The sequence below is a fragment of the Lynx rufus genome, unplaced genomic scaffold (genome assembly GCF_022079265.1).
Source record: "Lynx rufus isolate CCGP_SWC_20201006 ecotype Redwood Valley unplaced genomic scaffold, mLynRuf1.p SCAF_1, whole genome shotgun sequence".
Classification (NCBI taxonomy): domain Eukaryota; kingdom Metazoa; phylum Chordata; class Mammalia; order Carnivora; family Felidae; genus Lynx; species Lynx rufus.
In genome coordinates this window covers 33,947,113-34,091,291 of record NW_025814823.1, presented here as the reverse complement: position 1 = coordinate 34,091,291, position 144,179 = coordinate 33,947,113, and the positions used below count along the sequence as shown (strand labels likewise).

General features: G+C 35.4%; 1 protein-coding gene across 1 annotated transcript; it reads right to left on the bottom strand.

Annotated features, from left to right (window-relative positions):
• Positions 1-24,762: 24,762 nt before the first annotated feature.
• PCDH17 (protocadherin 17) lies at positions 24,763-119,033 on the bottom strand. The gene is made up of 4 exons (XM_047079884.1): positions 116,439-119,033; positions 84,460-84,518; positions 84,154-84,326; positions 24,763-25,774 (listed from the first exon to the last, which is right to left on the bottom strand). Exons 1-4 carry the CDS (start codon positions 119,031-119,033, stop codon positions 25,092-25,094), a joined length of 3,510 nt encoding a protein of 1,169 aa, XP_046935840.1. The 3' UTR covers positions 24,763-25,091.
• Positions 119,034-144,179: the final 25,146 nt, after the last annotated feature.

The following is a 144,179-nucleotide window of genomic DNA, read 5'->3' as shown; positions in this document are numbered from 1 at the left end:
GAAATCCAAAACATAATCACATTGAATTTGATTATTATGTCTTTTTGGCCTCTCTTTGACAGAAATCCTCACTAAAATTTTTTTTGCAGGGTATTGAATTTTAAAAAGACCAAGCCAGTTACCTTTAAATATCCCACATGCTGAATTTATCTATTTTTTTTTATGGCTTCATTGAATCTGTTTTTATATCCCTGGCATTTTCTGTAAAGTGAGTGTTAGTCTTGAGATCTTATTTTAAATCCAAATAAAGAATTCGGGTAAGAATATATCATACATAATTCTGGACTCTTTATATTATATTTATCAGGAGGCACATGACATCAGATTGTTTCACTAAGTGATGTTAAGTTTGATCACTTCTTTAAGGTTGTGACCAGAGGATCACTACTGAGAAGATATTTTTCTCCTTTGCAAGTAGCAACTAATCTGAAAGATGGCGTTTTTCATTGTAGAAATATATTTTATTTTTATTGTTTAAATTAAAGTTTGTATTTATTTTGAGAGACAAGAGAGTGCAAGCACAGGGAGGGGCAGAGAGAGAGGGAGAATCCCAAGCAGTCTCTGTGTGGTCAGCACAGAGCTCAATGCAAGGCTCAAACCCACAAAACAGTGAGATCGTGACCTGAGCCAAAATCAAGAGTCAGATGCTTAACCAACTGAGCTACCCAGGTGCCCCGTAGAAGTATCTTTTAATGATTCTTGCTTGAATAAATCATTTCATTGCAAATTGTAGAATTCCTTTAACTTTATCATTTCTTCTCTATCTGTTGGTGTTCTTCTGTAGATACATGTTTCCCTGATACCTTGGGGATAAACTAGTTACTCATTAAAATTAGAAAAAAAATTAAAAATATGGGAATGGGTAAATGCTTAATTCTTTTAACATAATTACTGATTTTCAAAGCTAGTGTGATAGTTACACCTCTAATAGTAGCTATTTTTTTCTTTCTCTTTCTTTTTTTTTTTTTTTCGTATCACTATGGTCTCATGGACTTCATTTACGCAATATGTTACACTAATTACTGGAATCCATGATTCTTTTCAAAAGTTAAATTGTCCTGAAGTTGGTCAAGAGGAACGACTTCACATGGATCTAAATCCTTCATCAAGAAGCCCTGATTCCTTCAGGTAGGAATGGTTTTTTGAAACTAAGATCTAGGATCTAGCGATCTCAGTGCATCAAGTATAGCATCCAAACTCTTTCAGTTCTTAGAGTTAAGAAAAAATTTTTTTTTCCATTTGGACTATAGAATTAATGGCTTACATGTTAAAAAAAATTGTAAAAGCATTGGTATTGCATTAAATTTAGTATTAACTTGGTAGAATGGAAATTTTTGTGAAACTGAGTTGCCCCATCAAAGAACATGGTATATTCTTTCCAGTTAGTTCAAGTCTTCTTTTATGTCTTTCAAAAGTATTTCTAGTACTCCAAGTATTTTTATATCTTTTAGAAATATTATAAGTATTCCAAGTATTTTTTCCTCCTAGAGTTTTCCTACATTTCTTAGTTTATTTTGAAGTATTCTATCCTTTTTTTTACATTTACAAATGAGTTCTCCTGTTATGTCTCCCAATTTTCATTTATTTTATGCATATTTACTAAATGATTTTATTTTGTATATTAATTTTGTTTTTGTTTTTGTTTTAATTTTTTAAAAATTTATTCATTTTTGAAAGACAGAGAGAGACAGAGCACAAATGGGGGGGGTTGGGGGGGGGACACAGAATCTGAAGCAGGCTCCAGGCTCTGAGCTGTCCAGGCTCTGAGCCCCAATGTGGGGCTCAAACTCACAAACCAGGAGATCATGACCTGAACCGAAGTTGGACGCTCAACCGATAGAGCCACCCAGGCTCCCCCTGTTTTTGTTTTTTTAATGTTTTCTTTTATCTTTTAGTATCTCTAGGTTAGGTATTATGCCCTCTGCAAACACAAACAATTTACCTTTTCCCTTGTAATTCTTATATGTCTAGACGATTATTTTTATGATTGCATTTGATCATACATCAAATATAATTTTAAGTAGGAATGGACATACCGGGATTCTGTTTTGTTGACTTTAGTAGGAAAACTCCCATGGCTCAATTTTAGATTATTAAGTATTCTCCATCCATCATATGAACGTTTTAAAAGTAGGAATGGATACTAAATTTTGTTGAATATATTTGCAGTTCTTAAGGAGTTGATACTGCTTCTTCTCCTGTATCCATTATGAAAGTAGATTATATTGTGAGGTGCCTGGATGGCTCAGTCGGTTAAGTGTCGGACTCTCGATTTTGGCTCAGGTCGTGATCTCATGGTCTTGAGATCGAGCCCCGCGTCTGGCTCCATGCTGAGTGTAGAGCCTGCTTGGGGTTCTCTCTCCTCTGAAACTCTCTTGCTTGCATGTGTGTGCGCGTGGTCTCTCTCCCAAAATAAATAAGGAAACATTTTAAACAAAAAAAGATTATATTACAGGATCTCCTAATGTTGAATCATCCTCACAATCCTTGAATAAAAACCACTTTAGTGTTTTTTAGTCATTACATCTTATCTTATTGCTTCTCAAGATTTTCTTTGGAATTTCTTTATATGGATATTTATGAGTAAAACTGTAGCCATTTGGGGGTGGGGATTTAGTGATAGGTTTTAATTAGATACTTTTTCAATGTTTCAGAAAATGTTAAATAACATTCAGAAGTGTAAAGTTTTGTATAATTTAAATAGCAATGGGAAATTCGATGTTATTTTTCCATCTAAATCTGCTGCTATTTTGGGGATGGTGGCACTCTGATAACATTCTCTACTTCATTATTGAAAATTGGTCTGTTTAAACTGTCTCTACTGGGCTAAATTTAATAATTCAACATGGAATTCAAAAGTAACATGTTGAAAACTCTTCCTACCCATGACCTAATCCTGTCTCTCTTTATTTTCCCCACTGTAGAAAATACAGCAGTCTACTGTTATTCACTAAAAACCTGAAAATTATCTTTGAATCTTTTTGTCTTCTTTGTTTCATGATTTTCTCTTCCTTTCACCCACCTGCCAATCAGTTATATGTTCATAATAGATTTCAAATCTGTCTATGTCTCTCAGTCTATCCAACATTCCTCTAATCTGGGTTATGATCACTTCTCTCATGGATCTCCAGTAGCCTATAGAGCAATGTCTCTATTTATATTCTCAATGCCAAATAAATCATTCACCTCATAAAAGAATGATCTTTTTATAATTTTAATTAAATTAAATTAAAATCATTTTTTAGAATTTGGTCTGGTTACTGTTTCGAAGACTATGTCTTTTATTAGTTGCCTCCTTGCTCACTAACTTCCATTCATTAATTTATTTTTTTGAACTTAGCCAATCTTGTTCTCACCTCAAAAGAAACATTCTTGTCCTGGATTATGTGTTAGCTTTTCTTTCTCTTTCCTTTGATTATAGCTCAAATACTGCCTTCTCTGAGAGGCCTGACTTCATCAGTTGTCTAATATAGTAACCCCATCCCCCAAATTACTCTTCATTACATCACCCATTTTATTATCTTCATGGCCTGTATCACCATCTGAAAGTATCTTCACTGTTTACTTGATTATTTAACCTGGGGCATGTTACAATCTAAACTGCATAAAGAAGGGTTTTGTCTGTGTTGTTCACAGTTTTATCCCAGAGACTTAAAACAGTGTCTGACAATTAGTAGGTTTAATGTAAACAGTGATGGAATAAATGCATGACCTTCTGAATGAAGAAATCTCCACAATTGTACAAAGAGTTGAAAAACTGAAATGAGGAAGGGCCAAAACAGGGGCCTACAAGAAACAAAAGTAGAGCACAATTGTTCCTCAGAATTTTCTGCCTAATTAGTATTTTAATTATAGGCAAGTGAACCCTGAGACTCTTTATGAATTATGTCATATTCTCTCTGTGAGTTTGTTTAGTTTTTAAAAATTAAGAAAAATAATATTATTACATAGTGAACCTCAAATATATTGGTTCTGCTTGTTTGTTTTTAGTCCAAATGCTGGGCCTGGTGAAATAAATACAGAGAGTTATTCATGTTGTTCAACATATACATAAATAATTCAAACTCAATATTTTTAAACTAACTCTGTAAAAGAGAAACAAAATTTTAAACGTGTAAGACAAAGAGAGAGCAAGGCAACATCTAAAATTCTGTCTCATAATTGAGATCTAAAGGCACCAAGCCAAAAATGGCAAAGGTTATCATTTTGATAGCACACAAATATTTGGTAGAAACCCTCACGCAATGTAACACAATGCACTAGTTTGGTATAAATATTTTTTTTTCCCTAAAATATTCCCTTAGGGACGACCAGATCTGTTGTTCAAACACTGCCACCCACATCCATATGTATCATCTTTCCTGCCAATGTTTTTCAGTTAGTTTGCTTTGTTTTGTTGTTTTGCTTTTGGCCACCGTGTAGACCCTAAACAACCAATGTATGTACATACATATATATCATGAGATATATATATGGCACATGTGATAGAACTTCAGAAAACGTATTTGCAATCAAAGTATATTATCAAATGCTTGCCATACTCAGAACATTTGAATTCATTGCTGGTTACAAAGTTTCTTAGCGATGTGAAATAAGACCTTCTAGAATCTAGATAATTAATACAAATAACACATTTGGAAACATACCAAATTCTCACTTCCTTTTGAAGGCAATCGCTGATTTTCCTTGGGAAAAATATCTGTCTTCTTGGAATAACTCTTTTACTCTGGTTTTAGCACATTGTTTTGGCAGTTTATTAAAACTCCAAGTGGGAGTCGTACAGATTAGTCTAAATATCTTTTTTGCTTTAACACCAGATTTCTGTTAAAAAAGAACCGATTATTACATTTATTCTTCATCATTTGATTGTGAGGCTGCTGTAAGCCAAAAATAGTCATCACTTGTATAATATATAGTAATTGAGAGCAACAGTAAATTACATTTTAAGGGCTCATCAAGGTGAGAATGAGACACTTCAATGCCACTTCTTGCTTCCTTGTTAGGAACTTTGCCAAAATGGAGAAATTTAAACATTTGTTAAGCAATGCCTTATCTCATTGACCTTTTTCATTTGGGAGACTATCGTGTCACCTAAACTCATTGCCATGTGGTGGAAATTCCCTGGATGGCAATGGTTAGCTTTTTACAAATGAGTTGTGTATAAGGGCATAAACTCTACTTCTATTTATAAAATCAATTACTAATGTTGGACCATGTGTTTCATTATGTTTCTATGGCACATCCTTTTGCCATTTCAAAATCGAATGCATATATTCTGGAGGAAAAAAAAAATATGAGGCCCAAGATAAGGAGAACAAAAAGAATTTGGACTAAAAAGTCTTAGGATAATAAATAAGCACAGTAAAAAAATCTTTCTATAGTAGAAGTTTCTCTTAATCAGGGCCCATATGTTCTCTGCGATATGCAGATATATCCTTGAGTGTCAGAATATTCTCTACCAGAGCTTTCAAAGTGTACGTTTTCATTTCTTAAATCATAAAAATTTTAGTCATTTAGTTAAGACCTATACCACACTATATTGCAGTAAGCTAAAGAGAAACGAATAGAGACAATTAATAGGTAAATAAAGCATTCATTGCAAAAGACATCAGGGTATGTGTACTAATGAATGTTTTACAATAGTTCTAGAAGAGGAAAGTGGTAGGAGATTTGTGTCGTTATAAGATGCACAGTAGTTTAGCAATGCCTAACTTGAAACCACCTGCAGTCAGTCCCTAAACAGAGCATTGTGTCATATTCTTATTCACGTTTCAAATGGCAGTTTAGTTTCAACGAAACACAATCATTCACCGTCTTAAATTAATTGTGGTTAACTTGAGTTTTATTTGATTTGCACTCCTGTTTGGATATAATTTCTATATTTGCTCTTTTTTATTCAGTCAAGAACTTTCAACGTATGAAATTCATACCTAGTTTTGCGTTGATTCTTGGACACAATTAACTAACGCAATGATGCAAACAATTTGTTGACAACTGACGACTTTTAGGTATGTTCTACTTTAAGGAAGTAGAGATATTGCAAGGAAATATTGAGAAAACTTCCTCTACAATGTACTTGCCAAAAACTCATTCAATAGGCTGGTACGTTTTGACAGCATTCAATCATTATAAAGTTTCCTACTAATATAATTTTGTAACCAAGTCACAATCTTTCAGTCATCCTGGTTTCGTATGTACTCCTTCCCTTTTCGAGAATTCCCTTCTTAACACCAATTTCTCTATCCCTCCATTTATTTACTGACTTCTACTTACATTTTAAAACAGCTAGGTAGTTACTTTCCGTGGCAACTCTTTCGATGAAGACGTTTGGGAGAATCAACTTGTACATGCCTTGGACACAAAATTAACTCAGATTACATTTCCTAGTCTGGTCCTCAACTGTCCCAAACCTAACTACTAGTAAACAAATTGGTCCTGAGCATTGATAATATTGTGGTACAACACTTGCATTAGTTGGCATTCACTAGCGAACAAATGGGACAGAGACAGATGATGGAGAGATGATAGATACATAGCTATCACATGGAATTTACACATAAAATTGAATATCGCACCCCTTCGTACATCATTCAAAATAAAGATATTATGAACACAAAACGTATTTGTGAGGAGATCCAATAATTATTTTATTCTCCTCATAATCAATTTGACCCTTTAAAAAATATCAAACATAAAAATCACTTTAAAACTTTACTTTTAAACCCCTTTTTACTGTGTTCTTAACATAATCTAGTTACTGGGAGATCTAGCATCGAATGGACCATTCACACCTTCAACTGATCTCCCAAATGTGGATTCAGTATATTCTCAGGAATTTAATATTAAATTATGAACTGCATGTCAAATTTAGTTATTATTTCCTGAGATCTCTGAAAGATGAAAGAGTGATGAAAACTGAACAGGGATAGTTTCCCGAGAAAAAGCTTAAGCCAAGAAACTGAAATGGGATAAAGAAGACAACAAAAGTCTAACTTTTAATGAGATTATAGTATATGAGCTTTCTAGTAAATGACCCTGACGTTACCAAAGTATTCAGTAGAGTTTATTGGTGATATTTAAATGTGCAATAACACACAGTCTGTTTTTGTCAGGTAAGGTGTGGGAGCTCTGATAATTACTTGTGACACAACCCCTTCTTCCCCTCTCCCAGGGTTCAGCAAGGTTTTTCTGTTGGCAGAGATAAGAGCGTTGTAAGAATTAAAGGGGAATCTTTCCAGGGGATTAGTTTTCTCAGGTGGTCATTTTTAAATTTTTTAAACTTGAGATTCGCCTTACAGGCATATATACATTGAGGCATTTATTTTTTTAAGAATAATTTGATCTTAAATTAAAAGAACTATTTTTATTGAGTAGAAGTATTATTAAAATATGTGTATCTCTTAAACCTAAATATTTTACATTTTCAGAAGATTTTTTTACACTTGATATCCTTTACAAAGTACTATTGAAAGTGCATGGTGATAGTCAGGTTCCGTTTGGATTAAGGAATCTTCCACCAACTTTTCATTTTTATTTCAAGTGAGTCAGATATAAATTGTTTCAATGTGGTCTATTACCAAGATTTCTTCTTGTGGAATCCTAAGAGTTCAGGTATATCAAAAATAAGAAATTTCTCATGGCAGTTTTGCTGTTTCTGGATAAGACTGTAAGAATATTTGACTTTTCTTTGAAAAACAATGGGATAAGGCATTAGGTTTCAGGATTTGGGGAAAATCAGAAATTAAATTGCTTTTTCCAGATGAGATACTGATATATATTTTTTTAAATAATGTTGACTTTGCCAGTGGAAATTTAACTTGATCCTATGTCGTTGCTTTATTAGGCATTTATTTTTTTTAAAAATTAATGTTTATTTATTTTTGAGAGAGAGAGACAGAGTGCAGAGGGAGAGGCAGAGAGAGAGGGAGATGCAGAATCCGAAGCAGGCTCCAGGCTCTGATCTGTCAGCACAGAGCTCAATGCAGAGCTTGAACCCAGGAACTTTCAGATTATGACACAAGCCCAAGTAGGAGGCTCCACCGGCTGAGCCACCCAGGCGCCCCTTATTAGGCATTTAAAACTCTTTTAATGAGCTTTGAGAGAAGAGGAAGCTAAACACTTGCAATTTGTTTCTTTGAGTTTTCTCTCCCTTAGCATTATTTCCACCTATTTAAAAATTACCGTATTGGCCTCTGAGAAAAGTTATGAAGCTCTTTCTTTAGAGTTATTAAAAAAAAAAAACTAAAGAATGATTCCTTTTTCTTCTGTTAAATCGCCTCTTCCTTAAGTGTTTCTACCCTCCCCCTTTTCAATTCAAAGCAAGCCTTTTCAAGTTCCTCTCACATTTGCCACCTCATTCAGTTGTGATCCCCTTGGAATTCTCAGGTGCTAGGTTTCCTGGGTCGCACGCAGTATGCTACGCAAAGCTGAAATCCCGTAGAATCAAATATTCACATCGTACTTTCACTGGAACACACCCATAAAATGATTTGGGGCATAATCTGAGAAAAGGTCAATTCATTATTTTGAATCAGAAATAGCTGCAGTGGTGATACATATTTTTTCTGAAATTTCAATCAAATATTTTCTGCCTGTCGATTTAACAACACGACAACAACCACCACCACTGCAGAGTTTTTAACAACCATCTGAGTTACATAACAAGCCTCAATCACACCAGGTGGTATTGACTGATGTATTTAATAATGTAATGAAGATGCCAACCATGACAGAATTGGTTAGTTTGATATTAGGGCAAAATGCCATTTCTTCCACAAAGTTGTCTAATAAAAAATATTGCTTACAATGTGATGAGACCTGTCAAGGAAATTTATGGTATGCAAAATTCATAAGCTCTCAAGTATTTCTTTGGAGTTTGGCAGTGCGGGCAGTCTGTAGTGTGCTCTCTGTTTGTGTAAGAAACAAACAAATTGAACGCAGGGTGAGCTGGCTAGCAAGCTGTCCACATTACAGTTGATTAATTGGAAATATTTCATGTTCTGTATCCATCTTTTATCTAGAATGTTCTTCGTTGGAGAGTTCTATATTTCACATTCAATTTTTATGTTCACTTGCAAGTTTCTCCCATCCCACAATTCAAAGAGAGTCTGTTGAAGGGGAAATTAGAGGCTGTGATTCAGAATTCAGTGAGTCTAGTCTCTGCAGAAACTTGGCAGAGGATAGAATCAGTTCTTGGGATGCCAAATTTAGTGGCCCTGGGCCAGGTGCTAATTTTGAATGCATGGCACACATCACTTTGTGTCTCGATTAAGCCATGTCTGTGAATCCCATGCAAGCCCAGCAACAGATTTTACGCAACGCATGTATTAACGTTCAGCACATCTTCGATTTAATTCTGGCTTTAAACCATGTGGCAGAAATGACTTCTTTTACATTATAAATTCCACCTCTTTGAAAACAATTAATAAAGAATGTTAATTGACTTTTTTGTCCACGATTATTTTAAATTTAATAATATCAGTTTTGGTCATTTCTTATAAGGGCGTGTTCAGGAAGAAAAAGCGAATCATACATAAATACAAAAATATGGTAGCAATAGCATAGGATTATCTTCTCTCTCCACTTACTTGCTTCTTCAGTATATATTAGATGATGAATTTGGATTTGTTCGTTAAGCTCATTCAGAAGTCTTAGAGAAGACTAATAAAAATTATGGTGCAAAGAAAACTAAATGTCAATGTATAAAACTAGATTCAAAGCTTTTATTTTATTATCAATATTTTTACTTTATTTGAATCACACCGCTATTTTATCACCTGGCTATCTGACCAGAATGTTTCCCTTTGTTTTCTACACAGGGAAGCTAAAACTTTCAGTGTAGGTGAACCTGCAGAAACACCATCCTTTGCATAAAAGTTTGTCTGGTATTGTTCTCCTCTGAAATCATTGTAAGTGTATGTAAATATATATGAATGCTGTCTATATAACATGTATACATATGTATATATGAACATATATGTTATATGTACAACATTCATATGTTTTTAAAATCAAACATTTTCTTTTTTTTTAATTTTTTAATCTTTATTTATTTAAAAATTTTTTTAACGTTTATTTATTTTTGAGACAGAGAGAGACAGAGCATGAACAGGGTAGGGGCAAAGAGAGAGGGAGACACAGAATCTGAAACAGGCTCCAGGCTCTGAGCTGTCAGCACAGAGCCCGACGCGGGGCTCGAACTCACGGACCGTGATATCATGACCTGGGCTGAAGTCGGACGCACAACAGACCAAGCCACCCAGGCGCCCCTAATCTTTATTTATTTTAAAGAGACAGGTGGGAAGGGGCTGAGAGAGAGAAGGATAGAGACACCGAAGTGGGCTCCCGTCCACATCCATGCTGTTAGCATAGAGCCTGGTGAGGCGCTGGAACTCACAAACCCGGAGATCATGACCTGAGCCAAGTCAGATGCTTAACTGACTGAGCCACCCAGGCATCCCAAACATTTTTTTTTTTTTACAGTTACTAACGTAGGTGTTTTTTTCATGGGTGTTGGAGCACTGATAGAGGATAGATGGGCTGTCTTAATGTGCTGACCTTGAACTGTGCCAACTTGCTCTGTTTTCAGCCCAGATTAAAAAGACCAGGATGAATCAGATACAGCTGGCTCTGTGACGTAGAATAAAACGTAAAGTTCTTGTAAATCTATTGTGTGAGAGATGTACACAAGATGTACACATCTATACTAATATATATATATATATATATATTTTATGTCACTCAATATATGAGAAATCCCTACCTTTTGTTCTGGAGTTGGTGGGGGGGGGAGGAATCCATTAGTTAAATGATGGGTTGTGTTCTTTTTTTTTTTTCTCTACTGCGTTTGATTTTGTTTCTGTGCTCCTTTTTAGTGTGTTTTATGCAACTCTGCGTCTTTAGTCACCATTGGATACTTAGAAGAGAAAGGAGAGGAAAAGGCAAGGACTAAATTAGAAACTCCTTTTGAATTGTTGGCTTTTATTCTAGCCATCTTCTTCTGAGTCAGAAAGAATGTTACTTTTTTTTGGAATTAAGAGGGAAAAAAAAGATCTCAATGTAAATTATATTGTTATTTTACAACACGCTTGCATTAGCCTAAGGGAAACACAAATTGAAACAGAAGAAACTTTTGAAGCACAGTATGAAAAAAACAAATCTTATTTCCATCCCACACTGGTTTGACTGGGAGTGGATCTGGTCTAAATTGTGGGTACCATGGTCATATATAATGGTGAGATGAGATTGGGGCGTCCTGACATGTCTTAATTTATTTATTCTACCAGTGTAATGCTAGCCACCTCCTGTTTTTATTATACCAATTTAATGCCAGCCATTTCCTGTTTTCATTAGACCATTGTAATGCTAGCCTCCCACTGTTCTCATTAGTGCAGGACTGTGTAATGGCAGCCACCTCATGTTTTCATTATAAGAGAGCTGTATGGTGCCAGCTGCCACTTGTTTAACTTTACTGAGAAGCATTTGACCATGGACTACATACTTCTGAAAGCTCATAGCAAACAAGGTAAAGGAGTCCAGGGTTCTGGTGGCGTAGTGGTGAGTGGTTAAGTGGCTTGTTTGCTATTCATGTGCGAGAAATATGGTCGCCTGTAATGGCGGGGAAACTACAATAAACAGGAAACCCTCGAACTGCTTTGTTATTGCTGTTGTTGTGTTTTGTTTTAGAATGATTCGTCTGACAAAGACCTTCAGGAAGATTTTCAGACTCTATTGTGGTTATGCATGGGTGGACTTATAGTACCAGGAAGAGTCCATTGCAACAATGGGCGGCATTCATTGAGAGTTTATTTACTATGTATCCAAAGTGCTTCTAAGCTTTCTATGTAACATCTCATTTATTTCTTTACAATCGTCTCATTGATTCCCATTTTACAGATGGAGAAACTGAAATATATAGTGGTTACATAATTCAGGCACTGGCAAATACCCTCTGGAAAGGGCCAGAGAGTAAAGATTTTCTGTTTTGTGGGACATACAGTGTATTCCTAACCACACAACTCTGCTGTTGTACTGCAAAACAGCCATAGACGATACGGAAATGAGTTAGTGTGCCTGGCTTCCAATAAATCTTTATTTACAAAACTAAGCTGGAGGGATGGATTTGGCTCAAAGGCTATTGTTTGCCCACTCCTGATATAAGGTCACGTAGCTAGAGTCATGGAAGAGAGTTATGGCTCTAATTGAGGCAGTTCACCTGCTCAGCCTTTGACTTTAACTACCATCCTCTATTCCTTTCTGTACATTTGTAACTGGAAATAGTTCCATTTTCACTCATCTGGGAACCTTTATTATGCAATGATTAAAGTTTTCAAAGAGAAAAACGACTTTGCTTAATTACGTGCTTTAAAATCTTTTTTTTTCTGTTTTATTCTTCATATGTTCATTGTTTTCTCCCTAACGCTTTTATTTATGAAGCTCTTAAGGATTCTTCTGAATAATAACATCAATATGAAATTTATTATGGAAAATAAAAGGAGTCTTTTCCTACAGATTAAAAAAAATAAGCTATTGAATATATTTTGGCCTACATTTGTCTCTTTATGTAAAAATGTTATGGAAAAATTTCTTTTTTAAACCCGGCACTTTGTCACCCTCAGATTGCTGTATTATTAACGTTACCAAATAGGGTAATTGACAGATGTGTATAGTTTGCTGAAATGATTAAAAGCTGTTGAGAATTGTAACCTGTCAGTGTTCCCTGGGAAACAAAGTCCTATCCATCTGTTAGGGGACTCTCTAAATGACTGTAATGAGTCACCTTTAAAATGGCAGCTGTCACCCTAGGATATGAACCTTGAAGCATGAAAAAAAGAATATATTTATATACATAAAGATGCGTGTGCTTCAATGAGGAAAGGAAAATATATTCCCAAATTTCAGGCTCTGGATCACAGAAGGGGGTCAGAAGGCAGTGCTTTGTTATATTAGGCTGTGGTGTAAGTTTGCATCCCCTGTGTGTCTGAGGCCAATATAAGTCAAACAACCAGGAGCATTGTCGAAGTGTGGAAAGACATTCCACGTCTGCATGTAACTCCTCACTTGTCTTTAACATTTCTCAAAATGAATATAGCCTCACAATGAACTCTGTATGGTTCAGTGTCACCTGTGGAAATTACCTTTATTGAACTGCAGCAGCAAAGACCCAGAGAGAGAAGACTGAAACAGAAAGCCAGTACACTAGCTGTGAGGTTAGAAAATATCAGGATTTCTCATGTCCTCTTCTGGCTGCTGGGTTCAGTGTTGCCAAGCAAGGGTGGATGAGTGAGACGGTTCTTATATTCATTCTCTCCTTTAACTGTTTCTATTTTATCTCTTGGTTTTGGTGTTTTATCTAAAATAGGGCAGGTGGAGTTATAACATTTGCTGTGAAATAAAATGCAAATTCCACTATGCAAATAGACCATTAGGAAGTAAATTAGCTTGAACAGTAGTGGTATTTCAGCAATTATATTGCTTTTTAATATGGAGAGATTCCAGCATAAATAAAACACAGCAAGTTTGTATATGAGCTGAGTCGGTGACTGAGTCTCCACTGGAAGGAAGTCTCCTGGGTGGTGGGGGGCGGGGGGTGTGGTTGTGGTTTTCTGTTCTGTCTTTCGAGTGGTTACCAGCACGTTCCTGGTCCGTTGGTAGCGCCAGCATTCACTACAGTGTATAATAACTGTATTTTTTTTAATTTTTAATGTTTATTTATATTGAGGGAGAGAGAGAGTGAGGGAGAGGCAGAGAGAGAGAGAGAGAGAGAGAGAATCCTAAGTAGGCTTTGGGCTGTCAGAGCAGAGCTGGATGCAGGGCTCGATCTCACAAACCTTGAGGTCATGACCTGAGCTGAAATCAAGAGTTGGACGCTTAACCGACTGAGACACCCAGACGCCCCAATAACCTTATTTTTCAACACACGTAAGGCACATCTAGGCAAGTTATACCAAATAATATCTCAAATGTGGATTGGCTATGGTAATTACTATTTACATTAATTGGCCTGTCAATGTGCAGACTTTCAACTTTGCCACTGGAGTTCCTGTCACCCTTTCAACACATTATCATTATTATTTTTAAACCAGAGTCATTTCAAGTTCAAATTCATAAAATGTGCATTGGAACCGCCCACCTTGCATTACAGATGGGTAAAACAGAATGTGTCAAGAGAAATAAAACTTTTAAGGAACCATTTGCTCTAACCTTCCCCTCACCTCATTTAGAAAGTCAGTCTGACATTTTTTGGCATTCCGCATATTACTTTGAAAGAATTAAAATCAGTATTTATGGTAGGAAGATGCCTAAGAGATCAATAGAGACATTCATTCTACAGCATCCAAGCATATTTATGGTCACCCAGCTTCTAGAACCCTGCCATCCCTTGATCTGCCACCCCCTCCCATCATCACCTTTTCTAGTACCAGGCTCCCCCAAACTCCCAGTGCCGTGATAGAAGATTCTACATACACATTAAGGACAGGTGACTTGAGGCTAGAGGATACGTTGATCATGCCAATAAACCTGTAAGGCAACAGTAGACTAGACCCTCAAGATGGTCCCAGAGGCAGACTCTTTCTCTCCCTTCCCAGCTAGGGGATTTTGTTTTGCCTGTCCTTCTTAGGAAATCAGCTTCAGGCTGCTTCAGGAGGAGTAAACAGCTATCCCAAGAAACACCTTTCCTTTCACTCCATGGAAATTCTCCCAATATATGTGTTATTGGTATTGATTAGAATCTGAGATCATTCTTTCATCTGCAAAAAGACACCACCGCTGCCACCCTCCAGAGCAGACTAGACCCACAAAAAGTTGAACGTAAGTCCTTATGCTAAGTAATTCAGAAGACTTTCCAGGATTTTCCTTAAAACTATGGGAGAAGACTTGTCAATCCATTTAGTTTTCAGTACCCATTATCCAAAGCCTAATGTTGTTCACTCCTCTTTTCTTAACTGCATCCTTTCTCTCTAAGGCAGGAGTTCTCAACCTGGGCATTACTGTCATTTTTTATGGGGTAAATCTTTGCTGTGGAAGTCTGTAATGTGCAAAACAGGATATTGGTGGCTGGTAAGCAACCATAGCAACCCTACTCCCTTACCTCCTGACAACCCAAACCGTATCTAGATATTGTCAAATGTCCATGGGAGACAAAACTGCCCCCAGTTGGGAAGCACTAATCTAAGTCATGATTTCCTATTTCAGTGTCTAAATAATCAATAATTATAAACTCCTCTACTGATATGCATAGAACATTATGGAAGCAATAAGATAGGATACTTAGATCAGCCCTGGGGGTTCCTGGGACAACAGACGTAGACAAAAATTCTTAGGAATAGAATTATTCTGCCTCACAGCATTCATACTGCAGATAACCAGGAGATGCCTGGAGAATTTGGACATGTGAAAAAAACACTTTTCCGGGGGATGATATCACCCATGCTCTTAATCTTTGTCTTTCTCTTCTGACTCTTTTTGCCTCCCAAACCTTCAAACATGATTACAGATTTCAAAGGAAGAATTATTTCTGGGAAGTTGGAAATATACACATAAATACTCTGCTGAGGGCTTGAAGCTGAGAAAAGCAAGATTCAGCAAAGTTGGCATTGCCGCTAAATAGTTGGATGTGCCCCAAGAACAAGGTGCTATTAGGCAGCATCTTATAAAGAATGGATCACCAGGCAGCAGCAAGCTGTCCCAGTGTTATTTTCCTAAATTCGCTTTCTACTTGGCAGGCCTTTCACAGAACTCTCCCAGCTGGTGAACCTAATTCAGGTGGCTTCGAGCCTCTTCTTCCTTGGACTAGGCATTCACGTGGCATCTCCTAAACTCAGCATTCACTACAATTCTCAGTGCGACCTAACCCACCTTCCCAACACTTCTAACTTTCTAATCAGAAAATCCAGACTTTATTTATGTGTGTTTTTGCACACACTGCAACGAATGGATTTTCCTGTACACCTCCACTGCCAAAAGCCGTTCCCACCTTAAATGCTCAATTCACAGTTTGCATTTTTTTAAATTTTTTTTAATGTTTATTTATTTTTGAGAGAGAGAGAGAGAGAGAGAGAGAGAGAGGAGCAGCAGAGAGAGACAGAGTTACAGAATCTGAAGCAAGCCCCAGGCTTTGAGCTGTCAGCAGAGAGCCCATCACGGGGCTTGAACTCACGAGATCATGACCTGAGCTGAAGTCGGATGTGCAACCAACTGAGCCACCCAGGTGCCCCTTAAATGCTCAATTCAAATGCTGTTCTCTCCAAGAAGCTTCTCCGATTCCTTCCCCTGACCTCACTCGTTTACCAACTAAAATCTGTATTTGTGTAAATATCTTCATTTCCTAGTATATCTTAAATTCCATAGAGACAGAGACTATCCTTTGTTAATATCTGTATGCTTGATTGTATTCGAAAACACAATACGTGCTCCGCAAATCAGTGTTGAATTGAATTGGGATGTCACATTCTAAGGCAGAAAATCACCAGAGAAGCCACATTTGACCAATTCATTTATTTCCTTTCCTCTTCTTGGACATTGAACAGAAAGTAAATTCTAGTACTTATCCAAAATGAAAGAAATGATGAAATATGTATAATAGTTAAATATCAGAGGTAAGTGGGGAATAAATGTAGATTGAGAAATCATAGGCATATAATCTCAGAGGTAACGGTCTTTTCTTATCTTCAGTCAAAGCCAAACATTTCACATGAGATGTTAAAATGAGGATTTCATAACATATAGGAATTAATAATAATAGCATAAGATTATTCACTTTCTATCTCTTTTTCAACCTTTCAATGAAATAGCTTGGCAGTCTTGCATAAAGATTTTAAGTACGATTCTGCATCCTGTTCATACTTCTGTTATATTTTAGTATGCATTTTGCATTTTGTCAATTTTAACATTCCATGTAGGTTACATCTAAAAAATATTATCAGTTTTCTTATAGGTTAATAAAAGCAGCTTGGACACATTCTACTTGAAGTAGTTATTGGGGGAGACATCACTACCTCCATAATTGGTCCATAGCCATGGAGATGTATATATATACATTTAATGGAAAACAGATGAAAAAGACTAAATAATAGATTGAGAGAAAATTACGAAATTATGATGAAAATAAGCGAACAATCACATGTAAGACAGCAGATTAATATTGAATGTTTGATACTACAAATATAGACAAAAATCTAATTTTAAAAAGGAGAGGATGAAAGCTTAACAATGTTATCTCAAAGCAAACTATTACCTTAAAGATGTAGTCTCTCCACTGCAATGCAAGAAAGAATAGTATGAAATGTGTTTTAATAATGCTAAAGAGGTAATACCGAGATATTCAGCAGATCAATAAAACCAATGAATATTACATCCCATGTATTTGAATTTAGATTTTCAAAACGTAAAATAGCTGATTAGAGGTAAAGGGAAGTTAAAATTTATTTCTCTAGGCATGTGGGTGGCTCAGTCGGTTGAGCATCTGACTTCAGCTCAGGTCATGATCTCATGGCTCCTGAGTTTGAGCCCCACATTGGGCTCTCTGCTCTCAACAGTCTGTTTTGGATCTTCTGTCCCTCTCTTTCTCTCCCCTTCCCCTGCTTTCTCTCTCTCTTTCTCTCTCTCAAATAATAAACATTAAAAAATAAAATCAATAAAATAAGAATTTATTTCTGGACCTCTTGAGAATAAAGTTGGTTTTCTGTAAATTGTAAAGAGAGATATGAAACATTTTGATAAGATAATCCAGGCAGAATCAGAACAACTTCACTTTCGATTAACCAGCCTGAAAATGACTCCTTTAGGAATTGCAATCTCACTTTTTCATCTGGTCATTGAAGAAACCAATGATACAATATTCTATCGAATGTGGATGCAGCAAGTCATAAATAAAAAAAATATGTGTCCATCGCTTTGCCATATTGTTACCGCTTAAATTCCTTCTCACCTTTGTTTTGTGATACTGGCTTTTGAAGTTAGTTGACTCTGATACCTTCATATATGCATATTAATCCATATTTGTGGGTGTTGTATTAAAAATGTCACATCAAGATTACTAGTTTATGGAATTATTTATAAGAAACCAATAAGTAATCTTATTGGCTTAACATATACAAAACTTCATGATACAAAGGAATGCAGTAAAGCCTCTATGATTGTTTCTAGGTGAGACTACCAAGTTCGAGAAAAATTAATATTGCATATTTCTCCAGAATATTTTGGAGAACATACCACCAATGTTATGAAACCTTTTTACAGACAGTAACAAAAACTTGAGAGCAATATTAAGAGAGGCATGATTTCTATGATATCTTTTTGTTTTTTTTTTGGAGACTATAATCCCTATTCCCTACTTTTCAAATTATTTAATACTATTATGAACTATTAACATAGACACTATCTAAATTATATGACTGCCAATTTAAAGGAGAAGGCATATTGCCGGCATAATTTAATTTTTTCAGACAATAACCTTAAGATACTAAAGAGGAAAGATGTTAGATGGGGCAGGATTGCAGCATGCACAAAATCTGGAACAGCAGAACTGTACTTTTGGTTTCAGTGTGGGTTTAAGCCTCTGAGCGAATTGCCATTGGATAAGTCCTTTTACCACTCTGAGTTACAGAATCCTTAATTCCTTAATGTCCTATAGATTTGTGAAAGTGCTCTGTGAATTGGAAACAGAATTTATCAGTATTAATTTAGGCTTGTGTAATTATTCTTTTATTTGCCTTGCCCGATCCTGTAAACCCTTAGGAAAGCAAGTGTGATTTTCACATAAGTAGTGCTGAATACCAATATTTTAAACAAAATATAATGATAATCTGTATAAGGTAAACAATGAGAGTTCCAAACTTGGTTTTGTTTGTTTTTAGCAATCTTTGAAAATATTATGGAATAATTTTACTGAGTAACATAACTTCAGGAAGTGGATTTTAAAATATAAGCCATAATCACAATTTAGTTGATAAAAATGCTATAGGTAATGTAATATGTATAAGAAAAAAAAGGGAGCGAATGTTTGAGGAAGGAAAGTTTGAGGGAAACATTCCTCTCAAAGTGAAATCTTTTACTTGTAAGACAAAAAGGGGAATACATATCTTGACCGAATGAGTGAGAAGTCAACTTCTATGATACAAAATTTGTAAAACGTCACTGAAATCTTCCCTTTTTTAATTAGTCCTTGTAAGATACTCATTACCACTTAAAGTAGTTTTAATAAATGAAGTTTTTTTTCAAATGTTATTTATTTATTTTGAGAGAGAGAGAGGGAGCAGAAGGGGCAAAGAGAGAGTGAGAGAGAATCCCAAGCAGCCTCTGCACTCAGCACAGAGCCCAATGTGGGGCTTGAACCCACAAACTGCGAGATCATGACCAGAGCCAAAACCAAGAGTAGGATGCTTAACTGTCTGAGCCACCCAGGCGCCCCTAAAGTTACTTTTTGATAACTCTCTGAAGTATTTGATTATTCTCTCTGAAACAGTAAAAGAAGCTGCACCCTCTTTTGAGAATACTGAGAATATAATCCCTAATGTCCAATGGGATATTCAGTACTATTCGTGTCTAAAATTAACAGAAAAGAATTGGTGAACCATGTGCAAGCATCTCCCAAAGCATGTAATAAAGAGTTTGAGGATGGTCCATTAACTCGCTGATCAATTTCTGTGTGCTATATTGATGCTATAGTGACCTTTAAGAATTCATTCTCTTTATATCCTACAAAGCATTGTTCTCAACAATTGTCAAATAATTGTATTTTGTGGGCACATTTACTTTAAAAAGCATAACAGTTTGAGGACTTGACACTTTAGCGGCATGGAAGAAGCCTATAATATGTGCCCCATTCCTGACTCTCTTCTAATTGCGGCATATAGCCAGACGGGATTCTTCATCTGAATGACTCTGGTCCCTCAACCCTGGTTAGATTGGTGAGTCAATTGACAGGTTGCTCTCCGCTCACACTTGAAAGCAATGAACGGCATGGTAGGCGTAGGGATTCTGTTATTCGTTAAAAGAGAAATGATTGCCATTATGAAAAGGTAATGTCAAGGCAACATAAGGTCAATTCCTATGGTAGTCTATGCCACTTAGGCACAAAGTACGAGTACCCTGAAGGCAACATATTGTAATTGGCTTCGTTCTTTGTAACTTAGGGTCCTTGTATAACACTTCAGTGGTGCTCAATGAAAGAAACAGAGAATTCAACAAATAAATGAGCAAAGGAAAGAATAGGTAAGCCATTTAGTCTATCCCAATAAGCCTAAAACCATACAGATCTGAGATGTGGACAAGCTGTGCACCCTTCTTGATATGTATTATGCTGTCAGAAGAAAATTAAAAGAAAAATCCAATTGGGCAGATTATTGTGTTTTTCTTTTTAATTTAGGAGATGTCATTCACGGAGAATGAGACGGTAGAAATAAGGGATGTGTGGAGAAACTAGGGAGAAATGCAAACAACTACATCCAAGTTATAAAGAGCAAGGTGCATTAGAACTTACCCATCTGTTTTAACTCACAAGACTGTGACCCAGGGGCCGCTCCTTCGTTTACTGTCTGCTTCTGGGGCATAGTAGCCCAGCGCAGACATACTGTAGGAACTCAGTCGATGTTTGTTGAATGAGTAGAAAGAGAGGCTTCTTATTTTACAATGCCATGGTAAGTATATATTGGCTTTAAAATGCTATTTATAAATATGTGTTTTCACCCATCATGTGAGATTATGAGATGGTTTTTAAAAGGGACTTTTTCCGAAATCCTTTCGGTTCTTGCCCCAAATTAATTTCAAACCAACTGTAAAAATTAGAAGCCACAAGCATCTAGGCTATGACTCTGTGGTAACCATCTGACTAGCCAAAGTAGCAAAGTTATCTGAAAGACGGTTAACCCATTCCTGTTGAGAACCCAGTGAGATTACTGTCAAAGAGATTTTTCAAAAATCTTATTTTACCGGCAAATAACTGGCAAAAACAGTTGTGATACCACAGTTGCTTTCCAAAATAATCACGATCAGTGTCCCTGTGGTACACAGTGTATAACACATCACCTCTGTGTTAATGAATTCAAGGGAAGGCAACATCGCTATTAGTAATAGCTTTTTATTCGGAGTCCTCATTTTCCAGATAGGTCACATTAAACACAGCCATTAAACAATAGCGTTGAGATAAATCCATACAATGTATGCTGCTTTTGTTGTTGTTGTCCTTGTTCACCAATCGCTTGGTGCAGCTAAGAACCTTATGGAGTGATGGGGCTGATGAATGGGAATAGCCAACCTGCAAAACACTGGGGCCAGGAAAGTCAGACTTTAATCAGGTCTCATTCAATTATGTTTCAAATCAACACATCTTGATAGCCAAAACTCTCATTTGAATTAATGCTGTGATAAATGCTGTCTGTTGTCAAAAGAATATAATTAGACAATAATGAGTGGGCATATATTATGCCAGACCTCAGTCTACTTGTTGACCTCAGCAACTTCTACTCCATTAGGCAACAAACAGCTTTTAACCTAGTTCTAATAAAGCATACTGCTCTATTACTACATGACTTTTTTTCTGGTGTCATTTTTTAAATTGAGCACTGCCTAAATCCTTTAAAGGGAAGTCATGTTTTACAAAATCTCAGGAAAATGAAACAGAGTCAATTTCCCAACTAGGAATTCAATTAATTCATGGAGTAGTGAGCCAATCTTTGTATATTGACTGCAATAAGGATAAGTATGTAAGGTTAAGAAGTAATATGAAAGCATTCTTTAAAATTGCATGATATGTCTCTTTAATGTTTACTTTGGTATAGGTATAACTAACACTGATTCTCACTACTTTGAACTTTGATGAAAAGATCTTTTATCATTAACATTTAATGAAAAGGTTGTTTCGTTACTGATTTTTTTTAGTTCATCGGTAAACAATTTTTAGAACTTTTTGACTTTCTTACAAAAATTTCTATAAATTCTTAGTCTGTGCTTCACTTCAGTTATTTAAGGACCTAAAAGACAAAGTATTATCAAATTATTCTTTTTGTATGTGTGGGATTTTTTTGAGGGGTTGGTATTTGGAGGATGTGAATTAAGACAATTTTTCCACATTCTGAATTATGCTGAAACCCCTTGAAACATCACTGTTGGATCATGCATCACCCCTTAAAGCAAGTGGCTCTATAGCGGGGTGATTTTGGCATCTCATTGACTTCCTTGGAAGCCGAGCACCAGAGGTCTGTGATAAAGGCAGCTGCCAGCCAAATGAATAAAGGTGAGATTCCCTCAACTCAACTATAAGAGCTTAGAGTCCTGACTGCTGAAATTACCACCAACTTGTAAATAAATAATCACTACTAAATACAGATAATGTGTTAAACAGCTAACACTAGTAAATCACTGGTGACAGAGAGCCTAAAGGTAAATCCCTCACACATTGGCACAACCAATTCTTAAAATCTTATAGTGTTTTAATGTCTTCAGACATATAATAAATTGAACAACTGGTTACTCAGCGTTAAGAATGTTTTAAAAATAAACCCTACTCTCTTGGTTGATCTCATTTACATACTGCCTTAGATGGAACTATGCGGCTATCTGTCTAGTAAGAGAGAAGCGACACTTGGTAAGACTAAATGGAAATTAGTTTTCCATCAAATTTCAGCTATCAAGCTAAATCAACCTGTAGTCTCCTGGCAAAAAATAACATCATATAACAGAGACAACACATTTCAGATACATAAATTGTCCAAAATATAGAGAGTCGATTAGGTTTCACATGTACAAGATCCCTTCTTTGCTAATTTAAACATTTATGAATAATAAAAACCAAGAGTAGAGCTTTGGAAAGGCTGTTACTAGGAACCAAATCCAGTTCTCGAGAGAATAAGGCTGATGGGAGTTGTCCGCTCTTCCCTTTCACAGCGGCTTTGCAAACGAGGTACAGTCTAAAATCTTGACGGCATTTGACGGAAATATTTTCAGTTGAATTTTTTGAGGTTTAAAATTACAAAACTTAATTCAGTTCATTGTTTGTTTTTGCTTTTGTTTTTGTTTTTAATATAATGGTTTTATGACATTTATGCTGTTTCTACACTGGCTTGGTGGCCAGAAAAGAAGGCACAGAATTCTCCACCAGTTTGCAAATAATGCATTTTTCTGCTCCAGTGCACAAACAGCCTTTATTTAACTCAGCACCACATTTTGTAAGGTATGGGCTGGAAACTGTTTGTCATGAAGCTGTAAAATGCCAAAAATTTTCGACGCTGAAGGAAAATGTCAATCAAGGCATTTTCCCATCTGCTGCTACTTCTGCAAGTGCTAATTTTGTTTTTCCCAATTCCTGAAATTTGAGGTTTCCTAGCCTCATATGGAAGTAAGTTTGAAACTTGCTAAATGTCACAAGAAAAGGTGTAACCAAAGGAAGGAATAGAAGGTGTATTGTTCTCGAAGGACGCCAATAAAAGGAGGCAGAAAAGTACTAAGAAAAAGGAAAAAAACATTTTGCTAAGACCCAGACCTCTTGAAAAACACTACACAATGCAAGTAACCTTTGCTGGTACCACACATGCATTAAAGCATTTTTCATGGTTTTGAAGTATAGTGGGAACACACATCTTGAACCACGTAAGATACTTTTGAGAACCAATCAACGTTATGATATCTACATAGGCAGAAGCTGTATGTTATTGGAAAAACGTGAACAAGTTTCAGGTATTGGTACACATGTAATTCTTGTGACTTAGCGGGACTTTAATAAAAGCTTCTACAAGGACTTGCACGTAACCATGACTGACGGATGTAGTTTTTGACCTTTCAGTTAGCTCCATCAGCTCACTCAAACACATTTTGAACAGATTATGTACTGTAGTACTTGGTAGACTATACATTAAACAAGAGACTTTGCTCTGAGGCACTGCTTCCCACATTCCATGGGGAAAAGGAAGCAGGAAAAAACAAAACTCATAGAGTTCGACAGCTACCGAGGCAACACTTGCCATTTACAATATAAGCCCAAATATTTTTGCAACACAACTATATATTAATTTAATAAAATACACAATATAGCTCTTATACACTCAACAATTTGGCTCATATGCACTGAATCTGCAATAAATCAATAAAAATATGTCATTTGATGTAAACACATTGAATCTTCTTACATTTGCACATTTAAATGGTCATGTGATTTGTGATGTCTAAGACATTTTCACTTTCCTGAGCTATTTTAGTGTCCAGAAACGAATGAAATATATTGATCGTGTTCATTTCCTCCGAATATTATCATTCAATAGTAACTATTCTTCAGGTCAAATTTAAAACATATCCATCATTATTTATATGTTTGTTGGACACTAAAATGCTGAAGAGGCATTTTAAGCTTTTAAAAAATTTCTTCTCCTTTAATGACGTGAATTAGTCTATGTGTGTGCAGGACAAAATGGACTATATCTTTTTACATTTAACTTTTATACGACATGAAGTGTCTTACAAATGACCAAGTTTTTTTTTTTTTTTTTTTTTTTTGACTGAAGATATGGAATGTCCTTTGTGTTTATATGTGTGGCAGGTAACTTTGTACAGAAATGTTTACCACAAATATGTGTTAATGTTTGGGGTAGCTTGGACTACTGCAAGGTCTTTTCGGGACTTTAAGTAGAAGCCTGTGATGACGGCTAGAAATCCACCACAGATCACAAATTATGACCCTGCTTTGTATGGGGTTTATAGGTAAACAGTTAAGTCAGCATAAATCACGGAGGACAGTCTCAGAGTGATCAGAAATACTTCAACTCTCACGCTGCATACCTTCCTAACAGATTGTCAAAAGGTAACTCGCCTCCTCATCCTCCTTTGTCTTCTTTCCTTTTTCTTCTCTCATTTTCTTTTCTCTTTCGGCATCATTAATTCTGTCCTAATATAAGTTTGGTCAAAACAAAACCATTGTTATCTCTGAAAAAGAAACAGCAGTGAAAAGAACATACTTGTGGGCACTTCAGATGTTCACTAAAAGCCTTAAAGCAGCATTGGTCTTTCTTCGTCCCTGTGAAATGGGTTGTCACTAGGAGGGATCATTTTTAAATTAACAGAAGACACAAGAAAATGCCAATGCTTTTTTTTTTTTTTCCCCCTCACTTTCTCACAGCCACAGGGTCATTTCCCCGGCAGTCCTGCAAAAGCTTATCAATCTCTCTCACGACTTCCTCTGCATCCACCGATTCTCTGCCCAGATCCCTGTTGGGGTGGTCAAGCTGTTCAAGAACAGCACCCATCTCGCTGGAATCCCGGCTGGCTCTAGAATGCACATCTGCAAAGACCCTTGCCATCTGATCGGGAGCCATGAATGGAGGGTCTCTCGGTTGCTTACTGGGTGACAGATACTGACTGTCAGTGGGCAAGTACTGGCTGCTTGCTTCGGCCAGGCCTCCTGGTTTCGCTTCGCAACCATCCAGAGAGCCTTTTGTTGAGGTGCAAGGCTCGATGCATGCCTTCGTTGGGCTGCTTGATGCTGAGGGGACCTCTTGGAGGAGAGGGCTCAGGGCACGTTTGGCTTTTAAATAAGGTTTAACATTGGCAATGAGAATAGTGTGCTCTCGCTTGTCTTTTCCAAATGTACAAAAAGTCTTTTTCCCGGTGGGATTCACAGTTTCGTAAGTCTCAGTCTCAACATTAGCTTCAACTGTGGGTACAAAGAGATTTGTGCGGTAATCTGCATTTTCAGCCTGATTGGCTGCAGGGAACTGTGGCATCCAACACCTGTCAGAATGACCAAGCACTCGGCATTCATCTGTGCAATTAACGCACTCTTCTGGTTCTGCAAAACAAAAGAGAAAACAGCAAATCCAATCATTAGGGTTGCTTTTAAATTTCTACTGAGGCTGCGATCAGCTCTCAGTGGGCTTGTTTGACCTCTGGTCTCTTAATTAAAAAGGAAAAGAAAACAATAATTAAAACATTTCAGGATGGTTGCATAAACCTGCTGGTTGAGACAATGGTTTTATTTAAGTCTATTCTCTAGATATTAATGAATTCCCATAGCCTGGGAAGAAGTAAAAAGTGGCCATTGGAGAATCATTCTCAGTGGAATAGAACATCACTGTAAACTAACCTCCTGGAGATATCAGTTAGTCTTTGTTCTGTATAACCCATCCTGGAAACAGTGAACTTCAAAAAGGATTACCAGGATTAATTTTTCAAATCAAATAATGGGGCAAAAACTAGATCACATACTTCCGTAACAAGCCCTAAGCTGCTTTTTTTTCATGTTTTATCCCTATTTTGCTTGTAATTGTTATTTTGGTGACAGTCATGAAATAAAAGGTTTCCTTTAAAAGCCTACCTTTCCTACTGAGAGGAGCAAATGGAATTTTCTATCAGAATATGTTATGAATAAACTTGTCAAAAAGTGCACATTCCTATTTTATTAGATATGGGTATGGATCATGCAATCAGTTTTCTTCACTTCAGCTTTTTTTTTTTTTTTTTTTTTTGGTGTAAGTTAGGTGAAAATGGGTTTAGTCAACAGAGTTCAGATGAATGACAACTCATGATTTCCTGTTTTCCACGATAATGTCTTCTGTGAAAATGTTTGCTTCTCTCTTTTGCCAATAGGCATACAGAGAATCTAAATAAAGCAGTCTTTAATGATCTCTCTTTCAAAGATGCTGAACAGAAAATATGAAAGAAAATTCCTTCATAATGACGATAGCTGCATAATTCCACTGCCCCAATATTTTGAACTATAACTGAACTACCTCTTCCCAGTTGTCACTTTCATCTACAAATGACTGTTTCCCCTTATATTTAATGGTTCTTTTTAAATCAAGGACCTTTTTTTTTTTTCCAGGAGAGGATATTTACACTTCACCTCTGTGTGATGGGACTAGAATTCCCCACACATTTAGCAACCCTTGGGGCAGCCATTTAATTGATGTGAGAGGATCTCTACAAATTCATAGTGTCCTGTGCAAGGGAAAAAAGGCCACATGGAAGATACTTAAAATAGAAAGCACCATATTTAATAGCCCTGATACATTTATACAGTTACTGTTCAAAGTCATATGTAAAATCTGGGTTCATATTTAAAACATATAAATAATTCCTTATCTAAAAAAGAAAACATAAACTACAACTTGATTTATCTCAAAAGGTTTTAGGATAAAAGAATTTCTTATGAGATTAATTTTTTTCTCGAAAGAAGTTAGAATAGTGTCTTGACAGAATGAAAATATTGTGGTTTTTCATAACATGTGTCATTCATATTGGTGAAATGTTAAAAATGTATTCAGGTAGCTTGCCTGTATTTTAATTTTGTCATGTTTTCAAAAATATATTTCCATATGAATGAATGAAATATATTAATTTTATTATGTAATGCAGGCAAGAATAGTGAACTCAAGTACTCATACCTATAGACTCAAATACTATCTGTTTCTTGGAAGATTGTTAGACGGACACAAACAGCAGCAGAAAAATCTAGCATTATACATTTTCTAGGAAGCCTTCCTGTATGGATTTAAAGTCAAACAGAAATTTGAAAACAAATGGATATTAGAAAATTTTCATATCAGGTATCTGTTTTCTCTACCTATTCTGCATGGGAATCATAAAAATCACCTCTACATCTGTGTCTGTCTGTGTTAGAAAGAAAATACGTATGATTTCATTCAACCAATTTTGTCCTCCACAAATATAGTAGAATACTGTCTATTTCATTAGATAATATTTTTGTAGCTTTTAGAGCCATGACTTCTAAAAAATTCATTTACAACCAATGCACTCTTTTCAAAATATGCTAACATAGTTTTATATTCCAATATTGACTGGCCTTCAATATCAGCAATTTGGATGGCCTAGCACTGAATAAATTCAATATGAACTTAAAAAGGGAGTAAAAGAGAATAATGCAGATGTATGAAAGTATAAATCGACCTTGGATTTGAAACCATCAACATGAAATGATTGTTTGCACTTCACAGCTGAAAAATCTGCAGCTTTTTACTTCACTCCTTCATGTCCCAACCTAAGGAGCAAATTCTAAGTATTGATCATGATACATTATAAGCTGTTCACCTTCTGATTAGACTGTAATTTTGATCACAGCGGTTCCCAGACAGTGAAGAAAATCTAATGGACACTTTTGTACAAGCAGCAGAAACCATGAGCAAAAAGTGAACTATAATTGCCAAGGGTCAAATAAGAAAGAATTTATGAGAAAGTGAAATTATTTCTGAAGGAACATAAATAAATAGATGAATAGGTAGGTACAAAGAAAGAGACACAGGTAGTATATAACGAATGACCACATAGACATAGAAAGTAGACAAAATGAAAAACAAAGAAGAAAAAAGGAGAGAAGAAGGAAAGAAAGCTAAGTGGAGGGAGAGAGATGGGAGGGAAGAGGAGCTGTACGGGAGGATTCCTGTCATGTATACCTTCTCCTATGTATTTTTAAGATCCCCTCAGTACACTAAGTATTCTTATTATAAAATAATAGTGTGGGGCATTTTCTCAAGACCTAGAGCTACAAAGGTAAATAATGAAACTTCTGCCTGTACCATAGGGAAAATGGAACCCAGAATAGATATGTCAAATTATATACAACAGAACTGAAAAAGAAGCAAATTATATAGACAGCCACTATTTGCATAGATTAGATATTTGTATCAGAAACCAAACTCAGAGACCCTGGGTAGAAGTAAAAGTAATTGATCCTAGTCCAAGATTCACTTTTTTTCTTTTGGACTCATGTGAGATTACAAAGAAATTATTTACCCTCATTTAATGATTTCCTCAATATAACATGATTACCCTTTCACAAATGCACCCTTGGCCAAGAAAGATATCATAATCCAAATGGTGTGCAGATGAGAAACTGACAGATAAGCATGCTTATATTACAAACAGAAAACTATTCTGAAGTCCAACAGCTGGAACTCTGGGCAATTCTGCCTGCAGGGAAGGTTTACAGTGTCACATTTTTAAAATGTATGATTCCTTGAAGGATCATGTGACAACCTGATAAATTTAAGCACTTGTTTAGTATTAAGAATTATTTTCTACGCTCTTATAGACACATCTGAGTATTACACAAGCTCTCAAAAAGAGGAATCTAAACATAGTCATCTTAATTATTTTAATTTTCCATCTTAATTTATATATTTTTGCAAAAGATATAAAGTCACACAAATGATTATAGTACTTGCAATGCAGCTGCACAACAAGCCACACACACACACACACACACACACACACGTAGAGATCTTTGTGTGTGTGTGTGTGTGTGTGTTAAATTTGACCTTTCTCCAGGATATAGTCCAAACAAAATTTTAAAACGGAAATGTATAGCCAATGTATTCCTGAAAATTTACTAGCAGTTATTGCCATAAGAGAAATACAGATGAAAAAATGAAATGCACAGAAATGTTCCATATTCATCATTTAGGAGATAACATACATACATATAAAACGCACATATATATGTACACATTTTTATATAAAGCATTACATGTATAATGTACATAGGTAGGTATAAATCAATCTCCAATAACATTTTAATCTTTCCCTTGGCCCTACAACTATTGGTGCAAAATCCGTGATTGGATCAACAACTTGACTACCTCTGATTTTAGAACTTTATATAATTCAAATTGATTTAGACATAAAGATGTCTGAAATCTGCATATTCATATTGGCTGACATGTCTGAAAGCTTTCTTTTTAACCTAGACTAAGCAGTTTAATAACTTAATCTTAGCGATAGTAGGCAAGCAACCGTTTGGTGCGAAAATACACCTTCAAAGGAGCTGTCATTGTGGAAGTTACATCCTGCAAGGAAAAAAAAAATATTTAGGTAAAACATCAAACTACCTGCCCTTAAATTATTGGGTTTTAGCTGCCTTCCATAAAGCTTTCCATAACTTCATGTTTACAACGTGATTTAAACATTGTGATGTCACTTTATCAATAGGGGTGCAGAGCCATCTCAAGGATAGGTAAAAGGTACCAAACATTACTATGTATAAGATTATAATTTGAAGCCAAAGCACTATTTAAACCAGTAGGAACTAATAAAGATTAAGGGCGCATTCGCTAAACATGATTATTTTGGGAAGAGTCAGGGGAAACAATCCTTGCGTATCATGACTCGGTGGTGTTCATTACTAAGGGAACGTGTCAAGAAGCCAGCCCCCATAAAATTTCCTACTCCGGAGTACATCTACCCCTTTATTCTAGTCTCTCTCACTCTCAGGCCAGAATTTATCAGAAACCAGAATCAAGCTTACCTTCCCTGTCTTCAAAGCACTATATCACACTACCCAAAGAGAGGTGCTTGGCAACTGATTTGTAACTACTTAGGGAAATATTAGAAAACATAAAAGGATTTCCTCCCCTCAGTTTCCATGTGACTGCTGCCTCCAGAGCCCAGATACTTGTATGAAAACATGCATATAATTTCTAGCATAAGAATTTCAGATATGCTTCAGATTTAATTTTTTTTTTTAGATTTAATTTTTTATAATGAAGAAATAAAGGTGTCACAGAAATCCGAAAACCAAACTCCACAAGTCAGGGAGTCGATGAGGAAGTTCTAAAATGCTGTGGCCATGGGGGAAGGGCATGTGAGAGAGTTTTCTCTGCTTTTTGACTGTCAATAAAAGGGCTTTATTTCTGCTTTGTAAACAGCTTTAAATAGGAATAGCTTTCTTCCCTTAGAGTGGTGGTTTCTAGCAGCATCTTAAAATTAGAGTTGTTTCCAAGTAGACAACTCTATAAATGGAAGTCCATTTTTTATTTGTTCTCGTTTTTCTTTTTTATTTCTAATTTACCTTCTTTCACCAACGTAAGCTTTCATAACACCTAATTAGCTGTCTGGAAAAGCAGAGAGCAGGGACCCATCTCTATTTATGGCTGGCACTGGTGTTTGGGAGATTAACTCTACGGAATCTAGGAAGCCATCACAGATTATCTACCAGGAAACAATGACAAACCAAGACCTTTGACTGGCAGTTTCTGTGTATCAGTTTCCTACTGAAAGGTTTTGCTGTTATGAGAACAGCTTGTTTTCGCTGTCTTTTTCTGTTCTTCAGCACACACACTCAATTTCGCACATGCACACACACTTCCTTATGAGTGCAACAAATTCCAATTTAATCCAAATATATTCTAACGTATCAGATAAAAAGTATCAATGCTAAAATAGAAACCTCATCAGAATACAGTCCAACAAATCTGTGATTAAATTTTCCTTTCAGTGAGTTGACATAATTCACAAGATCCTGTGAACTGACACTTTGCTAACATAAACAATTCTTTCTTTTTTTGGCGGTTGATGATTATTCACTTACTTTCCTTTACCATCCTATAAACCCCTTACACTTGTTATCATGATGGGGTGAATCATTCTGTATAAATGGCACCTTATCTATATCCATTCAAATTATTTCCATTTATGATTTCTATGTCCCATTAACTAGCCGATTAATTAAAAATAAACCTTCTGGGGGCGCCTGGGTGGCGCAGTCGGTTAAGCGTCCGACTTCAGCCAGGTCACGATCTCGCGGTCCGTGAGTTCGAGCCCCGCGTCGGGCTCTGGGCTGATGGCTCAGAGCCTGGAGCCTGTTTCCGATTCTGTGTCTCCCTCTCTCTCTGCCCCTTCCCCGTTCATGCTCTGTCTCTCTCTGTCCCAAAAATAAAAATAAACGTTGAAAAAAAAAAAAATTAAAAAAAAAAATAAACCTTCTGATTTCAGTCTATCTGACTACGAGAGGGGTAAAATTTCACTCTCGATATTATTGCTAGAGACAGTGTTGGAAACTTGTCTCAAAACTTTTTTTTTCTGTGTCAGGTAAGAAAGAAAAAGAATATATTACAATTTTATCACACACTTTTTTTTTCTGCCAGTGTTCACATGACTGCCAGGCTTAATTTTAGCACAATTTTTTAATAAGGTTGGTACATTCTTGTGCAGGGAAGACAAGGAAGGAGTTAGGGAAAATGTGGCATCAGAGAACCAACCACTAAGATCACTGAGTGAGCTTTCATCTACCGCATTGTATTTGCTGTGTTTCTTGTGCACGGGGATCTAATGTTTTACTGATCAAGGAACTAACACACAAATACACCTGTGGGATGTGCTGTTGCTTCTTTTTTTTTGTTTTGTCTTGTTTTTATTTTTTTTAACATCTATGTATGATTTTGAGACAGAGAGAGGCAGCTTCTTTTGTTTTGTTAATGTCAACAGGACCATGAATCGTGTTATGTACGCTGATATGCTCATTTCGTGAGGATGTCTGTTTACACATTGGCAGTGACACCATGAATAAACTGCAGGTTACAAGTCCAGAAACTTGCATTTTGTCCTAACAACTGGCCATCAGGAAGCAGAATTTGGACACACAGTTCACGTAATAAAAACACTGAGAGAGAAACGCATGTATTTTTAGGTTGATCCACTGCCAATCAGGCTTCCAGGTTTTCCTTCAGTTGTGAAATGCCATTCTAGCTGCTTTTGATAGGTGGAAAGCACATTTTGAAGTGGAAGTTATTATAATACTATCAAGTAGTCAAACCATGGCAGCTTTGAAGCAGCAATCCTCCAGCGTGCACCTGCATTGCACAATGCTTCCGAATGTATTGCCACGGCTGCATTCAGACACCAGAAACCACTGGCCTATATCATAGTCAACCGAATCCAATTGCAGCTGGGTATGTGGGGCACTGGGAGCATTTGCACATACTATTCAGTGCACCTGCATGCCTTCAGGGATGGTTTTAAGTGTTTGTGACCCTTTGGACAGAACAACATGTCTACCAGAGTGAATTTTCTGGCATATATATTGACCACATATAGTAATGCTCTAAGATGAAGAAAACTTAAATTAAACGGAAACTTAAAGAATGAGAGCCAAAGGATATAAGGAAATCTGATATGGAAGTGGCAAGAATATCTTATAAGTGAGAATCTAAACCATGCATTGGGAACCTATAGCACAAATATAATTGTGTCCCATAGTGCACTGCCCTGAGATTAACGTTCATATTTTAGCTGTCCCCCGCCCCTCCCCAATCTGTAGTGCAGCCATCATCACCTGGGGCAGCAGCAGATGCTTAAAGTGAAGGCACAGATAAATGGGGCCATCTCTTTCTTTCTTTGCTCCTTTTCTTTTTTATTTTTTTTTCAACGTTTATTTATTTTTGGGACAGAGAGAGACAGAGCATGAACGGGGGAGGGGCAGAGAGAGAGAGGGAGACACAGAATTGGAAACAGGCTCCAGGCTCTGAGCCATCAGCCCAGAGCCTGACGCGGGGCTCGAACTCCCGGACCGCGAGATCGTGACCTGGCTGAAGTCGGACGCTTAACCGACTGCACCACCCAGGCGCCCTGTCTTTGCTCCTTTTCTTAATGTTTATTTATTTTTAAGAGAGAGAGAGAGAGCACAAATGGGGGAGGGACAGAGAGAGAGGGAGACAGAGGATCCCAAGCAGCCTCTGCACTGACAGCAAAGAGCCCAACATGGGGCATGAACTCACGAACTCTGAGGTCATGACCTGAGCCGAAGCCCCAAAAGTTTGCACGCTTAACCCACTGAGCCACTCAGACGCCCCAGGCCATCTCTTTCTTAACTGGTATGTTGATAAGAACTGGCTCTGAAACTTGATACTATACTAATGAAACAAAGTTTGCATTTTGTGTGTGTGTGTGTGTGTGTGTGTGAGTGAGGGACTCTGACAGAGCTACTCAAAGAAAAACAATACAACTCAAATGCACCACGAGAGTAATAACAGCTCAAATTCAGTGACAGCATTAGATATGTACAGTTCGGTGGTTAGTTTGAAGAAGCTATACTCAAGAATTCACAAGGTAAGAACGAATCAAACACAAACTTTGTGCTTAGGCATTGGAGGTTTTCAAGCAAAGTCATCTTGAATAGAATGTTGTAGAACAGTAATGTATCAAGTAAAAGTTTGTCATAAACAAACCTATGTGTATCCACTTCTAAAATTCTCCAGTCTGTAAGAATTTATCTCTTCACTAAGGCATTTCCACTCTGACTGGAAACTAGAAACTAGGTTTAAAATCAGCTAGGGCAAATAACTCCTGATCAATGACATTTTGAACTATGTTACATGAGTGTCAAGCAACAGAAATACAGAGAAAAGTGTTGACTACAATATTGTGAAAGGCTTTGTACTAGTCATAGTGCATGATCTAAAATTCAAAGGATGACGAGTTTCAACAAAAAGTAGAGAGCAGGAAGAGGATGATCCAGGTGAAAGGGTTAGAAAGTGAAACAGTAACCACACAGGACTGTGCATTTCACAAGATAGTAAAAGACCACTTTAGGAGTCAAAGTACATATGTGGCAATACCAAAAAATAAATTATTAATGTACAGAACATTGACTAGGATTTAAAAGAGAATAGAAAGGCTCTGAATAATAATAATAATAAATAATGAAGCAGACAATGAGCCCTCAAATTATAGGTATTTGAATGTCCTATGTCTCAGAAGATTTTTAAAATATGTGCTTGATCAAAAAGGTATTAGACAGCACTTATTAACATACAAAACTGAGATGAGCCACAGGGCAAGCAGCATTCAAATCAGCATTATTTCTGGAAACAGATATATAGAGTTTTGGTCCCCACCAGGATATCTCCAGCAGAGCACAATAGGACATGACATGATTCACTGGCATAGTCATTCAGACCCCATTGTGACCCCATTCTGCTAACATCTCATCCTACTCCTTATAAACTAGAGAAAGTCTTAATGCATGTTGACTCAACTGGTATTTTATATTAATAGGATAAATCCTGTATTTTATAATTCTGCATTAGAAAAATATTTCTTCGTCTTACATCTAGATTATCCGTCTTCACTCTTTCTCTAATTTGCTATTATTATTACCCAACCATAAGATTGCACATGAGCACATCTGAAAGATTAAAGGATTCTTTGAGAACGCCAGAAGAGGAAAGGTTTGGAAGAAAGAAGATCTGTTTGGTGTCTAGGAGAGAGGTAATAAATAATTTTACAAGGTAAGGAGAATGGCCACAAATAAGGTAGATGAGGAATCTCACAAACTTTTCAAAGTTGGTTCCGGATATGAAGAATAAATTTCTACAGGAAATTCCTGAAAATGTCCAAGATAAGCATTCCTGTTTAGGATGAAGATAATGCCACATTTTTCCACTGAATTATATATACCAGCATTGCTTCATAACTCATTATTTTTTAATCCATTTGCCTCAATGAGATCCTTACACACCTTGAGGATCAAGGTACCGATACTGTGTTCCATTCTTTCATTCTTTCATGCTCTATTCCTTGAGCACGCAGAACACATTCAATATTTACACCTGAAAGCTGCCATTGATGTAAAAGAAGAGTAAATTAAAAAGGCATCTAATACTATTGGTAATCTACAATAGAAGAGACTATTCCTTATAATTTACTTATTTCAAAATCATTCAAACTAGAATTTAAATAAAAAATTGAAACAAACAAACAAACAAAAAACCTCCTCATTCATTTATGAGGTTGTGAGGTTAGCTTTCAGAATGATCCCAGGACCTAAACAATGTTATGCAAAATGGCTCTCTTTCACTGTGAATTATACAGGCTTTAAAGTTCCATGAGATCTGGGGCACCTGGCTGGCTCAGTCAGTGGAGAACGTGACTCTTGATCTCAGGGTCATGACTTCAAGCCTCACTTTGTCCCTAGAGCTTACTTAAAAAAAAAATGAAGTAACATCATATCTGTCTGTTAGATACCATGCTTATATAAAAATCTAAAGTTCTCTATTTATTATTGATAACCTATAGAGTTCCATATTATTATTTATTTATTATAATTTAAAATAAGATAAATAAATCTGCCTGGGATATATATGTAAACACAGAGGTCAGAATATTTCCCCTTAGGGTTTTTTTTAGATCAGTGACACCTTTATTGAAATTAAAGTCTAGATTTAAATAATCACCTCTTTATACTTTTAAATTAAAGAAAACAGCAAGTATCCTGAAAACCCACACCTCAGCATCTATAGTTTTTTTTTTCCTTCACTCCTGGGTTTCTCCTTTTGTCCTTTTTTGATTCTACTTCATTGTTGTGTAAAACGTGCCAGTTTCTCTGTTTTAGTTTAAGTTAGCTGCGTCTATATCTTGTACTTTATCTGATAGCTATCATCACATGTGAATTCATTAATAAGTCCCTGTAATTTTAGAGTCTTGAAAGGGTTAATGCAACTTCCAAAAAGAACCTGATTTATATACGGCGATAAACCTAGCTCTGGCATGAAATAGTGAAAGACGTTTGGTTTACAAGGACAAATTTAAAATTATAACAACTTAAACACTACTCCGAATTTCAGGCCCAAGACTATTTAAATATGCTACTATTCTTCATCTTTAAAGAGGATGTTTTCTTATGCTTTTATTGCCTCTGTTAGCTAACCCCATCTCACATAATGACACCATTTTTGATGACATGGATGAATACATCCAAAATTCAAGGCATCCTCCCAGCAAAGTGCTAATCCTGTAAGGAAGGTCAATGAAAACATGCCTGTTAAGCTGAACTCCTTGCAAGAAGCAAGGAAGATAGTCTCATGAGCATTTTTCTCTCAGGCTTGCTATCTGATTTCTATTGGGATATATATCTGTGTACCAGTTCAAATCCCGTTGTTCATCTCATTTCTAGCACTTTGTTTTCAATTGCTAGAGACAAGTACACAGAGCTGGGTGTCATTTTTAACATTCTCAGAAAACAGAGTTAATTCAGATGCAACTAATCCTCTCTAGCTTATTATTTAGTGATCAACACCTGCCAACAGGATTTGGGAGTCCCAAAAGATAAATTTTTTAAGAAAGATTTTTGTGTTTTCATATTTTCAATAACATTCTAGTCTCTGAAAGCTTTTCATAAAATTCATAGGGCTCTACTCCAGAGATAGATCCAAAGTTTCGATTCACTTACCTTAAATTAGTTGGACACGGTTCCAAAAGAGCAGATCAGTTCAGGACTTTTTAAAAACATAATGTTTTTAAAGAAAGACGCAATACAAAATGTATTTATGGACATATATGAATGGGAAATATATGTGAAACTATACTTCTCTATAAATGATTCCTACAAATATTGCTTATATTACAACTTAAAAGTGAACCAAAGGTAAATGTTCTTGATGTGCATGCATACACACACACATATGATAATAAATATGTATTTTTCACCAAAAATGCCTTCTGTGAAATGAAGTTTGTCGGAAAGTACTATTCAGATTGATAGTGTCCCAAAGGTAACTTTAGATTAATACACCGAGGGGCGCCTGGGTGGCTCAGTTGGATTAGCATCTGACTCTTGGTTTCAGCTCAGGTCATGATCTTGCGGTTAGTGAACTCAAGTCCCTCATGCTCCGTGCTGACAGTGCAGAGCCTGCTTGGGATTCTCTCTCTCTCTCTCTCTCTCTCTCTCTCTGTCTGCCCCGCCCCTGCTCATGCACTTTCTCAAAAATAAATAAAATTAAAAAATTAAAAAAAAAAAGAGTAATATAACAATAGTTTGAACCGAAACAATTTGGCCTTGATTTTATTAAAACAACTCCTACTACCAAGCTGCTCATGTTACCACAATTATTGCTACTATATTATAGATAGTTTTAAAATACATAAAGAGTAGGAAAGGAAAGAGAACTAACAATTTAAATAAAGCCTGTTCTTGGAATTACTTCTCTGAAACCATTCTGTTCTTATTACCTTTAGTGTGCTGTAAGTTTATTGGAAGCTGATGTTTTTTTATCCTGTATGATTGGGTCATCCCAAGAATGAAAATTTAAGCAAAATCAATACACTCAATACTATGTTCTAGAGTAAATATACAAAAGTGTTTCTTGTAATGGATTTTACCGGCAATGACAAGCCATTTTTCTGTAACAGCTTTAATATTTTGTAATCATTAAAGCACACTGAAGCAATGGAGAAATTGGGAAAAGAGGTCTGGAAATTCATATATTGTAAGATAGGAGATGTGTCCCTCTATATCACCCTGCTATGTAATCAAACCGAGAGTCAAAAGCTATTGGAGAAGGCTATCCTTGAATCACAGCAAAGATAAAAATGTATTTTTAAAGGATATGAAGGCTTATCCATCCATAATGCAGTATTAACATCAAAAGGTGTCTACAGTGATGTTTTAAATACTTTCTTATCTTGGAGAGTACTTTCTATGATTTAATTGATAATCAGTCATACCTGGAGCAAAGAACAGATGATAAAAGTGAAGTGTAGTCCCCATGAGTAATATTAACGGGGAAATAAATATAAATATATGAAAACTTATTTTATTTTCAGACTTGCAATCTAAATCTAATCTAATTGGAAATTCATATTGATATCACAAGGAGAATTCATTGAATTCATTGAGACAGTCTTTTTTAAATTCAGGCATGCTATATTTGATTTCCCCCCCTAAGAATATGTATGCTCAATTTCAGAAGAAGTGATCCTTTGTGTAGCCAAAGCTATTTTTGAGAAGCTGCCCAACAACTTCCATGGTCATTCCTGAAAAAGGTTATACAGTCGTCCTCCCTTTCCCATACAGATACGGTCCGAGACCCCCAGTGGATGCCACGAATAGCACCAAGTCCTATATACACTATGTTATTTCCTATACATTCATACCTACAATAAAGTTTATTTTTAAAAAGGTTTATTTTATAAATTAGGTACACTAAGAGATTAACAATATCTAATAGTAATATAATGCAATTATAACAATATACTGTAATAAAAATTGTATTGAATGTACCCTTCTTGCAATAATGTGAAGTGATAGAATACCTATATGATTAGATGAAGTGAGGTGAATGATGTAGGCACTATGACATGACATAGGCTACTATTGACCATCTGATGAGATGTCAGAGGAGGGTCATCTGTTTCTGGACCATGACGTTCACTTCAGGTAACTGAAACCATGGAAAATAAAACTGTGGATAAGGGGGACTGCTATAACCTGAACTACTCAGCCTCGTGTTCAAAACCCTCTGTAATCTGCCCCAAATAAATTATTTAGGCAGTTCTGTCATTAAAAAAACAAAAAACAAAAACAATAAACTTAGATTCTAACAAGTAGAATTTGTATACTTTCTGTTCCAGCAAATATTTCCGTAATCTTTAGGAAAATGGTAGCAATCATCTAACTGAACCCTAAAATTCCTTTAGAAGGCTGTAATTATTACCTAGGTCAATTGGAGGATGTGGAACATGCTAGTGGACATATACTTGGGATCACAATGTGTCTGCTCAAAAGAGAGAACAACTTGAATTTGAGAAAGTGTCACTTTAACCTTAAATTTTTAGGTGACTTGATGGTTATGTTCCTTGATCTAAAATTATCTAATATTAAAACCCAAGGTGTAATGCAAAATGGAATGAAATATAACTATTTGATCTGGCAAATTTCTAATAAAATATGTATTTGTGTTTCTTCATTGAATTGATAAAAAACATGCATGATCACAACAGAAAATTACCTAGTTAATTATTATTGTAAATAAGGTCACTGTGGTAAGTATTGCAAAATAGAAAACTTACTAAGTTAGAAGTACTTGGCAAATGAAACTTCTTATCTATTGGGAATGATGCTTTTACGATTAAAAACATATATATCTGCACATAATTCTGCATAAAATTCCAATATAAATGATTCATTGTAAGATTAACCATTTATTTTAAAAGGTCATAGCCTAACATATATAACTCATTGATCTACTTATTATCCATAAACATAAAGGTTGTATCTATACGAACCATATAGTTGAGAGATAACAGTGATTTCAACAAAAAGCTAAAGTTATTATGATTATTTTACAACACACGCATGCATGAAATTATTATATTACATATACTCATTCTAGTACTTTAAAAATCAAAGAAATATATATGTACAAAAATAAGAAAATATTATATTCAATGAGCTCCAGTAACAGAGTTTTAAATTGAAGACTTTTATTGTAGCATATATGTTGATGGAAAATATTCATAAGCTTCACTATCTTAATATTTTAAGTGAAGGCAATATACGTTTCAAAATGACAGCTTCCAATACATCAGGTAACTATCAACAAAGGAATACAACTAAAAAGGCATGCATTCATTTCCTTATATAAGCACCCTTTGTACACATGATGAAAAAATACATTCCCATACCAAATGGAAATGAATGGAAGGAGCCTTGCCTAAGGACAAAAATCCTCTGGAACTATTTAATGGAAATAAAATAAAGACCCAACCCGCCTTACAACAGCTTTTGGGTTTCCTGATGCTCAGTGATAGCTCCCAGAGGGCCCAGTGTTTCAAGTTAATAGACAGTCATGGTGAAGCACAGATGTGCACATGCACACACATGTACATTCACCAGAAGCATGCATGTGCACATGAGCAGAGTGTCAGTGTCAGATTAAGAGAGAGATTTTTAGGGACACATAAAATAATGTGCAGACATTTACATTCTAAAGGCCAAAATGCTTTTTTTTTTGCTATAAATTTTACCCTTAAATTTAATTCTTCCATTGAAGTTGAAAATAAGAATTGATAAATAAAACTCTTTTTCCCAATTGATTATAATTTAGTAAGTGTGAAATCACAACTATTTAAGGATGACAAGGATGATTTTATATAGATGTGTCAGTATATGTGTATGTACATGCACTCATGCTGTCAAACTTTCCACCTTACTCCCCCAAATTGGAAATAAGTAAAAATTTCCTCACTGCAACACTGTTTGAGGCCTTTTCTTGTATTTTCTCTCCAATTTCCATTCATTTCCATCTAGAAATAATGCAACCTCTTCTCTTTTCTTGGCTTGAGTAAAGCAACACAAATAAATATAACAGTAATAGATTACTGTAACATACATGTGTATTTTTCAACCACAGCCACAACTTGATATATTAATTTTCTCCACTGTCTTGTTTCCCTCGTGTAGAGATTAAACTACTGAGAAACCAATGAAATCTCTCAAAAGCATTCAAATGACTCAGACTTGGACTATATACAACCCAGAGTTAGAAGAATATCATGAAATGAGCTAAAATTTCACCTGAGATATATACTTCTTTCTGTCTTTCACTTAATCCATCCAGTTATTTCCAATTTCAATGTGTTTTCCTAGATTGTGTGAGTCACATGTAGAGCATACTTCCAAATTAAAACATATTGACAAAATTTATCGAGTTCAGGGGATTTTAATTTTGAGCTTCACTAGCTGTTGCAATTGACATGAACTTGGTTCCGCCCTGCCTTTAGGAATCTGTATTAGGGTGATGTGTACCGATTTTACAAAGTAATGTGTAAAGAAGCCTTTAATATATTTCCATAAAATAACACATCTAATTTGGAATGTAATTGCCTGTCCAAAGTGAAAGAAGAATTTGTGGACCCAATTTCTCAGGTGAAACAGTTTCTTCTTCAGAACTCAACAGTGATGTACCTTGCTCTATACCAACAACTAACATGCAAGGAAAATAACCAATCCCCTTCTCCTATATCAGCCCTCTATTCCACCAATTTCTTCCTTAGCATTTCCATTTCCCTAGCACTAACTCTGAAGTGAAATTTGTACAAGTGGTGATTTTTTACATTAAGCAATTAAGAATTGGACCACTTACACTCATTTAAGAACTATAAATGTGAAAAAAAACAAACCCTGATATAAATGAATATGTAGATTCTCTTTTCAACCCTTAACCTTACACAGCTTTTCCTGAAATATTGGAAGTAGCGATGCAAATAAAATAGAATAAATTACTTATTTACTATTCTATTTTCCTTTAAAGGAATAAAGTCTACACATTCTGAATTTATGTGTGGATAGTCTTATGAGTGTCATCATGTAACAAGTAAAATTCGGATCACAGAGAAGAAAGCCAGCAGATGAAGAAATTGCTCACCTGGAGGAAGTAGGTCAACAGACTGAAGTCTAGTTGTGATGGTGTGTAGGGTGAGGATAGCAAAGGAAAGCAAAGTCGGGAATGCTTGAAAAATAAAATATTTTTAGTTAACAAATAGAAAAACCAAATGGGAAAAAAGGGCCAATTGAATCATGAATCCTTCTCTATTGATTGAAATTTCTATATTAAAATCCTTTAGATTGATCATTCCCTAACAGATACGGTCATTTGTATTTCCCCAGGTGCATAAAACTTAGTGTGACTGGAAGAAAATTACTTTGGGGGCGTATTTCCGTTTAGAGGAGATAGAAACAATGCAAAGTAACTATAAGAATGCCTAGGTCAATGGGAAAAATATTCCTGCGATGATGGATTCATTTATCCTAAATAAAATAAAAAACCTTTCTGTAGTAGTGGGTAGAATATGTAAAAAATCAGGCCACCAAAATCAAAGTTGCAGACTGTCTATTCTTTAATATCCCTAGAGAACAAGGCTCTAATAAAAGTTTTCACTGCTAGTGAAATTTTGATGTGTATTGTCTGGAGCTTGAAACAACAAACTGTTTGAAACTTAGCTGTTTACTCAATCCCCTAGAAACCGTCAATTGTTAAAAGCGTATTGATTTTAGTAATAAGAAATATATATATTTCTGAAACAATTTCAACTCTTTTTTTTATCCAACACATAACCATAAATGTTATTGTTATAAACAAATGCTGCATTTTGTTTTTATTTTTGTTTTGCTTTTTAAGCACCTCTAACTTGGGCATATATGGATGTGTATAATTGATCAGTTTCTTAGACAAAAAAAGAATGCTTTGTGTGCATCTAAATGCATAGTGAATATATGAAATCAATTGCTATCTAAAAGTCATGCCAAAAAAAAAAAAAAGGCCTGTTGGTGAGCAAAGTAGCTTTATTTTTCAAATAGTCTCATTTTCTTATTTTCAACCTTTATTCAACATCTGTTGTTTGCCCCTCCCTGGAATGTAATTATGCAGGATTCCAATGTAAAACAGGTTGAGTAGTTAATAACAGGCAGCTCAAACATTTTTCCACACTGTTTCCCTGCAGATGTTTTCTCTCATTTTTTTTTTCCTTTTCTCCCCTGGCTTTGTGTTTAATTTGTGTATGTTTCTCTTCTATTCTTCAAGTATATTCCCACAACAGATGGAAACACCTGAAAATAAGTCTGCCTCATGCACATGTTTAAATGATGCCTATTGTGATATTAGCACAGAAAAGAGAATAGAGAATATTGATTTACAGAAAAAAATAATCTGTAAGTCACCTTGTTACTATGTTTCAATTTAAAATTCTGAAGAGATGATCTAGTTTTTGCCAAAGACATTTGCCAAAGTTTATAGTCTACAACCTTCATTTGTTCTTATTTTGTTACCAAGTTCATTTGTCTTTTTTGCATTTGGCACAATTCTCTTAAATTTTCAGTCCTACCAGAAATTGCACTTTTTTCTATCCACTGACCATTTTACTATGTAAAAGGCACTCTACATTCCCTTGATAATAATTCAAACTCAGCAATCACTATCTAACATATTTTAGATATATTCAAAGTATATCATATATTTTTAAATAATATTACCAGAGTCATACAAGGTATAGAATCCTTTTGTTCAGAAAAATATATTTATTTGAAATTGGAGGAAAAAAAAAAGACAGGTATAGGCTGTGCATTGGGTTGGGTATTGACCCCCACATGTCCACCGGGAACATCAGAATATGACCTTATTTGGAAACAGGGTCCTTGCAAATCTAATTACTTTAGATGAAGTCATACTGGATTAGAGTGGGCCCTGATCCAATGTATGATGTTCTTGTAAGAAAACTGACACAGAGACAGTCGTGTAGGGAAAATGCCATGCGAAGGTGGAAGTAGAGATTGGAGTGTTTTGTCTAGGATTGCTGGCAATGGCCAGAAGTAAAGTAGCTAGAGGCAAGGAAAGATCCTCCTCGAGAGCCATTAGAGAGCACGTTCCTGCTTATACCTTGATTTTGGACTTCTGGCCTTCAGAACTGGGAGAGAATAAATCCCTGTCATTTTAGGCCATCTAGTATGGCTCCTATTATGGCAGCCCTCTGATACTACTGATTTTGGTATCCAGAAGTGATACGCTGTTGGAACAAATATGTAAATATGTGGAAGTGACTGTGGAACTGGGTAATGGGAATAAGCTGGAAGAGTTTTAATATGCATGGTTTTTAAAAGCCTGGATTGCCTTGAAGAGACTATTGGAAGAAATACAGACATTAAAAAACTTAATGATTCTCCTCCGAGCTCAGTAAGAAGTAAGGCTAACTATAGAGGAAGTTTCTATCATGTTTGAGGATATACGTGCGGCTTTATCCTCAATAGCAGAATGTAGACAAAATATGAATGTTAAAGGTGCTTCTCATAAGGTTTCAGGTGGAAATGTTATTGGACACTGGAAGGCAATGCTTGTTATGAAGTGGCAGGAAACTTGGCCAAATTGTTGGGTGAAAAGTAGAACTTGTCCTTGATGAATTTGGATATTTAGCTGAAATGCTTTCCAGCAAAGTGTAGTAGGTGTGAGCTGGTTTCTCCTTTCTGGCTAGAGTAAAATGTGAGAGCAAAGAGATCAACTAAGGAATGAACTTTTAAGCAAAAAGAAACCAACAATTGATTTGGAAAATTCACTATCAAATCGCATGTTCTGGAAACAAGGACAAAGGTGTGGCTGGACAGTCTTGCTGTAGTGATTAGGGTGTTATCCATGACTCCAATCAACCATCATAAGAGAAGTCAGGAGTAGAGATAAGGTTACTGAGGAAAGATCTGTGGAGAACACTCTTGTCTAATGGTGTGGATCCCCTCAACATCCAGAAGTCAAAGTTTTTGAGAATTTTACATCACGCTGCTAACGTGGACTGAAAGAGACAGAGATGAGACAAAATGAAGGAAAAATCACTCTAAAGTACAGCCACAGATACAGGGACCAGGAAGGGTGGGTTACTGCCCCAGAGAGTCAAGAAAGCTTAAAGGAGTGAGCACGCAATTACTTTCAGGCCTTGAAACCTAATGGAATTTGCCCCTATGCGTTGCCAACTTCCTTGACTACTAACCCCTTTGTTCCTTCCATTTTCACCCTCTAAGAATAAGAATGTCTACCCTGTGCTTGTTCCATCATTGTATTTTGGAAACAGGTAATTTCTTTTCTAGTGTGATAGGTCTGTGAAAGAAGAGGAAGGTTGCCCAGGAGGGACCATACCCAGATTCTCCCCTACACCTGATTTAGTTGCTGAGATGTGAAACTTTCTTAGTTGATATTTAGATTTGATTTGGGACTTAGAGTCCTGCTAGAAAGGTTTGAGATGTGTGGATGATAGCGGGAGGAGGTGGATGGATTTTGTAAATGGGATGCATGTGAATTTGGGGGTTCAAAGGATAGACTGGGTTGAATACTGCTCCTCCACAATTCATGTCCTCATGGTAAATCAGAATGTGACCTTATTTGGAAACAGGGTCTTTGTAGACATAGTTACTTAAGATGAAGTCAGGTAAGTTAATATTAGGGTGGGTCTAAATCCCATGACTGCTCTCTTCATAAGAAGAGAAACAAAACACAGATATGGTCATACAAGGTAGAATACCATATGGCCATGGAAGCAGAAATGGGAGTGACATGTCTAGAACTGCTGGCAACCACCAAAAGCTAGGAACAGGCAAAGAAGAATCCTCACCTAGAGCTAGGACAGCATGGCCCGGCTAATACTTTAATTTTGGACTTCTAGCCTTTAGAACTGTGACAATAAATTCCTGTGTTTTTTGAAGCCACCCAACTAGTAGTGTTTTGTTACAGCAGACCTAGGAAACAAATACAGATTGTCAAAACAAACAAACAAACAAAACAAAACAAAACAACAACAAAACCCCCCAAAACCCAAAAAACTTCAAAATATAAAATACCCAGATGGCAAAAAATTGCTATGGCGAATGACATGGGGCAAATAAAAAGCAGATTCTAGAAGAGTAAAACAAGATAGATATGAATGAGTTAAAATGTTGTGTTCTGTATTATGGTTCATAAATAAACTAAATTTGGTGTAAGAGATGGGTTCATATGCCAGTAAGATTGAGTATAAGACCTAACTGAAATCATCCAAGAAAAAAATATATGTATGCATGTGTGTGTAAGATAATTCAATTGTAGCAAATACTTTGAAATAGAGTATTTTCTTTAAATGCCTGCAAATTAATAGCTCCTTGTGCTTATTTTCTAATTTTCTAAGTTCACTTAACTACTCTCCTCAGTCTCTATTACTTTGATTTTTATGTCTACTAATCACATCTTCAGTACCGTATGTAATGCAAACTTTGCTTAAAATTTCCATCTATACTAGTGAGCTCTTGAAAAAAAATGTGACTTATAACTTAAACAAAATGCACATATGTACACATACATGCATAAGTGTTGGATTAACAAAAAAAAGATAGTCTCGTATAAGGAGAAAACATCTCCATATATATAAATATGACTTCAAATACATGCACGTTTTCAGTTAGAAACTTACTCAGCATTACCTGAAGGCATGTATTAATAAATGTTTCCATTTTTATGGGAAATGAATGCATAAACATTAAAATAGTCAATTTTTATACTTGTTTTATTTTGCTTGATTTTTAATTTAAGTGGAAAAAGTATGGCAGAAATATATTTCCCTTAAGAAACATGATACTAAGGGTGCCTGGGTGGCTCAGTCAGGTGAACGTCTGACTCCTGATTTTGGCTCAGGTCATGATCCCAGGGTTGTGGGATCCAGCCCTAAATCGGGTTCTGTGCTGAGTGTAGACATTGCTTAGGATTCTCTCTCTCTCTCTCTCTCTCTCTCTCTCTCTCTCTCTGTCTCCCTCTCTCTCTTCAAACACTAAATCTGCAGGTTGCTGGATTTTGGACTTTTTCTCAGCCTCCAGAACTGTAAAAAATAAATTTCTGTTTATAAACATCCAGTCTATCAAAACTTGTTAAAATAGCCCAAAAGGACTAAGGTAAGTATTTACAGAGAAAAGATCATTTAATATTAATATATTGGGACATAAAGTACAAAAGAAACACAATGTGTGTGTGTGTGTACTAAATTAACTTAAAAAGAAATACTTTTGCTAATGATGCATATAACTATTGTAATATACAGTATATTTTGGTGAAATTTAGTATCACATCATGTTTTTTAATGTTAATTTATTTTTGAGATAGACTGAGAGAGCATGAACAGGGAGGTGCAGAAAGAGAAGGAGACAGAGAATCCCAAGCAGGTTCTGCACTGTCAGTGCAGAGCCCAATGCTGGATTTGATCCCACAAACTGTGAAATCATGACCTGAGCTGAAACCAACAGTCAAGATGCTTAACTGACTGAGCCAACCAGGCGCCCTCACGAATCCCATTCTAAAAGAGCTCTATCTAGCCTTATGCCCTAGTCTTCTCCCAAAATCATCATACTGAAGAATAGGTTTCAGTCTATGAATTTTGAGAGGAAACATTCAGTCCATAGCAGCACTCCACTGCATGAAGGAAACAAATGCTGTAGGAGGAGAGAAGACTACAGGTCAAGTAACTCAATGAAAGAAATGCAACCAGATCTCACAACTGGTCTGTTTTGGAACGACCTAAAAATGAAAAAAAAAAAAGTGATATATATCAGTATATGTTAGTTATTGAGTATTCATGTGCTCTTTGCAAGTGCAAAGCCTAAGAATCGATCCGAGTTACGCATCTCTCGAAGTGATTGCATCTAATAGTGTGTAAAAACTGACATTAGTATCTTACACATAAATGCAAGAAATGTATCTCTTGCTGTTTTGTTATACTGTTCACAGTAGAATATTTCTTCCATGTTATTTCAGTTTCTTTAAATGAAAAATCAATGCATGCTTTATTGCAGCATAGAAAATTGCTCCCTGTCACTCTGTTCCAAATAATGTCTTCTAAGTACCGTGCCTCCCTCTTAAGTTTCAGTGGGTTCTTGGTAGGCATTTGAGCCACCGAGCTATGCTTTACAATAGCAAAGAGCTATTAAATTAATTTTTCCTTGCTATTTGGCTCTCAATCATTATGCTGACCCAGAAAAAGAATGCAAAATTAAATTTTAAAAACTGATTTATATTATCAGAATTGTAATCAAAAGGAAACGATACTTGATATATTTTGGGTTTTCTACAAAAGTTCAGCTATTATTAGGCTGCTTTAGTGAGCAGATTTTATAATCTGTAATGCTTCCCAAAAAGCCACGAAGGCATTATAGGCCATGTAATCATCATTATCTTTGACGATAGCTAAAGAGAAGAGGGAAATCATTTAATCCATGTTACTTTGATGTCAAAACAAAATGGCACACTGACAGGTACAGGCCGGGTTATGATTCAATTTCAGAGATTACAAACCTATGTAGCTGAATTCTCATTCATTTTAGTTTTGATATCAGAGGACAGGTATCTAAGAATATTAAAACATCCAACTATGTCAGAAGAAAATCTTATCTGAAAATTTCTCTGTGAATTTCCTTCATTCAACAATAACAATGGCAGTAAAAAGAAAAAGATAAGTCAACATTCTTATTGCAACAGAAAGCAAATATCACTAGAGGGCTATGCAGGCAAAAATACTGAGTTTATATATATTCCACAAGTACAAATGAGTTATATTCTGAAAGTTTATTCCTTGTTCTTACTTTGGAATTCAACGTGTATTTTATTGCATTAAAAGGCCATAGTAAAATAGATTCTTAGTTTAGTTTACAAAAACCTGCTTAACTCGCAGGGTGGCCAACTATAGTACTAAGAATACTAATTCTGGCTTTATTTTGAAGTCCTAGCAACAAGGAACAATAAAACATAAGAGGAAGTGGAGGAGGAAGGAGCTGGTTCCCTTCAGCCCAGACACCGGAGGGAGTCCATGAGGATATATGAGTAAGAGTTTGTTTTCTTCCAATCTCCTTTGTTCTCGCTTCTGTGTCTTTCCTCCATTTAACACTCTTTCTTCCACCCTTCAATTTATTAGACGTCCCTTCTTTTCCCAATTGAGAAATATCACATTGTCTGACTGACTCCCTCAATAAGTTTGCTATGCTCCCAAATTACCTAAAGGCTTTTCTTCCCTCAAGAAAACGCTCTTTCACGCCAAGCAGTTCATATCTGGTGTACGTTGTGCATACAAACATGAAAGCGAGCTGATTAAGTTTATCCAAATTCATGGGACTGAATAAACCCCTAATTCTCCCAAATTTAGAGGAAAACACTGCACGTCTTTTGAACTTTTTAATGGATTTCTTGGCCAAAGAGTCCATGTCCTTGCAAAACTGGTAACAGTTACAAAACTAGGTAACGGTCTCATCTGTGAAAACTGATCAAAGTCAACCGGTGACATATAAACACAATTGGGGCGGCACACACAAATGCGCACGGGCACCTGCGTACACACAGATGCACGCACGCTCGTGCAGAGAGACAGAAAGGCCAGTGTCACATGGAGCCTGCCAGCATCCCTAGCCGGCCCTGCTTCTAATAGCTATTTCCTTTTCCCGCTTTCTGAAGGCACAGCCAGCAGCAGGGGTTCAGAATGTGGCAAAGACAATGAGGAAGGGAGAGTGTTCTGCTGTGTATGTGGGTCATTTATAAATCAGACACCGCTTGTCTTGCGACACGCAGCTGCATATCACACTGCAGAGTTCTTTCAGTACTCCAAGGGCGCGGTGCAGGCAATGAGAGGGCAGCCGTGTCCTAGAGTCTTTGACTCTGGCTGTCCGCTCTGGGTGGGCAGTTGAAAATTTCAGTCTTTAAAACTGTATTCCTACAAATGTAAATAATATTTGGCCTACAAATAATAACAATGAAGAAGGCCAGAGATGGAATTTGGCAAACCCCATAGCTGGGTCTGACGTCTCACGCTGTCTGTTCTGGGTCAAACCGCTGAACTTCCGCGTTCCGCCACTTCCTCATCTGCAAAATGGGGCTATCCTCATGGGGCTGTTGTGAAGGTTAAATGAGCACATGCATGCAAAGCACTTAGAACAGTTCACAGAAGCCACTCAGGGAATGCTGCCATTAAGTTGCAATGCCAGGGCAGCGCCGGCAAGTCCAAGAAAGTACAATACAACTTGTTCACAGACTGAGTGTGAATGTGGAGCCTGCTGGAAGAGAAAGCCACTCATCTTGGGACTCAGTGGTTTAGTATTCCCCAACAAAACATGCCATTATTGCTGTTGCTTTTATTTTCAATATGCTCAGTAGAATACTTCTCACCCCAAATTCAAGCATAAAATGAGTAACATACGTATCTTTTAGGGGCGGTATAAATAACACACAGTTGCAGTGAAAAAGTCATAAATATATGTTTCTTTTCCTCCAGGGCATTTTTGGAATGAATGAAATCAGAACTCCAGAAACACCGAGGTTCTATCTCTATGCTTGGGTATTCAAGATTCACAAAAATAGACGAGGCACATTTTCCTGAAGGATAAAATGACTAGATGGAAAACAATTTAAATCATTACTTCTGTGTTAAAACAAATATTATAAAACAGAAAGCAAAATTATGGGTATTTTACAATTAGAACATGAGAATCCAATAACTCTAGCAGTTGTGAGAAGACTCCTATGTATGCATTTACGGTCCTCTGCCTTTAGGGATACTTTGGTGGAAAAATCTAGAAATGCCAGAAAGGTAAAGGATTTTTGACTTGGGCCGCACACAAACTAGAAGCAGATTGAAGGTTAGAACTCATATCCCACATCTACCATACAGGTCTTTTTCCACACTCTACTTCTAGAATTTCTTCAACAAAATCAGGGAGTCAAAAGAGATAAATACAGTGACAGGCAATTTGGTAAACTGGGAAAAGTGTTGTGCTTTTGTTTTCCTTTGATTTTTTAAATTAAAAATTATTTTTTCCACCATATCTTAATGGTGGGAGAAAATAATGAGGAAGATTTATTTTTTACTCTTTTTTTTAATATTTTATTTTTAAGTGTTCTCTACATCCATCATGAGGCTTGAACTCACAACCCCAAGATCATGAGTCACATGCTCTAATGCTCTACCAGCTGAGCCAGCCAGGCACCCCATTTGGCCTTCTATTCGTTATTTAAATGTGGTTTACTAACATTCAAAGACATGATGACTCAAAAAAATACATCTTCTTTTATTCTTAATTAAACATTGTGGAAAGAACCTCATTTTCAGAATTACTTGGTCTGAACTTTTCCAAGTCAGTTTCAGGTTTCCATGTATATGACTGTCTGCTCACATATAGAATAATAGCTACATTGATACAGTTATTTTATATTTTTTCCAAAGGCAGTTAGAAAATATCAACATAACTGGAAACAAAAGAAAGCAGTATTTACTCCCACAGTCCCACAATCAGGCCATCTCTTAAATCAAGCATACACTCCAAACTTCTTTCCTTGTAACTATTGTTTATATGCGTACACAGTCTTTGTGTAGTTTAAATCTCAAAGGAAATGTAATTATGTGTGGTAATTTAAGTTTTAGGGATGAGAGGTTTAGAGATCATGCAATAAAATGTCTTTATTTTCCAGGTAAGAAAACTGAAGTTCAGAAGAGCTAGTAGCAAATAAATAAATAAATAAATAAATAACTCTACTGATCCTGAGTACAGTTCTTTTCCCACATTCTATGTATCTATATATTTTTCTTTTTATGTTGCTTTTCTGTAGTAGTCACCCATAAATAAAAGGTGACCACATAACATATTGCCCAAGCAAGGGTATTTTTGAAAGTGATAGGGACCACTATTAATGATTATGTCTGGACAACAGGTGTAGACAGAGATTTTTCCTGAGGAAACCATGACAAATGATAGTCTACCCAGAAAGGTCAAGGTTAGCATCCTAGGATTTGTTTCTGAAAAGGTCATTTAAGAAATAAAAGACATACAAATTTTATTTAAGATCAACAACTTAACATTATTTTTCTAGAAACTAATATGAATTTTAATCCTTTAAAACTGGAAAACGATATATTTATTGACTGGATTAAAAGATGTTTCGTCTGTATACGTAGAAGAATGCAGTAGGAAATCTTTACTGCTTTTGTGACAAAAATCGGCACCACCACAAACAAAACTAAGGGAATGTTAGGGAAATCCATACAGAATATTAACCTAATCAAAAACCTTTAAACCAAATTAAGAGCTATAAAAAGTAGTAATAAAAATATGCTTTGTAAAAAAGCCTAATAAATATAGCAGCTAGTAAAAAAGCAACATACAAAAATAAAAGAAGAATAAAAAGGCATTAGATCCTTTTTATATAATTGCATTCTACAAGTATATACATTGTCTTGTATATACTTTCATTCTACCCAGCATGAAAATGCAAGTATGCCAAGAGACTGTATGAATTAATCATACAAAACAGAAGGGAGAAATATAATGTGCAAATTTGATGAAGCAAGTCTGGTGGTGCTCACTTGAGTAATCAAAGAATGACAGATCAATAATTAAAATTAGAAGATAACTGAAAGAATAGTTTCTTTAAAATTCAGGAAATGGATAGAAAGGACACTTGACCTCTTTTTTTAATTTGGGGAAGAAATAAATCAGAGATATGAATTATTTCACACACACACAGACACACACACACAAACTTTAAAAACACAAATCAATGTAACATAACTAAATATAGACTCTCTAATATCTCTTTTGACACAACATCAATGCCTACAAGGGAATGCACACGTTCCGATAATACACGCCGAAACCATTCAGATGTACCATGGCTAGTAATTATCTAGGACACTAAAAGATCCTGGCAAAAGTTAATCTAATAAATCTGTCATTATCTTTAATACTTCAAATCTGTGCCTTGAGCTAAACAGTTGTCAAAACGGAGCTCTGTTTACATAGAACTGAATCCGAGTGGGGAAATAAAGATGTCAAGGATTTTCTATTTTTTTTCCTTTCACTTGTTGACATGAAATGATTAGCTGGTACATTTTATTCTGACTTTCCTCAAGGTGTCAAAGGTCAGTTTTCCCCCTTATAAATATATGCTACATAACGTGAAGGTGACTGCTCATTTGAGTCCTTCACCTCAGAAAACTGGCTTTGGCAGTGTTTAAGTGTTTAAGGCCATTCTACAAGGCAACATTTCTGATTATTATATCTCTGTGACCTGAATGACTCAGCTTCAGAGTGAGAGACAATATGTTGGAATATTTTTCTAAAGGGTCACACTATTTAATGATATCTGTAAAACAGGTGAATTCATTTCACCACATAGTACTCAAAATTAGGAATTGCAGTAAATTGTTCAAAACACAACATGGTGCTCTTTGGAGTTTTCAGCTTGCTGTTCCTCTGGAAGATTAAGAGAAAGCAGTATGATATTTATAAAACACCAAAGATCAATGTTAGGACTCCGATTTTCCTTCAAAACTGTGACTGTGCATGTAAATGTTCTGTAACGTCAATTTATCTATCAGGTCACTAAGAAAAGTTTGTCCCTAAGAGTATCTCCCAGTAATGGTAATTAAAATAAGCACATGAATGATCATATGCTATTTAAAGAATAAGCACAACAAACAAACAAATAACTCCAAAACCCCTCTCCTCCTTCTATATGTATCCTTTTATATATTCTTTCCATATATATATATATATATATACACACACACACACACATATATATACATACATATATATATACACACACACACAAAAGTGCAATATATATATATATATATATATATATATATATATATATACTATACACAGACACACAAAAGTGCAATCAATTCAGAACATTTTATAGGTCAATGATGTCACAAAATACAACAGATCAAGATAAAAATCCACCTGCTGAAATCTCTGTGTATACTGTTAACATCAAAATATACATTTTACTGGGGTTCCTGAGAGGCTCAGTCAGTTAAGTGACTGACTCCTGATTTTGGCTCAGGTCATGATCTAGCAGTTTGTGAGTTCAAGTCCCACGTCAGGCTCTGTGCTGACAGTGTGGTGCCTGCTTGGGATTCTCTCTCCTCCCTCTGTCTCTACCTCCCTCCCTGCCCTTCCTCAGTGCCCTCTCTCTCTCTCTCTTTCAAAAACAAAATAAGTTTTAAATATATATCTATATATACATTTTACTGCTTTATCAAGATTATGGATATTCACTGTCCTAGAATTTATATGCTCCACTGTTATGACTTGATTATCCATGGAAGAAACTGAAGCATATCTGAAATGCTAATGTGTTTTAATATATTTGAAAGATTGATGGTGAGGTAAGTAGAATTATGATTTATTTGTTTTCATGTAACAAAGATAAATTCATTTAATGTGCAATATGCCAGACTTATAGTCTTGGTTCCATTTTGTTTCCAACTTTCTTGGTAGCCTTAAAAAAAGCCACTTTTGTTTTGAGCTGTAGGATAAGGATGCTAAACACATAGACTGTGTTTTACTTCATTATTAGTATTCTATGATCTTAAAAAAACATTTTAGAATATTCTAGATAGAATATAGAGAATATATAAAGACAGTCGTTTTTATTCAAGAGGTGTGATTTGGTAACAAGTGCTTCACAGTTCACTTTTGGTAGAAATGTGTTTATAATAAACTTAAATAGCAGATAATATGGTAACAGAGCTATTCATGTTAGATATAGGAGACACTTGGCTTCTTAACAACATTTTCCACATTTCGCTTTTTTTGGCAAAATCTTTGCATTTTTTTCTATATGAGTTGTATATAGTATATGTTATATTAACATAAATCAGATGATAGCTTACAAAACTAATTATCTCATCAGGAATAAAGAAAGTCATCTTAGATTTCTAGCATGAAATACTCATGCAAAAATTTGCTAAATTGCTTTTCTCCAACATGGCTACTCTGCATAAAAAGAATTGTATTTTATGAATAAATAGGAAATACTCTGCATAGCCATGAAAGTCTAGAAAGAGTGGGAAAACAACCTGAATTCACAGGTTTTCAGCTTAATGAAAATAAGCTCAATGGAGAGAGGGGTATTTGAAAATATGAGCAGGTGCCTAAATGAACAGAAGATTGCCTTCATAAAAAATGGATCTTCCACTGTAAAAAAAAAAAAAAAAAAGCAGATGATTGCTCTAATAATGAATAAATAAATAAAGGATAAAAGACCAAAAAAAAATCCCACAAATGATTCCACTTGATGTAAGTATTTCCTAACGATTTAAGTCTACTTTAAAAAAAATGAGAATTATTTAAAACAAATCAAGTGGGCAATTATCAGTTTGTTGAGAGTATGTCAATCAATTATGGACGTGGGAGGAATTTAAGCAGATGAGAGCACTGCTACCCTTCATATTTGACTCCTTTCTTCTACTAACGCACATAAAAACTTCAGCAGTTTCACTGCCATTTAGAAGGAAAATGGTGTTTTCCTCGTTGTGAATTTCAATTTATAATTCTTTTCTAATCTCTATTGTTAATGCTTAAAATGTGTAAAATCTTATACCTTGCTTAAAAAAAAAGAACCACTAACTTCTTTCACCCAATGGAAATGATAAAAATAAATTTAAATCTCACTATTAATGCTTTGAAAAATGTAATATATCTTACTGGATACAGTTTAAGACAGTGCAAAGAACTGATTCTAAGACATTTAAAACAGTCCAATTATTTTCCTTATTTTTTTGTTTGCAAAAAATTATTTCTTTTGTTAAAATAATCTATTTGGAGCAACATTGACATTTTCTTTTTTTTTTTTTTTTTTTTCAACGTTTATTTATTTTTGGGACAGAGAGAGACAGAGCATGAACGGGGGAGGGGCAGAGAGAGAGGGAGACACAGAATCGGAAACAGGCTCCAGGCTCTGAGCCATCAGCCCAGAGCCCGACGCGGGGCTCGAACTCACGGACCGCGAGATCGTGACCTGGCTGAAGTCGGACGCTTAACCGACTGCGCCACCCAGGCGCCCTACATTGACATTTTCTAATGATATTCTATTTTAACATGTTCTTCTATTCATATAATATGATATTCTTTCTTAAAGTGTCAGGGCTAAATAAATTAGTTTACGTGAAATTTTAAATCCACTCATAAAAATTAACAAAATAAGAAGGATTTAGCTGTCTAAAACTGAGGATTTAAATAATTTTATACCAAGTGCAGTTTCCTTTTTGTATTCTAGAATGAAATAATATTTTCATAAAATGTTGTCTGTTGAAAGTTAAAAATACCGGTTTAGAAAACCCAGGTAATAGTTACAAATAAATATAATTTTATCAACCATCTCTTCTTATTGCTAATAGAACTGTTACAATATCATATATGTATAGAGTTTACAAACTCTATTCACATATATCAATACATTTGAATTTCATCTCTAAAGAAGATAGGTCATTGTTATTTTTTCAAAAGGGTCCCGAATTTCACAGTTAAAAGAACAACTGGCAAAACTAAATCAGAATCTAGGTTTTCTTCCCTCCTATTTACTGCTACATGAAACAACATATCCTGAGGAGACTTAAAGTATAAGAATAATTGCAGAGCTATAATCTCTTTTTTAGTAATGTGGAAATAACATCTAAATTACAGAATTACAGGTTGTTTTTTTTTTTTTAATTTTTTTTAATGTTTATTTATTTTTGAGACAGAGAGACAGAGCACGAACGGGGGAGGGTGAGAGAGAGGGAGACACAGAATCTGAAACAGGCTCCCGACGCGGGGCTCAAACTCACGGACCGAGAGATCATGACCTGAGCCGAAGTCGGACGTTCAACCAACTGAGCCACCCAGGCGCCCCTGTTTGTTTGTTTTTATCTGTGAGGACATCGATGATATATGTAAAGAGTTCAATACAGAGCAGAGATGTGATAACTGGCAAAGAGGTATTCTACTGTATCGGTCCATAATTCTTAAATTTTGCCCAATTTTCCTATCCAAAATTAACTTTACTTCAGAAAAGAATAGTTTGAGGGAAAGGAATGATAATCAGCAGGCCATAACTTAAAAATGGGTTGTTTTTTAGTACAATGTTTGGAGTAAATACAACTCCCCCTTAAAGACATAATTTATCTTTAGAAACCAGTCATTTCCCTTCCTTCTTGCTCTCCCTCTTTCCTCCCTCCTTCCTTCCTTCCCTTTTCCTTCCTTCCTTGCTTCCTTGCTTCCTTCCTTCCTCTTCACCCTTTCTTTCTTTTCTTTCCCTTCCTCATTCTCTTTCTTTCTTTCTTTCTTTCTTTCTTTCTTTCTTTCTTTCTTCTTTCTCATTTGTAATCTTACCTTTATCTTGTATGTTCGTTATATGACAAACTTGTTTCTAGCATCATCCCCAAAACAAGTTGTTAAGCTAGCACTGATAGTAAGACTCAAAAACTTACAAACTAAACATGATCATGCCCCTTCTTTTTGAGAATTACTTGATTTTTTAAGATGAAATTATCAACATACTTGGAGCCATCGTTTTATACCAGATACCCCACAACACAGAAAAGGCAACTCAACGTTCTCTTTTCCATACATGCAATTTTAACTTATTTAGAACAGAAAAACATAGTTAATTTCATTTCTTGCAGGCATTAAGAGACTGCCTTAAAAATTATATTCAATTGGACAATTGAGGCTTTCACTTCCTGGAACAAAAGTGTGTCCTACTTAGCAGGTATGCTGAGCAGCAATCAACTGGTTAATAACATACAAAACGTAAAGTCTATATAGCACAAAGGCCAATATCTTTCTACTCCTCATCAGGGAATTATAGAAACATCCTGACCCAGCTCTCTGGACACACAGGAGTTGCCATCCTGATTCGGATCCTTGATTAATATACTCTAGAATGATACATCTGGCAATGGCCTACATAGGATCTCTCTGAGGACTAGGGAAAAAATAGACTCTATTAAAATGGAACAATTATACTACCCTATACTGTGACTGTGTTTCAGTTCACAGCAAAACAAAATGAAAACAAAAAGGTTAAAAATTTTTAAATAATCAAACGATGATCTCAGGAGACTTTAGGATAACATAAAAAGAAGATAAATATTACCTCCGTATGGTTTATTTTAGAGACTAAAACTACTGCTTAGCGTGTTTATTCAACAATAAATAAATTCACACAGACTTCATTTTGAAGGTTAAAAATTTGCTTCTAACTTCTGAATTAGCTAATGCTTCATGACACTTTTCTTAATACAGCATATTCAGTTCCACAGGACGTCCCTGCATGTAAGATGAAGACTGACACCAGGATAGTCCTTCATTCTCCTAGAAACCTTGTCATATTCATCACTTTTTGGACTCTAACAATTGCTTTCTATGATGGTAAGTATGTAAGGCTTGCTGACATAATTTTACAGATTAAAAAAAATAGTAGCTATTATACTGTAGGAGTTACATTGTGCTCCACAAATATTGTGGAGAGAACCCTTCTCCAACAGGCATTTTTCTTTTTTCTTTTTTTAATTTTTTTTAACAGTTATTTGTTTTTGAGAGACAGAGACAGAGTGCGAGTGGGGGAGGGGCAGAAAGATAGGGAGACACAGAATCCAAAGCAGGCTCCAGGCTCTGAGCTGTCAGCACAGAGCCTGACACGGGGCTCAAACCCACAAACCAGGAGATCATGACCTGAGCTTAAATCGGACTCTTAACCGACTGAGCCACCCAGCAGCCCCTCCAGCAGGCATTGTTAACAATGAACACCTTTGGCTGAGAAAATTATAACATAAAGAGTCATACACTTTGACTGGTTTACCTAATTCTAGCTTTTACAAAGCTAATAACTGAGTCAAGATTCAACTTTTGAAACATCAAGGCAGGATTGATTTCACTTTCACCTAACTTGACCCAGAAAATAAATACATAAAACTTGACAATGAAATATCCAAGATGTGTTGTTATCAATTATCTGGACCTGATATGCCATTTTTTATGTAGATCGACTAAAAAATATACTTCACTTTATGAAGCTACAGTTTATAAATTGGAAGATTCTTACAAACTACTTTGACTTTAATTGGTCTCTGAAGACAGAGCTTAAATTGATATAAAAGAATATAGAATATGAAACTGTAAAAACAATTTTAATAGGTTTTTAGAATTCCTTTTTAAATCAGGGATTTATAAAACCATGTTCTTCTTTATTTTGCAATATGTATACCATCCAGAGACGATAGAAGATCATAAAATGAGAGAAAAGTAGCATAAAAAGCCTTATAAAATTAAGAAAACAATTATTTGACATATGTGAAGTGCTGTGTAATAATTTAATCCTTCTTATAAAAGATATTTCTGAGTAGTTCAAAATTAAAAATTAAACAATAATCAATGTTAAATTACTTTATCACCACCATACTATTTGAAATAATAAGATCCAAATGATTTTGCACAATTTAATTCACCACTGCCAAATAAAATATATAGGGTCCACCTCTCCTCTGATCAAACCACAATTCCTCTAATAAGGTCAAACTTAAAATACGAAAGAACAATGCAAATTTTTTAGTAGGCCTGAATTTGAAACTTAGAGTATTATTTGAGAAAATATATTCTGTGTCCTAAATGCTTGATAGGCTTAATGAAAGTGAACATATTAGGTTCCAGAAAAAAAATTTTTTTTCCTTAAGTGCTATTTTAATTCACAATGAGTTTATCACATTGAAGCAGAAAAAAGTGTCGATCTGTGAGTGTTCACTTGCTCCTTACTTAACAGCAGGAGCTTCCCTGGAATTTGAAAATTGTGGAAATACCTTAAAGAGGAAGTACGGACAACAGTCACATCCCTCGAAATGAAGAGTTAGGAGCGATGACCTCCAATCCAAGCTATGTCATGGGTTTCTTTTTGGCTACGGGAAAGCTGAGAAATTCCATTGCCTCTATTTCTTTAACTGAAAAAATCTTTAAACCTCTTAAGAGTTTATTTATTAGAGAAATGGACATGGAATGCTTTGATTATAAAACAAGTTCAAGTAAATATAAAATCAGATATTATATCATATAAATCATCTTACTGCTGAGTATGAACATTCCTACATACATGTTTGTTTTTCTTAATTGGAATGGTAATTTGGAAAATGAGATTTACTTTTATAAAATGAGCTGGAAAAATTAAACAAGCACTTTTTTCCTCTCCTTTGAAAGGGGCAGCATGAACAGGAGATAAAGAGAAACAAAGAAACGAGAAAAGTACTAATCTAGAATAAGTGAATGTGAAAATACAAGTTAATTTGTGTTCTTCCCTTCTGCTCCAGATTATATTAGTTCATCGAGCATTGCCACTTTTAGAGCTGCATTCCTATAAGTGGATATGAAATGCATACAGCATTTTAGAATTCCCAGATGTAACTCTTTTATATTAAATAAAATATCTAAATTCCTATAGAAGAAACCAGCTGAACTAGTTTATAGCACATCTTAACTCATTTTAATAAAAGGTTTTCAAAGTTTTATTTCATTGTAAATAAGATTGCCAAATATCAGCCGGGTTAACTTCAAAACCTATTACAAAAGTAAAAGTAAACTAATCCAGATAAAATTAAAATTGATAAATGAAGAAAGTAGCTAGTTAAAGTAACAGTCAATCCTTGTATAGAAATGAAAGCTGGCAGTATGCTTCCTGGGCATGGCTGAGAAATGGAGAATTTCTCATTTATTTATCCATAAAATTGCAGACAATTTAATAATAAGCATAGAACTGTTATTCAAAGCATGAAAATGCTAAATATCAATGTCTGGATACCAGAAAATAGAGGATGAAAAGAAATAGTAACAGAAATTTTTATCAGTCTGCACCATGAAATATTATCAAGTTGAAATTATCTTCCCGAATTTTATAAGCCTTTTAACTTCCTGTTCTCACTGGCATTTATTAAACCATAAGTCACCTTAAATTGGTTTACTTGTATTAAAATTTAATAAGCTCCAGTATACATTCAAAATAGAAAGCCATAGTCTGATATGCCTTTAATTTCAAAATAAATACCTTTGTTGGTTGGCATAATATTAATATGTTCATTGATTTAGGGGAAGGTAAAATATGTAAGGACAATACACTTTCCCTTTGGTAGCAACTAAAATTATTCTAGATAAGCTGCTTTACCTATGAATTAAATTTTAAATGATTTTCTTTCTCATGGATTCTCTTTCAAACTAAACATTTCCACTTGTAAGTACATAAGGGAGAGGAGTAAAGTGATTTGTAAAGTTATTAAACTTTTAATTGATACGTGTACACACTACATCTATGAGAAACAAAAATAGCTTGCATTCTTTTTAAAAATTAAAATGCAAATGTTAAAACCCTTAACATTAAAAAATAATCACACAGGAGCCAAGTAGACCAATATTAATTTTTATGTTTCACTTTTGAATCTCTCCATTGTTCTTATATTTCAGTTTTCCTGCACAATCACTGTTTATCTTATTATATTAAAAACTTCTATATAGTAAGAGAACCACAGGCTGATTTGCCTCAAAGAAAATATTAAAAGTGTCCCTTTCACTCTAAAATACGAGCCATTTTGTATAATAAATCATATGGTCATCCTACTAAATTCTGTAAGTGGTGTTAAGGTGGTTATGAGTCAATGAGTGAATGAAGTTAAAATAAGCAAAATGCTTGTTTCGGTTCTCTATTTTTTTATTTAATAGAATTTTGGCTAACATAATTAAATGTTTATCTATAATTTCTTCATAATCAATTTTGGGAAACACTTTTGACTAATGAATTGGTAAACAGTTACCAAAGAATTAGTAACTTATTATTGAACAAGTGCAATTATTATTTGAACAAGTGCAAATAAAAAAAAAAAAACTATATTGCAGACATTTTTCAGAAGATATAATTTTTAACTCAAATGCACGTAACTTAAAAGGCTGCAAAGTGATTCTGCCAAAATGTTGATGCTGCATTTAAAAATCACAAGGGATACCATTTTCAAAGGTTATATAGTTATACTGTCAAATGAAGGGCATACAATATAGCTAGTTAGAGTAATGCAATTAGTGAACATGCTGTGGTTAGATTATTTTGAAAATTGTACCTGGCACAAAGTAAAGACTACACAATTTACACATCACACATCATCAAACATAAATGATACTATAAAGGATTTGTAATATGGCTCATGCATTGAATTGTTTCTTTTTTACCCATGAGAATTTTCAGTTTTATTCAGAAGTCATATTCTCTGATCCTAGCTACATACAAAATATATTATTTCACTTACTAAAAATTCATGATTTTGCTCATTTCTGTCTTTTCCATTCAGTTTATGTTGCATAATTTGATAAAACAAGGTATATTTCTGAGTGAGTTATTATGGTAATAATTTTAGGTTTTCTAAACCACTGTATCTAAAACCTGAACTCTCTTACTTTGTTACACGGTATCTTTACATTCTAATTGAATAAAAAATCTTTGAGCACAATCTTGTAAAGACTTTATTGCATTAAACTGATATTATAGTATTTCTTAAAACTATTTGTGAAAACATTTTTGCACAAATAATGGCAATAATATAATAAAAACCAAGAATGAATATGGTTAGGGTGCTGGTCTGAAGATTAGAATTATTTTTCACATATGATTTCTGAAACCTAATTAAGTATGAAACATGCAAAACTAATTATATTTCCCTTTTAAGAATATTCCCTTTATGGATAGTTTATGGCTAGTTTTCTATGTGAAAAATTTAAGGAATATATAGCCTGTCAATTTTTTAAAATTCCTATGGGATCTGTATGTCTTCTTTGAAAAAAAAAATGTCTATTTGCAACAACGTGGATGGAGCTAGAGAGTATTATGCTAAGCGAAGTAAGTCAGAGAAAGACAAATACCATATGATTTCACTCATATGTGGAATTTAGAAAATAAAACAAATGAGCAAATTGGAAAAAAGAGAGAAACCAAGAAATAGACTCTTTTTAAGTAAGCTCTACACCCAGTGTGGGGCTTGAACTCATGACCCTGAGATCAAGAGTCGCAAGTTCTACCAACTGAGCTAACAAGGCACCCCCCAAGAAACAGACTTTTAACCACAGAGAACAAACTGATGGTTACCAGAGGGGAGGAGGGTATGGGGATGGGCTAAATAGGTGATGGGGATTAAGGAGTGCACTTGTGATGAGCACCGGGTATTGTATGAAGAGTTGAATCACTATATTGTACACCTGAAACTAACATTACACTGTATGTTAACTAACTGGAATTTAAATAAAAGCTTCAAAAAATAAAATTCTTATGGAAGTTTAGTTTTTATGAGGAACTTTCAAAAAATGCTCTTTGAAACATTAGTAATTCTGCTTCTAGGATAAATTCTTAGAGAAATAATAAGATATATTATTGTAAATTTAAAAGTACATTATTTGTAAGAGTAATTAAAATAGCCCACTATTTAGAAAAGTAATTTTGAAGTGTATGTATATGTGTATTATAGTTAATTTTCCCCAAACAGAGGCTTGCTTCAATAAAGAATTGCTCAACCACAGTTTTGAATACTGAGTTGAATGCAACTAATGGTTTTGAAGATTTAGGGATCAGGGATTTGCTCAAGATATAATGCTAAGTGTCAAGGGAAATGCACAAATTATATATTTGGGATGAATCCAATTGAGATACATATGTGTGCATACACACATGTAGGTACACACACACATACACACACAATACATTCAAAGACACTAAAGAAACACAAATATGTTTACAAAGGTTGTCTTCAGGGAAGTTTGATTATAATTTAGAATTCCCACAAAGTTGGATATTTTAATGTAAGAGATCCCAATTTAAATGATTCTTTGAGTAAACAGACCATAAGCATCATCAGTAAGATAATTAACTAGAAATTGTGTCCTTTCCATCTTCTATGACTATATGGTGCTATACGATTTATCTACCCCTTCTCTCTTCTTTAACACCTCCTTCTACCTCAAACTCACTTCCAATCTTGATTTTGTGCTTTTTATTCAATATGCCAGATAAGCAGGGACTGTACTGGTGGTTCACTGCTTACAACTCTCTTCCCCATAGAGCAATCAGTCTGTACTTCCTCACTACCTTCATGGCTCTCCTCCCTCATGACTTTTATATGTTGACTAGAATGCGTGTTCTTGATGAATGCTCCTGTCTTCCCTTTCTACAATATATCTGGCTTAGTGTAGATATTTCACGAAAAATTATTAAGTGAATGAACGTTATTGCCCAGAAATATTATTAATTATTAATAGATCATCATCATCATCCTTATTATTAGCCACAACAGGACTGCTGATAATTTGGGACTTCACAAATGAATTCTCTTTCAATGAAATCTTAGTTATTGATATTACATATATAGAATGAATCATATTTCTATACTGAGAAAATAATTGATGGAATTTGAATAGAGGCTACAAAATCAATCTTACAATGTCGAAACTTTTCAGTCTATCTATCTATCTATCTATCTATCTATCATCTATGTATCTTATCTCTACAGCATTATAAAGTGCTAAGGCATGTTAGAGATAATCTAGTTTGGTCCTTTCATATACAGGTAAGGCATTAAAAACACCCACCAAGTTAAAGTCATAGTAAAAGACAAAGGTATGCAACCAGTATTATTATAACTGAGTCAATACCAGAAATGAATGTACTAATTCCAGATCTAACATTCATTACAATGATATAAAAAATTTCAAGTCTTCTGTGTATTTGATGCTACATTAAAGCAACTGTATATAATACATAGCATTTCTACAAATATTCATGCAACCATGGCTGAAACTTAAATGTCAGTAGGCGTTTGTGAAAAATCAAAAACAAAAACAAATCCTGTATTAAAGGGAGAGATCAGTTTCAGATATAATAATCACTAACCTTGTTTTTTTCTGGCCAAAAAATAAAACACAATACAAACTGTATTAGTATGTGCTGATTAGTATAAAATAGAAATTGTGTTATACTTGCTATACAGAAGCCCAATTTTTCCTAAAGAATGTTTAAATGCAGTATCTAACGATCCAAACAGAAAAGCCTATGACCTCTAAAGACTTCAGAGAAAATGGATTGGAGATACAGGGATTATTGTATTCAGCTTTTTTCAGCAGAGAAAAAATTTCCAAAGATGTTTGTACCTCATTGCAGTAAGGGTAATCTCAATGAACGGTCACCCTCTCCACGCCTTATCCTGACCAAAATACTCTCACAGGATTCTAACCATGCTGAAAATATTGTACCTCCTGGGAAAAAATAAATCTATCATGTTCCAGGACTTCACTCCCTTAAGGAAGCTTCCTCCTCCTGTCAGCCTTAGACAACAATGACAGTGGAATATGAGAGAACAGTTCATCACAGGAGAGTTTGTGGTATCTGTCCTGGAGTCTGACAAAAATTCCAATATCATTTTCTGGTATCCATGGTCAACTTGGTGGTCAAATATATATACATCTTCATTTTAATCACAAAAATATAGACCACACTTTACTGAATCCAATGAAAGCACTGTACGGATCAACAATAAATGTGAGTTCCCTCTCCCTGACCCAGAGAACTATTTCAAACTATTCTTTTGATGATGCAATGTTAGATTTTTTTTTTTAATGAAAAAATGGTTTCTTTAATAAGAATGACCCTAAAGAGCCGGTCACAAGTATAAAATGAAAATTTGAGTCCAATTGAGATTGTGTTTAATCTAATAGTTATTTCTAATTTGAACACTTCAAATTGCCTATAAAAACATTCTTAGGAACCTCCATTGACTTCCAGGGTAACTGTTCCACACAATGGGAACAAATTCAGTTCTATTTCTCTCATTACTAGTGTTTTGTGGGTCACTTTCAAATTTGATAATTTCAACCATTTACCCTTCTTTAAAAGTTTCAGAAGTAATTTATTTTGCACTTGTGAGATATGGAACATAAAATTACTTTTAATAATCAAGAGTAGAAATGTAAATGAGAATAAAATAAAAGTTAACTACCTAAAATTTCATTTTATCAAGTGAATTTGGAATTGTAGCCATGTGCCATTTTTAGACTTCTATTAAAACCATTAATTAATATTCTGAATACATATTAGAGATTACTGATTAAGTGATAGCCTGGCAGCTAGAAATTTTCCCATTTTACTCCTGATTCTTAGTTTGTGCATTGAGAGTATGACTCACTGGGCACTTAATTTCAAATAAGAATACAATCATCATAACAAAAATTGTGAAACAGACCACAGTGACATTCTAGGCTCAAAAATTCCAAACATTCCTTGTTCACTATTCAAAGAGGCTTCAAATTATTTAAACACAGGACATTCCTGGAAGAAATGATTAAACTTTCATTAAGCTTTCAAACTCAAATGTACCTTCTTTTACCCTGCCTAATACCATCAGCAACCAGTTTCTAAGTCTAAAATTATGTTACTTTCCTATCCTATATCCAGTTTATTATGCTATAAATCTCTTTTCTGAATCACCCACATTGCATTTCTCTGATAGACTTCATATCCAATAAATTGCCAAATACTGTTACTTTATTTGTACTGTGTCAAACTGTATGTTTCCATTCACACCGACCACCATCATTTCTGGTCTTTACCACTTTGTATGAAAGTTAGTGAACCAGATTGGTCTCCTTGAAGCCACCTTTCCCTCTCTACAATCTGTGCTGTCGCACAGAAAGTTTCCCTAAGTGGCTGTATTACTTTGGTTATGCTCCTACCCACACATTTTTAATGGTTTCTACTGATCGTTAAAAATGCCCAATTCTTATGTTAACATCAAATGTTCTGCACCATTTTGTCTCATTTTTTTCTACCACATTTAATAATGTTTTAGATAAACTTTTACATTTTAGAATAATTTTGTTTTTTTAATGTTTATTTATTTAGAGAGAGGATGCACGGTATGCATGTGCAAGTGGGGGAGGGGTGGAGAGAGAGAGAGAGAGAGAGAGAGAGAGAGAGAGAGAGAGACAGAATCCCAAGCAGGCTCCGTGCTGTCAGAGTAGAGCCTGAGGCAGAGCTTGAACTCACGAACCATGAGTTCATGACCTGAGCTGAAATCGAGAGTTGGACACTTAACTATCTGAGCCATTCAGGTGCCTGAGAATAATTTTAAATTTACAGAAAAATTGATACTACAGAGAGCTCCATGAATCTCACACCCAACTGGCCCTATCGTTAACATCTAATATTCATATAGTACATTTGTCACAATTAATGAACCATTATTTAGACATTATTGTTAACTAAAGTTCATACTATATTTGAATCGCCTTAGTTTTCGCTGTATGTCCTTATTCTGTTCAAGAATCCCATGCAGGATATAGTTCGTCAATAATTTTATCTATAGGAGAGGGATGAAAATTCCATCCTACAACTTTCACAGCTGCAGATAAGATAAATTTTACTCTACCCAATTTTTAAAGTCAACTCTCATGTATATGCTGATTTCAAATGGCAGATCTAAGGTGTGTTTTTCAGACTGATATGCTTCAATAACAAAAAATCAAAATGGATGTTGTTCCAAGAGTTTTGAATGATACAAATACTTACTGGGGTAAACTACTAGAGATCAGGACTTACATTTATTTTGTGCATAATTTTACTCTTTAGTGCCTTATACAGTGTCTGGCACAAGTAAATGCTGAGTCATCTATTGCAACTATATTTGAGAAGATAAAAGAGAATGTGTGTCACTGCGAAACATCAGTAATACTTTATACATCAGTATAATTATTATTAAGCAGATTTTTTACCTTTTGCAATATTTTTAACAGATATTGCACATTAAGAGCACAAACATAATTATAAGGGGATACTTATAGTATCAAGGGAACAAACTACTTTTAGTCTCCCTCAAATAAATTAGAAGCAAATTATAGATAACATACTAATTTCTATCTATCATATCTATTCATCATTGAAGGTTTCAATAAGGATTTTTATGGCGATATACTATAGGCTCAATTTGAATTTTAGTTGTCTTTGAATCAAACGAAAATAGAAATCTGACTTCTTTTTAAAGTAATTTATGATTCAGATAGGTTCCCCCAGAGAGAATTAATGACTATGTTGTATTATTAAAGTGAATTTGAGCAGTTTAACATCATTGAACTGATATCAGGGAAAGACTATTTACATCTGAAGAAAATGATAGAATATCACTCAAACATTGATAGTGTTAATAAATGTATCAGAGTGTTTAAATGAGCTGATGGCATGTAAGTAATACATATACTGAAATGAATGTACGTATTTATATTTATAACACCATGGTTGCAAAAGACAGGTTAGACAAAATGTGTAACCTCTACTGATAAAACGTTATTACTCATAACCTAAAACAACTAATTTTCCTCAGAGCTTTTACAAAGCTGTTTCTTTCACTTCTGAACAACTGTTCCACTGTTTCGTTTTCAATATTCAAAAAATTTAAAAAAAGTTTTTTTAATGTTTTATTTATTTTTGAGAGAGAGACAGAGCATGAGCAGGGGAGGGGCAGAAAGAGAGGGAGACACAGAATCTGAAGCAGGCTCCAGGCTCTGAGCTGTCAGCACAGAGCCCGACGCGGGGCTCGAACTCACAAACCGCTAGATCATGACCTGAGCCAAAGTCAGACGCCTAACCAACGGAGCCACCCAGGCGCCCCAACATTCAAAAAAATTTTAAATGTCGTTTAATAAAATACTGTCATGTGAACATGGAAATAATTAAACTGTTAATGGGTATTGAATACTCTTGTGCTAATAAATCTGTGTGAAAATGCATTATTATGTATTATTTAAACATTTTGTAATTTCTTTTTTTTTTAATTTTTTTTAACGTTTTTATTTATTTTTGAGATAGAGAGAGACAGAGCATGAACGGGGGAGGGGCAGAGAGAGAGGGAGACACAGAATCATAAGCAGGCTCCAGGCTCTGAGCCATCAGCCCAGAGCCTGACGCGGGGCTCGAACTCACGGACCGCAAGATCGTGACCTGGCTGAAGTCGGACGCTTAACCGACTGTGCCACCCAGGCGCCCCAAACATTTTGTAATTTCAAGGACAAGTGTCTAGTAACCTGGTAGCATTTCCAGGCAACGTTACAATACACGTCAGAAGTTAGTGATATTCTGATGGATGTACTCTTAAGTGTAATTAAATATATATTTTTAATGCTTTTGCCATTCAAATTTTGGAGGTAAATGTATGTATATATGTAAACTCATATATGTTTTCATACATATATGTATGGGCATAAAACAGAAAATAAGTTTAGTAATCACATAGAAAGTCAAAGTTGGGGTACCTTGGTGGCTCAGTTGGTTGAGCAACCAACTCTTGATTTTGGCTCAGGTCATGATCCCAGGTTTGTGGGATCAAGCCCCACATCAGCCTCTGTGCTGAGCATGGAGCCTGCTTAAGATTCTCTGTCTCTGTCTCTGTCTCTGTCTCTGTCTGTCTCTCTCTCTCTCCCTCTGCCCATCCCCCACGCATGCATGCGCACTCACACGTGCACCCCCTCTCTTTCTCTCAAATAAAACAATTCTTTAAAGAAAATCAAAATTAAATTTAATTAAAACAAATCTAGAAGGAAATGTATTTTATAAATTCTGGAGTTTGATGTAGCCTAGGCTTTTAACATTTTCAGTGTTTTATAGAAGGAAAGAAGGAGTAGAAACAGTATTGGTATCCTCAGTAAAATGCAAGGAAGAAATCTGGAAAACCCTGGCCTCTAGAGGGTTGTTTCTCTAATTTTTAATATTTGAAATATATATTCTTTTTAAAGTATAAACTCAAGAGGATTTCACATCATGCTCTGAAGAGGTACACTTACCCTTCTCTTTCAAAACTCTTCTATATTTGAGTACCTTACTACTCTTCTTTTTCCTAGTGTTGTCTGTTATTCCTTCTGACGAATCTTTCATTTTCACCACTCTGCTTTCACTCTAAATAGACTTATCTAATTATTGATTGCTTTTTAAATCAGTTACATGGATATGGCCAACTTTATCAGTATTTCATACAAAGAAATGGACACCACTTTTCTGTGTATTCAAATATAATGATTTCATTGCAAATATAGCTTCTCAGCCTAGTAGTAAGAAGGATCACTTCTGAGCTTTGTGGAATCTTTACCTGCCTCATCTAAGGTTCAAGATAAGCTTTCATTTTCCTAAGTTGTCTCCTGTGTTTCATAGTGGCAATTTGCTTTACTTTTTTCCTGAATATGTCAGTTTATCCACTCACTCAAATTTTTATATATACTTTATAGTCCAATATTAGTAATGGACACTCAAAAGATAACCCAAATGTATCCATCTTTCCCTCAATATTATAGAATGATCTGAAAATCTGCAGTCAGATATTTCAAGTAGAATATCATATATTTCAAATAAATTGTACTTACTTTTTGCATTATCCTGTGTTTCTTTTACTCATTCCTATTGCACCATTTGCTTTCTCTGCACATCGTTTTAGCCAGCCAATACTATTCAATAACCCAACAATATTGTTACAACCTGATGGAAGTTTCTAATTTTGAAAACTTGATGGCCCTTTCTTACTCTCTACCAAGATATTAAGCCTTTTAGTCTCCAAATATTGGCACCCCCAAGACTCGCTCTTATTTTCAATATCACCTAGACTAGTGAGAACTTCATTACTTCTCACATGGGCAATTGCCACCGTGACATGATGAACAGACCCATGATAACCAAAATTTTGGTTCAGCCATATGAAAGCTTGAGGACCTTAGGTTGGTTATCTCCTCTATTCAAAATGGAAATGGCAATTATATCTTATTAAATTATCTTATAACTACCTTATATAATTATTCAAAATTGTGTATGGTAGATGAGATAATTTAAGTAAATGTACATAATTCTGTTCTTTGAAGTCATTAAATGTTTGTTTGATCTGTTTCTAACTGTAACAAAACTGGCTCTTTTAAAGATTAATTCAATATCATATCATTTACCAGATCAAGATCTTTTAATATTTATCCTGTGACTTCAAGTTCCTTAAGATCTTCTTCGTGATCTGTATTTTTAATCTTTGATAACTTTTTGTTTTCTTTTTCTTTTTTCTTTCTTTCCTTTCTTTTTTTTCTTTCTTTCTTTCTTTCTTTTTTTTTTTTTTTTGGTAAATAAATACTGGGAATATATTGAGAATACAGGGAGTGTAAGAGAAGTATCTCCTTCACAACATGTCGCTTGCAGACTACTGGGGGAGACAAATTAGTGCAAAAAAGTTCTATTCACCAGGAGCCTTTTTCTTGAAATAGGGAAGAAGACACTGAAAGAATACCTCCCTGGCTGGGGTACAGTAAACTAGCAGGAGACTGGCACAAGGGCAAGGCTTATAGACCAAGGTTAAAAGTGCAGATCACCCCCCCTCCCCCCAGAACTCTGTGAAAATCACTGAATGTTTATACTTGGAGGAGTGAAATGATCAAATTTATCTCTCAAGGGGATCACTGTTCTGCTAATGGATGGTAGTTAACTAACAGGGCATTGAGGGAAGCAGGTGGGCACCTGCCTAGGAGGTGTTCTGAGAAAGGGAGGCAGCCTGGACAGGGGAAATAAACTGGAACTAAGTGAACTGAAGACATTTCAAGACGAATTGGGTCGTGTAACAACAGGACTTAATAACACATACTGTGATGCTGAAGAGATAGAAAAGGAGTTCCTTTGCTGGTTTCTGATTAGAGTGACTGGGGAGGTAGATGGTGATGCCACTTACTGGGATGAGAATAGAGCTGGCTGGGAAGAGCTTGTGAAAGTAGAGAGAAAATATTGGCAGGGTTGGGATGGAGGGGGAACCGAGGTAAATGAAATTTTCAAGCTATTTTGCTGTGTTTTAATTGTTCAAAACCTTTGATCAAATACCTAGAGAACTGTGAAATGTCTTAAGAATACATATGGACTACAATGTCTTACAAATTGTAGATCATCAGTAAAGTGGGATTAAATTTGTTTATATCACTTCAATATCTCTGAGCAGTCTATCATAGTTCTAAAAGTGACACTGATACTAGCGCTTAATTCATACAACATAACTGGATTGGGATTTATTCTTTGCACATGATTATTGAAGACTGTAAATAAGCAGAAGGGACAAGAGTGCAAAGAGCACAGACATGACATCAGACAGACAACTGCTACACAGTTAAGGGTCTCATCTGTGGGCAAGATCCTTCAGTTTTCTGATGCACGGGGTTTTCATTTTTTACAGGAGATAACAGTATCTCACTGGCCTGCCATTAGGACAAATTTATTTAAAAGTGCTTGGTGCAGGGTCCTCTGGGTGGCTCAGTTTGTTAAGCTTGGTTTCATCTCAGGTCATAATCTCACAGATCATGAGTTCAAGCCCCGCATCAGGCTCTGTGCTGAAGGTGCAGAGCCTGCTTGGGATTCTCTCTTTTCCTCTCTTTCAAAGTAAATACATAAATTAAAAACACAAAAGTGTTTGGGGCAGTGCTTGTCACGTAGTAGATGTTCAGTAAATGTGTGTGTGTGTGTGTGTTTTTAATTCCTTATTACTAGTAGCTGATCTTTTGTTATCTGAATAAATTCACACAGTTTGTCAAGTATCTATGATCTTTTAATGGCTTCACTATGATTTATATTTAAGATAGGGTTGCTAGCTCTGCTGTAAAATAAAAGGGAAAGGAAAAAAATCAACTTTGCTTATTAACAAATATAAATAGCAGTACTTTGAATTGAGTAATGTGTCTTTTGAATTAATCGTATTTAATGCTCAGAATGATTTCAATAAAATTTCTTGGGTATATGCAATTAAAGTGCATGACATGTTATATAAAAATGAAGGAAATATTAAACATACTTCTCCCTTTTTGAATTTTGGTGATGGATTGGTTTGGCCATTGTTTTTTTTTTCATTCCCAACTCTCCCCTGGTCTATTATTAATTGATCACTCTAAAAGAAAAATGTGACCAGTTAACGCCACTCAAAAGAGTTTTCAATTGCCTGTAGAATATGGTTCAAAGTCGTTGGTATGGAATTCGAAGTTTTTCATAATCTGACCCTAACCCATTCATCTGGTTCAATTTGTCTCCATTATAATTTTATATCCCATATTCAAATACAAATATTTCTACTTTTTTTTGCCATTCTTGTATTATACTGTTCAGTTGCCACATCTCTAAATCTTTGATCATGTATTATCCAAGTTTCAAATACTTAATTCACCCTGTATCTTACAGTCTTAGTCCACTTTCAAGTCCAACATTTAAATGCTCCAAGATTACTCTTTAGCTTCCTAAAGTAAATATTTATCACATTAAAACTATTACAGGGATGATAGACTATTTTTTTCTACATTTGAAGCAAGACCCCAACTACATATTTCTATAATGATTTCATAGAAGACAGGATTAAATAATTTCTTATGGTGGTACATAATAATTTTTTCATTATGTTACCACTTGACAATCAGTATAACTGGTTGTCAAGAATTTAAGGAAGCAAAGCCCCAACATGCAAATTAAGTACAAGTCTATATAATTCCTTGCCCATAATTTTGAAACCCAAAAATATTTCAGATCTGGAAATTGTTTTATTACTCATCTAGTGGTAAAAAATGACTTGAACTAACATAAGCTATTTATAGTATTCATTTAGTCCATTTACTGCAAATATTCAGGGTTTTTTTTCTACAAAATTTAATGTGTTTGATTGTGTGTATTGCCAGATTCCAGTGAGGATTTTATATAATATATGATATACGTATTATATCACCTTTGTAAAATCTGAAAAATCCTTAATTCTGGAAAATATCTTGTTCTAAGAATTATAAGCATACATATCAAACCATCAACTTTCAAAAATTTATTCAAGATATGAAATTGGAAAGTACCAGGGGAGCAAATTTGAATGTTAATATATTTGGTTAAATATAAATATATATTTTTAGTTTGCTATATAACATGTCCCTATTTCTTTTTTTTAACAAATATAAATATAAAATAACAGCCATCCATATTGGTTTTTGACAGATGTGCACTTTGGAGTAGAATATTTTGGTAATTTCATGATGTCCCTGGTTTTTCACAAATCTGAGGTCATTTATATACTCTAAAGGCTTATGTGAAATAATGAGATTGATGTCTTTTGCCTTGCACTTTATAGAGAAGATTGGACCCCCCTATAATGAACTCCCTATAAGTATTTTCATTTCACCTTTACATTGATCTTTTTAATTTATTTCTCCTTTCTTTCCTTTACAGAAAATGAGTTATCTTTACTTTAAGGCTAGCATCTCCATTACACTCCCATGCATATCCTCTATCCAGTCCTGTCCTTCAATATTTCCTTCTAATTGGATCCTCTGCCTCAGTATATTAATAATTAGTTATCTTAAATGATTAAAGCATTTTCCATTCATAATACCATCTTCCTTAGTTACTATTTTCCCTGTCTTTCCCTTATTCCATTATTCGCCAGTCTTGAAATAAGAGAAATTGCTATCTCCAATTCCTGACCTTACTTCATAGTCTATCTTTCTGAAATCCCTTTTCTTTTTTCATTACTCCATTATAACTCCTCTCATGAAAATCAAGAGTGGTCTGTCAGTTATCAGATTGTATAGCTGTTCCTTGAGCCTCATTTTCTTGGATTTCTCTAAAGAATCAAAATGTTTGTTCTTATCCATCTCTGGCTACCATGACTCTATGGCTTTCCTACTTCCTCCCTTCCTTACTGATCACCTTTTTTCTGTTTTCTTCAGCATTTTTTCCTTCTGTCCCTCCTCTGGACACATTGAACTATTCATTATCCCCCAAATATTAAATCCACTTTCCATATCCCATGATTGTATTTATGTATTTGTTGTGCTTCTTCTCTCAAAGTAAAAACCTTGTTCATCCCTTAAGTCTTAGCTAAAATTTCATCTCTAGTATGAAGTCTTCATTGAATAATTATCAATATTCTATCCTCTTTTTGAAACTCTCAGACCCTTTCATTTACACCTAATCAACAGCACATTATTTTCTACATTTTATTATATTTAGTACATGTTTCACTTCCTTTACTAGACTACCAGTTCTGTGAAAATGGATTTTGTGAGTCTTGAGAGAGTTCACTTGACTATTTCATCATCATTTGAATGTAAGCTCAGTGTGAAGGAATGTTTGTTTTTCTTACTATTCAATCCTCAACACCTGGGGGAGCGCTTGGCACATACCAGAAACCCAAGGAATATTTGTTGAGTAAATATACAACATAGCAATTAGATAGTGCCATATACACAATGATACTATAGAAAGTGTTACTGAATTACATGAAAAATTCAGAACGTTTGATTCCAAGTGAATGTTCCTTCTTTCAAAGCAAGTGAGCTCCAGAAGTTATACATTTATCCCAGTAGTGCCAGGTCACCTGTTTGGGACTTTACTCTGAGCTTGTTTGTTGACTCATAAAACAACTTTCTCAGTATCATCCTGTTTTTAACAAAAACAGTATTATCTAACTTTACTTAATGTATTGATTTAATTTGGCTCTCAATGATCTTTGGTTGGAAATGAAGTCTAAAAACTCTAGGTTTTGGTCATAAAACTCATCCATGACGTCTCCAGATTTTGGATTGTCACAAACATACTGAACATGTTTCTTGGCAGATTGAACCATTATTGAACTTTCTCCCCTCCCAACTTCTAAATGCTGCAGGATTCTGTCCTGGATCTTTTTTTCCCAATAATCCTGGATTCTAGTCTCCTGGATTCTTTTCTCCCAATGACGTATTTCATCAATGTACATACTTCATGCATGATCCTATGTCCGTAGGATTGTCCAAGTTTATACCTCCAAATTTCTATTCTGATTGCCAAATTATATTTTCCAGTTGCCTGTTCTGATATTCACCTTAAACTCTTTTTTACTTCCCAAATATTTTCCCCGTGGTGACCTCACCCTGTCTTTTCCACTTTAGTAAACTGAACTTAGTCACCCAAGTCATGATTCTCAGACTCATTATGATACCACGTTCTACACTGCCTCTCCATTTTCTAAAAATTCTCTGGTTAGCTGAAGTTTTTTTGTTTCATTTCTGTTTAGTCCTAGGATCTTTATTTTTTATTTTTTTCTATCATCTTTAAATGGTGAAGTTTTTTTAGTAAGTTGATTTCAGCATACAAATCAGTATTGTCAATTTAGAGAAAATGCTGAAACTTTCAAATATTTGTGTGTTATTTAATATATATGGTATAAATTACACAAAAAGAGACTTAAATAATTCAAGGTATAGTCCATTTATTTGGGTATTAAATGATTTTTTTCTTTTAGAAACCATTATCTCAAAATCAATTTCAAGTGAATAATAAGCAATTTTTTTATAATCATAAAAGTACTGTCATATTCTAAAAAGTTTTTAATCTTTCACTTAATTCCATTCCTGCTACCTGTTTACTCCTCAGCTTCCTAAGTGTATCCCTGTCTCCCCAGGCATTGACAGAAAATAATCTCTTTAAAATGCGACTTTGGGAGGGCTTGGGTGTCTCAGTCGGTTGGGCCTCTGACTTTTGATTTTGGCTCAGGTCATAATCTCAGGGTCGTGGATTAAGCCCCACATCCAGCTCTGTGCCGAGGATGGAGCCTGCTTCTTTCTCTCTCTTCCTCTGCCCCTGTTCCCTGCTTGTGCTCTCTCTCTTTCTAAAGAAATAAAAAATAATATAAAAATAAAATGAGACTTTGCACTGTTGCCACCTGAACCTCCAATGGCTCCTTGTCAGTTGTCTCATCACTGGGCTTCTCACAACCTCTCGGTCTCATTTGCCCCATTTTTCATCTCACACCTTCCTACTCACATGCATCCAACAGCAACTTGCCATACATTACTTCATCTGTGTTTCTTAGAGTGCCTTCTTATCCTCCCTCCCCAAACAGGTAAACATTTTCTGAATGAACCAGTCAACTCAAATGTCTCCTTCCCCAGGAGTTTTCTTTGATTCCCTTAAATCTCAGCTGGGTTTTCTTTCTCATGACTCCATGCATACTCAGGGCATGGCTCTCACTACACCAACCTCAGAGCTTATACGTCCAATTCTCTTACTAGAGTGTGAGCTCCTGCAGAACCCAGCCTGTGCATTACTTTGTCTTTGCATCCCTGGCACAGTTGTTCATTAAAAGAAAAAAAAAAGTGATTAAATAAATCTCTCCTTGGAACCATCATCCCTCGGTGCACTGAGACAATATCAGGGACTCACAATTACAAGTGTAGATATTGTGCCTAGATGAGAAATATATACACCCTTATGCTTGGTGACAAATAACACAATAGTGTCACTGTCTACATCTGGTATGATACATCTTTTTGACTTTTTGGAGCTTCTATTCAATACATTTATTCAATGTATATATAATATATATTTATATACTTATATGTTAAATATTTATTCAATATACATGAAAGAATCGAAAATTAAGCTCTCAGGCATAACTGCCTACATCTTCAGATTTATAAAAAAATGAAGTGTTTTGACAAATCTGAAGTACCTGCTTGGAGACGCTGAAGTCTCTCTATCATGAATTACAGGAATGGCATGAAGGATACAAAGAACTCAAGACCAGCAAATGATAAACCTAGAACTAGCACTATCTCTGCCTCTAACTTTAAGACTCATTGAATCTGTTTTCTTACTTATAAAACAGGGGAATTATGCTTCAAGGATTCAAGGAATCTTCCTACCCTAACGTTTCCTCATAGGGTTTTCAAAAGAACGGAGAACCTGCAATACTGGAACATGGGTTTAAAGTGAAATAATGGAAAATTTCTTGAAGAAGCTTAAGACCTATCAACATTAGTTTTTCACAATTCTTAATTAACAGATGAACTAATAACCATGCTTGATTGTCATAGTTTATCGTTTATGTCATACTCTTATTTTCATAGAAGTGTACATAATATTAATATACAATTTTATTTGTAAAAATGAAAAAAAAGTCCTTATTAAAAAACCACACAAAAACCAAAATCCTCTAGGTGTATCCCAGTGTTTGAAAGAAACAATAATTCTAAGGCTGGGAAGGGTTCCCCTGCCCCAAGGCAAAATGAGATTCTAAAAGTTTGGGAACTACTGTCCCAACATTCCCCATTTGGAGTGTTTTAGCAAAAGTCATTACTAAAAGCAAGATAACCTAAAAATCACATTGAATCTATAGTAAATCATGCAACACTTGTTAGGGAGGCTTTACGATGAGAACAAATGTGAGGGTGATAAAATCTCTCTATTTTCATGATACCAGCTGCTGGATTCTAGAAACAGATGTTTGCACATGAGAAAGAGATGTCATTGAAACTTTTAAAGTTAGGTGAACTATGGGACTTTGCAAAGTTTGGTTATCAAAAATGAACTTAAGCTGCTCATAGTTTGGGGAATATTTTATCCAGTAAAATCTAAAGCCAGATGAATTCTGAAAGTCCTAAGACAGCACAAGAGGGGGAAAAAGTTGACATTAAGGTGCTCTTAAATGCAGCCGAATTCAAACTTAGATGGCTTGGTAGAATAAGAATTCTTGGCAAATAATACAATTTCTTAAAGGCCACACATTTGAATCATAAAAGCAGCAGTGTCTTTAAAAATTCGTAAGCGATTTCTTCCTGGTATTAAATAGTCAACTGTTCTTTTGCTTTCCCCACTCCCCATCCCTCTATATAGCAGTGATTTTCCATTTCCTTCATAAGACAAATTGATATTAATAAGTTTACAGCAGCATTTCTTTTTAAAAGTATTTTCAGAGATTGCGAGGATGGACGTCGTCATCACCTCTGTGTCCTTACTTGTGTAGAAGCAATTTGCTGATGCGTGTTATGGGAAGGTCTGGGAAGAGACATCGACTGATTGGAAGGGTCACAGCTGCAGTAACCATAGGTGCAGAATAGAAAGCAGAACGGAAGCTTGAGAATATTAAAGTACTATCCAAGTACGGTCCTATCGCTAGTCAGTTCTAGGGGCAATTGCAAAGTAGGTCAAGTTTGCGTTCAGTGTCCTAATCCTTTCTCAATAACTCCTTTCCAAACCCTGTATGTATGGCTCCACCCCTACTCTGGTGGACAAGAGCCTCACCTTGTGTTCTCCCATTTCCCTATTATTTCTTCCTTAAGTTGCTCCTCCGTGGTAAAGTATAGGTTGTAGAAACCTTAAACTGTTTCCTTTCCAGACATAATTAGAAATATGGTGAAATTGCAGTCATTATGCAGTAAATTAGGGAGGGCGATGTTGAAAGAGTAGGGTTCAGAGCCTCGCCAAACTCTGAAATCACATAAAAAATACTGCAGTCTTTAAACTAGCCTAATCCTGTTTTAAATATGGGGCCCACAAGCAAAATTCAAACAGTGACTTGAAAAAAACAAAACAAACAAACAAAAAAATCCATTAGCTTTAGTTTTTGTAGTTTTCCAGAATGTCCTCTGGGAAGAGGGAAGGCAACCCTTAAGAATGTAATTTAGTTTTAAAACTGAATTCACTGGAGCAAACCTAGCTTATTTTGTCTTTCTATTATTCTCAACTTTCTATTGATTTTATTTTTATTAGATTTTAATCAGGGATTCTATTCTGAAATGTTTTGAACCCAGAATGTAATTTAAGAAGTCAGATTTTCTAGCAGAAGAGAGAGGACAGAGGAGGCACAGGATTGAATAGGAAAAAAAAAAGAAAAGAAAGAAAGAAAGAAAGAAAGAAAGAAAGAAAGAAAGAAAGAAAGAAAGAAATTATAAGGCAATTAAATAAAAGGAGAAATGAGAAAGAACTTGAATGAAGCAACTTCTAAGGATCAGAAAAGTCCTGGAATCCAGTTACAGAGGAAGGGATGGACAGTTGGCCACCTAACAGGGCATTAGCTTCCCTCACGGTGATGCTTCTACTGCTGTCCCTAGCAAAGGTTGTCAATACTTACAGGGTGCAATGCTATTCCACTAGCTTCTGGCTTAAATTCACGAACTTGGTTTCAGTCAACTATAAAGATAGCAGAAGACTGATTACCCTTGAAAACTTGAGAACAGTCACTGAGTTATCAATAAAGAGCTCAAAGAAATCACCAGACAGCATTTATGAAAACTGCACATTTATTACTTGGGAATCAAGAGAGACTACCGAATTTTAGGGAAAGTTTACTAAATGCTGTTAAAGAAGAAAAAGTTATTGCTCACAATCAAAATACTTTACCAGACTTCTGTAATGGACAGAAACTCCAAAGTACAGATGTTTTCTGAAAGAAGTCAAAGTGGATTGCTTTATCTACCTACCTATCTACCTAGGTAGATACCTACCTACCTACCTACCTATAATATTGGACAAAGGGAGTACGGAGAGAATCTAAGTGACAAATAGACTGGCAGGGCACAAAGATGCAATCAAATAGAAAGAAACTAAGTACATTCTTTGAGAATTTTTTTTAGTCCCACTAGCAAAACTAAAACCACTTCTTTCTATTAGAGGATTTAACATAAAATCCTTAAGGCTATTCCCCAGCTGTCGTGCTATCCATCACGCCTTCAATTAACTACTGGACTCTTTCAAATATTTTTGCTAAAATAATGAGCAACACATACTACTGCTGTGTATTTGGGACGACTAAACCGATGGTAGCAATAAACATAATTATCAGGAATAGAACAAATGGAAAAAGTCTGCACAAAAGAGAAGAAAAAGTAATATTTGAACTAATAATAGAAGATCTCAAAGGCCTAAATCATTTGCAAAGGAAAACCATTATTAGTAGAAAGTTCCATTGAAAACGTGAAGATTATTTTTGGAATTAATTCTAATTTCTAAGCTAAAGAAATATTTTGAGTTAGAAATAGAACATCATTTTTCTTAATAGAGAAAATTTAAACAAGGAAAGAAATCAAATAAGCTAATACAAAAACTATAAAATATAATATGCTATTGATTGTTTTAACTGAAATGTGTTAAGGCACTACTACAAATTTTTAGAAAGAAAAAAAGACTCATAAATGGATTTCTTTCTGTTTAGTGTTTGGTTTCTTTCTCCTAAGAGAAAATTTACTTTTGATTCTTAGGAGATTTTTGAAGGTATTAAAGATTAGGGTTTAATATTTGAAATCTGACATGAGATAATTGCTTAAATACGGCTGTCATCATCTTTCATCTGTAAAGAAAATTATTCTTTATGGGTGTGCATTGAATTAATTTGGCATTGCCTCTCTTGACGCTTTTCAAATAAATTAACAGAGTACATTGACCAAGACAATGGCTGATGGCTTCTTCAAACATTTTAAAATTATTTCTGAGTAAACTGTTCATTATGTGAATAGTATAAAGCATTGGGTAAGAGGGTGGGCTCTGAAGGCATGTCATTTTATTTCTAATGTTGACTTCACTGCTTATAACTGCAGAACACTGAGAACATTTCTTAATATCTGTTAAATGTGAGAGTAGCAGTACTTCCTTATCTATAAATGCAATGAAAACTAAATAGGATAATAAGTTTTAAGTACTGCATAATTCATTCAATGCATATGAGCTATTCTTATATTCTCCTGTAAGGTTTGCATACATGAACTCAGGTTTTAACTTATTCTTCAATGTTTATTTGATATCTAGTCATAGCAGTGAATCAGAATGTCTGAGCAAATTCTCACATTTGGAGACAAAGTTGTGTAGAAAAGACACAAGTTTTAGCTATATCTAGATGTAGCATAAAATTCCAACCTGCTGAGCAGATTAATATAGTTTCTATATGTTCAGTTTTCTTGTAAGTGAGACAAAAATGATTAAGCATTTTAGAGTTTTCAGGTTAAATAAGCTAACAATGAAATGGAGCTAACACAGTTTATAGTAAATGGTAAGAACTCAGTAAATGCTAGTCTCCTTCTCTGAATCTATATAGCTAGATAGATAAGTATAAACATGGATAGATGGAAGAAGAAAGAAAGAAAGAATGGAAGGAAGGAAGGAAGGAAGGAAGGAAGGAAGGAAGGAAGGAAAGAAGAAAACAAAAAAAAGATGATATAGATGATGGAAAGAAATAGGGAGACTGAAGATGAAAAATGGAGACAGATGAGAGAGACAGAGAGGGAGAGCTTCCCATCTCTACTAGTTACATACAGTTTCTTGAGGGCAGGCTCCAAGTCAAATTTATTTTTGATGTTCCTGAAGAAACTAACTTTCCTCAAGTATTGAAAGGATTTAATAGATATTTATTAAATACATGAACTAATACATTAATCAATCAGTCAATGAAATATTATTTTATCTAATCCTCCAAAATCATGTTTTAAAGTAGAGGTCTGTATTTCTTCTATAATTCATAGATTCATAATAACTTTCCCATATTTATTAAGAAAGATGTGTGGAAACTAGTTGTTTTCCAGGACACATTTGTATTAGCATTCTCACTCTTACACTAGCAATTATTTTATGTAGAATGTTATTTACAATATATACGAAATATATGCTCTTCTAAGAATGGCCTACTTTTTTAAGGTATTATCTTCTAATATCAAAATTGAAAAAACAGATTTTCAGTATAAATTACATCTTTAGGCATAAATAAAACCACTTCCATTTTCTATAGGGGCCTTTGCTCTTTCCCATCAAATATATTGCTCAGTTGGATGAAAATAATTTAAAGAGTTAATGTGAACAGCATATAAACTTTTCTTTGATTAACAAAGTTTCTCATGAAATATGATAATGAATGCAAACTCTTTACTTACTCTATGCAGCTTTGCAAAAAGTAGCCAATGTATTATCCATCAATCACTTTATTACACACAAAGATGAGTCTATGTTAGGTTCTGTATTCACATATCAAGATGCAACAACCCACTACTTAATATTTGTCTAAAAAATTCACATATTATAATATGACATAGTTAAAACCCATCAAGATCATTTAAGTCACTTTAAGTAAACATTCAAATTTGTAGGAACTATGAATATTCTATAAATATTCAATTCAATATTCAATTGTAATTCAATTGAATTACAATTCAATTACTATAAAACACAATATTGCATTGTTGGACAAAAAGTTGCTATGGTGTATATGGCAGTTATGACTTATCAAAAAAGGCTTTTTTGGAGGCCAATCTTAAAATAAATTCAGGATGTTGTATTCAGCGCAGAAATATAAATTATATTTTATTGAACATATGTATTTATTTCTGTATTGCATATATATTATTATGAACCTATGTATTTATTTCTGTATTGAATTCACATATGTGTGAATGTGTTTGTATTAAATGAATTTTAATTTTAGATTAGAGAAATTAATAATATCTATTGACACATATGTAATATGTCAGGCTTCACTACAGGCAAAAGGTTACTTTCTATGAATTGACAATCAATAACTGAATTAGAAGAATAAATGACTATGTTCACAAAGTTTAAATGTAGTTTCTCCCTAAAAAACTGAAATAATAAATATTAGATATATTTAAATACTATTATACTTTGAAAACTAGTATTAACTAATATAATACGTACTTGCAATTCTGAAACCCGATTTATACAACAGTTTTTTTCATTTTTTATAATTAGACATAAAAACCTATTCACAGTGCCTAAGTCTTATATGTCAGAGTAGCTTAATTCTCTGGGTGAATCATTAGCAAATATTTCATTGTGCTTGAAACAATAAAAGCATCAAAACTAATAAAAAGGCATATCAAATGGATAAATTGAAGATAGACTTTTAGAAAACATTTGTATTATTAGGAAGTATTTCTTTTTTATCTCTATCAGGGTAAACAAGTACATATTTATTTGACACTCATGTACATTTAGATGTAAATCAAAAAAGGAGCCAAAATTCTGGCTTGCTGTCATTTAACTCTTGAAAAACTACTTTGAAGCTAAAATACGCGTTAGAAATAAACTCTGCTAAGAGCTATAAAATTCCAACCAGGTTTTCATTTTGCCTAAACGTGGTGAATTTACTAAATTTGATCTTGTAAGTTAGTATATTAGAATGTGCATATCTAGCCAACATATGCCCTGCTTTCTTTGCTAATGAAACACAAAATGGGACAGGTTGGGGAATGTCTGTAAAGATAAGAACAATCTGGTGACTTTGGTCAAGTTGTCATTTTAAGATGGTTACAGACTAATATCCATGGCCTTCCTTTTTCTGTTGTTCCTGAGGTGTTGAATAGTTGCTTTCTGTCTGGGACAAGCTCGGGATCTGCTGTTTCTTTTGATATATTATCAATGGTCCGTTCCACCGTGATAAACTGCGACTCTAGTACTAATAGGTTTATAATGATTGCTTAAGCTTTACACGTCGTAAGCATTGGAAGGCTTCACTCACCTTGTTCAAGTGGTTGGCTTTTAGTTGAAGTAGTTTTCATCTTGAGTGCCTCCCTAACAGACATGTCACAGCAGGAGCCTTTGTTAGTGTCTTGGTCACTGTCAGCCTGATCACTGTCCCCGTGCCCACTGTCTCTCAGGCTGGCTCTTTCTGGGTCCTTAAACGTGGAGCTACTGAAATACATATAAAGAAAAAGAAGAGAAAGTGTTGTCTCTACGAGTTTGAATCTGAAGTGTAGTCTCTTGCAAAGCAATTTTGACACGAATGCAAATGGGGAAGCCGAGAAAGTTATTTAATAGGCCTTACCTTTGAACAAACTGCTGCCTGCTGCCCATGTAATTGGGCTCTGCGGGAAAATTGTCTGTCTGCGAAAGAGAAGGAAAAAAATACGTATAGTTGTACACTGGACAAATCTCCTGCAGAGCAACAAGATTTCCTAGTGGAAAAATGATTAATAATTCAAAAATTCCCTTAATCTTCAGATTTGTAAATTTTAATTAAATTGGAAATTGCTGACATGTAATTATGTACTCAGAACAATTAAATGATTCCGGTCCACAAATTACCTGTTAAAGTAAACAATGAGCCTGTCATAACTGGCATTCTCTGTTCCTACCAGGATGGATAACACTGTCTGCGTTGTTTCATTACCTAGATATTAAGATTGAACATTTGTGGGAGGAGTGAAAAAATGACCTAATTTCTCCATATTAAAAGTGTGAATTATTTAATAATACTCATTTTTAAACATAATTGCATCATCTGCTGGGATTCTATGCCCTCCATGTAGCATCACTTAAAGTCATCCACTCCTCAATTAAGAGATGCAGGGCCTTTCCTTCAAATTTTGCCAATAACAATTACAAGCACGGAACATATGGTTGAACTCCTCTCTATAATTCATTCTCATCTACATTCCTATTATGGCATTGAACTCAAACGATACAGTGGAAAGGGGTATTACCGCTGGTTATCGAAAACAAAGTGAAATAAAAATAAGAAATAAAATGTCACTTAAAATATTGAGAGTAAAGACGTTGAGAAACCAGGCTTGTTTTTGTGGTTGTTTTTACTGCTTCCAAACTGATGTGGAGGTCTGCCAAAAAGAACTGAATTCTCCTTGTATCATGGAACAGAGTCTTTTGGGAGAAAGAGACTAGATCTTTCATAGATCTCCCTATACTGTACATTCATACACATCACTTCTTCTTGCAGCTGACTCAGTGACAAAGGTTCTCCTGTTTTCAGCGTCACTTCATATCACACCATTGTGCCCTGAAGCAGCTATGGATTCATACAAGATCATCCAGCATGTAAGTATCAGTGACACAGGAGCATGCGATTCATGAAGAAGAGGGCCCAAGGTAAGGCTTAACGTAGTGCAATATGTGTTTCCGTATAAATAAAGCTAAATTAAACTAACAGTACTCTTTTTTCTTCCCATGAAATAATTTTAATTATGTGGCTTTTGGGAACTATTTATTATTGGGGGGAAAAGGACATGTTAAGAGTAATAGCTTAAAATACTAAGTTTCACTGTCTGTTAAAAGCTTGGGGACAGGAAATAGCCTCATAAATTTCTGAATCTATAATCTTTTGTCGGTGCTCAGATGACCTTTATCAAAATGCAAAGATGAAGGTAAACAAGGTCAATGCATTTCTCACTTCTAATCTGCTTTAACTAGCATTTGGTAGCAGACATTTTTCATTAACATGTTTTATTAGCGTTTAGGTTCTGTGAAGCACATTAATTTTTGTTTCCATAATGGCAAACTATCAGTTTTTAAGGGTGACAATCTTCTAGTAAAAATAATAGCGGAAAACAACACTGGGGCAAAAATGTTTGCAACAGAATTTTGCTAATTTTTAAAACTATAATTATTTAGAAACTCCACATTTTAGCTTAATAAAATCAAGTTCCTCTTTTGAATTGGTCAAAAACATGTATGCAACCTATTATTGTCAGTTACAGACTAGGCCATGAGTATCTTAGAACACTTCAGAAAAACAGAATCCTGAGTATTACAGAGAGAGTAAAATATAAATCAAAGTAGAAACTCTAGTTAGAAAACATAAGTGCTATTATAAGTAACTTCGTGATTGTAACGGCTTTAGTTAGGTGGAGCATCACAGGATAGGATCCCTATTCAGTTAAACACAGGGAAACAGATAAGGAAACTTTCCTCCCACTGTTCTACTAGGGAGAGTATCTAAAAATGTTTGCCTATTGTTAAAGTTCTAAACAGCTCTAATAAAATAAAAGACTTGAACTAAGAAATAGAATACGTTTTCCCACCGAATGAAGAGCTATTTTTAAATTACGTGTGCGTGCACGTGCACATGTGCATATGTATGTTTGTACGATATCTGTTTGCATGGATGCATCAGAGTGTTTGATGACCACTGAGCGATGGTGTTGCTACCAAATGTTATTTTGATGAAAATCAAAAAACGAGAGGAAGTCATAAGAGAAGGGATTTTAGAAGGGGAAGAAAGAGGAGAAAAATATAATTACAGAGAAAGGCAAGAGAAAAGTAGAGAGGAGAAAGAGAGAAACAAAATGATACGTATACGCAGGAGGAGGAATGACGTGGAGAGAGGTAAAAAGGAATGTAAAAAAGAAAGAAAAAGAAAGAAAGGAAGAAAGGAAGAAAGAAAGAAAGAAAGAAAGAAAGAAAGAAAGAAAGAAAGATTGGTTTATCGTTATAGAATTTCACAAAATAGAATTGTTAAAAATCTGCAGCTTAATCAGTAGCAGAGTATCAGAAGTTTACTAATAGTGCCTGCATTTATCCATTAAATACGTAGAAACCTGAAAGATTGTGTGTGTGTTTATGATTACCATAATGAAATAGCCATTTGGCCTTTAACAAACATATAACTAACTCACTATAAAAACCACACCGGTTTTAATATAGAAAATAACATTTTCATTATCCAGGCTCCAAGGGTGTCAGAAAACTCATTTAAAATAATCTGAATATAAAATAACTGTATTTGCATAGGAAAATGAAAATAGACCCAAAACAAAAGCCATATGTACCACAGCATCATTTAATTTAGAAATGGAAGGGTTTTAAGATATTTCCCGATAATGTACTCCAAAAAATTCGTTTTACCTTGCATATCTATAAATCTTAACTTTTAAGTCTAAGAAGAAGGTAAAACTTGAGGTCAGACACTTGTAGTTTTTTAGGACTCATCAGAGTTATTAAACATGAATATTTATATCTTCGAAAATTTTATCCTCTTCCATACAAACTAATCATATACACTAATGTTTTCCCTTCAAATTCAACTGGAACACAGTGACTTTTAACTATTACTTTTAAACATATAATTTGTTTATTATTTTGTAAAAGTACTCGGAATTGGTGGGTAGTTACAGAAAACTTCCAAGATAGACACTTTAAAAACTTTAGAATGTGATCATCTTTTTAATCTAGTTCAGTCTGGAATAAAAGACAGAAGTTTGGCCATTTTTTACTGATTATTTGCTCGTAAGAAAACAGATCTGAACTATCTTATAAAACTGAGTCCATTCTCCTAGTTTCATTTTTTTGTTCATTTCTTGTTTTTTTGTTTGATGAACATGAAAACTTAGTATTCATTACTTTCCTTTGTACTGAAAACACAAATAAGCAAGTAATCAATTAAACTAACATACAAAGTGGATAAGTCTGCATGATATGAAGGGTTTCTTTGATTACTTGCCTTTATGCATTTCTCCAGGAGTACTCAGCAAATTGTAGTCAATTTATAAATGACATTCAAAATCAGAATTTTTATCAGGAGTACTCAATAATAAGCTATTTCTCAGGCATATCCGAAGATATATTTACATACTCTACAATTTGCTTCTTCTGTTATAACTCTAGAAAACAAATCATGATTTAAAAAAGCATCTATGAGAAAGACCAAAAGAAGGCACCTACTGAAACTAAACCACGTTAGCTCAAATTGGGTAACTTCTTTATTTGTTGAAGTAGATTAATTTGATATGACCACTTACATATGCCTAAAGAAGTTGAATTGAAGTGGATAGTAAAAGGAGTCAAATAGATTATTTTTTACTAGTAAATAGTAAAAATAGCAATTCTTAAAATGTATCAAGCATTTGACATAAGTCAACATCTATGAATGATAAAAATTCTCAGCAAAGGCAGAAAGAGAGGGAAACTTCTTCAACTGTATAAAGAGCATCTACCAAAAAACAAACAAACAAACAAAAAACATGTATAACTAATATTATATTTACCAGTGAAAGACTGAAAGTTTTCACCCTTCCTTTCACCACTTTTATTCACCATTGTGCTAAAAGACCCATTAAGTTCAACAAGGCAAGAAAAATAAATAAAAGATAAATTAAAAAGGAAGGGGAAATTTTGCAGTTACTATACTCACAGATAATATTACTGTTTAGGCAGGAAATAAAAAGGAATTAAAAAAAACAAATTGGAAACAAAACTTCTTAGAACCAATAAATAAGGTTGCCGTATTCAAGGTCATCACACAAAAATCAATTATATTTCAATATTCTAGCAACGAACTATTGAAAACCGAACTTTCAAAAGCAATCCATTTATCATAGTTCCCTACCAATCAAATGCTTAGAAAAAAATATTTTCAATAACAAGTACAGAATCTGTGCCCTCAAAATTACAAAAGTTGATGAAATAAATCAAAGAAGATCTAAATAAATGAAGAAATATATTGCATTTATGGAGTGGAAGACTCAGCAAGGTAAAGCTGTCAATGTTCCTCAAATAATCTATACATGTAATATAACAACATTCAGATTTACAGCATGATTCACTGTAAATACAGACAAGGATTCTAAAATTCATAATGGAAAGCAAAGTGACTATAATAGCCAAAAAAAAATTGAAACAGAAGAATAAAGTTGAGGGAATCACACTATCTATTTTAAGAGTTATTATGAAGCTGCACTAATCAAGACAGTGTAGTACTGTAGACAGAAAAGACACATAGATCAATAGAACAGAGAAGACTGTCCATAAGTAGCCCACAGAAATACGGCCAATTGATTTTTGACACAGTTTCAAAAGGCAATTCGATAGATAATTCAATAGAAATGAACCTTAAACTACACCTCTCTCCCTCTCTTTCTGTGTGTGTGTGTGTGTGTTATACATATGTATGGATGTATACATATATATAATGTATGTATGTATCAAATGTATGTATCAAAATGGACCACACCTCTAAATATAAATGTAAACCTGTACATTTAAGAAAACCTAGCAGAAAACCTTTGTGACTTGGCAATATGCAGAGTTCTTAGACATGATACCAAAAGCATAATCCATAGCCAAAAAAAAAAAAAAAAAACAAAAAAACAAAAAAAAAAACAACATCCAGACTGATGCAGCCATTTGGGATTTACTTTAAAGCAATGTAAACTATGTTCACACAAAGATTTCAAAGATTTGTACATAAATATTTACAGGATCCCTCTTTGTCAAAACTGGAATCAGCCCATATATCTTTCAATAGGTGAATAGATAAACAGACTGTGGTACATGCATACATTGGACAACTATTTAGCAATAAAAAAAAAAAACAAAAACTAGTGATGCAACAACTTAGATGCACCTCGAAAGCATTTTGGTGATTGAAGGAAGCCACTCACAGAAAATTTCACACTGTATAATTCCATTTATAAAACTTTTCAAAAAACCAAAAACTATGATGACATAGAACAGATCAGTGGATGGCAAGTTTTAAAACTGCCTAAGGGAGATACAGCATGAAGATTTTCAACTCCTGAACTGTTTACTATCCTGATTGTGGTGGTGGTTTCATGAAGCTTTTATATGTACATGATTAAAAATACATGGAACTCTACATTCAAAACAAGTTCATTACTATATGCTCAAAAAGGTAATTCGAAAATTAAATCTAAGGCGCTATCTGCCTGTCATATATGCTGAAGATCCTTCTGCCTCACAGAGAATTATAAATCTATAAGCTCTTTTATTAAGTTTCTTCAATAAGGAGTGTTTCTGAACTTTTAAAAAATTATACAAAGCCAACTTATAAAACCTATGTAGAAATTCCGTATTCATTTGGACAGACTACGAATGGATTCAGGATATAGAGATCTATTCAGCCACACTAGCAAACCCAAGCAACAGCTCTATAAGACAGTCACCTTAATATGAATTATTTAGCTAAATTTTCATTTCTTTCAAAGATGTTTTCCTTGTGTGCAGTTCCTGTTTACCCAACCATAACATAAATACTTCAAACGAAGTTTGCAGACACAATTTATTGCAAAGGGATGGCTTTTCTTTCTGTAAAAATAGGTCCCACACCCAACCTGGAGCTTGAACTCATGACCTTGAGGTCAAGAGTTGCATGCTTTACCGAATAAGCCAGCTAGACTCCCCAACAAAGGAATGGCTTTTTATTTCAATGCAGGAAACAAACATGGCTAGATTGCGAAGAATGGGGATCCATCCTCAGAAACGGTGAGTTGTTTTTGTTTTTTTCTTTAAAGAAAATACCTTGTGTATTGATTCTACATTTGAGAGTGAACAGAATATATTTGTAAAGAGTGTAAACACATTGAATATGAAATGATTAGCATCTAAGATATACCAAAGTGTATTAAAATACCTTCAAAATAATTTTACAACTTTGGTGGTAAAATTAGGATATACTATTTAAAAGATGTTGTTTTATACTTTATATAATATATGAAAATTTCTTAGTTATCTAAGACAATTCCATTATAACTTTTACATTTTTTAAGTCCTGCATGCAGCACTGTAATAATCATGAAATAATGATAACTGGAGGAAAGTCTGAGCAATTTTAAAACAATATTTGGATTTCTAGGAAATGAGACAATTATGGATAAGAAAATTAAAGACATCATCATTTTGAATCTCATTTCTAATTAATTTCTAAGAAAGAAAACATCAGAAAACTATTTTCAAAGGTATCCCTGCAGAAGGAAGAGAAAAAAAAATAATTCAATCATTAAGAAAGTGGATTGTATGGTTTAGTCTTTCTCATCACAGATGCTATTTCAGTAAATTCTGGAATTCAATCTGTGATTAATCCAATCACTATGTGATAAATATGTCCACAATACCTTGGTGCTAATTTGCCAGTGTTCTCTTATATTTCCCATTACAGACTCATAGGGCAGTCGGGATATTTTCCTATGGAGAGAACAATTTTTGACAAAACAAACAGCTCTCGCATTTCCAGAATCATTGGTGTGGAAATGTAGGAGGCAGTGCTTTATAAACTGCTGGCATCCTTGCTATCCTTTTACCTTTCTATGTCTGTTTCTTTCCCAGAAAGGAGACCTTTGAGACAGAGGCTCAGTGGGTAAATTCATTCCACAAACATACGTTTAGCTCAGACCTGAGGCAATATAAAAATTCCAGCATTCAACAATATAAAATTCACAATAGCTGAGACCCAATCAAGAATTATAAGGTCTGCAACAAGTTAAGAATATATAACCCATGGCTGGGAGAAAAATCAATCGATGAAAACAGATCCTGGCATGAAAGAGATGATGGAATTAACCAACAAGAATCTTAAATATTAGAATATTAAAAATATGATCAAGAACGTAAAAGCCTGGCTTTGAGAGCAAGTGTCTTCTTAAAATTTGAGCCCTAAGTACCTCCCTTGTATCATTTTCGTCTTGGGCCCGAAGGAGAGAAGTAGATGATATAGAAAAGACCCAAATGGAACTTATAAAAATGAAAACTACAACATTTGAAATTAAAAATACACTGAATAGGACCGACAGCAGATTAGACACTGAGAAGGAAAAGACACAGCATTTTGTACCAGGTTCTAAAAGCGTATTTGCCTCAGTGTCTTGATAAACTTGTAATATATTTGTGTCGAATACAAGAAGACTCTCCCAAAGGTTGCGATACAAATATGAAGAAAGGTTTCATTCTAGAGGTATTGATTTAGCATAGGAATTATTAAAGAGAAATGAAAGTATGTCTTTGACATACTTCGACTCTTTAAAGTCATTATTATGAGAAAACTGGCTTCTCACACACGAATTTGGGATTGGATGTGTAGTTATGGTGTTAAATCATATCATTACAGCTTCAGCTATACTAAGATGATCAGTGTTTTCCTCATCCAGGGGCACAGGGGAGTGGAATTTTGAAAATTCTTTTGAATTACGGACATAAGGTTGACTGCACATATTGATGCCATTGGGGTGAAAACAAAGCCAAACAAGTTGAACTTTTCCCTTAATTCAAAGGCACTGCTTTTCACATTGATAGTAAGCATTCTCTTTGCAGCAGACTGAACACAAGGGAGTGTTAAGAGGTGAATAATTCACTTTAAGCCTTTTCATACCGACATCGCTTCTGATAGCTTTGCCTTCAACAGAATATATGGTGTGGTTCTTTCTACATTGCTGAAGTAGGCAACAGCACTTTAAGCCACCACTTATAAAGTTATCTGACAGCACCTATGGCTCTGGAATTTTCAAAGTGCATGAGGTATGGCAATAACTGTATTTATCAAAGATTTTCAAAATAATACATTTTATACAAGTATAGTGTGGTCGACATTTGTGTTTTGCTACTAAAGGCATAATAAAAACATGAGAAATTCTTACCACATTTAGCAAAAGCTAGCATTACTTTAAATTAGAAATGAGAGAGCAAGAACAGCCACATCCTGTAAGCAAGCATTTTAAGTCTACAGCTCAATTAGGATGACTTAGATGATTTTGTTCTGGAAGTAATGAGTCTGTATATTAAAACCTTTTGCAAATGTTAACTCTTTCATAAACAACACTGATAATTTTAATAATAACTTGTATGCTGGAGTTTAATCATTTAATTTATGAATCGTAAAGAAAATCAGCTTTGAGAAGAAAGAAGAATGTTGAAATAATCAAAAGGTAAGAGGAGTGCTGTTTGTTATCTAGAAAAGCACACAAAGTAGAGAATGCTGTATATTCTCTTTTTTATTTTTGCTGAAGTTTGGAGTCCATAGGCCACCAAGGTGCCCCTGAATGCTAGATGTGCTTTCTCTCTGGCAATGGCATAAAGTTATGCCATAAGTTGATGTCTTAGGGAAAAAAATTCAAACTTTGAGTGGCTGACTTTAATACCTGCAATTAGTCCATTCTCTTTAGTAAGGTCAGTCTCTATCTCAACCCTAGCTTATACCCAGTCTTTTTGTTTTCTTCCAGTGGTGGTAGTGGGGGGGAGAGTTGGGAGTTCTATTCTTTTTTTTTTTTTTTAATTTTTTTTTTCAACGTTTATTTATTTTTGGGACAGAGAGAGACACAGCATGAATGGGGGAGGGGCAGAGAGAGAGGGAGACACAGAATCAGAAACAGGCTCTAGGCTCCGAGCCATCAGCCCAGAGCCTGACGCGGGGCTCGAACTCACGGACCGCGAGATCGTGACCTGGCTGAAGTCGACGCTTAACCGACTGCGCCACCCAGGCGCCCCGGGAGTTCTATTCTTTTCTGTTTGGTTGTTTGTTTGCTTGTTTGGTTGGTTGGTTGGTTGGTCGGTTGGTTGGTTTTGGCTATCTCTCAGCCAGATATATTGTCTTAGAAGATTCTTCTCTGCTTTCCTCCTATAGTGCTCTTTTTCTCTATCAAGAATATGGAAGATTTATCCCACCAGAGGGACTACCTACAACTGGATTCTCTGCAATCAGGCCTCCAAACTAAGAACCCAAAGGTAAATGTAGCCAGTGAAAATTCATTAGAAGTCTGAACTTCTAGAACTCCGACATATGAAGAGAAAGAGAGAAAAGGGAGGGAGACAAATTGGTGACTCACCATTTTATTTATTGTCACTGTGAATGCAAGATACAGTTCTTAAACTCTTATTTCATTAATGTTAAAAACTTGCTAATAAGTGAAAGAAAAATTTGATAAATTAATTTATTTAGATTCAAGCCAGTTCAGTCTAATTTATTTAGCTAATATGGACATGTTTTGAAACTATACTGCACTGAATCTAAATTTATGGAAACAGAGTCATTGTGTACTTTCTATGTTAGGAGGCTTGGAGTGTGCTGTTCCATTTTAGTATCCACACAACAGTATTATTGATATTTATTACTCATTCTCCTCAATTGCCCTAGGACACATAGTAATGTTACTGTCTACATTTTTTTTAACAGAGAAATGACATTTAAGAGAAATGACAGCTAACTAACTTTCATAAAGTTACCCTTCATATACCCAATTCACTGCAGAACAACGTACTTGCCGGGAACCACCAGGACCAGTCAGTATCTGTGCTACCTCTCTGGCAAATAGAGAAAAATCAGGATCCGTCCCAACATTTTCAGAACTAAGTTAATGAGAAATGAATGTAACTTGACTTGAAATGCTTTTAAAAATTACGTTACACACCAAGCAAAAATAGTACTGCCATCCCCCGTACTAATAAGACAACTCACTGAAAGAGTATGCGCTTTTACCTTTCCATGCTTGCACATTAAATTATTTGAATATGCTGAGCATTGCATATAACTCCAATAACTAGATTTTCTTCCTTTGGTCAATAACATAAAAAGGTAATAATGGCCGTGTATTATCAAACAGTCTAATGCAAGCAGTGGGCTTAACTGTATGATTACTTACCATCATGACAGTCATATAAATTGTCAAAATAGGCACTTCTGAACACTTACCTTTTAAAGTGCAAAAGAAATTCAAAGTATTACATTTAGCCAATCATTACAGAAAATTCCCCAAAAATAACTAATTTAAAAGATATAAATAACTAATTTAAGTAACTAATTTAAAAAGCAAACTGTCTGTCACATATCATCAGTTTGTTTTTTTTCCAAAATACACTAAAATTTAAAACATTACAGATACAATGATTTTGGTACACACAGTTCACCAGTCTTCCTCCTCCAAATAACATTGTTGATCAGAAGATAAAGTCTATTATTATTTAAATAATCGGTTAAATTTTGCAAATAAAAGAAAAAAAAATATCAGCAAGATCAGGTTCCTGTCTGATTTTGCATCTGCCTTTCAACTCATCACCTGTATAGGTGCATTCCAGTTCCTAATAGTAAAAATAAATAGAAGGAATTCAAGGTGGAATTGAAGGATGAAATACCTTTCTTACTTTTTCCTTCCTCTAAAATTTAAATTTTTTTTTATTGTTTATTTTTGAGAGAGACAGAGACAGGATGCGAGTGGGTTAGGGGCAGAGAGAGAGGGAGACACAGAATCCGAAGCAGGCTCCAGGCTCTGTGCTGTCAGCACAGAGCCCAACGCGGGGCTCAAACTCATGAACTGTGAGATCACGCCCTGAGCCAAAGTCGGACGCTCAACTGACTGAGCCACCCAGGTGCCCCTCCTCTAGCACATTAATAAAGAATTTTTAACTCTTTATAAAAGGAAGTTGTTTTTTTTTCAAATTTATTTATTTACTTTTGAGAGAGAGAGAGAGAGCAAGCGCACAAGCAGTGGAGGGGCAAAAAGAGAGGCAGAACACAAGCAGCGAAGGGGCAGAGAGACAGAGGGAGACACAGAATCCAAAATAGGCTCCAGGCCCTGAACTGTCAGCACAGAGCCCAACGCAGGGCTCTAATTCACAAACTGTGAGATCATGACCTGAGCCAAAGTCTGATGTAATCAACTGAGCCACCCAGGTACCCTGAGAATTTTTAACTTTATAAGCAACAATTCATGCAAGCAGCCAACCAATCGATTTATTTTACAATAATTAGTAAATAATTATTTATTTTAAATAGTTACTTTGGGGGAATTTTGTGGTCCTGGTCTTTTGCATGGGTTTCAAAGATAAGTTACTAACCCCTTCCAAAACAACAAAAAATATATACAAATTTAAATTTTCAGGGGCACCTGGGTGTCTCAGTTAAGTGTCTGACTCTTGATTTCGACTCAGGTCATGATCTCACGATTTGGGAGACTGAGACTTGTGTCAACAGGAGCCTGCTTGGGATTCTCTCAGTCTCTCTCTCTCTCTCTCTCTCTCTCCTTCTCTCTCTCAAAATAAATAAATAAACTTTAAATTTTCCAGAAAAAAATATCCATTGTATTTGAAAAACAAAATGAGTAATGTAAGAGTACAATTACAAAAACTTAGGAGATAATATACAGGGAATTTGGAAGATCTGCCCTGAGATATGACTTTAACAAAGTAAAGGCATTCCTAAGTTTGAAGAAAAAATTAATTATTAATCAAATTTATGAGTATTAGATTACTAGAATATTTATCATTTTTCCCTCTGAAATACAGGAATAAGTATCACATTCAAAATGTATGACTCAATGGAAAGAGTCTATTTTAGGTTGGTATTCATACCTGAAATTAAAATAAAGCTAAGTGTCTTTACTAATGCTAACAGATTTTTAATTAAACATTAGCACAAAATGAAATGAAATATCTCTAGTCTTTATCAGACTGACACTTAATACCTAATTCAAGTATCCCCAGCTTTCTTTGCTTGGACACTTCAGTGCTAAGAATTTTTCTCCTCTGGAAAAAGCAGCAGGCTTACCCAGACAATCATTTCATGAGATAACAGGCCTGCATTCTTCCATATCTAGTTTGAAACAACAGACAAATATCTTGATCTTGTTAGAGGTTATTTGTAATTTACATGGTACAGGTTTTTTGTTTTGTTTTGTTTTTTTTATAAATACACAAACGGAAAGAAATTAAGAAATGTTAACAGTTAATCATACCTTACAAAAATGGTGTAAGGCCCACTATCTGTTTTTGAAAATCAAGTTTTATTGGAACTCAGCCATGCCCTTTCATTTACATGTTGTCGATGGCTGTTTTCATGCTTCAATGGCAGAGATGAATAGCTTTGATGGAAACTATATGGCCCACAAACCCTAAATATTTACTATCTGATCCTTAATAGGAAAAGTTGCAGGCTCTTGGCTTAGAAAAACTAAGTCTCAGTTCTGAATGTTATAATTAAAATTTTTAGTCTACTCACTCCTGTAGATAAAATATTAATGAGGCATTTTCACATATACACTATGTTTAATTAGGTCATAGTTTAAAAAAACAAGAAAACACACAAGTTATTTTCATCTTCTGTGGGACACAGACTTCTCTCCCAGAGTATGCATTTGGAAGCTGCCTGATTGAAAAATTGTTCATATTTTTTAAGTGGATTTCAGTGTTAGGTGATTTGTAGCATGTTTATATTCAATTCCAAACTACTTAAAACTGTGCAAACAGTACCATCATGGGAACACCTGAAAACAAAATGTACTTAGGCACATTAAGTTTCCTGAAGTGTATTACAAGTTCCTCTAGAGTGTACTTAGAATAAGAGTAAGTAACCTGTTCTTTCCCAGAGAAAAGAACTCTTCCGTTCTTGGTCCTTTGTCTCCTGTGCTTCCTTACATATTTTACAGGATGATTTTGTCAGTGTTTCTCAACCTCTCCAAATCTAAACTTCCTTTCAACTTCACCAAGTGGAACCATTATAATTATTTCTATTTTATGGGTGGAGAAACTGAGGCCTATGGAATTCATGAAAGACTAGTTGGAGGTCCCTTTATGAGTAAGTAATAAGTTTCTTTTGACTCAAAATCTCACACTCTTTCAAATAAAATCCTGCAAGTCCTGTATGGCCCATCTCCCTTTTGTGAGTATTGTGCTTTGCTTTCTAGACTATTTATCACTGTCTGATGTATTTTACAGATTTATTACTTTCATTCTAATAATGCTTGTTAATCAATGCTCCCTACAGAGTTCTGATACCAGGTCACACCCCCCCCCCCCCCCGAATGGCTTTGTTCCTGCAATTGTTCAGCTCTGAATCATAATAAACACAGAGGAAAGCAATGAGGTCTACTGGATAGCTTTGGTTCAAATACAAGAATCAAAGCCAGTTCTATGATCAAATCTGAGAATCTGAGAATCTGCTTCTGGAGTCTCCAAAATCTGGAAATATTTTCACTCTATGGGACCAACTTACAGAACCTCTTGAAACTACTTGCTGGCTATCAATTTGAAAGATCTTGTGGCAATGTGTCGTACGTACATAGGTCCCAGCAGAGATGTGAAGCTTAATATATGAAGGCCTTAAAGAATCCTTTTCCAAATTGACCTGCCTTCTAGGAACTAAGTTTCACTACTCAAAGTAGCAATTATTCATGCTGTAGGATGTTTTCATACTCCATCAATACCTCCATAGGAATGCAGGCCAAACATGATATCCCAACTGGTATAGAAACAAAAGCCCTAAACTCTGAGTCACATGACATTAATTTTCTATTTCTAGCTAGCTGTATACATGTGAGTAATATTTCTGTGCTTCAGTTTTCTCACATGAAAAGAAGTGTAAATGAAATCAGATGTTATCATATGTCTCTAACTCTCTGGTATTCATTGCTCTACAACAGTTCTTTTGTGGAAACTTCTCTTCAGTTTCTACCTGGGGTGAGCTTTACTTACCACAAGTTCTTTCTGCATAAAAAGCACTGTTCTGAAGGAAGACTTAAGATCTTTCTACTTCAGAGTTCACTTTGGTGGTTTAAGAAGTTTAAAATATCTGCAAATTATTTTTTTTGCAAGACGGTCTATCAAAAATTGATCACTTTTTTAAATGTCTATTTAGCATTTAAAACAAGGGTGTCTCGGTGGCTCAGTCAGTTAGGTGTCTGACTCTTGATTTCAGCTCAGATCATGATCTCACAGCTGGTAAGTTCGAGCCCCAAATCAGACTCCACGCTATTAGTGCGGAGCCTGGTTGGGCTTCACTCTCTCTCCCTCTCTTTGTGCCTCTCCCCTGCTCTCTTTCTGTCTCAAAATAAATAAATAACCTTTAAGAAAAAAAGCATTTAGAACAAAGTAACCAATCCTGGTTTAAAGAGGTATAAACTGAAATTTGGAATAAAATAAATTAGCATTCGGGGCGCCTGGGTGGCTCAGTCTGTTAAGAGTCCGACTTCGGCTCAGGTCACGTTCTCACGGTCCATGAATTTGAGCCCCGCGTGAGGCTCTGTGCTGACCTTTGGGAGCCTGAAGCCTGCTTCGGATTCTGTGTCTGACCCTCCCCCGTTCATGCTCTGTCTCTCTCTGTCTCAAAATAAATAAAAAATGTTAAAAAAATAAAAATAAGTATTAAATATTAAATATTAAATAAATATTAAATATTAAAAAATAAAAATAAATAAATTAGCATTCTAATAAAATTACTTTTTTATAATCGTAAGTATTCTGGTTTAAAATTGTACTCTTGCATAATTGCTAACATGAAATATTATTTTTATGGAGAATATGTCTGCATATCAGTTACCTGCTTCCATGTGTTACGTCATTTACTGCTAACAATAATAATCGTATGTGTTAATATTCATTCAAAATTTAGTATTGATCATATCCTTTATATGCATAATCATATTTCATCTTTAATTCTTATGACAATTTTATGAGGAACAAATATTATTACACCTAATAAGAAACCAGAAAAAAAAAATAAGGTTAAGCATCTTACTCTGGACAGAAAAGCTAATTTTTTTTTTTTTTAGACCAAGAACCTTGGGAATTGAATCTCAGTGTAAAGAATCAAACCATCAATCAGGGAGGAACTGACTAAATGAATTATCCATTAATTGGCCCAGAATTCCATTATTGTTCAGATAATATGAAACCACATTGTTGACATGGAATAGTGTCTATGTATGAGACATTTATATTTTTAGGCAAAACTCTAGTCGTGTGTCCTGCATGTGTTTGCACATTACAGCATGGGAAGATAGACAGGTTTATAATCCCTTATTCAAAATCCTTGCACTCAGACATGTTTTGTAATCCTTAAGTCTTCCATATCTCCGAATGACATTTTGTTGTACATGTCATGTATGGCCTATCCCAGCAGAGACTGATACAATACCTCAAATTTAAACATATTAGTATTTCTTCAGTAAAAAAAAAAAAAATGTTGATATTAACACTAAGTGGGACAAGTAAAGATTAAAAATAATCTTAAATCAGTTCAGATCTAAGTTCTTTGGATTTTTATTTAGAGAAGGGATTGTGGGTCTGAACAACAAAAGATTAGCAATAATTACCTCTGAGTACTAAATTATAAGCAATTATAACTTTTTAAATGCAACTTTCTCTATTTTCAGTCCACAAACATGTAATGAGTTCTTACTATACACCAGGTGCTGTTTTAGGCATGGTTTTTTAGTGGAAGTTTTGCAGTAAAAATTCCTCTTAAAATTAGGAAAAAAATATAGTCATTTAACTTTGGGAAAAACAAGAAAGAGAGAAACTCAAAGACACACATACTGGACCGAAAACCTGAAGTTATTTTAAATGCAAAAACGTGGATCTTCTTGCATAGAAGAGTTTTGGAATAGTTGCTGTTATTCCTGAGAGTAAAATCTCTTCTAGGGAAACTATTGACTTGGTAAAAATCAAATAGGAAAGGAGTAAGTGGCCCTGCAGTCAAATGTAGCCAATTCATCCCTGGAGGCTGACTACAAACTCCCAGTTCAATGTTAGAGTAGTTGAAATCCAAAAGGCAATACACTAGCGGTGCCTGACTCTCAACTACATAGGTCCAGAGGCACAGTCTCAATAGAGTAGCTTCATCTTTAGGATATCTGTCACGGAGCCAAAAATTCAAGGGCCCCCAAATCTCATATATTTACATTTCAATTGTCCTTGAAAAACTATTCTTTAAGGGTCACTTAATCCTAGGTTTAAAGAAATATTATGTCTTCTTCTTTTACGTGCACTAGACATATTATGTATAAATATGAAACACAAAGTAGATAATTTGTCCCCCAAAGAAGTGAAAAAGTGGAAGAATTCTTCTCTTTGCTGAGGGTCTACATTCTCCTTCCTTCTTCTGAAAATGGAATCAGGCTGTCATACATAGTTTGAAAAATAGGTTTTTCCTGTCTCTGAAGGAGCATGAGTTTATTCAAGCAGAGTGAGGTAGTTTATAAAAGCTATACACTTAATATAAAAAAGACAAAGTATAAAACTCTTCCTGTAGTCTAATTTGATTTAAGGTTCCTGATACCTCTTTTCTTGAGAGGACAGAACATAACAATATGAAATGGTGCACCTACTAGCACTGTGCATAAATAGCTCAAGTTGAATGTGTAACAATAAGGTCTCCGTCTATTATTGCAGAACCAATAAATAAGCATAATGAAAATCATGACATACTATTACATTACTCCGTGTTGCCTCTATTCATTAAAAAAAAGATGAGTGCATTTAAAATAATTTCACACGTCGAATGACAGTAAGCCTTCCAATCGAGATGATGTTGAAGGGAATATTTGTAAAGGGCAGATGCACGGTCTTATGTGGCTTATATCAACATTACAATAGAAGCATGAAGAATCTGGTAAATAACTACTTCATCCCAAATGATAGCAGCATAGTAGCCCAGTTACATCATTCGCCTGTGCTACGTGTGTTCTGTTATTATGAAGTCAATAAAAAACACATTAAAAAGCTTTAGAAAAGACTTCCCTGTCAATTAGCCCTTGGATGGATTCTACTTTTTCTGTTTCTCTGTTGATTTAATATACTAGATCATATTAGCAGCATTGGCTTGTAAACAAGGAAGATCTGAATCCTATTAATGGAGATACATTGCCAGAATAATCAGCTTCATACTTAACAAGTTTCCAAGTATTTGGAAAAGCTGTGAAATGGGATTATAAGGTTAATCTGTGTACATCTGGCTCGCCACCATATAAATATTTCAGAAACTTGATCTCATAGGCTGAAGAAACACCTGTCTAATCATGACTCTTTTCCAAGTTACATGAACTTCAGCGAGCAGAGCAGTACACAAATGCTGACAAGAAATGATGGTCAATTTACATAATGTATCTCTCGTGTTATGCATATAATTTTATCATGTAACTCTTCTGAATGAGGACGTAGGCAATATTCGGGGAAGATTCTGTGCTGTCATACTTATGTTGCCAAGAGGGAGTGAAGGGGAGGAAAATTTTTTTAAATTCAGGATAACCACCTGAAATACTATATATTGCTTTTTTTTAATACCATGGTATGTAATTTTAGCATAATTGGATGTTGTAAGTATAAATGTAGTATAATATGGACCCAGAGAATAATTAATGAGAAGCAGGAGTTCGTGCATAAAATAACAGTAAAAAGTTCAGCAGTCCCTCTAGTTAATTGAAACCTTAATGAATTTGAACATCAGTTATTTTAACTAGATCCAGGATTAAATAACTATGTTGACTCTTTGTCATATATACACCAGCACATTAAGCCTGATTTTTTTTTCTAAATTTTGTTCAAAAACATAATTGGGTTAAAAATGTACCGAATATGGCTCTTATCAAATTAACTTCAAATGTCCAACTTGAAAACATAGATTTTGAAACTGTGGTCCAAAATGGCAGCTAAAGGTCAATGAATCGAATTTCCAATTATATTTCCTGGAGCAGATGGGTGCAATGAAACCTAATGATTGAATTTTAAATGCTTTCTTGCACCTTTTATCTGTTTCCCAACATGTTGATTCTACCTTAATGCTCTAACAAGATAATAGGTTTATTACAATTAACCAACTGAAATGATATCTCCATTTTCCAATTATTCATATCATATTACCTGGGGATATTGAATCAGAGCTCCTTTCCTCTCCCACCCCTAGTGCCTTTCCATCACAACCCTACACTTACACCAAACAAAATCCAAACTCTAATATCATTAAATAACAGATGTGTCCTGGAGATTTGATTTCTCCAGTTAAATGATAAGTACTTAAAATGAAGCCCAAGTCCACTGAGGCTCAACGGGAAATTTGTAATGAAAATAATTATAAGGTATTTGTTGGATAAGATTAACTATAAATTTCTTTTCCTTATGCTATAAACAGATACATTAGTCTATTTCTCTGACCTGCATAAGCATAAATAAATATAGAGGGAAGTTTTATCAAGAGGACAAAAAATGAAATGGTCTAGGGGTACCTGCCTGGCTCAGTTGGTAAAGCATTCAACTCTTGATATTGGGGTCATGAGTTCAAGTCCTAATCAGGCAGAGAGTTTACTTTAAAAAAAAAATTAAATGTTCTGTTTTCAGGAATTGTAGATGGAGGATTTTATCTCTACTATATCTCAATAGAGCACATTTTTGCATGAAGAACAAAAAGAAGGAATTACGGAAAGGTTTATTTAATTACTTTTATAAAAAAGAAAACCAATATTTCATCTTTTTAAAATATTTTTTCATGTTTATTTATTTATTTTGTGTGTGTGAGAGAGAGATAGAGAGTGAATGGGGAGGAGAGAGAGAAAGGGAGAGAGAGAATTCCAAGCAGGCTCCGTGCTTCCAGCAAAGATCAACATGGGGCTCAAATCCACAAACCATGAGATCACGACCTGAGCTGAAATCAAGAGTCCAGTGCTCCACCCACTGAGCCACCCAGGTGCCCCCAATATTTTATGTTTTTAAATCTAGAACAAAGGAGGGGGGCCTGGGTGGCTCAGTCGGTTGGGTGTCTGACTTCGGCCCAGGTCACAATCTCGCAGTTCACAATTTCGAGCCCAGCATTGAGCTCTGTGCTGACCACTCAGATCCTGGAGCCTGCTTCAGATTCTGTGCCTCCCTCTCTCTCTGTGCCTCCCCAACTCGTGCTCTATCTCTCAAAAATAAATAAAAACATTTATAAAAAAGAAATCTAGAAGAAAGGGAATCCAAGAAGCTTTTTATTTTAACTAACCAACAAAAGTTTCTCATTTATTAAATGCATTTTAATAATGTTAAACATAATATTGTTGAATCCAACCCGTTTTAATCCAACCCATTCCTATATTGCTCCACTATAGGAATCAACTCTAGGCACCTCAGGTCTGAATATATATATCTGAGTTCTTTAAAAATATTTACATTCGATGTAAATATACAAGGTTCCTAAGGTATCCCTGTAAAAATATATTTTCAGAATGGATATCACAGAAAAGAGACCAGATGGCAAGAATAAGAAGAAAAGAATCAGAACAAGTCATGTGAGTAAGGCATATGTAACAATTCCTTTTCTTTTGTTTCAAATTATATGTTTTGATGATACTTTCCAAATATTCAAACAACTTTTTGGAATTTTTAAACAAATGATATGTGTTTTCAGATCATATGGTTTCATGTGAAGACTAACAAAAATGCATGAAACCTGGTGAACCTGTAGGACGTTCCCATTTTACCAGTATTGTTTAAAAGTCACATTTCTAGTAGATTTCTAAACTGTATTCCTTAAAAGAAAGTATGTGTGATAGTTCAAGAAAAAATACAAAGAAATGAGTAAAATTCAGAGGGATTATGGAACATTACAGGCCCAGTTTCCCATTTACTGATCCGCTCCTGGTTCTCAGACTTCTCTTAGTAACAGGACAGCAAGACCCAGACTGGCATCCCGTCGAGAGAAAGCAGCACCCACTGTCGCTACGCCTTCTTTCCCCAACATGCCAAATATTCCAGAGTAAATTTACAGATGGGCTCAAACTATAATGTTTGGGTAATTGTAGATATAAATGTCCCCTTTGAAAACTTATTATCCGTTGGTGTATCTTATATGATATTTAACACTATAATCTCTCAGAAAGTTTTCTCCTCTTTTCGAATGGCAATTGACAATGAATCCTAAACTTTTTAAATGTCATTTCTCTGCTCCTTCCTATTATTTTTTTCTTTAATTTTGTATCCCAACTATCTGGCTTGTGGAGATAATTAAATTTTTAATATGGTTTGAAAGCTCATTCTGCTTGAAGGCTTTATTCTATCAAACCTTCTTATTGTTTGATAAAGATTTTGCAGTTAAAGTTTAAAATGCAGATAAAATAGTAAATAAGTCCTAAAACAGCTTAAAAGTAGTAAATTATTTTAAGAGCTTTTTAATTATTTTTTATTTATTAATTGAATTGATAATTATATATTGAACAGCTCTGCAGGTTACATATTTTAAATAACAATAATGAAATGGGTAGCATAGTGTTTACATGAATGCTTAGCTTATGCTTCCTCAGTATATGCATAGAAATTTCATACCACCTACATGAAATAGATTCTGAGATTTTGAGAAAAATTTTGTAGTTGGGTTATTATTATTATTATTATTATACACATTGATAATTGCCCATGGTGATTTTCTTCTTGCAATATCAGATGGCAACTGGTTGGTACCAAAGTGATCAAATCATGAAATTATATATTAACAAATACAAATAAATGTAATCCCCACATTACTATTTATGGCTTATAATTTCATTTCATTAAAAATGTCATATAGAAAAAAAGATCACATTAGTTACTTAATAATTTGCTAGAGCTGTGTGATTCTTAAAGCCTTAACAAAGAGACATAATATTTGAATTGTGTGGTTTTAATACTGTATAAAGCACTTCAAGGAATAGGACAAAAGATAAAAGATATGCTCTTACCAACAGCATTTGTTCTTGATATACATCTATATACTATATATCTATATACTGTATATCTATATACTGTATATATGTATACCATATACTGTATATCAAGAACAAATATATTAATGCACTTATATATACACATATATATGTGTGTGTTATATATATATTTCGAGAGAGAGAGAGAGAGATACAAACAAATTCAGAACTTATGTCACTATCAATAGAATTGTATAGGAATTTTCATTGTAGTTATTACAAAGGTAAAAATTATACATAAAATTATCAAAACATGCCACCTTCAAATAAATTGTTTACCAGCATGTTTATATGAATAATATCTTCAACTTTGGCCTCCCTCATTGCTAGGTTTGAATCTAAACTCCAGCTCATGACTGATTAATGATTATAGGATTACCAAGAATCTGTATTTTTTTAAGTGCTTTCTATGTATTAGAAACCATCTTAGGTTCTCCCAACTACAGAAACAAGCAAACGTATATGGTCTCTGTCTTCCAATATTCTGCTATTTAAGTTGCTTTGTGATAAATTAGCTTTGCTAAGAGAGAGTTATAACACTGAACCAGAGTTTTAAAACTGTTTAGACTTACTAATATTCATTTTGTGTGTAGATCAATTAGATCTTTATAGAAACAAAGTTTACATAAAAAAAAACAACAAAGAAGGAATGAATGAAAATAGGTAGGGTGTGAAATCTGTTAGTCTTCCAGTTTCTCTTATGCATTAAGTAGCTTTAGGATCAAGCATAGAAGAAAAATATTTTCGTTGACTTCTGCTGATTACATAGTATTTTATAGTTCAAAGAAGGTGCTTTTCTTTTTACCTCCCGACCTGTCCTGCTTTCTCCGACACTGCCAAATGGTCTTACTACCATTTACTTCAAACTCAACCAGCCAACAGAGGAGTGTGATGGGAAATATTTTCTACCCCTTCGCTAAAACGTTACATGTCAACTTTTCACCTAAGGCAAAATTTAATGGCTGACTTGTGGATCTTTATTTCTAGAGATTTACTATGGAAACACTGACATAACCTTTAACCAGAGCAAACAGAGCCGCTCTAATAAGCAGGTAACACCAAACCTAAAAATGCAGGAGGAACAGAAAGATCCTGGCAGGAATTAATCTGCCATTTTCACACATCTGCCCGAGGGAGGTATTGTAATTGCAAAAATTTACTCTAAGACTGCTGAGACTCATAGTAATTATGTTTCTTTCTTTTTTTTAATAGAAATAGCCACAGGTGGTAACAAATTGGGTTTTGAGATGGGGAACTAGGCATGCATTCTAACCCAAATTACTATGTAATTGTCTTGATTATAAAAAAAAAAAAATCGTAAAAAGTCTATTGCTCAAAATCAGAAAAAAAAAATTCTTAAATGCATTCACTGTCTTTTAGTTCTTTTAGTTTCTCTCCACTTAGGCATATAGCCTCATTTGTTGTTACTGGCACGTCTGATCAGGGCCACACTGTAGAATAGGCTTTTGCCAATAACCCTTACAAATTCCTCCGACTGGGATTTAATAGGATAGTTCACTTATTTCCTGTCTTATTATCATCTAGAGATAAATACTAGCTTTCCTAGAAGGTCAGGATCTGGAAACGTAGCTAATAATTACAATTATCAATGCATCTGCCAATACTAAAAGTGCAAAGTTATAGACTTTTTATTTCAATCTATGTGTTGTATTAAAATGATATTTTTCATACACACAGGCACACACACACACACACACACACACACACACACACACTCGATAATCTTCTTACTCTACAACAATTCATGCATTAGTACCAACATATTATCATTTTTTTTTAAATTGCAAACCAGGCATACCGTGCCAAGTAAGAGTCAATTGTCAAGTGTATCGCCAAACTTTCTTAATCAGAAAATTCTTATTAAATCAACTAAGATTAAAATAAGAGATTAGGCACTGGCTTAAAACAAAACACAAATTCATTAATGTAACAGCAGGTCACACAAAGCTTAAAATAATAATAAAAATAAAGCAATCAAGTATCTTGCCTTGAAATTATATAAATTATAGATTTTATAGAAGTTATATAAATTCTATGTAACCTTTAATTCTATTTTAATGATAATGATAATAAAGATAAATGATTGATTTATTGCTTATTTTCATGACTTATAGATCCTCTTATTCACCTTCTTAATGCAATAAGTTGATTTGGGATAAACTACTTTAAAATAGATGCAAAACTGCAAAAGTGAAATAGAAAGCAAGACTTTGTGCCCCAAGAAGACACCACAATAGAATTCACCAATATTTAGACAATATCCTGGATTTTGCTGAGGAACCATGGAAATCAAATTATTTTTAAGGTTGTTTGGAAAGTTTCTACGACAAATATTTCTATAAAGATGTATCATTAAGTAATAATCAGGCTTGAGCTGGAAAATATCCCCTTTTGGAGCTAACTCCCTTTTTCCTCCAAATACTAAAAGAAAAAATGTTTTTTTCTTAGTAAATTTTGCTGAGATTTTAAGTATATTATGTCTCAAACATTCTATTTCCTTATCATGATCTCATCTACTGAAATGGAGATATTGGCAAAAAGCACATGCTGGCCACTTTACACTCTGGTAACATAATGCTTCGCATGGTAATCACAGGTGAATTTCTTGTATAAGTATCAGTTTTGCATATGGAATTGCTCTGGTGAAATAGCAAAAAAATCTATTGAATGTTCAATCACAAAACAATCTCAGTATACTCTGATAAAATATGCTGTGTGAAAAATAAAATAAACAGCTTTAAGCAAGGCATTTATACTGGGGTCGGTGAATTGAAAAGTAACATATCTTGAGGGCAAAAACTATCATTTCAAAACTGATGCAAGTGTTCATACTGCAAATAAATATTTAAGAATTTATCTAAGACATTGATAGTGTAAAATTGGGCTATAGAAATAAGAAAGACATTTAAACCACTGTGACCATTTCTGCCTACAATAAAATACCTGTTGCATTTCTGCTTTATAAAAGTAAGCCATTGGCATTTAGGAAATATGTGTACATTTCAACTTGGGTTTTATTGAATGTGAGGGCATGGAAAGTCTAGGTATAATTGTAATCTAATCATTGCTCAGCAATGATTATTAAAGATTCAGGAAGAAATACTGGAAAGAGGTATACCAATTGATGACTTATGTGTAAATCACATTTTTTAAAAGTCATCGCCAAGAAGAAAGACTATATCTTTCTGAAGAAAATTAATCTAACGAACCATACTTGTTAGAAAGAACTTATTTAAGGATACTTGGGTGGCTCAGTTGGTTAAGCATCTGACTCTTGACTTTGGCTAAGGTCATGATCTTATGGTTGGGTTCATGATACTGAACAGCACAGGGCCTGCTTGAGATTCTCTCTCTCTCCCTCTCTTTCTACCCCTCCCCCACTCGTTCTTTCTCTCTCTCAAAATAAATAAATAAAAACTTTTTAAAAAGTCACATTGTAAGTTTAATCTGTTATTTAATATATATATATATGAACTTTTCTGACTATAAACTCATTATCTACAGTATGTATTAATATAATTTACAAACATGTAACCAATGTCTCTTAAAAACAGTATATATTTACAAAACACGAAGGCATAGCTTTGAAAACTTTAAATAGAGTTTTAATGCTCTCACTATCAAATTCTACAAAGGCTGCTTTTAGCTGATAAAGAGAGTAAATAAGAAATTGTCCTTTATATAGTCCCTTTAATGTGTTCCACTAATTAAAAATCAATCAGAAACATTACATGTTTAAAAAATATTAAATATTGTTCATACAGGCTTACATGATTACTTTTATCTGCATCTTGCTCATTTTGCATCTAACATAACTATGGTTCTTGACTATATTATTGAACAGAAACATAAAGAAAAGAACACAAGTGTTTAAATATTTCAAAATGGCTTAAAAATGCATTTTAATACCATTAAATTATTTTAATATATTCTATTCCTCTAATCAAACCAAAGTCTATTTATGTAGATTAGTTACATCTAAAGTCTCATTTATCCAACCTGTATTTATCCTTTGATCACAAAGCTTGTTAACTTAAATGGTCTTTTATTGTTATGATTCATTTTCCCATAATTATGCTGTTTAACTGCCTTATTTTTTGAATAAATATATGCAAACGCGCCAATCATATTCAGCACAGTTATGCTAGATGTTCAATGAACTGTAAGAGCCATTCCACTATAATAAAACTGCCTGGAATAGATCCAGGGGAAGGCCGACAAATACTAGTAATCAGAATGTCAGTAGGACCAGAACAGATAGAAGTGTGTCACATGTATATCAATAGATTCTCTCAAACACTATCTGAAACCAATTTTACAGTCTATCACTGGAAGAACTTTGTGCATACAAGTGAAAGAGGCCACCCACACAGTCACAGTTTTGCATCTGTATTTTTGTCCTTTTTTTTCCTTTACCTTAAAAATATTGAACTTGTACTTCTGCAGTAGCAAGGAAGCACAAGCAAACTTCTGCTTAGTCACAGCAGGGAAAGTTGATGTCATTAAGGACTTCTTTATTATAGATAATTTATTTCAGGAGACCAAAGGATAGCAATATATCACTGTCAAAGCTAGTGGTGAAAGCTATGACTAACTGTAAAATACCGTGTGCCACTGAAGGAAATTCTTGTCAACGTCTCCTTTACTAAAATAGGTTGACAATAGATTAGTGTAGGTCTGATGAACTTTGAAAGTGTTTTGTAGGTGGGTGGCAGAAGTCACAGTGTCTTCAAATTGATGGGTAAAATGAACTTCACGCCATTCTCTAACAAGTATGCAGTCATTGGTTAAAGGAATTCGGTACAAAAAAAATAAATAACTAAAACCTTCCCTAATGACTTTGCTAAAATATGACTTTAAGATAATGCCCTGTGGGATTTATTAAACAGAAGTATCACTGAGGGGAATACATTCTGGAGCAATGACTAATATCATAATTAGCAGGTGCATTTGTAAGAATTTACCCATTATTGAGTGTATTGCAAGACACCTCAGCATAAGGGAGTTAAGTTTTACTTCCTAACTGGCATGAACCCATTTAAGTGGCTTCATCTTCCTCCTGTGGTTGTTTCATTATCAGAGCTCAAGGTGTATATTTTCGCAATGCCTCCAGCCATCCCACTATCCTCCTGGAAGACTCAGAACCTAGATGAATTTTTTTTCTCTTAATCTACATAAACTCCAACCTATTGTCCATGGAAGACCAGTAGTTCCTCAACTTCTCCTCTGTTCTAGAATGCCTGGCTCTAATGAACTTCAAAATGTTTGAAGTTTGAAAACGGTACAATCAAGTTTACATATATTTTCAAAGACAAAATAAAGGTTTGTGCTCATCCTTAAAAAGAGGAGAGCTGCCTTTGAATTAAAAAATATATAACATGGGCTAATATTTGTGCTTGACTATTTATATATATTATTTGGGAAATATAAAGACATATATACATGGATACACATAAATTTTGCCAAGAAGTTTTATTGTTCACATTTTCATAAATATTGCCAGAGCCAACCTTCACTGTAATAAGTACATGTAAACCTTTATTAATCTTAACATAAAATAGTTTCTTAATTTATACCTTTTATTTTTATAGGTATATTTCTATTGCATTGTATTTCATAAGCAGCACTAACTAAGTGCTGCTTAATAAGTAAAAAACTTGAAACCTGACAGTGGTAGTGAAACATAAGAAAATATAAATATTATATTTGTAAATAGTATTAAATAATTATCTGGAGATTTTCAAAGTTTTTTTTTATTTTAAAATATGTATATTTCTTAAGTCCCTTAGGAGAGATATTTGAGATTATTTAAAGGGTAACCAATTTATTTTAACCACATATATACATCTATATGCACTGTAAAAAGCGAATAATGTGTAACTTCAACTTTATTAAGAAAAGTTTCTAGAAATTACCTTCGTATTTATTTATTTTATTTTTTTTATGTGGCTTGAACAGTGTAGTCATAGGTGACAATGTTTTAAAAACTGGAAATTTTTTGTGTGTGACTAAAACATATGATCAAGCAATTGAGATTGGAATTTTAGGACATACTCTTTTATGCTCTGATAACTTTCATGATCACACACAGCCTTAAATAATATTAAGATGCCAAGAATAAAATTCCAAAATCTTCCATGTAGGCTTGAATATGATAATATTTATTGAAATTATAAAACTCAGTCACAGAACTTAAGTAAAATTATAAACTCACTCATACACTCAATTGTCTTACTCCTACATTTTAAAAAGACTGATGAATAATCATCTCAGTGTAAAAATGATGAAGTATTTTACCTGGCTGGAATTTTGGAAATTTTACTGAAAACTAAAAACTAATGGATGAAGAAGTTATTACCCATGAGTAGTTATATCAACCAATAGTAAAACTAAGATTATCAGGTTCCTAGCTCACATAGTTAAAAAACTTTTGTGTTTTCATTTATTATAAAATAAAGAAATGTACTCAAATTTACAATGGAGCTGAGATTTTCATGGGTGCACACAAAACTTACATGAAAACTAACAATATATTAAAAATGATAAAAATAATTTGAATTTTAAACTCTTCTGCAAAGAAACTCAAATCACCTTGATGGCTGATTTTCTTAATCAAGTATTTTTGTACTTTATACTATTTTAATAGATGGTAGCATAGAAAAAATGTTTTATGATTGTGTACTCATGTTAATTTAAAGTAGAAATTTAAAGCTATCATCTATAAATTACAAAAAGAAAGACAAGTGGACAAGATACTCTTGGAGACATGCAGTAGGACAGAGACATCCCCTTCCTATCCAGCCCACCATTACCCTTATAAATAGAGATGTATATAATGTTTATGGAAATGAATGCATGTAACTAATCAAACTGTGTCCTCTTAGAACAACACTGTGGACAAATATCCTCAGAATTTTAAATGAAGAAAGAAATTGCTCACACTTTTCATGTTTGTTATTGAAATCACTGACATACTAGAATATGAAATTTTAGGATCATGGTCTTGGGAGCTCATTGGAGTTCCTATAGTCAAGAATCTCTTGTATTAGAGAAGTGGGACTAAAGGCAGACAATGGATAATGTTACTAGTAAAGATATACTTTTTCTTTCACCTTTTCATTCTAAAATACTGAGTTTATTGTCTATGCTTTGCTACTTTAATCCTGGATGCTGCAATCTCATTTTTGTATATTTGGATTGACTATATTCACCATGTGTTTAATTCCTTTTTATTGAAAAGGCCATGCATATATATCAAAAGGATTTTCTCTTTCTAGCACAAAGAGCCTAAGGTCAATCCTAATATGAATCTTTTGAAATTGAACTGTAAAACACCACATGAGAATGTAGAATGCATTATTTTTTAAAATGCATTTTAGTAGATCTTATTCTGCTGGCTCAATATATTTTCTTTGAGATCATATTGAAATGCTTTCAGTAGTGCCATAGAAAAATCTGAAAACACAGATGTTCAAACAAAACTGGAAATTCTCCCAATAGTGAAGAAATCCCCAGTCTCTTCTCAGCCAGGCCTTCTTTGAAAACACCTGTTGAGAAGTTACCCTGAGACTGAACAAATAATTCTTGATAAGCCTCGATATGTAGTTACTCGTGACAATTAGCAATGATCTCTACTTGATTTTAGATTCTCATATTAACATATGAAATAATTCACATGGAAATTACTCCTATGAAAAGCACATTTATAAATTTGTATAACAATCTATTTGCCTTACCTCCCACAAAATCTGTGCTATTTTTTGAAATCTGTGTTATAGCTTTAAAATGAGTAAAATATTTCATTACAAGAATGTTGTATTATGATTCACATTATTGAGGCTATTTTAATCTCTAGTCTGTTATTTAAAACTTCATAGACTGACTTTACTTCACCTGAAAAACTTGGAGAAAACCTGAAATAAAACCCCTTTTCACAAACCACTGTTTCTACATATGGTTACATGTGTAACCAGCTTACTGGATTGTTTTGCATTCATTTTTAATAAAAATACTCTCATGCTCAAGAACCTACAGATCTCATCCTTAAAATTTTAGACCCTGAGACTCACACAATATCATTCGATACTTAAATGAATCTTAATTTAAGCTGTAATATGAGTCTTTTACATCTTGAAATTTTTAAATTTCGTAAGGCCCATCTTTACCAGTGTATTGCAAAACAATTACAAAATACTTTCATTCCATCAATGAAAATACCCGGCGTGCCTTCTAAACAGCACGAAATTGCTGGGAAGTAAAGGTAAACGAGACCTAGCAGCTGTTCGTCCAAGTGCACTCTGTGGATTAAAATACTACCTTCAGAAATACGCGTGAGATTAGCAGTGTGCTTCCTTAGCAGGCTGTGTTAAATGCACACACTAATAAATACACTCTGAAACAAGATTATGGATACCTGAACACTTCAATTTAAGCATGTCACTTCAGCACAAAGTGTTTGCAGTGCACTAGTTTAAAAAGAAAGAAAAAAAGGAGGGTCACTATAGTTAATTTACTCTGTTCTCTATAATAGGCATTGAGGAAAGCCTGATATATTTAGGAGGAAGTTAACATATTAGGAACTTACAAAGCGTTCTTTATAAGACTGTAAAAACTCAGCAGAAAAAAAGAGAAAGAGAGACTGCCTGTTTTAACAGTTTATAGCAAGGATATTTCTAGGGCGGAAACAATATGGGAAATCGAGTCACCTTGGAAAAAAATGTCAAGAACTTAAAACTGAAACTTTTTCTGTGTTTTCATGGCATGGATTAAAATTCTAGAAAAAGGGAATGGCAAGAAGTGTGCCCTTTGTTTTACTTTTAAATTATCTGTCTCTTTCCCTGCATGTACGAGATTTTCTTTGGCTTAAGTTTTACTGCTAGGAGGAATCATCACCATCATCCATTCCTCAAGCAATGAACATCTTAAAGAACAGCATGGTGTAAATACAGTATAGGCACCCCTGTTCTTCAAAACCTTCTGGATACTTCCATCCAAATTCGTTTCTCACCAATCTGACCAAGGAATCAGGCTTGCTGATAATTCTACTGTACCAACTTCATTGTTAGTGGAACCTAAATAAGAATTCAACTACCAGCACTTGGAATGGAAGATTAAGCATTAACCCTCTGTGATAACTTTATAATTGTCAATGATAAGAATATAAGAAAGGTATATAACGTGTGTATACATAAAATGATTGCAGAGGATGTATGAATATGTATTTTAACATACCTCCCTAAGGAGATTATCATAAATAAGTTTTACACAGTCACGGGAGACTTTCATAGAAACCACAATATTTTTCAAGGGGGATATTTTTCGTTCAGTCTTATATAGACATCAAAAAATCATAATAAATGGTAATATAGTAGACACTGTAAAAAGTGGGATTTAATACTACAATCAATACTTTAGTATTCAGTAGCATCAATTACAAGAGTCTGCTTTACAAGGACATTAACTATCATAAGAAAATATGTTTTGCCAACTTTTAGCATTTGTCACACTTATCATGTTAGAAAAGATAAGGTTGTGATATTTTACTATTCACTTTAGTAATAAAAACATTACTGAGTCAAGTGTCATTAAAGGGTATTTGCTTTTCAAAGCATAAAATTATGAACAAATTAACTTCATTTGCCCCAAACTAATCTTCCTCCCAAAGTGTCACTTTTAGTTAAACTCAATTTTGAATTTCAAGTAGTGCCCATCCAGAGTAATTTGTGGCAACATGCGTTTATAATAAGCAAGAATTAAGTTTTTCCTGTGACACAACTTAATAGTTGATAAAAGAAGTTAGGCAAAGTACAGTTACCTGCTATTGTTAGAATCTATGATGGGTCCGTCATTTAGGGTTTTTAAAAAATACATCAGTAACTTTGGATTATACAATCTAAAATATATTAAAGATCACTTAAAAATACTGAAAATACACAGTATGCAGACTACATGCATTTTTGGTGCATCAAGTGCCTTTAATGCCAACTTTGCCTCCTGTTTTCAACCGTGTAAAATGAGTCTGTGACTCTTGGGTATACTCTGTTGCTTTCTCAATGAAATAGATCGGAGAAACTCCAGGACAAAATAATTATAAACTTTTCATCGACAGTTACTGGTCATGATCCAGAGCCTACCTCAACTCAAATTTTTGAAAGAGCTTCAGAGCAAAATTGACATATTAATAGTTTAAAGCACACTAAGGCGTTATGCTGCAGTTTCCGCTGAAGAAAAAAGTATGACTCATGTTCTTTAAAACACTTTTTAATATGTAAAACTGACTTTGGGGGGGGGAGGAGTGAAAACTTAGCTCAGATTCAGGCTCTGGAATTCTGAGCGGTTGCTATTTTGTACTTGAAGAAGTTAACTTCTGAATATTGGAGCGTACATTTCTCTCATTGTTGGTGTCCGATTTTTAAATAGAATTCAAAAGCAAATTTAACTAAAACATGTTTTTTTACTCTAGGAATCCTTTGTTACTGAGAGAAACGTAGAGCAGCGAATAAAAAATAAACTCTAAATCCTGAACACTGCTAACATTTTTAAACCTATAAAAATAATCTTTAAAATACAACCGAAGTAAGACATTCACATCTTTGAGATTTTAGACTATGAACATGGGAGGGGCTATGTATAGGGTATGTCGTGCACGGAGTGGCAAAAGCGGGAGGCATCTTCATTTAAAAATTTCCCCCTCACTGCTGCTGGCAGTGCGGCTTGTCCTGTTCCAAAGGTTTCAGGACAGCTCCAAAATCAGCAATAAAGTCAAGTCCGAGTTATGCTAACAGCCTCTTACCTGAATTATGGACATCCGAGTGGCAGGGGTCTCGCTTGCATTAGTTCCTTGTCCCGTGAAGCTGGTGTGGCAGCCCGCGTGCCCCTGAGGAACAGTCAGGTTGTTGGAGGCTGGTTTGAGATACATCACCTCCGACCGGGGCGAGCTGAGGGGCAGGCGGGTCTGGTAGTCGAAGTACATAGGGGAGGTGGCCAGGGAGGGGCTGCTCACCACGTTCATGACGTTCATGGCGTTCCTCTCTTCCACCTCGCTCTGCACCAGCATGATATCATTTTTGTTGATCTTCTTCTTCTTGCCCTTGCCCCCGCCCAGCTGCGGGTGGCTGTACTCGGCGATACGGCAGTTGTAAGTGCGAATCTCCTTGTTCTCGCGCTTGCACTTGACGGCAATGGTGATCATGGCCGCTAGGAGAATGATGGAGATAGTGCTCAGAGTCACGATGAGCGGCAGCGACATGTCCCAGTGGTGCTGCTCGCCGTTGACCCGAGGAACCCCTTCGGGCAAGGAGCCGCTCACCGAGCGGATGATAAGCTTGGCCACCGCGGACAGGGTGGGCTTCCCGTGGTCCGTCACCTTCACTACCAGCTCCACCACTGGCGTCACGTCCTCCCAGAAGGGGTGCAGCGTGCGGATCTCGCCGCTGGAGGGATCGATTTCAAACAGGTGGTCGTCGTTACCATCTACGATCTCGTAGGTGAGGCGCCCACTCTCGCCGAAGTCGCTGTCAAGGGCGCGCACGGTGCTCACCAGGTAGCCCAGGCCGGCGTTGCGCGGCACCTGCAGCTCAGCGGTGTCGTTCTGCAGCGTGGGCAGCACGATCACCGGCGCGTTGTCGTTCACGTCTAGCACGGTCACCCTCACCGTTGCGTTGCTCTCCAAGTGCGCGGGCGCCCCCGAGTCCTTCGCGAGCACCTTGAACTCAAAAGCCTTGGTCTGCTCGTAGTTAAAAGAGCGCAGGGCGTAGATGGCCCCGTTGGTGGGGTTCACAGACACATAGGTGTAGATGGACACGTCGCCGATGTGCGAGGGCAGGATGGAGTAGGACACTGTGCCGTTTTGGCCCAGGTCGGGGTCCTGCGCGAGCACTGAGCCCAGGTACTCTCCTGGGATGTTGTTTTCGTGCACCTGCAGCACATACAGTCCCTTGGTGAAACGAGGAGGGTTGTCGTTCTCGTCCAGAATCTTGACAGCAAACGACTTGGTGGAGTTGAGTGGAGGCGAGCCCCCGTCCCGCGCCACGATTGTCACGTTGTACTCGTCCTGTGTCTCGCGGTCCAGCGGGCGGTCGGTCACCACCGTGTAGAAGTTGTCGTAGTTCTCCTCAAGCTTGAAGGGCACCGAACCTCCGGGCCCGCCCAGGCCGCCGCCGCCGCCCGTCCCGCCTCCGCCCAGTACCCTGCACTGCAGCTGCCCGTTCTTGCCCGAGTCCCGGTCAGTGACCCGCACTAGGGCGATGACGGTGCCGGGCGGGGCGGCCTCGCTCAGCGCCCCCTGGCGCACGGAGACGAAACCGATGGACGGCGCGTTGTCGTTGCGGTCGATGAGCTTGACAGTGACCTTGCAGTGGGCTGGGATGGGGTTGGGCCCCAAGTCTCGGGCCTGCACGTCGATCTCCAGCATCCCATTCTCCTCATAGTCCAGGTTGCCCTTGACACGGATCAGGCCGGTCTTAGGATCGATGGAGAAAAGCTCTCTCACGCGGTCAGGCACATAGCTGCTGAAGGAGTAGAGCACTTCGCCATTGGGACCCTCGTCGGCGTCGGTGGCGTTCAGATCAATGACCACGGTGCCCAGCGGGGCATTCTCTGGCAGCTCCACCAGGTAGGAAGGCGCCTCGAAGACCGGGCTGTTGTCGTTAGAGTCGATCACCTTCACGTTGATTTGCACGGTGGCGGATCTCGGTGGCTCGCCGCCGTCCAGGGCGGTCAGCACAAGCGTGTGGTGGTTCTGCTGCTCGCGGTCCAGCGCCTTCTGGATAACCAGCTCAGGGAACTTGGTACCGTCGCCGCGGGACTTGACGTCCAGCGCGAAGAGCCCGTGGTCGTCGCGCGTGAGCAGATAGGTGCGGAGCCCGTTCTCGCCGGCGTCGGGGTCATGTGCACTGGTGAGAGGGAAGCGGGTGCCGGGGGCAGCGTTCTCCGAGATGTCCATCTCGATCTGGTCCGAGGGGAAGGAGGGGGCATTGTCGTTGATGTCCTGGATCTCCACCTTGATCATGCAGATCTCCTTGTCGTTGGCGAACACCTCGAGGGAGAGCTGGCACTTGGCATTGTGGCGGCACAGGGACTCACGGTCGATGCGCTGCTTGGTGTAGAGGAGCCCGCTGTCAGCGTCCACGTCCAGCAGGTGCGGCGCTGAGTTCTCCAGCACCCGGTAGCTACCCGACTTGCTTCGCCCGCCGCCGCCGCCGCCGCCGCCGCCGCCGCCGCCGCCGCCGCGCTCTGCGGGCGGAAGCCCTGGCTGCAGTCGAGCATCCTTGCCGATGTTGCCGATCACCGTGCCGGCCCCTTGCTCCTCCGGCACCGAGTAGTTGAGGTTTTTGAGCGTCAGGGCAGGGGCCCACAGGAGGAAACAGCAACAGATGGAAAGGTACATCCCAGACCGGTGGGGTGGGGGCAGGAGCAGCCGAACTGGAGGGGCGAGCGAGTGGGTGCGCGCCAGCCTGGGGCTCCGGCGCGGCGTGCGCGCGCGACACGAGCCACAAGTCTGTGGGTCCTTCCTTCCCTCTGCTCCGGGGCTGCGGCACCGGGCGGTCTCCTTATTCCGTTCAAGTTCCCCGAACCTGTTGATCTACAGCATCCGCACCGGGCGAGAAGCGGCGGCGCAGCCAAGCTGCAGGGGCGCGGAGCAAGGCGGCGGCTCCCTGCGGCTGGGGGGCGAGCCCGGGGCTTTGTCTGTTCCGCCGGGACTTGGGGCCACTCGAAGTTGAGCGATGAGGCCGGCGATAAGACGGAAATCGCGTTTAGAAGGGGTGGTCGAGAATCCCTAGCTTTTGCTGGCTCCCGCTAGGGCGCTGCAAATCCACTCCCGCGGCAGCCGCCGGAATACTCTTCACCTCGGGTGGGGGAGGAAGCGGGGAGGTGTGTCTTCAGGCAGATGGGAAAGTGAAATCCTTACTTGTTTCTCGTCTCCTGTGATGAAACTGGTGGGGACGCGGAGCCACGGAGACAGAGTCAGATAGATTTTGAAGCTTCGCCGGAGCCCTGTGAAATGTCTGCTGGCTTCGCGGGCTGTTGGGTTTTCAGGCAGTGTTTTGCTGCATTTAGAGATCTAATCTTGCATTGCTGGCGGAGGCAGAGGCGGCGGCGGACTGCATCTCCCAGCCAAGGGTATTTTCTCTCTCTCTCTCTCTCTCTCTCTGTCTCCTTTCCGAGCAGCCAAAGGGAGGGGAGGAAATGCAGCGCAAAGAACTAGTGTCCCGATTTGTAGTTTCCTCCCTCCACCACGCTCCTCCCTCTCTTCCTCGGAAAAGGCTCTCCCCGGAAAGCCACAGCCTGATCGGCGTTTGCGGTGTGAGTCTGTTGGGAGGGGGGTGGGGGGCGGATATATAGCTCTATCTCCGCCTCTGTTCGTGGAACACACACTCTGTGGTTTCTCTACGCCGAGCCAGGAGCCGCCGCTACCATCCCATTCTCTCCCCGAGAGCGAGGACTTGTCTCGATGCAGTTTAATTCCAGTTTGCTTTTCTTCCCAGGCGAGAGGAAATCAACAGGCAACTCATGGTTGGATGTGCCGATCTGGAGGGGGAGGGGGAGGCGGAATAAAAAGGAAGGGGGAGCCACCCTCCCAGGGCTCGCACACACACTCTCCCTGTCTCTCTCGCTAGAAGGGAAACAGTCTCTGCATTCACAGGGCTGGGCTGTCAAGTGCCTCTCTTTTCTTTCTATTCAGCATCTCCTTCCAATGGCCCTGCCTCCCAGTCCTCTTCATCTAGAAAGGAAAACCTTGGCGAGGAATAAAAGTGGTGGATATTCGAAGCGAATAAAGTGCGGGTTTTGTTGTTTTTTTTTTTTTTCTTCCCGTCAATTTTTTTTTTTTTTTTTTTTTTTAATAGTAGGAGTGGGCTGGATGAAAGAGCCACATCAAGGTTTGGCGTGATGCGTTCTGCAGTCTCGCTCTCACAGTCTCTCTGGGCGGCTCGAGGAGGGCAGGGAGGGGGCGAGGCGCTGCGGCCGCGGCGGTCCAGCCAGGGGCGCCCACCGCCTCCCCCGAGAGCTCCCTCTCTCCGAGGGGATGTTAGGCACGGGTCTGTCTACACATCATCTCGGGTTCTCGAGGCGCCTCGACGCACGGGAATGACACATCCAGAAATGCAGGTGTTGCGATCTGCCCGATGAGTCACAAGCAGTGGAACGAATCGTATTCACTCTCGCCTCATGGTCCTCCCTTCACAGACATTAGTTGCGGCTTCTTCCTCCCGCTTTCTCTGACTCACTCTATGGAAAGAAAAGCCAGATCCACGTTTTGGAGGAAAAGAAAAAAAAAAAAAAAGGCGAGAGAGAAGGGAGGGAGGGAAGGAGGAAGGTGTAGCTGAATCCAGCAGCACTTTTACTCTACCTCTTTCTGCCGGGGTCCGAGGCTCTGGAAAACAAGACGTCTGTTTTGCTAGGTGTATTTACTTATTTATTAAAAAAAAAAAAAACCAAAAAACCTTTCCTTTTGGTTAGGCGTGAGGAACCCCCAAATCTTTCAGAGTCTTGGGGGGAAAAAAAAAGAAAAAAATCAGGATTCCAGGGACTGTTCATAGCTTAGCCCCGCATCATAGTTCACGGTTTTCCTCTCAATGTTCTCTATTCACAAAGTCCAGCACCGGTGTGCATAGTTAATTGTGCAGTCCGTTGTGGAGGGCTTTCTTTTTTTTTTTTTTTTTTTTTTCCTCCTTTTCTGTCACGGGTGGTCTCGTTTAATCTGGTGCCTGTCAGGATCAGCTCATAGAGCCTGCGAAAGACGTGCGGGTTTCAAAGCAAATAAATCCATTTCCGCAAGCAAGGCATCGGAGGAAATGAAAGGTGAAAATTCAACAGTTGGAGTAGCGTCTCCCCAGCCGCCCTCCGCCGCTGCCGCATCCGCCGGGCTCGCAGTCCCAGCTCTCTCCCCAGCGCCTCTTGCTGACTGACTCTATTCACCTCACGCCGCCGCTTAAACATTGATACTGATTCCCTGCCAGCCAATCAGCGTGAGGAACAAGGCCCTGCCTCCTCGGCCCACGCCCAATAGAAGGCGGAGAAGAGACAGGCGGGGGCGGAGCCAGGAGCCCCAGCTCTTCAGAGTCATTGATTAGATCAGTTAGATGGGAGACCAGCTGGGCTACCCGAGCCCCGCGCTCGGTCTGGGCAGCGGCGCCCAGGGCCTCGCCGCCGGGTCTCCCGAGTCCTTAACTACTGAGAGAAGCTCTTCCACCGTCTTCCTTTAGGAAAAGGCGAATTAAAAGAAAAAAAGTTTGACAGCGATTTATTTATTTATTTATTTATTTTTTGTTTGTTTTTTGTTCCATGTACACAGGAACCGGAATCGCAGCGTGCTTGCAGAATAAGGTAGCTGCGGTCTTCCTGATGGGTTTCTGTACACACACACACACACACACACACACACACACACACCGGTACCAAACACACACCTATGCCAAGAGGTGCAGATCTGACTGCGTGTGGATCCTTCTGATTGCAAGTGCAGAGGGGTGTGTGTGTGTGTGTGTGTGTGTGTGGTGTAAGTGTGTGTGTGTGTGTGTATGCGGGTTTCTGGGGTGTGTGAGGTGTACTTAAGCGAGTGTGTGTGAATGCGAGGGCGCTCGCGCTCCCGCTTCTGCAGGAGCTGGTGCAAACACACGGGGAGCAACAGCAATCAATATGTAACTTTCTTTATCCTCAGAGAAAAAATCAGCTGTCCCCAGGCACCCATGCAAGGAAAGTCACTTGATTATGAAAGTGTTTCAGAAGAAAAGCAAAAGCCCAGTGAAAGAGAGGCCGTGTCTCCCCAGAGGAAAAAACTCCTCTCCTTTAAGGAGAAAGGCTCACTGTCAATTCAAGCTTTGTAGTTTGTTAAAGCTTAAGTCTGACTAAATAACACTTAGGACTCTACCTTTTTCTGTCTCCTGCAGCTCAGTCCAGATTTAAAGTAAAGGGGACATTTCCCTCTCCCCGCCCCCCACAATACTTTCCCTATTTTGTTACTCTACTCCATCTTGTTATTGAAGTTCTATATGGCAATCTGAATTTCATCTCAATATAAAATAAATGTTGATAACCACATTTGCTAAAGCTCCAATGCATGAAAGCTGAACCATAAGACAGATCAGTGGGAGATCCGTTAAGATTCATGTTTAGTAACACTACCACCACCACTATCACCATCGCACACACACACACACACACACACACACACACACACACCCATACACAGAGGCTCCTGATTCATTTACTTCATCAACTTCAGTTTCCAATCTCAGAGGTTCTTTCTTCCCAAACTATTAACATAAATATCCACAAGTGAAGACTGGTTTGCTCGCGATCCTGTGGTTCTGGGAAAGAGTTAAGAAGGAAAAAGAAAATTGAAGTATTGAAATAGAAAAGGTGAGTGTTTTGATTGCTAGAGTATTGATCGCAATTCATAAATACTAAAGTTAAGTTGCCATTTATAAATTGTGAATGACTAACGTACAAGTCTGTTACATGAATCATTCAGGATTCAAAGAAAATCAAATCCAGACAATTACAGAAAGTTCTGATGATTGTTGTTGGGATAATTGCTTCAAGATTCAAGTAAAGGAGCTATTTATTTCCTGGAGGATTCAATGAAATAACCTATAGTCTGAGTTTATAATCTAATCTGAATCCAAAATTCATCACTCCCTTAAAGAGATGATCTTTAACAATTTAATAATTTGAAGAGGAGCTATTTACAGCCAGACCTTCAAATCCTAAAGTGTCTTTGTATTTTCTAAATAGGTAGCTTGTGCATGTGCTTTTGCTAGGGAAGCTAAAGCTTTGTAGAAATCTGGGTTGTTTTGCTGAGTGGGTATCTAACCATGCTGCTTTGTGGAACTTCACCTTTACATCTCTTTGGGCTTTGTACCTCTGTCCCAAAACATGTATCTTGGCAGCTAAGGCTTTGATGCTTTAAAAGCAGTAGTTAACTTAAATAAAGAGTAGTAATTACACACTCACTTATTAATCATTACTTTTTTTTAATATGACAAATCTATGGCTATTTTGCATCATATACTAATTCAAGGAAATTCATAAAATATCTTTACTTGAGGTTCATGATAAGGCAAAAACAAGAGAATGAAAACATTTCAGGGAAAGAGTAATATGGCTTATTGATTAGCCTTAATTCATTAGAAATGCTGCTACACAAATGAGGGAAGAAAACACAGTGTCTAAGGAGAAACCAGTGATAGGAAATACATCCCCACAGACAGTTTGCCTACCACCCTCCCAGAGTAACTATGTCACACTTCCCCCTAGTGTATAGAAAGAGAACTACCATGCCACAGGGCATCTGTGAAAGGGAGTAAAATGAAAATTTATCAGATATCTTACTTACATTTTATTTAAGTTGTAGTATTGAGTTCAGTTATTAAATACTGACATGTACCCAAACTAATTAATGTTTATCCTTATGTCTCATCCCTACTTTATTTTTAAAGGAAATTGAATCAACTGATATTTTCAATTCTTTTGCTTCCTCTTAACCAGACACAATTTTTAAAACTATAATCACTACTATTTGCTTTTGCCATCTCATAAGTTTTATTTTTAATCCCCAATATTTTTGCTCGGTATATAGTTATTAAGTATTTACTTTTAACTATGCTTATATTAAGCTCATTTTAAAAATCAATATACATATGGTTAAATAGTTCAAAGATTCTGTTGGATTTTATACCATAGTAGGCTATGAACATATGTACTGGGGTTGAAGAATCTAGAAGAATGTAGTATTATGCATAACGAACAGTACCTACAATCTCAGATTTCTCAAGAAGAGATTGGTTGATAATCATAATTTATAATTACAGATGGTAGTCTCAACCTTAAACCAAAACTGTATTATTCTTTCTTTACTAAACATATATTGAACATCCAGGGATTTCATGGATTTAATCAACATATGATGTGTGTGCACACTTACTGAGAAAAAGTACTTGGAAAAAGACTTATACTATAAATATAAAATCATTTAATTAACAAGATATGCTGGTCTTAGTGAGTTTTAAAATAAATGGATTGTTATGTTAGAATAGCTTCGAACAGAGGCATTATGGTCTATTTTATAGATGAATAAAGGCTGATTAATGCTTCTATATTAAATCAATAATTTAATATTATTAATAAATAATCTTAAGGATACTTTTTAAGTAAATCTCATGATATTTAAGTTATTTAATTTTGTCTCTGACTCTTTGTATTTCATTACTTACTAGTTGTAGCTATAGTTCTGAGAATTTGTGCAGGCAGACATAAAGGCAGCACTTAACATTTTCAAAAACTTGTCCTGTTTGCTGTATTCTTGAGTTCAAGGAAATACAGTTCTGAAAAGAAATTTTAATGCTGATGTTTTCAACACAACCACTGTTTATATGAATGAAAAATATCCTCTCTACTATTTCCTTCTCCATCACTTTTATCATGATCTCATTTTTATTTGTTTATAGAAAATCTTCAAAAATAATTTTAATGATTAAACTGTTGTACATCTAATAAGTTTCAAAAGTTTCAATATCACATTTAAACCCTAAAATGAATAACAGTATTTCATTAACGGCTACTTCTCCTAATTCCCATTGCCTTTTAGAGATGTTTGTGGCTTCCCTCTAACACACAGCAATTGGCCAATTGCTGACTTTTAACCAAAGCTTTCTCTTTTAAGGAATGACACATTGATGCCACTAATCGGATAATCACTAAAACATATCTTTCTCTGTTATGATAAATGTGAATAATAATGAAAATGCAAAGTAACTATAATTGTTAAGCTTCAGGGGAAATGTTTTATAATTTAAGACGTTTATGAGACCTCAACCTCTCCCACACAACAAAATAAGAAAAAATATAAGATATCTTCATAAATAAACAGTATTTTAAATTGAATGCTATTTTTTTGAATTTTTATTAAAATTATGAAATCTTGTTATTAGAAAAATATGTTAGGAAATAATATATTTTACTCTTATTCTCTATTATATGTTATGTTATGATATAATAATATAAACGTATACATGTGCCCTCCCTCCACACATACAAAGTGTGTTCCTATTATTGAACATCAAAAACAAAGTTACTAGCCCTACAAAAACATAAAAGATTTATTAATTTGAAATTCACACAAGAAATGAGCTCAATTTCCAACTGGTGTTCATGTATTTTACATACATTTTTAAGTATATTAGTCCGAAGGATATATTCATAAATTAGTCATCAATGATCAATTTTTGAATCATGATACATATTTCAGGATGTTGCTTTTTAAGTACCAAGACAAATTTAAAAGTTAATTTAACAATTCTGCGTTTAAATTTGACAGTTTAAGGTTATTTGGTATGGTGTAAACAAATTGTGTGTGTACTTGTATGTAGAGTACTTGAAAGAGACCACACAGAAACAAGAATTGTCACGTGAAAAAATATGTTACATCTAATGTATTAAGTAACATATAATTAAGAGAGGGAAGTTGGATTACATTGTGCAAAATGAGATTCCGAGAAAGCTTATCTTCAGCTTCATAAATTCCAAATGTCATATTTATGTCCTCTAACGACTTAACCAGAAATACAATGAATGGTTCAATTAATTGTGAAACCCCAACTCTCCTGCCCCATGAGACGTTACATGCTAGCTCCCCCTTGTGGTCACTTCAACAATAAAGACATTCAGGCATTTGTTTTCAAAATTTCCTTCGTAGGAGAGTTAGGCTTGTTCAATCTTTGTAAACAACTTTTTAAAACAAATGAAAAGTTTATGAATGAAATAGTTAATTTATATATGTGAATGCTGGATGGTTAAAATAAAGTGGCTAAGGTGAGAAACAAAGATAGTAAGTATTTCATGCATGGTGCAGCCATCCCATTGTTTCTTACAGTTAAGCAAGTCAGGACAATTCTAAAGCTGCAAGGCCAGCCCTTGGTGGGAACCTGGGCAGTTTGATTCAGTAGGTGGCACTCTTTCCTCAGAGTCAGTTCTGCTATGATGACCTGAAATGTTTCAAAAAGCTTTGTCACTGGAGGTCCTGCCTTTCAGGTGAGGCAAAACCCAAAAGCTTATAATCACTTATTGTTATAACAGGTCACACCTTTCTGTCTATTATTCTGAGATATTTAAATGTCCTGTTATATAGCTATCACATAGAGAACTATGAGAAGAATATATGGGAAGTACACTGAGCTCTTCAGAAAGCAAATAAGTGCTCTACAAATCCTCTGCATTTTAATTATCATCATAATCATTAACCCTCCCAAGTCTCAGCGACAAGGTCTTCCTTGGATAATTATGTGCTACTTATGTAAATTCCTCTTTTCAGTGAGCTAAGCATATTATTTCCTCTTATCTTTTACAAATTTGGAGCAGTTCAATTGAAAACCAAGGGCTATTAAACAACTATCGCCCATGTCCCGAGAAGTAGCACAGTTTTGTTTTAGGTAAAGCACCTTTGTTTAGTCTCCCCTACCCCAAAACATACATAAACAGGTGCATAACATACTCACTAAAATTATTTCTGTTGTTAGTCAAGAAATGGTTTTAAAATCATGTTAAATGTTAAATAAAAGGAATCACTGGATTGAATTATCCTTAAAATTACCATGGCTCAATTGATTTACGTAGCTACCTATGAAACCTCATTTCTAACCTCAGATTCTTAGAGAGTCCACAGGTTTCTGGGTCAGTGTCACCTGTTTCCAGAAAAGAGGAGAACAAAATATACAGAAAAAAAGGACATGGTCATTTACACGTTGCCAATACTAAAAGACATATAATGATTTATAATATTTTAAGTTGAAACATTGAAGAACGTAAGTCCAACTTTGGTAGTGAGTGAGGTATCTTTATCAACAAAACTAGTTATTGTAGTATGAAAGCAAAAAGAATTTAGATATTTACATGCTTATTTGAATGTTGGCCAGCTCATCTTAGAAAACCACAAATAAATCTGAAATATATTGGCTATAATAATTAGATGAGTCGGGATGATTTATTTGCCCCTTCTAAATGATTTGATTGGGGCACAAGAATCAGAGAAGAGCCTCAGAAAGAAAGCGTTTAAAGTTTGTTGTACTGCTCAGCCATTTATGTAAATATAAATTAACACTATTTTGAAGGTATATCAATAATAAACAGTGGTAATTAAAATCTTTTGTGGCAGGATCCTTTCAAGAATCTGCTGAATGCTACAGAACGCCTTTCCAATAAATTTGATGGTGACCTATAAATTCAGTTTGTATAAATATGTTCATGAACACTTGCAGGAATTGTATATACTTGATTTTGTACTCATGTACAAACACTGAAGTAACTCTGTTTTGGAAAATTATCAAAAAGTAGTTTTGCTCTGCTGATAATAATTTTTTTTTCATGTTTTATTTTTTGGGAGACAGAACGAACGAGACAGAGCACGATCAGGGGAGGGGCAGAGAGTGAGGGAGACACAGAATCTGAAGCAGGCTCCAGGCTCTGAGCTGTCAGCACAGAGCCTGATATGGTCTTGAACCTGGGAACGCGAGACCAAAATTGGGCCAAAATTGGACGCTCAACTGACTGAGCTACCCAGGCACCCCGATACTAAATTTTTAAGAGAGGTGGGATGAGTTTGTGTGATGCACTACACTGTATGAGATATATTTTAATAATTAAAAAATTCATTTTTTAAAAGAAAAATCTTCCTGTACACTAATCAGAAGCTTCATTTGCAGTGGAAGCTTAATTGATTATAACTATTGTGATACAAGTAAATCTCATGACCATTAGGAAAGGAAAAGATTGCTCAGGGGGCAGTCCTTTCATTTTACTTTTTGGGGTTAGTAGCAACAGGTTTATTGAGATTAGAGAACTTTTTTCACTCTGACGGTGAACAATGGACATATAATTCCACCCAATTAGAGGTAAAGGGCCCTGCTGGTATGAGCAGGCAAGAGTAATCAGAGAGAGACATAAAAATGGTGAGGATTTAAAAAAAAATTTTTTATGGCTTATCCATTTCAACAAGTATAAATTAACAATATTCTAAAAGTGGTAGCTAGGCTCTTAAGCCATAGATCTTTCCAAGAATCTGCTGAATGCTTTGGAACTTATTTCTAATATATTCACATATAAAAACATAGATTGAAAACATTACATAGTTTTTAAGGGAATATTTGTGAAGAAGCAACCCATAGAATTCCTTGTGCTCTATGGACTCCTGATTAGAGAAATCTCAAGAACTGTGGCTAGCTTAGGGTATCTCTTCAAGTAGTCTATGTTAAGAATAAAACCATTTAAGGAAAGAAAATCAAAATATTTGGTTTTAAATATGTACATACATTAAAGGAAAGCAATATTGATAATTAATCATAGTCTAAAATCTCATCCTAGCTTCAAAGTGAATTGGGGATATGTAGATGCCACTAATTTCTCTCTTGCCTCTAACCTTGTTAAACTGCCACTGAAAACATCATGGAGGGGCACCTGGGTGGCTCAGTGAGTTAGGCATCAATTCTTGGTTTCAGCTCAAGTCATGATCTCACCGTGTGTGGGGTCAGTGGGTGCGATAACCCGCGTCTGGCTCCATGCTGACTGTGCAGAGCCTGCTTGGGATTCTCTCTCTCTCTTTCTCTCTCTCTCTCTCTCTCTCTGCCATTCTTCCACTTGCGCACAAGGGCTCTCTCTCTTTCTCTCAAAATGAATGAGTAAAGTTAAAAGAAAAGAAAAGAAAATATCATTAGAAAAGTAAAGGAAAATATAGAAATTCCTGCATCATTTTGGAAAGGGCAATAATGACATTTGAATAATTGACGGTGCTTTATAAATACAGTTGAGATTGGACTAGATTGAAGGAAACTTCTCGATTGTCAACTTCCTAGAGCCACTTTTCTAGGAAAAAGAGGAAACTTGAAAAAACGTGAATATCATGTACCCTAGGGAGAAGAAGCCAAAGTGTCAGCTGTGGAAAATTACATGAAAAAATTTAGCTATTTTCCTATAACTCAGAGGAAGGGGCCAATGAGGGGAGAAATAAAATCAGAGAAAAATAAACACAATGACAGGTGCGGGGCATCCATTAACAGAACACAACAATAAATAACAGAAAGTATAAAACAGAATGGAGAAAATGAGGAAAATCTATTACCATGAAAATATGAGAGCAAGGTGCCCTGGGGTTAAAAAAAAAAAAAAGACCAAGACTTGTGAATTTAAAAAGGTCATTGACTACCAGACAAAATGTAAAAAAAAAAAAAAAACAAAAACAAACAAAAACCACGTAAATTGTCCCTTGATTTTTGAACTTCAAGGATAATGAAATATGATTACAACACTAAAGCGATAGTAACACTTACAACACTAAAGCGATAGTAACAACTTACAACACTAAAGCGATAGTAACAATCTACAAAAGCAGAAATACAGTTCACTCATTCTTTTTGTTTTAACGTTTGTTTATTTATTTATTTTGAGAGAGAAAGAGAGGGAGAGCGTGCACAGGGGAGGGACAGGGGAGAGAGGAGGGAGAGAATCCCAAGCAGGCTCTGCACTGTCAGCACAGAGCCAGATGCAGGGCTTGAACTCACGAACCTCAAGATCACGACCTGAGCCAAAATCAAGAGTTGGACACTCAATCGATTGAGCCACCCAGGTGCCCCAATTCATTCATTCTTGATTTGGCAAAGGAGAGATACATTGTAGATTCTGGAATTATAATGAACAAGGAAGACAAGGAAAGCTCTTTGTCCATGGTCCAGGATTGTTGGTCAAAATCAGTTGTGTGTAACTGTAGGAATGAGGTCCTCATTTCCTCGATGGTTGTCAGTCAGGAGGTTTTCTCAGCGCCACAAGGCTGTCTGCATGCCTTGTCATTTGCCCTCTCCATCTTCAAACTAGAAAAGCCAGATGCTTTTCCAACTTCGAATCTCTTTGACTTCCCCTTCTGCTGCATCTATTTTGACTCCAGATGGAGAAAATTTCCTGGCTTTAAGAGCTCATGTTATTAGATTGGGTCCATTCGGATAACTCAGATGATCTCTCTAAATAAAAGTCTGCAACCTTATTTACATCTGTGAAGTCCATTTTTCCATGTACTATACCGTATTTGCAGATTTCCGGGGATTAGGATGTGGATATCTTTGGAGGGAGCATTTTTGCTACCACAGAAGGAGTGGATAAATACATTATACAACAGCTATCTGTTAGCATTCTATTCAAATGTTAATAGAAGAAACATTAATAAAATGGAACAACATTAAAAATTTTAAATTAAACAGCATTTAATAGAAGCAGTGTATACACTATTAGAATTTTCTTACAACCTGTGTATACACATTTGTACGTAAAAAATAAGTGGGGATACAAGCACCAAGCATTTATAAGGCTATGTCCTTTGCGTTTAATTCTAGGTGGTAGGGTGATGGGTGATTTCTTATCTTCAATTTTATAAATTTTCTATTATGAATACATAATAATTTATGTTAAAAATACATAAATAAACTAACGGTACCATTTGCCCTCACTAACACATTAATTTCAATCACTTCACTATCTCTCATATAAGCAATATTAATTTCCATGTTGGCTTTTGTTCTTCTCCCCACCAGGCAAGTCCTTTTTCTCACAGAGATCACTCAGTTTTCTAAAATGCCAAAGTTCCACAAGAAACAACTGATTGCTTAGAACTACTTTCTCTTGTTTTTCACTGTTACATTCATCATAAATAATTTATTCCCCAAGTAGAATAACAGCATCCTTGGTGTGTGTCCATGATTAACATTCTTTTTTATTTTAGTGCATTGCTGGGAAACCAAACAATGCTAAAGAGGGGAATTAATTTATAGGTAAACGAAATAAGAACCCATTTGACTTGGTACACCTTAACATAACATTTCAAAAGGAAAAGATTTATTAGTACTTCCCACTTTTATTTATGTGACTTAACTCTTTAGATAAGGCATACTAAATTGCTATGTTTCAGTGTTGTTGTATATGTGAGGTCCAATATCTGATAGGTTTCTTTAGTGATTCAATGAGATTAATGCCATTTTAGTAAAGTGCTATTTTTCTTATAAAAGTGTGGATTAGTTTATTGAAACTTACATTTGCCTTCATTTATGCCTCGTTGAATACATTTATCATTCATCCTGATGAGTTTAAGATACTTATGACACAATGGGGAGCCTGGCTGGCTCAGTCAGTAAAGCGTCCGACTTCGGCATAGGTCATGATCTCACGGTTTGTGAGTTCGAGCCCCGCGTGGGGCGCTGTGCTGACAGCTGGGAGCCTGGAACCTGCTTTGGATTCTGTGTCTCCCTCTCTCTCTCTGCCCCTCCCCTGCTCATGCTCTGTCTCTCTCTGTCTCTCAAAAATAAATAAATGTTAAAAAAAATACGTATGACAGAAGAACAAAGCTAATTGGTTTATGTGGACTTAATATTTTCAACAAAAGTATTAATAAATAAATTTATTCAACGAAGCACTTATAAAATATTACAAAATACAGAGCATAGGATCACTGGCAGTCTTAATTACACCTAAAATTTTCTGACAGTCTTGGTATGGGGCATGGGTGGTTTGTTCAGGGTAACGTATGTCATTCATGATGCTGAAAATGTTATCGGAAGATTTGGTTTCATCTCATCCAGTAGACAAGTTGGTCAACCTCCCAGAGACTACATTTTATCATCTCAAAAATACTAATAAAGTATTTGATGTTCCTCTCCCAAATTTATAGGGACCAGAGGACATTTGGAAAAGATTTTGCTAACTCTAAAAATCAGTTCACTGTTATTATGGTACTAGTCCATTTTGCAGCTAAAATATGACAAAAATGGGTAAAATGAAAATTTTACGAATTGTGAGTTTTGTATTTATAATTACTCATCACCTGACCATCATATATGTCATTTGTTCTCAAATGTTCCAAAAAGGTTGATATCTTATTTGATTACTAAATATTTTACATATTTGAAATTAACTTGCTTTTGATTTATATGTTTATCTGTAAATAGCTAACTAGGTCATATTTTCATTTTTGTTTACTATTTCATTTGTTTGCTTCTGAATGTGTGGCAGTATAAACATAACTGTAAAGAGCACAGATAAGCTCTCAAAATGTTACATGGCATTTTACCCAAACATCTGTCAAGTAAAAGGTTAGAATTTTCACGTCCAGAAGAAAAACATATACCAATTAGCAGCAATATTCTGTTGCCTATTGCATGATCTGGGAAGGGGGGAAATTGACATGCTTGTTGATTTTATGGAAGGCATTTCTACATGGGGCTTTTTCTGTTAAATGTCTTTAAGTTTATTCAATAGATAACTTATACACTTTGTTTAGATAGATTATTTGATGCATATACATCTAGCTTCAATGTGTAATTTGACTTTATACTAGGTATATTATAAAATATTATCCGCTAAGTTAATTAATAATACTTTTACATATTCCAAAACACTATTGGATATTGTTTTTCTGAATATATAAAGAGAATTTGCTATTGGAAGTCCTATCCTGAATAAAATACTAGAAATTATAATAATAGTTTTAGATGTTACTGAAATTCTAATAGATATCTAACGTCAGAAATCTGATATTCAACAAAGCATTTATAAAATATTATAAAATACTAAAATATTCGAATAGGAGAGGGTTTAATTATTTAGATTCATATTGAAATATAATTTGGATATTATTCTAAATTTGTGTTTTATATGAAATAGTATTTAGGACAAAGTGATATTAATATAATGTTTTCAAATGTGGATCAGTTATAGTATTTATAAAAGTAACAATACACTCCATGCCACTTAAATAGAGTATGTATGTGATAAAAGTACTAATCACACCTTTATATAATTTATTTTTTTCTCAGTAAGGATAAATCAAGCACATCTTTCTACACCAGAACATTATGCTTTTGAAAAAATATGTAGAATTTTATTGTGTAGACACATAATCATGTAGGTAACTAATTTCCTCTCAATAGGTATATAGATTACTTCTGATGTTTTTAGAAAATACTGAAATTGACACAATTATTAGTATATTTTTATATGTGTGTGGAAACCTCTTTCACGTGAAATTAACTTATGAGAAAGTAATTAGCTATGTCAAAAGAAATATATATTTTAATAACAAATTGATGTATTCTACTAAAATGTTAAAGGAACTGTATTCTTCATAAATGTCAATGTCACAAAGGAAGGCTTTGGAAATAAAATATTTCAGATTAAAGGAGACTGACGAGGCATGACAATTTATTGTAATACCTGATCCTGGACAGAATTCTGTACCTAATTTTTAAAATGCTATAAAGGACATTATTGGATAAAATGACTAAATTGAAATACATATAGGTGATTAGACAAAAAAAGTATCAATGTTACTTTGTTTTTTTAATTTTTTTTCTTAATGTTTTTATATATTTTTGAGACAGAGAGAGACAGAGCATGAGCGGGGAAGGGGCAGAGAGAGAGGGAGACACAGAATCCGAAGCAGGCTCCAGGCTCTGAGCCGGCAGCACAGAGCCCGATGCGGGGCTCGAACTCACAGACTGTGAGATCATGACCTGAGCCGAAGTCGGACGCTCAACCGACTGAGCCACCCAGGCGCCCCTCAATGTTACTTTTTAATGCCAGTAACTGTACTGGTGTTATTCAAGACAATACTCTTATCTTAAGGAAATATACACAACACTATTTAGTAGTAAATGACCATGGCATAAGAAACTTACTTTCAAATGATTCTGGAAAAAAGCGTGTGTATCCATATGTGTATTCATATGTGCTTACATAGATGCATATTTACACAGATACATGCCATATAGAGAACAGAGAGATGAGAGAAAGAGAAAGCAAAGTGGTAAAGTGTTTATAAAAGGTAAGCCTAGTAAAGGATTTATAGGTGTTCTTTGCACTACTGTTATAGTTGCAACTTTTTGGCAAGTCTGAAATTATTTCCAAGTAAAAACTTGCAAAAATCAATAGATATTCACAAATTGCTCTCACAAAAACAGACCTAACTATTCTTGTTCCTCTTTCTTTTACCCTTCCCTTTTAACAGCGCTTACAGCCTCCATCTATGTTCTGCTCTCCTTTTTTCCCTTCCTTCTACTGGCAAAAGTCCATCTGGCAAACTCAAATGAGAGAAGCAGCCCCCAGGGTAGGGGAGGTGTAAGTCAGTGTAGGGGGCCCCTGTGTGGGGGTGCCACAGCCTGGCAGCGATGGGAAATTGGCTACAATCAAGAGGGTGGAGGTGATGAGAGCAGTATTTCACACTCCACCAAGGGAGGCCCAAACTTGGAAGTTGGTAGAGGCAGTGTGAACTCTGTAGTTTAGCAGTGGAATTGGAAGTACTGGTATATATACTTGGCTATCAACATACATGCATAGATAAAGAAATACATGGGAATGTGTGTATGCACATGCACATACATGTATTTTCTGGCTATTTCCACTGAAAGAGCCCAGGACAAGTGACAAACCAGTAGCAGTGAGCTCATCTCGTGCCCACTTGCTTTTCATATATCACTCTCCAATTAAGGAAGCAGGTATCCTTGAAGAAATCGTTGCGTCTAGGGCTAAGGTAGAGAAATGAATAAAATGAGCCTGAAAAATCTTGTTTTGTAAAAAAGTTAAAAAGATGTTCAAGAAATAATAGGGATATTATTAAAAAAAGACAACCTAAAAAAGGTTTCCACTGGCCAAATTGACACATTAGAGTATCAAAATGGCACTGGTAGATTATAACCAATCGGATGATATAGGAAACTACAAGTGCTCAGTGATACAAATATATAAACAAGGAGGAGCAAAAGTGCTACTTAGAAAACCAAATAATAAATGTGGAGGAAGTGATGGTGTTGAAGATCATCATTTGGCAATTGTCTGAATGATCATTCATTCAGGACCCAGAAATGGATCCTAAAAGGAGTGAATGAAAGTGAAGAGGATGGAATATTTACATAATTTCAAGAATCTCACCACAAAAATAAGTATTAAATGCAAAATGGGAAGAAGTTACACCACAGTGGAAAAACCTGGCTGATTTATAATCATCAAATGTTAAAATTGCCACCATAAAGGGACAAATAGATATTGGGTGCTACTCATTGGTATGCAATAAAAAGAAACAGTGTCAGAGTATTCCTGTTGAAAATAATTAAAGAAACATCAGGGAAACCCCAAATGAGAGGCTGTAGTCATCAGAATAATGGCCTCCCCAAAGATGACCACATCCTAATCCCAGAATCTGTTGACAGGCATGGTTACATGGCAAAGGAAAATTAAATTAACAAATGGAATTAAGCCTGTTAATTAACTCACATGGAGAGATGACCCCGGATTATTTCAGTGGTACCAATATAATCATGTGTCCTTTATAAGTGAAAGAAAGGACCTGTCAGAAGAGAGAGTACCAGAAAGGTGGCAGTATGAGAAGGCTTAGTGCAAGGTTGCTGATTTCAAAGATGGAGGAATGGAACACAAGCCAAAGAATGAGAGTAGCTTCTAGCTCAAAAAAGAAAGGAAACAGACTCTCTCCTTGGGACTCTAGGAAGCCACAGTTAGGTTGGCACTTTGGTTTTACCTAGTGAGACTCATTTGTTCTGACCTCCAGAACTGTAAAATTTATAGTGCTTTAAGCCACTAAGCCTGTGGTAATTTGCAACAGCAGCAAGAAACTTACATAAGGGCATTCTAAAAAATGACTGACATATAATACACAAACATGCTGAATTAGGAAAAATCAAAGAAACTGACAGACTGTTCCCAGTTGAATGACAGCAACACATGGGATGCATTGGTAATTCTGGATTGGATCTTTGACTACAGAGAACTTTACCAAGAAACCTGGGCTTACTGGGTAAAAGTACATGGTGGTTCTTTGTGCTATTCTTGCAATGACTCTTTACCTTTGACTGTCAAAATAAAAATTAAGAGAAATAAAGCAGGGCCAAATTATAACCTCACTGGGTATTGACTGTCTATTTCTGCATATTTTCCCATTGGTAGATATTACAAAATATTTTTCTTCGTTGCCAAACCGACAAGTGAAAAATTATAATTTGATTATTAGCAAATTATATTTTTACATATAAATGGCATGCATTTCTAAAAATCAAGCATACACTTCATTTTTAGGAAGCTTGTTTTTGTTTAGTCAAATGTTTGTCTATGTACGACACAATACCTTGATAAAACAGAAAAACATAGCCTAAATCAAGTGCTTTGCTTATACACCAATATATTTATTGAACTAAATACATATATGTATTGAGTTTAAAGACATGAAATAGGAAAACTTTAAAAGCATTCAAAAATAGTTTGTTAAATTTGACCTAAATGTATGTTTAAATACAATTACTTACTTCTTAAAGCCAAAATGAACTATTTTTCCCCAATAGAAATTTGGGGTTGGGGCACCTGACTGGCTCAGTAGGAAGAGTATGCAACTCTTGATCTTGGGGTGGTGAGTTCGAGCCCCAGGTCGAGTGTAGAGATTACTGAAAAATAAACTTTTTTAAAAAAGAAAGAAATTGGGGTTAAGTTGCAATTGTCTGGGTCTAGTGGCCTAGTTTTTATTTCTATTTCTATTTATATTTAGAGGCCAAGAAAATGACAAAAGCAATGCTAACTAGAACTTCTATTCTACCTGGCAGTTTATAAAACACTTTTATAGTTCTTTTATTCTAATTATGCAATACCCTTCTGAAATAGATATGCCAGAAGTCATCTTTCTCATTTCTTAAAGAGGAACCTGAGGATCAGAGAGATCAAATGACTTTCTCAGGGTTACAGGGCTATTAAATGCAGAGTTAAAACCCTATTCAGTAAGTACGACTAAGTTCATATCACCAAAGGATCCATGGTCTTTTGAATCTATTTTATCTTACTCTGCATTAATAATGTAAAACCAGGACTATCTGACAAGACAGCTGAGCTTTGCATTTCAGAGTGAAGGTTACAAAGTCAGATTTCCTCAGTTCAAATCCTGGTTCCAGCATCGACTTGCTGTGTTACTCTATACCAGTTAAAAAATTCTATCTGTGCCTGTGTGTTATTTATGCAGTTAATGAGCTAATAGATGTAAAAGCCTTGATCCAAGTCTTGAGAAGTAATAAGTACCAAATAAGTGTTTTTTATTATTACTATTGCTATGATTTAGAATAAATGGCATTGATCTAATGAAATCAATCAAATCAACACCATTGGGAAGAAAAAGTAGCTCATGATATTTCAATGTTACATCAGCTATTGAATGTAAATCTCCTAGCTCAGAACCCATAATAAGTTCAGTTTTTGTCATCATCATCATCATCATCATCTTTACCATGATCTGTTATAATCTTTTAAGGAAAAGGTATATGATATGCCTAATCAATACAAAGGAAAAATATATACATACAGAGTGCTATTTAGATCTTTTTTCCGCTTTCTGTTTTCCAAGACAAAAACAAAAACAAAACCCCAATTCCTTTCATAGTTGATGTTAATTTTGTCATTGGAATGATGCTTTTACTATTAAGCCGAGAAATGTGTTTGTTTTTTGTGCACTACCCTGGTTTGTACATAGGCTCAGGCAAATGCTAGATGTGTGTCTTTGGGCAAGTTACTTAAACGTTTCTATACTCCTATTTCCTCAACTGTTAATTGCAGACAACAGAAATATCTACTTCAAGGTGGTGTTATAAAGATTCAGTGAGTTTGTATCAAGTGATTATAACACATGGTCTAGTTCAGTTCTGGTGTCCTAAGAATCACAACTGGAAGAAGCCTAATATTTTTTAAAATTCTGGTATTCAAGATGGCTTAATAATTGAGACAGACTCATTGGAATTTGAAGTGAACAGTAAAAAAAATGACAAACTATTATTAGCGTCATTCCCCACCTCTTCACAGAAAGTTCATTTTAAGTAAAGGTGAAACAGATCATCTGACCAAGATGGCCTTACATTCCCCTCAGCTTGACTAGACTTCAACAGGCTTCTTACTGACTCCAGGCCCCTGACCTCTTTTTTCTTAGAACTTTTTAAAACTTTAGAAAACTTGAAGTTGTAATTTCTTTATCTGTTCCTATGAGATATTTATTTTCTACGACCAAAGAATATCTTTCTCAAAATTTTGAGAGTCATCTCTTTGAAATGAAACCATCTAGAAGGATAAGGACCCCCATCTCCCAATTTCTGTGCTAGTGTAGAGCCTAACTTCCATAAGTGACAATTAACAAATACAGATAAATCACATTGACCAAACTACCCATGAATGTCCTCTAGTAATTTTGCACTAAATCACATTGGCATTTACAAACTCTCCTGTCTTTTGTTTCAGTGAGGTTGAGTTCAATGTTTCTCCCCTATTGTAATAATCTTTATGAAGTTTTCATTTCCTATTTAACTAGTGTGGTAGAATTTCTCTTTTATACATCTGATCACAGAAATTGTCTCCAGAATTAGAGAATTTATTACTGTTTTGTGTGTAAAAAAAATTATAGCGGTCTGTTAAATTTTCAAAGAAGAGACTCATCAAAATTCAGTAAGAATTTTTATTTATATTTTCATTTTAGGTAGATAGTTATCAATTTTGACATCATATGTTAAGTACATGACAGGATTAATTTTGGAATCATTTTACAATATGTCTTTTAACTTTCTTTATTGTTTCAATTATCTTTATGAAATTAATTTCATTCTTTACTGAAGTGTCAGATCCACAAATTTTAGCAAACTACTTTACTCATATAAGTCATACATATAAATGATTTGATGTTATAGTATAAGATGTGTTATGATAATTAATCAAGGACTTAATTCTACCTTAAGATAAAGACTCAAGAAAGCATTTCTATTTCTTTAGTTATTAGCTTGATCTTAGAGCCAAAAAAAAAAAAATTATGAGACACGAATTATCATAAACACAACAGCTTGCTGTTAAAGTTTGTTACATTTCTATGGTTTTAATTTATATAATGAAAAAATATGCACATATTCTACTTTTATATATATTCCATGTGATAAATATATAAAATGAGTTTTTTCATTTACAGTATGGTGAATGATTTGATAGGTAGGTTAAATGAAATGATATACATTAAATGCCACACATAAGGCATTTAGTAGACACAGTAATACTACCTACTAAACAGTAGACACAGAGGGAATGACTTTGATCTCAGCTTTTCTTAAATCTTTCCCTTATTCAAGCATTGAGAAGAATAGAAATGATTGGAATGACACAGGTTAGGTTGGAGTGGTACATTAAATTAGCATAAAGTTGGTTGGATATGGATAAAAACAATGACAATATGGGTTGAACTATAATAATAAAACACTGTATTGAAGATTAGTTTGTCAATCAGTGATATCAAATCTTGAATGAGCATTGTGTTATTGGATTGCATATGGTTTAGATACTAATGATTACAATGGAGGAAAAACATGGCAATAAGAACTTCCCCGAATAAGCCAACAAGTCTTTGTCTTTGTGTCCAGTTAGGATTATACCTATTTTTTAATGACCCAGTTAGAATAACCATTATCTGTATCCAAATTTAGGAGAACTATAACTAAGTCTAACACTATGATCACAAAATAAGATAAGTGCAATGGAAAGCAATGTATAAAAGAAAACTGAATTTATAATCAGTGATTTCAATGTACAATAAAAGACAATATGCCTTCAAACCTAAGAAGTATAAGAAATAATGTGGGAATTTTAAAAAATATTATATTTTGAAATATTTCTGAATATAAGCACACGATATGTCATAATGATTTGACCCAAATTGGCATTTTTCTCAGAGCTTGATTTTATAAAAATGAGCCTACTCTCTTTTATTTCAACTTCAGAATATACAGTTCGTCCAAAATATCCTTATTAGCAGAAAGAGAAAAACAATATAAAAATATAACTTACAAGTGATTTTCAACTTTTAAGCAAACCATAGTGATTTGATATAATTTGCAGGTGTCATTTTAGATAGACAATATACTATGTACCCAATTACATCCCTTTTTGAGACAACAGTTTGCAATCAGGAGAATGTGTGATGAGGTTTAATCAAAGATTAGAACTTTTTAATTAAATAGGGCCTTTTGTGACTAGTCATTTGACATTAATTACTGTTTTAGTTGGATTCCTTTTGATTTGTAAAGGGCCCTGAGCACTGCAAAAATTATATCGCATCACAGAAATTGTTGATAATTAAAACAAAAGCTTGTCTTCATCAGTCCATCACATACCTTAAAAAGAAACATCATTTTAAATGTTAAATGGCTGCCTTAGATAAACAGACTAGAGGGTTTTAAAGGAAAAATAACAGATGGCACGTCAAGCCAGTTGCTTTGGATGGGCAGTTTAAAAGTTGTTAATTGTAATGATTTATAAAGTGTTTTGAAATGTTCAGCCACACTTTTAGGACTTACTAATGGTAAGAAGTATATGTGTAGTTCTAAAAGCCAACACCTCCATAGGAATCATAAGCCTAACTCGCACCACTATTATGAAGAGAAGTCATCATTCCGACTTAACGCTAAAACAGAAACTGGCCTAACATTTAAAATAACATTTTTATTTGTGGACTCATGAAGAAAGAAATGAAAGTTGAAACTACTTTTGTAAGATGATGACTCTAAATCCAGATAGAATACCCATAGTAAGAATTGCTATTTACTTGTTTGTGATTTGGAGTTTATGTGCAAAGGTTAATCAAAATAAAATGTTTTGAAAATCAATGAATTTGTTTCAAAAGAATCTGAGAAAAAAAATAAAAACTTGTGCATGAAAAGGTAATTTAAAAAAAATAATAATGCGCTGTGTTTATGTAAGACTACAGTGATTTGACTTGTACAGACATAGATGCTAAATTGTTTTTCCAGATGGAACAAAGGAATCACACATTTCCCTGTGCTGGCTGCTTCATAATAGAGGGCGTTCAATTTTTGTACAATTTGCCTTAGGTTAGGGTTACAGTCTGTGGACAGAGTAAAACTAATTGGCCTGAAAACGGATATCACCCAGGCCCTTGGCTTCATTAGCAGCATGAGCTAACCAACGGAGTTAAATAGAAATGGTAGTAATAAAACAGAACTTTAAAAATACATGGTTGTATGAACAAAGGAGATACAGAACTGAGAAGGGAACATGTTATGATTAATTTTGCCTTTATTAGACCATGTATAAAATCTAGTCAGCTAAATTGTGGTTGAAATAATTGTACTTAAGAGTCTTAAAGATAATAATCTCTCACAACAGTAAAAACTACTTAAAAATATCAATAATTAAGGCTACTTCAATCTCTATTAAAATAAAAATTATAAACACAGATTTATAAGAGAAGATAATCTATTTTGTCTGTAGATGTATATTTATTTAGACTTTTTATTAGCTAACATGTCAAATTTATAGTTTATGCTCTTTTTATGTCCAGTGGAGACTTATTATGAAAACATCAAGAGTGAAAATTAATTGCTCATTATGGTGAATTGCTTCAGGGTGCTAAGGAGACTTTATTGACCTCACCCTTCTCTTCTCCAGCACTGGGATAAAGCAAACTGGCCCCACAGTAGAGGATAGCTACAATGCCAAATTTGCCAAGACAACTAGGAAAATGGGCTGTGTCATTATGAAATGCCCAAAATATCACTAAAACCAATCTTACACTTTGGGTTTTCCTAGCAAGTTGAAGAATTAAAGAAGTATAAAATTAAGAAACTAGACAGAACTGTACATTTAATGGTAATAAATATGTATTATTGCTGACTACCAGAAAATCACATGTCTCATGCTATTTAATCCTCCCAAAACATGTGGTTGCATAATTATCTTCATTTTACAATTGAGAGATTCAGAGAGGTTAGAAAACTTTTCAAGATGACAGAGCTAGTAATGACCTGGTTAATAACATTTAAATCATGGTCATATTTGGAAAACAAATCTAAGGTTAAAAAGTAAGATTACAAAAAGATTAACCTTAAATGCTCCATTTGCCATTTTAATAGGCAAATTCCATTTCTCTTAAAAGCTGAGGTATCACAGAAACTATGGAAAACTAGATGTTGGGCAATAAGAAAAATCATATAAGTGAAAATGGACATTGGGAATGTGTTTTTACATTGAAGTTCCACAAATACTGACCAAGAATACCTCTCCTCAGTATTTTTCTCTGTATTTAATCACAGTCGGTCCATTCTAACCTGTGCCTCAGTACTTCCTGGCCAACCTTAGCCCTTGAACTCCATTTTAGTTTTTGGTCTGGTAATAGAATCAAGGATATACTCTTTCAAATCTTTCTTTCTCTCTCTCTTTCACAGAAACAAAGAAGCTTCTGGAAAAATCACTCTGCCAATTCTTTTTTAACCCTTAACAAAAGAACCCCACAACTTAATTTAGTTCAATATAGACCCTGATATGAAAGGAATTCTGTGTCCTTGGGGATTCATTTCTATCCTGTCCCTAGACTCTTCCAGGTCTCACAAGCTCCCTTTGCAATTATTTGCACAAGTTCCTCTTTCCTTAAACAAAACCAAAGCTGTTGTATTAATAACATTTAAGGTCACATGCCTTTCAATAACTATTTTCAGGAAATTTGTGTTTTTCTTTTGTGCAAGAAACACAGTTTGTGGGCCTCCCCACAGGCTCTTTGGCCCTAGATGAAGAAAGTAGGAGACAATGGGGCACCTGAATGACTCAGTCTGTTGAGCCTTGGATTTCAGACCTCAGCTCAGGTCATGATCTCAAGGGTCTTGAGTTTGAGCCCTGCTGTCAGCACAGAGCCCACTTCAGATCCTCTCTGCCTCTTCCCCACTTATGCTCTCTTTCTCTCAAAAATAAATAAACAAAAAAGAAAGAAAGAAAGAAAGAAAGAAAGAAAGAAAGAAGAAAGAAAGAAAGAAAGAAAGAAAGAAAGAAAGAAAGAAAGAAAAAAAAAAGAAACTAGGAGACAAGAGGAGTAATCTCAACAAAAATGCCTATACAATATGCCAATTCTCTAACTCCTGTTGTCTATAGCTAATCTATAATTTGATATTTACTCTTGGGGTTGAGGACCTTTCTCATTTCTGTTCTAAGTAAAGGGAATGAATGATACCAGAACCTCTCTATGACAGGAACAATCTTCGGCCTAGCATGAATCAGACCAAGGTTGGAACTTAAGAAAAATTCTTTATCTTGGTCTCCATAGTTTACACTACTAATTGCCTTTTATTCTGATGAAATCAGGAGAATGTTAATGATCTTAAACTTTTTCTTACTTTACTCCCCAACAAATTTACTAAAGCTAAAAATTATGTAAGAATTATGGAAGTTTTTAAAGAATCTGATTCATATTCCTAAGAAGATATTGATGTTATAAATTTATAGCTGAAGTTAATTCTATTCCTTGTACTCATGAAAGACAGGCTCAAACTTAAACAATGAGACTTAGCACATCAAACATGAAGGAGTTAAAATTACCATTCATGGTTGCACTGAATTTAGAAGAAGAAAGGTGCTATTTTTCTCATTCAATGTTTTTTAAACTCAAAAATATATCTAATTAGAACTAAATATAGAATCAATAATTATCATA

Excerpts from the sequence above, each read along its gene's own strand:
- PCDH17 (XM_047079884.1), bottom strand. The coding sequence starts at position 119,033 with ATGTACCTTTCCATCTGTTGCTGTTTCCTCCTGTGGGCCCCTGCCCTG. Across the intron at positions 84,519-116,438 it reads CTCGGATGTCCATAATTCAG|ACAGACAATTTTCCCGCAGA; the intron begins GTAAGAGGCTGT and ends TCTCTTTCGCAG. Across the intron at positions 25,775-84,153 it reads AAGCCAACCACTTGAACAAG|AACCAGAAGAGTGCGTTAAT; the intron begins GTGAGTGAAGCC and ends TTTGTTTTGCAG.